The sequence below is a fragment of the Brachionichthys hirsutus genome, chromosome 4, assembly GCF_040956055.1.
Source record: "Brachionichthys hirsutus isolate HB-005 chromosome 4, CSIRO-AGI_Bhir_v1, whole genome shotgun sequence".
In the NCBI taxonomy this organism is placed as follows: domain Eukaryota; kingdom Metazoa; phylum Chordata; class Actinopteri; order Lophiiformes; family Brachionichthyidae; genus Brachionichthys; species Brachionichthys hirsutus.
In genome coordinates, this window is record NC_090900.1 from 3922327 (window position 1) to 4043843 (window position 121517).

The 121517-nt window shown below is 43.1% G+C and overlaps 16 protein-coding genes across 17 annotated transcripts in view; 3 read left to right on the forward strand and 13 right to left on the reverse strand.

The window, feature by feature from the left end:
• Positions 1 to 4775, reverse strand: part of slc8b1 (solute carrier family 8 member B1) — a 5511-nt gene extending 736 nt beyond the window's left edge. Inside the window, exons 1-13 of the mRNA XM_068760785.1 lie at positions 4710 to 4775; positions 3309 to 3461; positions 2907 to 2959; positions 2576 to 2633; positions 2350 to 2455; positions 2084 to 2251; positions 1520 to 1633; positions 1358 to 1420; positions 1121 to 1251; positions 868 to 1009; positions 656 to 777; positions 182 to 335; positions 24 to 104 (exon numbers count right to left, since the gene is read on the reverse strand). Of these exons, the coding sequence (XP_068616886.1) occupies positions 24 to 104; positions 182 to 335; positions 656 to 777; positions 868 to 1009; positions 1121 to 1251; positions 1358 to 1420; positions 1520 to 1633; positions 2084 to 2251; positions 2350 to 2455; positions 2576 to 2633; positions 2907 to 2959; positions 3309 to 3461; positions 4710 to 4775 (1411 nt within the window). The remainder of the gene's footprint in view (positions 1 to 23; positions 105 to 181; positions 336 to 655; positions 778 to 867; positions 1010 to 1120; positions 1252 to 1357; positions 1421 to 1519; positions 1634 to 2083; positions 2252 to 2349; positions 2456 to 2575; positions 2634 to 2906; positions 2960 to 3308; positions 3462 to 4709) is intronic.
• Positions 4776 to 5813: 1038 nt separating this feature from the next.
• Positions 5814 to 9602, reverse strand: LOC137918044 (acyl-CoA dehydrogenase family member 11-like). Its single transcript, XM_068760786.1, has 14 exons — positions 9324 to 9602; positions 8938 to 9161; positions 8767 to 8866; positions 8294 to 8411; positions 7999 to 8141; positions 7745 to 7897; positions 7371 to 7465; positions 7178 to 7277; positions 6961 to 7101; positions 6797 to 6889; positions 6619 to 6726; positions 6358 to 6529; positions 6002 to 6068; positions 5814 to 5913 (listed from the first exon to the last, which is right to left on the reverse strand). The coding sequence occupies exons 1-14, from the start codon at positions 9600 to 9602 to the stop codon at positions 5814 to 5816; spliced, it is 1893 nt and encodes a 630-aa protein (XP_068616887.1).
• Positions 9603 to 11062: 1460 nt separating this feature from the next.
• Positions 11063 to 20113, reverse strand: morc2 (MORC family CW-type zinc finger 2). Of its 2 annotated transcripts, XM_068761093.1 has the most exons (27): positions 20046 to 20113; positions 19373 to 19426; positions 19214 to 19248; positions 18449 to 18517; positions 18230 to 18320; positions 18017 to 18125; positions 17592 to 17751; positions 17329 to 17440; positions 17084 to 17209; positions 16922 to 17001; positions 16740 to 16822; positions 16502 to 16587; positions 16255 to 16395; positions 16022 to 16176; positions 15626 to 15754; positions 15430 to 15535; positions 15177 to 15309; positions 15013 to 15093; positions 14549 to 14794; positions 14205 to 14459; positions 13680 to 13790; positions 13185 to 13242; positions 12951 to 13089; positions 12698 to 12859; positions 12517 to 12610; positions 12193 to 12381; positions 11063 to 12056 (listed from the first exon to the last, which is right to left on the reverse strand). In XM_068761093.1, the coding sequence occupies exons 1-27, from the start codon at positions 20111 to 20113 to the stop codon at positions 11988 to 11990; spliced, it is 3141 nt and encodes a 1046-aa protein (XP_068617194.1). In that variant the 3' UTR covers positions 11063 to 11987. The 2 variants fall into 2 exon arrangements, with proteins under 2 accessions (XP_068617194.1, XP_068617196.1); XM_068761095.1 differs by lacking the exon at positions 13680 to 13790.
• Positions 20114 to 21094: 981 nt separating this feature from the next.
• On the reverse strand, positions 21095 to 24192 carry zgc:158398 (uncharacterized protein LOC568894 homolog). Its single transcript, XM_068738664.1, has 6 exons — positions 24028 to 24192; positions 23185 to 23422; positions 23010 to 23109; positions 22749 to 22887; positions 22514 to 22654; positions 21095 to 22272 (listed from the first exon to the last, which is right to left on the reverse strand). Exons 1-6 carry the CDS (start codon positions 24184 to 24186, stop codon positions 22252 to 22254), a joined length of 798 nt encoding a protein of 265 aa, XP_068594765.1. The 5' UTR covers positions 24187 to 24192; the 3' UTR covers positions 21095 to 22251.
• A 709-nt stretch (positions 24193 to 24901) lies between these two features.
• plbd2 (phospholipase B domain containing 2) lies at positions 24902 to 29281 on the reverse strand. Its single transcript, XM_068738387.1, has 12 exons — positions 29061 to 29281; positions 28111 to 28204; positions 27868 to 28026; positions 27667 to 27767; positions 27346 to 27560; positions 27079 to 27173; positions 26695 to 26855; positions 26310 to 26402; positions 26087 to 26158; positions 25853 to 26005; positions 25577 to 25739; positions 24902 to 25479 (listed from the first exon to the last, which is right to left on the reverse strand). Exons 1-12 carry the CDS (start codon positions 29279 to 29281, stop codon positions 25309 to 25311), a joined length of 1698 nt encoding a protein of 565 aa, XP_068594488.1. The 3' UTR covers positions 24902 to 25308.
• A 241-nt stretch (positions 29282 to 29522) lies between these two features.
• rbm19 (RNA binding motif protein 19) lies at positions 29523 to 36826 on the reverse strand. Its single transcript, XM_068760787.1, has 24 exons — positions 36791 to 36826; positions 36507 to 36689; positions 36308 to 36421; positions 36100 to 36141; positions 35238 to 35463; positions 34440 to 34642; positions 34270 to 34329; positions 34078 to 34156; positions 33858 to 33929; positions 33561 to 33764; positions 33345 to 33475; positions 33113 to 33240; positions 32905 to 33001; positions 32417 to 32527; positions 32089 to 32289; positions 31922 to 31991; positions 31682 to 31830; positions 31536 to 31596; positions 31280 to 31359; positions 31140 to 31195; positions 30338 to 30454; positions 30120 to 30225; positions 29891 to 30011; positions 29523 to 29800 (listed from the first exon to the last, which is right to left on the reverse strand). Exons 1-24 carry the CDS (start codon positions 36824 to 36826, stop codon positions 29718 to 29720), a joined length of 2730 nt encoding a protein of 909 aa, XP_068616888.1. The 3' UTR covers positions 29523 to 29717.
• Positions 36827 to 37430: 604 nt separating this feature from the next.
• Positions 37431 to 41463, reverse strand: slc2a11b (solute carrier family 2 member 11b). The gene is made up of 12 exons (XM_068738503.1): positions 41392 to 41463; positions 41195 to 41293; positions 40623 to 40783; positions 40419 to 40543; positions 40090 to 40219; positions 39842 to 39990; positions 39358 to 39542; positions 39061 to 39171; positions 38574 to 38675; positions 38423 to 38498; positions 38197 to 38324; positions 37431 to 37803 (listed from the first exon to the last, which is right to left on the reverse strand). The coding sequence occupies exons 1-12, from the start codon at positions 41461 to 41463 to the stop codon at positions 37615 to 37617; spliced, it is 1527 nt and encodes a 508-aa protein (XP_068594604.1). The 3' UTR covers positions 37431 to 37614.
• Positions 41464 to 43519: 2056 nt separating this feature from the next.
• On the forward strand, positions 43520 to 50823 carry si:dkey-98f17.5 (uncharacterized protein LOC569123 homolog). Its single transcript, XM_068738706.1, has 12 exons — positions 43520 to 43631; positions 44340 to 44451; positions 44569 to 44662; positions 45813 to 45867; positions 47954 to 48094; positions 48171 to 48331; positions 48405 to 48503; positions 48663 to 48808; positions 48935 to 49106; positions 49235 to 49347; positions 49462 to 49549; positions 49676 to 50823. The coding sequence occupies exons 1-12, from the start codon at positions 43520 to 43522 to the stop codon at positions 49727 to 49729; spliced, it is 1347 nt and encodes a 448-aa protein (XP_068594807.1). The 3' UTR covers positions 49730 to 50823.
• A 1029-nt stretch (positions 50824 to 51852) lies between these two features.
• Positions 51853 to 59730, reverse strand: LOC137893070 (apoptosis-inducing factor 3). The gene is made up of 20 exons (XM_068738500.1): positions 59700 to 59730; positions 57573 to 57786; positions 56649 to 56758; positions 56462 to 56571; positions 56332 to 56376; positions 56154 to 56250; positions 55971 to 56083; positions 55776 to 55862; positions 55580 to 55671; positions 55359 to 55489; positions 54810 to 54925; positions 54586 to 54657; positions 54245 to 54308; positions 53847 to 53923; positions 53654 to 53771; positions 53462 to 53560; positions 53221 to 53296; positions 52970 to 53074; positions 52018 to 52038; positions 51853 to 51892 (listed from the first exon to the last, which is right to left on the reverse strand). The coding sequence occupies exons 1-20, from the start codon at positions 59728 to 59730 to the stop codon at positions 51853 to 51855; spliced, it is 1818 nt and encodes a 605-aa protein (XP_068594601.1).
• A 4915-nt stretch (positions 59731 to 64645) lies between these two features.
• Positions 64646 to 65302, reverse strand: cldn26 (claudin 26). The gene has a single exon (XM_068738815.1). It carries the CDS (start codon positions 65300 to 65302, stop codon positions 64646 to 64648), a length of 657 nt encoding a protein of 218 aa, XP_068594916.1.
• Positions 65303 to 66715: 1413 nt separating this feature from the next.
• Positions 66716 to 72549, reverse strand: lztr1 (leucine zipper like post translational regulator 1). Its single transcript, XM_068761056.1, has 19 exons — positions 72398 to 72549; positions 72221 to 72283; positions 72091 to 72147; positions 71933 to 72012; positions 71710 to 71818; positions 71314 to 71397; positions 71174 to 71231; positions 70923 to 71062; positions 70644 to 70845; positions 70394 to 70504; positions 70075 to 70167; positions 69902 to 69997; positions 69490 to 69679; positions 69232 to 69401; positions 68789 to 69072; positions 68393 to 68542; positions 67968 to 68073; positions 67762 to 67842; positions 66716 to 67395 (listed from the first exon to the last, which is right to left on the reverse strand). The coding sequence occupies exons 1-19, from the start codon at positions 72547 to 72549 to the stop codon at positions 67279 to 67281; spliced, it is 2343 nt and encodes a 780-aa protein (XP_068617157.1). The 3' UTR covers positions 66716 to 67278.
• A 1917-nt stretch (positions 72550 to 74466) lies between these two features.
• On the reverse strand, positions 74467 to 75841 carry gal3st1a (galactose-3-O-sulfotransferase 1a). Its single transcript, XM_068761057.1, has 2 exons — positions 75714 to 75841; positions 74467 to 75616 (listed from the first exon to the last, which is right to left on the reverse strand). Exons 1-2 carry the CDS (start codon positions 75839 to 75841, stop codon positions 74467 to 74469), a joined length of 1278 nt encoding a protein of 425 aa, XP_068617158.1.
• A 3103-nt stretch (positions 75842 to 78944) lies between these two features.
• pes (pescadillo) lies at positions 78945 to 84121 on the reverse strand. The gene is made up of 15 exons (XM_068761075.1): positions 84008 to 84121; positions 83715 to 83794; positions 83183 to 83336; positions 82887 to 82996; positions 82556 to 82727; positions 82336 to 82425; positions 81913 to 82029; positions 81639 to 81710; positions 81147 to 81236; positions 80691 to 80821; positions 80475 to 80600; positions 79953 to 80137; positions 79683 to 79819; positions 79440 to 79607; positions 78945 to 79230 (listed from the first exon to the last, which is right to left on the reverse strand). The coding sequence occupies exons 1-15, from the start codon at positions 84029 to 84031 to the stop codon at positions 79156 to 79158; spliced, it is 1731 nt and encodes a 576-aa protein (XP_068617176.1). The 5' UTR covers positions 84032 to 84121; the 3' UTR covers positions 78945 to 79155.
• Positions 84122 to 84681: 560 nt separating this feature from the next.
• Positions 84682 to 87784, forward strand: p2rx2 (purinergic receptor P2X, ligand-gated ion channel, 2). Its single transcript, XM_068738510.1, has 12 exons — positions 84682 to 84848; positions 85409 to 85544; positions 85680 to 85751; positions 85836 to 85920; positions 86006 to 86102; positions 86474 to 86554; positions 86631 to 86784; positions 86921 to 87051; positions 87168 to 87258; positions 87339 to 87404; positions 87517 to 87594; positions 87686 to 87784. The coding sequence occupies exons 1-12, from the start codon at positions 84682 to 84684 to the stop codon at positions 87782 to 87784; spliced, it is 1257 nt and encodes a 418-aa protein (XP_068594611.1).
• A 1437-nt stretch (positions 87785 to 89221) lies between these two features.
• Positions 89222 to 102135, reverse strand: pole (polymerase (DNA directed), epsilon). The gene is made up of 48 exons (XM_068738375.1): positions 102068 to 102135; positions 101846 to 101981; positions 101687 to 101767; positions 101544 to 101588; positions 101371 to 101463; positions 101132 to 101286; positions 100907 to 101051; positions 100747 to 100827; positions 100534 to 100641; positions 100335 to 100445; positions 100138 to 100223; positions 99933 to 100052; positions 99718 to 99850; positions 99515 to 99628; positions 99203 to 99415; positions 99006 to 99113; positions 98786 to 98914; positions 98587 to 98689; positions 98361 to 98507; positions 98125 to 98270; positions 97837 to 97985; positions 97660 to 97752; positions 97068 to 97370; positions 96794 to 96989; positions 96367 to 96581; positions 95920 to 96022; positions 95748 to 95828; positions 95540 to 95662; positions 95256 to 95465; positions 94949 to 95161; positions 94718 to 94861; positions 94492 to 94632; positions 94258 to 94411; positions 94051 to 94157; positions 93755 to 93931; positions 93450 to 93673; positions 93124 to 93344; positions 92831 to 93035; positions 92527 to 92700; positions 92162 to 92287; positions 91063 to 91195; positions 90770 to 90971; positions 90545 to 90679; positions 90183 to 90376; positions 89895 to 90095; positions 89683 to 89808; positions 89427 to 89516; positions 89222 to 89344 (listed from the first exon to the last, which is right to left on the reverse strand). Exons 1-48 carry the CDS (start codon positions 102133 to 102135, stop codon positions 89222 to 89224), a joined length of 6885 nt encoding a protein of 2294 aa, XP_068594476.1.
• Positions 102136 to 104548: 2413 nt separating this feature from the next.
• Positions 104549 to 120786, forward strand: acacb (acetyl-CoA carboxylase beta). Its single transcript, XM_068760631.1, has 53 exons — positions 104549 to 104943; positions 107171 to 107303; positions 107386 to 107524; positions 107620 to 107729; positions 107825 to 107906; positions 107998 to 108096; positions 108259 to 108368; positions 108449 to 108559; positions 108656 to 108865; positions 108946 to 109116; positions 109205 to 109366; positions 109456 to 109619; positions 109800 to 109950; positions 110054 to 110157; positions 110245 to 110326; positions 110415 to 110560; positions 110645 to 110795; positions 110875 to 111009; positions 111192 to 111338; positions 111416 to 111604; positions 111696 to 111796; positions 111885 to 111973; positions 112062 to 112186; positions 112277 to 112390; positions 112657 to 112770; positions 112882 to 112971; positions 113051 to 113169; positions 113423 to 113446; positions 114026 to 114166; positions 114269 to 114368; positions 114461 to 114568; positions 114690 to 114746; positions 114907 to 114948; positions 115036 to 115251; positions 115394 to 115549; positions 115677 to 115880; positions 115975 to 116130; positions 116215 to 116337; positions 116421 to 116690; positions 116828 to 116925; positions 117015 to 117135; positions 117220 to 117330; positions 117616 to 117759; positions 117851 to 117971; positions 118065 to 118161; positions 118261 to 118357; positions 118437 to 118572; positions 118674 to 118851; positions 118961 to 119073; positions 119182 to 119336; positions 119461 to 119631; positions 119830 to 119966; positions 120185 to 120786. Exons 1-53 carry the CDS (start codon positions 104564 to 104566, stop codon positions 120309 to 120311), a joined length of 7131 nt encoding a protein of 2376 aa, XP_068616732.1. The 5' UTR covers positions 104549 to 104563; the 3' UTR covers positions 120312 to 120786.
• Positions 120787 to 121517: the final 731 nt, after the last annotated feature.

Consider the following 121517-nt stretch of genomic DNA (forward strand, 5'->3'; position numbering starts at 1 on the left):
CATACGTTGTATAAAAAGGATACTGAAGATGATGCCTCCGAAGCAGGCAGAGATCGCCATCCGCGGGTAACCCTGCCGAGCGATGGTGATGTCGGCAAAACAATCTGGGGAAAAAAGAGACATTTGAATGATTAATTTATTGACAAGAATATAAAACCTGCATGTTTTAGAAACATTATACCTCCTATGCTGTTGCCCCAGGCCAACAGAGTCAGTCCCAGGACAGTGGTGCTGAGACCCAGCACCACGCCGAGCATGTGCAGGAGACTGACCACCTCAGAGGCCGCCGCGCTGATCAACCCCGCGCTCACCAGGAATCCCAACAGCGCAAACAGCTGGAAGGGGGGGGGGGGGGGGGGCACGAACCCATGAACCACAGGCAGATACCTCGACCAGAACTTTAATAAGAACCACAGATCTGTTCTTACTGCCTCCAATAACTGGCAGCACCATCATAGATTCTTAGTTTTGTGATTATCAATAAGAGTTAGCTAGGAAATGATTGAACCCTCATTGTTTATTAGCCAATGATTATTTATCAGTTAAATAATGTTGCCCCGAACGAGCGTTCTAGTCCCGCCCACCTCGCCCCCTGCAAAGACTCCTCGCGTCCTTTATATGTTGGAATCTGTTCCGTTTGATCTCAAATGCTTACCGGATGATATTTGGGAGGCCGGTCGTTAGTGGTGGTGCAGAAGACAATGGAAGACAGGAACAGCCCCAGCAGAAGAGTCATCAGCCAGAGAGGAAACTGATTCTGGATTAGATAATCTGCATCTAGAGGTCAGTTCAAGGTAAACACCGGCGTCAGCTCTGCTGCGCGTCGCGCTGTCTTCGGTATTGAGGGGGCGAGTTTGAGGCTCTTACATATTCCGGACTGGAAGGTGAGCACGCACACGAGAGGAGCAGTGATCAGATGAAGACAGTTCAGTGGGCGTGTCCAGTTCCTGTCTTCTTTATCAGGGTCGACAACCGGAACACAGAGCAGCAGCAGAAACTCCAGAGGGATCTGACGGGAGACGGTAGCGAGATATTTTACATCCAATGGACAATTCTTCTTATTTTAATGTGACAGTCGGCGTATTCTTTTACTACATCCGTCTGTATCGCACACACACACCTTCAGTATTTTGAAGACTCTCCAGCTCAGGGATTTCCTTCTCCACTCCCTGCTGTCCACAGGGTTCAGAGACTTCAGCAAGATCTGACTCGTGGAGTCAGTGTAAGGCAGAAGTGGTCTGTACTCTGACTCTGAACCATGCAAACACACACATGCATGTGTAGAACCGGATCACGACTTAAACTTCTGTGCATTAATGTGTACATTAGAGATTGGAGCAGTGTGCTGCAGTCCTACCATACTCTTCATGGATGACCCCAGCACACGGATTGGGAACGATGTCATCGGATGACTCGGATTCTGTTGCAGAGACAAAAATAAATACATTTAACCAAATCACTGAAGATCGTAGAAAGATGTTTTTATTTGCCTGCGTGTGTTTGTATTTCTGTTTCAGACCTGGGCTGCGTTTACTGTCCTGGACGCTTGAGTTCCTGACTCGTTTCTGCCGGTTGTAGATGTATGCGCTGATGATGACGGTGACTACATACACCACATAGAGGCTGAGGTACCCTGGGAAAAGGACGTGATGAAGCAAAGTGAAGTTTAGAACTTTTTATCAACACTGAAAGATTTGATTTTCTCTCGTTAGACCCCTGCAAATATTATAATTCTATATTATTAGAAATATATTATCCATATTTCTAATCTACTTTGCAATCTAAAACAAAGTTCAAACTATGTATCAAATTAAAAAACTTAATATATATATATATATAATTTTCATGATATTAAAATATCCCAATGCACGTCCTCTGGACATGGGACAGGACGGAGGACTTGTTGAACTGCATTCTGGGATTGTTCTCAGTCAGAGTAGATGCTTGCCATGGGACCGCAGAAAAAGATAAGCTTTGTTTTCTGGAACGTCCACCAATGATAGAGGAGCGCTTGAAAGATAACTATTTATCTCCTAATGGATGGTTCTGTAACAGAAGGAGATCCGTGGATTTAAACGTGTACCCAATGTTTCGCCCATTGTCATAGAGCCTCTGTACAACACGATGAAGGTCCAGAACACCGCCGCCATGTAAAAGACGACATCACGCAGGAATGGGCGGGAGGCCACGATGAAAGGCTTGACGAGCGCCACGCTGCCGGCGACCACGGTGGTAACAAAAATCCCAGCTCCTAAAGAGGGAGGGACCGAAGGAGCATGATGAGGCCAAACAGGTTGGATAGTTTAAAAAAAAAGGTTGATTTGTTTGTGTGTGAGACGCCGTGCCCACCGAATAGCGCGCCAACCGCCAGCCCGGCAGTGTGCGGGTGTGAGAAAGCTGCAACGGCACTGAAGATGTCTGGGGCGCCATTGCCGAGAGCCAGGAGGGTCACGCCCTCGGGACAAGCACGAGTCAAGTAGAATATCATTTAGAAGGTAATATGTGAGAAAGTAGGAAGAGAAGCAGGACAAAGTCAGTCAGAGTGCAGCTGCGTTAGGCAGCAGGCGAAGGATACGGCCACGTTGTGGGTGAGGCGCAGGCTGGTGGAGATGGCCGACAGGTTGGGACAAAAACTGGGGAGAAAAGGTTGTTCAAAAGGCTCAGGAGATGAAAAGCCTCTAGTAAACTAGTCAAGTAAGCATTTTATACAAAATATCCACAAGCTTCAGCGCAACTCTGCACCAGTGTGACAAAATCCTCTGCTGCCATGCGATTGTTAATCTGACCTCATTTAGGACGGGATCACGTGAAAAAATGTATCAGACGCCGTAGTTAATAGTGATTACTACGAAATTAATGATTTATACAGCTATGATCATGTACATTACAACACGAGAAACACTTACAACTTAGATGCTGTGAGTCCAAGAATGACAAATAAAAAGAGCAGCCATATTATCTGTGGAGAAGCAGATGGAAGTAAAATTAAGATGCTTTTTTTTCTTTTTTTAAATGAGCTCAGTCTCTGGCACTCAAACAAGAACTGCAGAAAGAAGAAGTTGACCTCCGTTAATGTTGTGCGCTGATCCTTTTCTTGTTCCTGATCCGAAATGGAAGTGAACCTTCTTTGCAGAGCGATCCTTTTCAGCGTGACCGTTTAATTGCAGGTCGTGACGTGACTTACTCAACCACAGAATTCCCCCCATTCGCTCACGGCACACTGAGCTTCCTTGAAGGTTTGGCTGCCGCTAAAATGCAAAGTCTCGTGGCGATTGGTGACAACGGATCCAACAAGCGCGGTGACTTACACAAAGCGTGATGGTCAGAGGCGTGAGGTCGGGGGGGAGCAGACAGAAGGCCACGTAGATATAGTTGATGAAGCCGTCTTCGTTGCTGCAGTCCGAGGTGTTCTTCACGAAAGCACAGCGGTCTGCAGCACTGAAGTTCATCACAAGGTCACACTGAGCAAATACACAAAGGCAGATATCAGTCTTCCTGTTGTCTAAATGCCTGGACATGCAGTCACTGATAGTGATGTCGAAACAACTGCCAGACACGAGCAAATTAGGAAATGCATTTTAACAAATGAAAGGCTAATGAATTCAAATTATGAATGAGATTCAATGTCACAATCGCCTGCATCACGCTATTCTTGCTAATCCATTGTAGATATAAACACACAAGGCCCCACTTTACTCAGACTATACAGCAAAGGAGGCGTAGTATCCTCTCACAGTGGACCCTTCAGACAAAGTCCTCTGTGATGACAGGTCAGAGGCTGATAATCAATGAAATATCCAGACGGGAGTAGTAAACAAAACCTCTATTGCATTATCGCAGAAAATGAAAGAATCATATTTTATTGCTTTGGAAATTTATTTTTAAACATCAATTCTTGTTTGACAGAGATAATGATGATCAATGTTGGAGGATTAACTTTGACCGCGGACGCAGTTGGGAAAGTAGTTATTATTAACAATCCTGTAACAACAGTTTAACAAACAGAGGCCAAGGAGACCTCAGTGGGAGTTTCTCTCATCCATTTTGTTTTGGATGCAATTTGTTTTTGTTTTTCTTCTTCGATCAATTCAATTCTAGTGTATTACACATTTGTTACTTTACAGATTAGTGTGAAAGGGCGGAGCATGAGCCATGGGAGTAATGACAATACCCAAAAATGATCAACATTCAAGACTCCGTAGTCATGCAGTCATCTTATGACTGTGTGATATTTATCATAACGCAGTCATGCAGTCATCTTATGACTGTGTGATATTTATCATAACGTAGTCATGCAGTCATCTTATGACTGTGTGATATTTATCATAACGCAGTCATGCAGTCATCTTATGACTGTGTGATATTTATCATAACGTAGCCATGCAGTCATCTTATGACTGTGTGATATTTATCATAACGTAGCCATGCAGTCATCTTATGACTGTGTTATGGTATTTATCATAAGGGCGCTTTAACTTTTAGCTGTAATAACAACGTGGGGGAAACTGAGCTGCCTTGGTGGAGACATTTATACAGAAATGACAGGTTCCCTGCATTAAGGACAAGGGAAGGTAAAAATCTCTCCAGCTGTTGACAGGTGAGGAATGTTAGATTCCAAATATAGTCACAGTTCATTTACGTCATGAGTTGTTTACGTCTGTTTACAACCTGCAAACTGCACAATGATTAAAGCATGAAATGGCACAGACCTCATCTCTGTACTTTCCCGTGATGTTTGCAGACCAACCGGGGAAAGGCGCAAAAGGCTGGTCCATCGCGAGGATCTGGAGGTCCGAGGCTGACAGCGACACCGGCAAAATGTGACAGATTAAAAAGCACAATTCACTTCATCCTTGATCCGCGTCCACGCTGCTGGCGCGTTGAAGGGTTCGTTTAGTCCGCCATTCCCGGACCCCCTCAGTGGGGGGGGGGGGGGGGGGGGACACAAAACAAAAATGTCAAATAACACGTCGTTAAAGCGCTGCGGCTTCACTTCCCTGCTTCACTCACGGAACTTGCACCGACTCCTGATTCCTGTGTCAGCACGCAGTAAACGCACCAACTGTAGAGCTCCACCTACCGTCCCGACAGCAAAGAGCGGTGCTGCGTTCAAAGACTAGTCTTAAACTGGGAAATTCCAAAAACGCCTATAAATAAAATAAAATAAAATGCAGCGCTTGACGTAATTGTCCGCATATCTGATTCAAAAGTCACCACCTCCCCTTAAATTCAATCAGCACTTATCTATAGACCGACTGAACTAGTGTTTTCTTTGAAATTTAAGAAAATGTCCATGAACAAAAAATATATCCCAAAGTTAAAGAAAACAAATATTGCATCCACACCAAAATTTAATTGGGTTTATTCCGGCACAAGATTCATTCTCCAGTCAAATTTAGTCCAAAAAAAAAATCCCGTTTTTGTGTAATCCTGTAGAAATTATCCACACAAAAACATCCCCCCCCCCAAAATAAATATAAAAAACAAGATCCTTGATGGAAGAAAAAAATTGACAGAAAAGAAAAACAGCCAAATATTGATCACGTTTTGATTTATTCTGTATTAATTCACAAAAGAATTGCTGTGCATCCACATGATCAAGCTTTGGCCTCATTTAATTTCAGGCGCATTATGACAAAAACACGCGGCCCTCGATGTAGATTATCTTAATTTCATTTTAAAAATAAACAAATCCAAACTTTATGAATCTATAACGTTAAAAAATGTGCGATAAAATAACTAGATTTGCCACAGGAATTCATCGAGTCCCAGCGGTGGCAGATGAAGGGATGGATTCATCCATCTGGGACTGGTCAGTCATAGACCAGCGCAGAATCATGTGGCGGAGTGCTGGAATCATAGCAGCCTCTCCTCTGTTTAGTCACCACAGGACACAAGTCCCGTTCACACCACCTAAAAAAAAAGGAAAATAAAAACATCTCAAATGAATTTGCATTAAGATAAAATACGTTTTTTTAAATTCTTCTATCATTTTTCTGACCTGAGAGCTGCATAGATGTCGGATTGCGAGGCTCCCGTCCAACATGCATGATCAATGAGCAGAGCGCCTGTTCACAGGAAGACAGTTAAGGGAGAACTCCCTTCAATTCAAGTCTGGCTGAAGGTCCCAGGAAGCACACGTGCCTTTTGTGGCTCCTAACAAATCAGTGCAATGTCTGATTAATTTTATCTCCTGATGTCACTTGAAGTCTCTGACAACTAAGAGTTTAAAAATAACTACAAATTTGCATTAGGTAGTGCATGTTTTGAGGAACAGTCCCTACTTATGTTTTGTTGATATTTCTTTGTGCGCTGATTTCAGGACGGAACGAATGCCGACGTGATTGTGGTATCTACCCATGTAGATGCGAGCCAGGCTGTATGCCAGGTCTCTAGCTGCTAGCTCCAGGTAACCGGATCCTCTGGAAGCTGCTGCCTGTACAAAATCCTCCAGTTCTAACAGAGCACCGTCCACTGCTTTCACTGCTGGGGCGAATGAGGAAATATTTGCTGCACCTACAAGCAAGGACTACAAAGAAAACAATAAATACATCACATTCCTGCTGCCACCAACTTCCTGCCCAACCTGTGTGGGAGAATCAGGGCCCAACCGCTCACCTTAGTATGGGTGAAGTATGCTTGCAGAACCATTCCTGAGCTACGAGCTACACAACGTAGCACGTCCAGAGACAGGACGTTTGTGGTTCCTTCCCAAATACTCAACACCTGAAAGATAGTGTTAAAATGTCAACAAAAAAAGTTAAAAATACTATTGATTTTTAAATATTGACCACACCTGAGCATCGCGAAGTAGTCCAGGCAACCCAGTATCCTCCATGTAGCCCTGTCCACCAAAGCTTTCCAAACCTTCCGACACCACAGCCACCGCCTGACAGGAAACGATGCGTTAATGGTCGCTATCGCAGCAACGCGACGACGTTTCATCCGGCAGGTACGCACCTGTTTCCCAGTGTACAGTTTGACCACAGGAGTGAGCAGACGGAGCAGGTTCGTATCAAGCTGCGTCGCCAGGCCGCTTTCCTCTCGACCCAAGAGGCGACACACATCCATCACCAGGAGGAAGGCTCCGCGTGTCTCAACCTGCACACGTCAGAGCAAAGCACTGGTGAAGCATGATGGGAAACACGGCACAGCTTATCCACCTTGTATATCTGACCTCCATCCTAGCGAGAGTCTGCATGTGCAGCGGATGGTCTTTGAGAAGTTTCCCAAAGGCAGTGCGTCGAGTGGCGTAGTCACGAGCTAACTGGACCACCCTACGAACAAACGCGCGCACACTGAGATTATGTCCTGCCTCTTTATGGAAATGGGAATCAGGTGCAGTAAAGTGACATCGGTACTAATCCTGCCTTCTCATTGCAGCTGCAGCAGAGACACTATTGTGGATCCGAGTTATAGTCAGCATGTTAGCGATGGAAGCCACGCCTCTCCCTTCCTCTGAGAGCTGCAAAAGTTCAGCCGGGGGGGGGGGGGGGGAGTATGTCAGGAGCTTCAACCAATTTGTTTGTCAAAAATACAAAAAAAATGTAGATTAAATCAGACAGGGAAGATAAGAACATCTTGTTTCTGAAGGCCCCCCCGTCATTAGAGTAAGGGGGCAACACATCCTTCAATATGATTAGTAGTAGATGTTGAGTGAAATGAAGTGCCATTTTAGCAAATTAAAGGCAGCTGGTTTAGCAGCAACGCAGAGAGTCTGTGAGAAGCGATGTCGGATCATCACCCTGTGTGCCGGCAGGCCGTCCAGCAGCAACTCAGCAGTCGGCAACTGTCTTGTGCCCAGTTTGTCCTTCAGTCTCTGAACCTCTATGCCCTTCAGCCGACCATCCTGCTCTCTGCTCACCTCCGCGTAGAACAAAGACAACCCCCTGCTACCCTGTGGGACAGAGACAAATGCTGCAATATAATCGTTTCATGTCCTTCAATAAATGGAACGACTAATATCTAGGGGCGTCGGGTGACAGGCGTCCGCGGTACCGGCGTGACTGCTCCGGTTCTGTCCTGCACTCTGGCCAGCGTGAGGGTCATGTCTGCGTCGGTAGCAGAGGAGAACCACTTGAAGCCATGTAGTTTGTATGATCCATCTGTTTGGGGGACAGCCATTGTCTCTGTGCCACTGGCTGAGGAAAAGCAAGGCCGGGAGACGCATCTCATGAAACAGTACAATAGCGGCACAAGAAAAAAACAGCTCTGTTCTTATTTTTAACTATAATAATGTATCAGTGAAATGTAAGTTTTCTTCATGCAGGCGTTGGACACGATGACTACTGACCCACGTCAGAGCCTCCTCGTCTTTCTGTCATCCACTGTCCAGATGTCCAGAAACGTTTCGGCTGACGGGCAGTCAAGCGGCTGAACGCTTCATCAACTGGCCATGAGACACCTTGAGACTTCAGATATACACCCCACAAACATAGATTTACAACCTCAGCTTATTAGACTAGTTTAGGTAAAAACAATATGTCCACAGTTCCGTCATAGTATTTCTCCACATGTTGCTCTTGTGTTAAATATTCATAATCTAATTAAATACATTTAAATAAGTGATCACTGGTGAAAGGTTTTCACCCGACGGTACATTAAGCAGTTTTGCGTACGACTGTAAAGAACAATCTTTTCCTTCACAGCGCTGTCACCACTGTAATATGTGTTCTTATAAGAAACATGGAAACGGGCTTCTTGTTTAGGCCGCTGAACCAAAGCAGCAATAATCTGCCCGTAACATAATATGTCTTAGTGACAAACCTTGATGACTTTAGCAGCGCCGTCAGTCATGGCCAGAGGACAGGAGTAGAGACCAGAGGAGGGAGAGAAGACGTACAACTTGCTCATTTGGTACACCCGACTGAAACACAAACACAGCGTCTCATTTAGAACACTGATTTATTGCATTTGTGTGTCCCCTGGTGTTTTTACCTCCACTCGCCATATGGCCTCTCATAGCCGATAGCAACCAGCCCCTCCTCCGCTGACAGGTCTTTCATGCGTTTCCAGGCTGGAGAAGTCAGAATGTGGTCCACTCTGCGACCCCAGGGGTCAAAGTGGAGCAGCCGCGGAGGAGTCACCTCACACTCTCGGCCCCACTCATCCACCTCATTGGCCACACGCTCTCCAAATGCACACAAGTCTGAGAACGCCGCCTGTGAACAAGGACATAAACACCACTCAATGGAAATCCTATCCGGCTCTCTCACGGCTCCCTAACGTGGCAGCAATAGAACGAATGGAAGAGTGTTAGCTTAGCTCTACAGTTTATACTCAGTAGCAACTAAAGACACTGACGGGGGGGGCTTCCTTTTTACCTCCTGTGGCAGATGCCTCCTCAGGTATCCTCTGAGCAAGGAATCCTCAAGGAATGGGTTCTTCAGCGACGGTCTTTCTTGGAAAAAAGATCCAATCTTTGCTCTGGAAAATGGCAGGTCACCTGCTGCCTCCCAGACTGGTTCTGCGTCAGATCTTGTCCCTGGCTCAGCTACATGCGCTGATCTGACGTGGATGAGTTGCAGAGGGAGCCCACGACGCATCATTCGGCGGCATCTTCCAGCTACGTGACGGATCGGTAAGGCTGAGCTCACCGGCATGGCTCAAGACCTTGAGACTGGGATGGGGAAAGAAAGTCAGTGAAGAAGAAGCATTCAATGGTGTAAAGGCTTTAGAGATAGAAACAAATACTGGATTTTTATTCAGCTGGGGAGTTAGAGGACTATTTACATTTAGAAACATATTATAATACCATAACACAAAGTAAAGCCCACTGATTCAGCAGCTGCTCAAGGACATCATGCGGCGGCTGCGTTGGTCCATGAGAATGAGGATTACTTATTTTACGCTACATATTTATTTATTTATATATTCATTTTCTTGTCCATTCAAGTTATGCATTTTTCTCTTTCTATTCAAAACTTTATTCAAGGCACAGCCGGGAGGGGGGGTCCATAGTGCAAAGAACAAAACTATAAATGACGGCATAAACAAACAAGGCAGGACTTGCGTCCTTAACTCTGCACAACTCTGTTTGAAATCTTTCATTTATTTGTCTGATTAAGTTGACTATAATGTATGGTATAAAGCTTCTATAAAAAATGCATTGTTTTCGTTATTTAATAAATTAAGTGGATCAATACAAGTTAATATTGAACAAAATACAAGTTCAATTTTTTTTTTTACGAGACACATTAAAAAAAGTAAATTAGTAATAAAACACGGTGGTGCGTCGTTACATTTAAAGTGTAATTACTATTACTATATTATTACAGATCTCAACTGAAAAAGCTACAAGCTAACAACATGTAGCTCTAAAGCAAATTTCCTTTCCTTCACTTGAGAGGACAAGACGAGCGGGCTAACGAACAACTCTTATTACCTCCGCCAAGGTGCTTTTCTAGTTTGCGATTTAAGTCAGTTTAAATAACTCCATTGATAAAAGAAAAATAATATAAAATTGACCGTCTGCATTTGTGCATGCACTAAATGTTGTGAATTAAAGAGGGAAAAGCCAAGATGAAGTTTTACCTGTCGATAATCCAGCAGTAACTCGCTCAAAACACTTCAGTCGATCCGTCAATGGTGTCTCAAGCGCCGATTACTCGCCGCTACACCAGGGGGCGCTGGAGCCCGCGGCCCAAAAGCTACTATTTCCGTTCTGCGCTTTGAGATACTCCTCCTTCGCCTTTCCATCGGCCGCTACAGAAGCGGGCGCTAGAGCATTTATGTGTGATGATAAACGTTTCCTCAAATGGTGTAATGTCAATAAATAATTTGTACTGTGTGTTGTGTTGTTTTTACAGAGAAACAAATCTAAATCAAGTGTAGTTTTAAAATGACTAATGTTTTAATGCCTTGGCATGTTTCCCAATGAAAGGGTCAGTTTGTCAGAACAATAACTTCAACAAACCATCCAGTTTAATTAAAAAACATGAGATCAAGTGAAATTACGCTTGCTTTCTATGTTTTTGGGAAGGCAAAATTAATCTAGAGACCACAAAAACCTTGAAATGAAGGTGAACTCGTCATCCATTTAATATAACTATCTCTACCCAAACACTATTGAACATGGAACATGTTCCTATTAACCTGTATATTAGCATTTACCAAATAGCCTTTAAAAAAAAAAATAAGATATACATTTATCTTAAGTGTTGCTGAACGTTTTATTGTCTTCAGTAAAGATTTCTCAAAAATACGGAATATTTTGTTCCAGTTTAAAAAAAGAAAAGAAAGAAAGAACACAAAGCATGCACCGTTTCATAAAACATTTCCACGATGTGTTAAAAATCTGTTCAAAAAGACACAGGCAATCTAATTATGAAGACACAACCTTTTCACTAAATTTATGATGAACATAAGGGAATACTGATAAAACCCAGTAAGTTGCTTTTTGGTGTGATACACCACCTAACTATAAAATAATAACCTGACTTACTCTCAATACAGAACAGAGTAAGATAACAGGCAACACTGAAGTGTTTTTAATGTGGTAAAATAAACGTTAGCTGTGCTATCAAATGCCCAGCAGACGTAAGGAACTCGGAATTTCAGATTCTCCAACTGACAACGGAACAAACGTTTGCAGTTTCTCACAGCATTAGCTGCTCATACAATGGGAGAACACATTGTATTAAATATCTTATTAGATGAACAAAAAAATATTTTAAAGTTGAATCAGGATGGGTTTTGCTTGAACGTGGTTTAACATACAAGTATATAAGCAAGTATATATAAAAAGGGATTTGAAGAAACCCACAGGCTATTAGACTAACCAATAATGTAGAAACACCAGAGAACCCGCCTGAACTCAAAGAACGCACGAGTGCTGGATACACACAGTGGAAGGATCAACAATGTTCATCTCTTGAGTAGAAGTCCTTGGACAACAGACACCTGTCTGTCAACAAGCAGGGGCTGAATGGAAAACGGTCAGCTTTACTATCTACAGGTCTTTTATGTATATTTCTCTTTTCTTGTCTTCAGTCGCCCTTGGTAAGGAGGTCTTCTATGTAGGCATCGAGCTCATCGTCCGTATTTATGTCAATATCCTACAAATGTTAAAAAAAAGGCATTTTACTTACTGTATAATTAATTGTTATTCACAAGTAGAACAAAGACAAAGAGGAAGCAGTGCATTTAGGATAATCACTAACAGCCGATGGAGCAGTGAACGTGTACACGTACCTCTTGCACTTTCTGAAGGAGCGCTACGATGTTGGTTCGTAGCTTCTGTAGTTTCTCATCTGCCTCTTTGAGCTTGACCTCGGCGCTGTTGCTTTTGTCTTCCACAGCTTTGGCCCTCGCATCAGCTCTGCTCTGGTACGAGTTACACAGCGACTGAAGACCTGATTCGTACTGCTGAAAATATTCTTTCTACACGGAAAAATAAACAATATGCAATGAAAACACATTCCCACATCCTGAGAAGTACTATTCCAGTGGGTAGCATTACTGGATGCATCATTTTATTACTCTAAATTAGAGTTCATCAGTCGTGATTCGTCTTACCAAAGGAAAAGACACCAAATCCTCAGCGGTCATGCTGTTAACGTCATCCTTTGGGATCCTAAATGCAGGAGGGAAGAAGTAACGCAGCATCGTCCTGCAAACAAATCACCATCGGGATCTATTTAATGAATGAATAATTGTAAAACGACAAGTCCAGGCTCACTGCACGCCATGAGCTCACCTTAGCATAGCGACCAGACTCTCAGTCACCTCGCGACTGGTTCCCGGTTGAGTGGTGTCTGGCTCCATGCGGGCCGGCCCCTTCTCAGCCTCCTGCTGCGTGTCAGGCGAGATCGGAGACGGTGGGCGCATCAACCGGACTTCATCGCTACCCTTAAACACCCTTTCACGGACACACAGATGGCAAGCATTGGATTCTATTTCTCTGGCATCCTTTTCAAAGATGTGATGTAAAGGCAATAATACAATCTTACCATCGGTCTTTAGGGGTGGATCGAGGTACATAATCAAACTTCACTTTCCAGCGAACACTCTGCTTGTTCACCTCCACCGCCACCACTTTGCCCGTGTACCACTCCTTGTTGACACGGACTTCAACGAGCAAACCCTTATCTGTATGGGGTAAATCCATAAGCAGAAATCCCTCTTACTGTTGGTTTTTAACCAGTAACGTGTGACATGTTGTTGCAGGGCAGTCGTTATCGTACCTTTCTGAGCATTTTTAGTGTCGTTCTCCAGTTCCTGTTGTGGGGACTTCTCCGTCGCCTGCAACAACACAACAATAATCAGCATAACTACAATCAGAGAAACCCTTTTTTGTTAGAAAGACGGACAAAGGAAACCGTTTGGAACCCGGATGCTGGAAAGAAATGAAAGCCCCATTGTAACCAGAGAATAGCATGCTTGACGGCGGAGTAAGCTGCAGAGACGATTAGACTACTGCTACTGTACTTTCTACTTGTCCCTTGAGGGGTCGCCACAGAAAATCAACAGAAGAGAAGATTAGAAGTCTAATTTAAAGGAGTGTTAGATGAGAAAGGGATAAATTGATTACACACAGAAAAGGTTAATAGAGATACTCGATGCCACTACTAGAGCCAAATCGTATGCTACTTTCTAAATACAGGTATGAAAAGGGGAAGTTATCAGACGTTGTGAGGGTAGATGCAGCTCAGAGGGGGGGGGGGGCTGAATAAAACTACCTTTGCTTTAGTCCCATGCGCTTGCATGGGAATGGATTTAGAGACAGTGGCTGGGGTATGTCGTAAAGGTGCAGAAACCCCTTTCCTCTCAGGTTGTGAGCACATTTTAACCTGCAAAGTCAACAGTAGATGGGCTCTGATTGGAGGTTCAGTAACCTGCGGCGGGCCAAAACCGGCCCGAGTCTGTTAATGTCAGTCTCTCCTCATTGTCTTTCATTAATAAAACGTTTATGCCCCGTGAGACGTTTTTATGAAGCAGGAAAGGCAACAAGCTTTAAAAGACAGCATCCCATAATATACAGGAGAGTTACACAAAGCACCGCTCAAACAGGTTTATTTATTTATGAATACTTTATTTAACCAGGAGGTCCCATTGAGATTATAAATCTCTTTTACAGGACAGACCTGGTAGCCGTTTATTCTCCACTGTTGCATTTTAGAATATAACTGCACAATTCAAAATTTGACCGACACTCTTTGTAATGTTGCCAAAACGTGTTACTATATAATCCAAAACGCGTTTACCTCTTCCAACTTGCTACGCTTGGGAGGCGTGGCCTTCTCTAACACTTTCCCATGGTAACCAAGTGCCGCAGCCATCTTGGATTTCTTAGTTTGATGTTTTTCGTCTTCGCTCTCCTCGCTCTCCTCGCTGTCCTCCTCATCCTCCTCTCCTTCTTCCTCATCTTCCTCATCTTCCTCATCACTGTCGTCCAGCTCCATGAGTCTCTTGCGTAGACCAACAGCTGCCGGTTTGGAAGATGATGCTTTAGCAGGCGTCTATAAAAGGAGATTGATACCAGGATTATTTTTATTTTTTAGCATCCATGTTAAACACTTTCACCCAAAAACATTCTGTGGTTCTTTACCCGTGAACTGCGAGCGGGAGGGGGTGTTTTGGCTCTGGCTTTGGGTGCAGGCTTTGCTGCGGGTGGAGGAGGCCTTACTGCAGCTCTGGACCTGGCTGTTTCGACTTTGGATGGCGGCGGAGCAGGTGTCCGGGTGGAGCGCTGAGAAACTGCACGAGGCGGAGGGAGACTAGTGGCATTTTTAAGGTGAGCTGGGAGCGGAGGGGAGCGGGGCCGTGCAGTGGACCTTTCAGAAGACCTATTTGCCTGAATGACCACATGTGAAGATGACACACAATATAAAGAGAGAGAAACGGAGGAAAATTCAATTTTAAATCACCAACAAAAACAATGTTAGGGAATTATAAGAATAATCTGTTGAGGCCATCCTGACAGACATTGGCTAATTAAGAATAGGCCCTAATTTGACCTGCTGCACAGTCTAACAGTCTGCTTATCTTATAAAACCGAATTTGGGTTTGTACCTGAGAGCTCTCTGTTGGTTTCATGCTGACCTCCAGTGGGAGCTTCTTTATATCTGCCGCAGATTTGACTGTGTTGGTTTTCTGATAAGGTCAAATACAATTAGTTACATCCTGATGTACACAAACAGCAAGTGGAAAAGGAGCGAAAGTGAGTGATGAAGTACTTTTAAGGCCTCTAATTTCTCCTGCTGCTGTTTGATTTTCTCTGCCAGCTCTTTCTGTTTGTCTTCGACTCCCTGCTTTTCTTTCTTGAGAACACCGCATGGCAAATTCGGTTTCTGCTCAGGAGCATCGCACCTGAACGATGACAAATGCACACCATGTGTATGTCATGCAGTAACATCTCAAGGATTTGCATCTCCATCACATTAATAATTCTAGTGTGACTTTAAAAACATATCCGATGAAACAACGTACCTGTCCTGGCTGCCGTCGGGGTTCATGAGACACACCCAGCTGTCTGGGTAGCGTTTATCCACAGCATCCATCTGGAATGGCAGCGTTCTCCACTTTAAACATTTATCTGAAAGCAAAACCCAAGTCGTGGCACCAACCCGTTGAGCTACAGAGCATGTGAGTGTAGGTTTTGGTTGTGCATGGATTTCTAGCTTACCACACTGAATAGTGAGCGGAATCTCCATGGCGCGACGTCTCTTATATCGCTGCTCTGATGATGGAGATGAAGACCAACTGGCAGACAGATATCCAAACTCATCCCAGAACTTCACTATGCCTTTCTGAGCTGCATGAAACATAAACAAAACCCACAAAACAATCAGAATTTAGCAGCAAGTTCTTTGAAATACATTGTTTGTTATTGCATTTCTACAATACAGGAAGACGCCGTGACTTGTGGTTAAATCACACAAGGCAAGAGAGTACATAATCGGGAACAAAATGAAATATATAAACTCACAATACGTATGAGTTTTATTATCCTTATTTTTTATTAGTTTGAAGAATACAGCCGTCAGTAACAAACGGAAGAAGTAAACTCAGAGAACCTCACCGATATTAGTGTCCTTCCAGTACTGAGCTAAATATTCCCCCATGGATTTCAGTAAATGCCGGTGTTCCTTAGCATCCGCAAAGTCTTGCTTGTTGTGAGTGGGTTCTAATACTAAATATGGAACATCCACAACTCCAACCACGCCTCCACAGGCCCTAAAACCAAAAGCATTTGACCGTGACCGTATTTTCCAGACACTGTGACGTTCCAACCTGTACGTCTGCATTACTCACATGCCTCCCTCCAGCTGGGGGCCCGTCTTCTCGTACATCTTGATGAGACGAGAACAGTTGTACACAAACATGCCGTCCAGGTCCCTTTGCTCAATGTTCACTCCAAATATAAAATTTAACTCTTTAGGCTCCTTTAGGGCTCTGAAAAACAAGGAAAAAATGTCAAAAAAACCCCCAAAAAACAGAAGTTATAGGAACAGTCTATATAACTAACAGCAGAAAAAGGTTGTACAAATGTGTATCATACTTCTGTTTGGCTTCGAGTATCCGTTTCTTCATTTCAGCATCCCGTTTAAGCAGCATAGCTGAATCTTGAACCTTTCTCAGGATTGCCTGCAGGAAGGAGAGGGCAGATGGAGACAACAGTAAGGTGCCAGTTCCAGATTAAGATTTCCAAATTAAAATTGTGCCTATTTTAAATTAAAGGTTTGCTCCCAATCCCACTTGGATTTGTCAAAATCATCAAAGCACAGTCATCATTTTACCCGGGAATCTTTTGACAGGTCATCTCCTAATCTGGTCTCCAGAGCTATACGCTTACTGTCCGCTTCCCTGGCTTTCTCCTCAGCTGAAATAAATCACAGTTTTAAACTGATGAACAAAAAAAAGAAGCTGCTACACAAGTGCAAAGTGTAAAATTAAAATGCTCACTTCGATGCCAACTCACCAATCTTAGCAAGATGATCTGCTTTCTTCACTTCTTGCTCGGCACGAGTTTTGAAACGGGTGGATGAGTATTTATAAAGCCTGTAAACGAACAGTAAATCCTAATAAAGTATTGTTACAACAAAGCAGAAGTTACACAGTGTACTGCGTATTAGTGCACTACCGTGGTTTGTACAGACAGCAGGACAGTCTCTTGGTCCTGACTTTGTGCCCCTGTATAAAAATCCTCATGCGTGGGTCAATGTACAAAACAGCAGCGTACGCCCTGAACGACCTCCTCTCTGGCTTCCTGTGAGAAAAACACACAAACATTTCTGGTCAATACAATAAAAAATAAAGCTATTGCATAATACAAATCATTGACGGCCTTTGTTAAATGGCTTTGAATCAAGTACGTTCTACACTCACACTCCTTCAACAAGTGTCCCAGACATCAATATGTCCTGGTGATCCGTCTCTACGTCCAGCTCTGGTTCTCTGCTGTCCATTAGCTTTAGATTATAGATGATCACAAGAGTGCCTTGGAAAAAAAAAAAGCAATCATAATCAATATCAGCCTTGTAACTCCCAATATTACATATTATTTAAAAGAGAGATCTTTTTTCAGAGTGAAGTTTTCTGCTTCATGTTATAGACAGCTAAAATGCATCAAGACACATTCGTACGCTTACCACTGTCACTTTCTATTTTTTTGAACTGCTCCATCAGCTGCGCTTCACTTTTAAAAGGTGAGTATTTGTAGATCAGTTCTGTCTCTATGGCGTATTTCTCTGGGTCAGAGGTCAACGGCTCCTTGGTATTCAGATCCCAGGATGGGAGGGGGACTATCACCTGTAGAGGAGGGTCTTGTAAAAATATACACAGAATACTCTCCACAATTTACACTGATATAGTCATGTTAGCCTGAATTTACTAAAGATGTGGCACCGAGATTAATCAGGGACATAGCAGGAATATAACCGCATCGCTCGAGCCTCCATTTGCAGAAAATGCTCAGTCTTGAGTTTTTCTTCGTGTCCATTCTAAAAAAATATTTATCGCTAGTACAAATAGCAATTATGTTGCAAAACAACGACATCCAACAGTTGATTGTGACCTCATCTAGTCCCTCCTCTTCATGGAAAGTCCTCGACAGGAAAAGGCAAGTCAGCATGCCGTCCTTTTTAGTGAACAAGATAAAATCTTTCCCAATTCGCATGGAGCCGCTAAAAAAAAAAAAAAAAGATTAAAGGAAATTACAAATAAATCATTAAAATACTGGCACATTAAATGCACTTCATAAAATGAACTTATGTTGCAACATTCTTACGATTTCAGGCCGTTTCCATATTGGCCAATCTGAGTTGACTCAGGAGACCGTTTGCTTGACTTTCCAAACTGAATAACATGAGTCGCCTCATCTAAAAGCAGAGAGAGTTTAGAATCAATTTTCATACACAAAATACGTAATTCACCGGAAAAGCTAGTTGAAACCATCTCTGACTGTAAAAATTTAAATTTGATGTTATTTCTCTAGTAATTGACTTACTGGGATCCATTCCAGTACCATCATCCAGAAAACAGAGCAGGTACCCGCCCCGCAGCTCTGGACGTTTCTCTGAGAGCAAAAGAAGGAAAATGGAAAAGACGTGTCGGACAGAATGCATTTATGCTTCAATGTAGGGCTGCATAATACTGAGAACACAATGCCAACGCGCCATTTTTCTTCCCTTTAATATACAACATAATATGATAAAACTGTATTGCTTTAGAATTTTTATTAAGGAGGGTTTGCCACATTTAAAAGTTAATTTATGTTAAATTTTAACAGTAGACACCGGCCATTCGGAGTCCTTTCTCAATAGTAGAGTAATAAAATAACAAATGACCTCTGGAAAGCAAAGAAATTACTAAATCGAGTACAAATGGAGAATCAAACACCAGCAATGCAAAATCAAATATAGCACAACTCCTCACCCCACAGGCCTAGAGTTCAAGCCACTTGGTAAATCATGTGCTTTGGTTTCCCCAAAATCCCCAGAAACATTCAGCTCTAATCCAGTTCACAGCTACAAGAAAATATTTTTCCATTCCACTCTGGATTTTGTGACAACTGTCAAAACCTCTGGCATAAAAATACACATCCATCTCTCCTCCAGACCTCCACTATCAAAAACACACTGACAATGCTGAGACACACTATACAAGAACTACTGGTCACTCAGCAGCATCAAACTATGTATTCAAGAACACTCAGATCAGTGTAAACTACATCACACAGACTTCTCCTTCTCTAAATAATCATGGAAAGTACCTGTGTAGATATCTATCCGTGTGGCATTGGCGTCTCTGCAAAAGAAATACACCCGTTAGAGTTTCTACTTGCAACAAGAAAGACAGGAGGTTACCATAGACTTCCAAGCCACACAATATGTCATCGTTTATCAGCTGTATGGAAAATCATCGTGGGTACCTTGAATTGTCAACAAGCTCCGCCAAAGCTCCAAATAAGAACTCATGAGTTGTCCTGAAAAGAGAGCGCTGTTACTAACACACTTCATTCAAAGATTGTAGTCACAAAATGACTGTAACAGGCCCTTACTCATGAAGTAATAAAAGCATCCTGACATGTATTAGCCTTATTTTCAGTACTCTTCTACAGTAGTATTGAATAGTATTTGCCAGTTTTGTTTACAAGCCCTGAAGCTATTTCTAACTAGTTTAACCCTTTTCAGGAACTGTGTATGATGTAAAATTTTGGTGGATCAAGAAAACATTTAAAAAGAATTACCACAAATCGCAGCACCAAAATGTCACGTTTAGCACAGCTCTAGCGATGAAGACACACCTCAGGCTGCCGATCTCAAATTACTATATAATCCAAATAAAACCTGACACATAATAAAGTCTATCCCTTGTACTGCATTTTGGACGAATGATCAGGTCGTTCACATTTAAAATGGTCATACCTAACCATTAAATAATCGATTCAAATGAACTGAGCTTTGGTTTGAATACTTGTAAAGAATCCACTGTGTCCATTGTACGTTGAGTGCATCTGGTGTAACATAGATGACGTGATGGTGACCTTTAACACACGCGTACCACGATATAACATATGAATTACCATGCAAGGCGGTACTTACGAATTTGTGTGCAGGTACTCGAAGGTTAGTTGAGCCCTGCTCAGGTTGCTGTAGCTGGAATAAGCCATGACCCTACGCACCTATCTCTCCACATCCCATCAAATCAAGCTCCGGTATCGAGCTGTCATCCTGGAAAAGAAAGAAAAAAACCATCAATTATTGCAAATGGAGCCACGACAATCACTGACGTCACGTTTACGGACCATACTAAAGATTTGTTATTAGCTGACATAAACGGACTTCATCAAGTCAGAGGGGCCAACACCGCCCCCATGTGAAAAGGTACCACGTGGGAGGCCCGCTTAAGACTGGGAGCAAGGGGCTAGCAGTTCATTTATGCAGAAGGCAGTTATTGGTCTGGCTAGTTTCAGGCGCGGTACGATAAAAATAACATTCAGGTGAGAATTAGAAACATTCCAGACCATAGGCAGCGTCCATTGGTAACATCTACTGTTATGTCTACGATCGCTGATGAATATTAGCGCCTACAGGATGTTTTCAACATAGCTTAACGTTAGCTTGCTAGCTAGCCGTACGCTAGAACTATGTAGCTGACATACGGCTTATCAAACCGATTTTGAAGACGTATTCATATAACAGTGACTTTGTAGAGCCTAATCGATAGTGCGGTAGACCGTACAGTGAATAAATAATAGTTAATAATGTGAAACACAAGACGAACCGCAAGGCCGCGAAGAATCCAACTATTGCGACGATTGTTGCTTGTTTTCCCTCTGATCTGGAGAAAGCCCACCTCCACGTTCTGTTCTCGACCAATAGGAAGACACCATGTCAAGATTCTTAAACATTATTGGAGGAGGGCTGCTACGTAAACAAACCAACACACGGGAGCCCTGAGCGCTAATCCTCTTTTTCGTTACAGAAATAAAATCTAAATAAAAGTGTCCGTAGTGTATCAATGCGTGTGTGATTTCTGATCCAGATTGAGGTCAGGAAAAAAGATTCACTTTTGACATTGAAATCGCCATTTACAGATAAATAAAAAAAAAAGAATAAGAAGTTAAAAAAAAATACACATCAACTTCGATTCACTTTTACTTTTCATGGTTGGTGTATAACAAGAATTTAGAACCTTTCGATGATTATCCATATCACCACGTGGACGGTGTAAATCCAATTACAGGTTTTACGTAGGTAATTAATGACATAATACTAGCAATAAAGAAAGATACATATGCAGATTATTCCCATAACTTGGTCATTAAATATAAGGGCATTTCCACTTTTAAGAAAGACAGTTTAGAGTTGGACATGATAAAGCATGATTTCACTTGTTGACATTTGTCGTTAATTTTTAACTTTACTTGACACATCAAGGTGCGATAACCTCTCCATCATTTAAATCATCTCTTGCTCGGTTTTTATTGGCTCACTGGATTTCTTTCGGACAAAGACATTTTGACAATCATCTACAAGTGAAACCTCCACCGGAAGAGATTTAAAGTCTCTGCAAAAAAGATTCCAGACAAGAAACAAAAAAATAATCCAATGCCTCAATCAATCAATGAATAATTTTACAGAAAAATGTAAAGCATGGTGAAATAGAAATGTTTTGTCATCCTCTTCCACTGGTCCTCGACTCAACGACAAGCTTCCAGAACTTGAAAGCGCCTCACAGCGAGGTCACAGGTTCAAATCCGGCTTGGTGCCTTTCTGTGAAGAGTTCGTATGTTCTCCCCGTGTCTGTGTGGGTTCTCTCCGGGTTGACGTTTTTTTTTTTTTTTACAGTAATTCATAAACGCTAAATTTTTGCTTAAACTACTAAAACAATGCTACAGGATTGCAGTTATTGATTTCAACCGTTACCGTAGGAACGGCTCGACAGATCCAGTTACTCACTGAAGGACAGGTCAGATCATACCACTGATAAGGAAACAAATACTGTATTGCAAATACCCCCTACCATAAAATCACTTGAAGATGCAGCAGCTTTTTCTGTCTTAAACATAAATCGTTTCAAAACGTAACGTAATCAGAAATGAATCTGCAGATCCAACGTCTGGATTCACTGAGCTTTCAAGTGCAAAAAGTATCCAGAAAAAGATGTAAGAATAGCGAAAGAGTCAAGTGTGCTCAGAAAACTTTGGTCCAGGGTTGGAATGCCCTTTTTTTAAAAAAGCGATACACGGCAGTTCTCGCTTAAACACCAGCTTGACCGCTCAAGATGTAGGCGATGGGATAATGTTCATGAATGCCTCAAGAGTTCCTGCAAATGAAGTAAACATATTAGTTATTACAATATCAGCACATTTCAAAGAATATACAGAAAACCAATCACAAATATTAACATACAACCTGTGTAATACTGTATATTGCTATAATATTTCTTCCGTTGATACAAATAAAATACCTTAGTCATTTATGTGATCTTGTATCAATTGTAACGACTATGTTTCCTCATTAAAATGCAAAAATAAAGTGTCATAGTGATATCAAAAGTTAGTTACATTTTGCAGATCCGGTTCATTTAGATGATAGCGGCGAGTCGACGCCTGTGTCAGACTAGCAGCGACGCAGAGTCCCAAGCAAACTCCCAGAAGACACATACTGACTTCCAACAGATGGCGAGCTGCCACATTCCGCTCCTCCTGAAAATGAAGGTAGATCATCATGACTGAAAGGACAACAAAAGAGCATCTCCCTCTGTGGGCTGAATAACATCTGTCACATCACGCTCTGTACCTGCGTTAACATGACTGTGAGTGCGGGGTCCGTCTTGGAGCGTAGACTGTAGCAGGTTTGCGACGCTGTAGGCTGGCTGCTTGCCTCAACGTAGACGGATGAAATGTTCCTCTCAGACGCGGGGCATTTTTGCGGAAGTCTATTATAATACATATTGTATATGCATAAAAAACTCAATCATAAATTCACAGGCAATTATTAATGTGCATAAGTAGCTGCTAATTTAAACGAAGGTAGCTGTTAGGATGTGAATATACTTACAGGCTCATGGGCAGGAGGTGAGTTGGGGCATTTATAGTGAGGCAGGTGTAGGTGCCATTTCCAGACAAAAACTCCAGAGTCACATTAATGATCTCATTGCCTGGGAAGTGAAACAACTCATTAAGAGTGAGACGTTTTTCTTTCACAACAAATTCAAACGCACTGCAACACAAACCTCCAATATATAACTGCTTGGCTCTCAGGGTCGCGTGGAGCCCCAAGTCCTTCGGCGAGTCACCGTGCAAGGCGGCAGTCGCAACAAGACGAACCCTGAGATGCAAACTGGCGAAGGCACGAGTCTCATTCGACTCAACGGACGCGTCGCCATCCCGTGACACAAGCTCAGATGCGCTCGCATTGGCGTTCTCACACAGCTGGAGCTGGGATAATGAAGACAGGAGACGGTTCCAGTCCTGAGAGAAAAACGTTGATTACTGTCACCACCGTCCGGTAGACCTTCGCCTTCATCCTCGCTGACACTCTCCTGATACGTTCCTCCACCCGTTCCAGCCTGCCTGCACTCGATTCTCCATGGCTCTGCACTGTGGACCCGAGGTACCTGAAGTCCTCTACCTTCTCATTGACACATGCACTCTGTTTCACTCCTGCTCACCTCCATTCCTCTCTTTTCTAGAGCTGACCTCCACTTCTCTAGATTCTCCTTTACCTGCTCCCTGCACATCACAACCTGCAAACATCATGTTCCAAGCGGCTTCCCGTCTCACCTCATCTGTTATTCTATCCATCACCACCGCAAACAAAAAGGGGCTCAGAGCTGATCCCTGGTGCATCCCACCTCTACACTTCACTGCTGTCATACATGTCCTGAACTACCGTACTCTGACATACTTCTGCGCCACTCCAGAGTTCCTCATGCAGCACCACAGTCCCTCTCCGGGCACCCTGTCATAGGCGTTCTCTAGATGCACCGCCTTTTGATAGCATCATCATTACAAAACCGGGTTACATGGTCACATGATCTCATTTTGAACTAACCAGATACTGTGCTTTTACTCACGTTTGCTGCGTCAGGGTTCGGCAGGACACGAGTGTAGCTGTAAGAGCCGATGCAGATGAAAGTGACAGCCAGAGTCAGAAGACACAGGAAAAATGTCACTCCTGGAGGATTATGGGATATGTAATCTTTAATGTTGGTTACTGGCTGCCAGAAACCCATTCCCAGGCTCCACGTACACTGGGGATGATCAATTAATATGTATTAGTTCGTTGCCTTTTATACTCGAGTTGACAAGTGTAGAACATAATCTGAAAAGCTCGGGATGTTAGTCCTGAGTAAACAGCAGGAGACGCGGAACTCGTCTACAGCGTCGGTCAACCATTTCAGCAAAGTTGTAATCTTCCGGTCAAAATATTGTTGTAAAATAGATTAAAATACCTTTAATGGGTGAAACCTTCTCAAAATACGTCACCGGTTTTAGGAAAACACTAACATTTCAGTTTCTTGGTGGAAAGTAAACCGTAATTCAACAAACCATATGTTGAAAGTTCGCCGAACGAAACACGACAGCTCCACGACAGTGTGCTCCATTTACGAGAGTTCGCTGCTCCCTGCAACTACGTCACGACTGTGCATCACGTGACATCGTGCTCCGGATCTGATTGGGTTTCCCTCGACTTACTTGCCCCACATTTAGCCAATCACCTAACAGACCTGTCCGCCCCCACCGAACAACGCAGCATTATAAAATCTCACCAAATCAGGTGTCAAATTATTATTACGAAAACGGAGCTTCACATACAAGCAGACGCACAAACAATATCAAAATAGGTTTCCCTCAAATTGGGGGACAAAATTTTGTTTTTTTCGTAGTAGTTCCAAATTAAGAAAAGCAGAGTGAGATGCCACAGCCAATATGCAGGAGTCAAAACAATTCTACTTTTCACATTTAATGTTACAAAAATCAACCAATCTAATAATTACAACATAATGGTGGTGGATTTGTCCTTGGCTATACTGTCTCACATGCAATCACAATAGAAAGAGTGGCTTCGATAAAAATAAAAACAATTAAAATTACTCTTAGTATTTTTAACAATAAAAAAAAACTCAAGACATTCTTGATATTCATTCATTGAACAAAGAAATGAAATAAAAAATTAAGTTATGTAAAACTCGAAGGCCGCATTAATGTTAAACTTTCATATCATCCTGCGGGGCCCAATGGCCCCGCGGGCTGTGAGTTCGAGAGCCCTGTGTTAAAGTCATCTCATATTGAGCAATAGTTCAATTTCCCTTTGTTAAAACATCTCATAGCAAACAGTGCATCCATGATAAAAATTAAGGAGTCCAGGTAACTTTTATAGGCTTGAATGCCCAAATGTCGGGTTGACCCATGTGCAGGAGGTCTTCGTAAGGGGAAGTGCTCCACTGGAAGGGGGGAACCTGGTCCCACGTCGGCCCGCTGACTGCCATCATACTATAGTCACGATACATCCTGTATGATGTCATCTGCACACAAAATGAAGCATTGGATTTAACAAACAACTCTGTGTCACACAAACGCCTGTAAAAGATTTGAGGGCATGATGAGTAAAATAAATAAAACCTTCATGTCTGTTCCACCATGCGATCGCTGACGTAAGGCGCCAAACGGATACGTTCCATTAGCGGAGTTGAGGTCTGAACGGGCCGAGATAGCATTCTCTGCATTCGCAGGAGGATCACAGCCGTCACACTTTGACAGTGGGTCTTCTTTAAAGTTGTTATACCTAAATAGAGACACATGAAATAAATTACATTTAGCTTAAAAGATGAAAGACAACACCGATCAATCGCGTACAAACATGACAGGAACATCCATCAACAAACCACGACACATTACCTCATGAGGCGGATCATCGAGTCCACATCTTTTATAGCGGTCTGGTTTCTTCTGAATATCTGAGCCCTAGGATTCTGCTCCAGAGAGAACCAAGAGCCGTACTTCTCCACCAGCTCATTGCAACCACTGGCATTGAATATTTCCACATAGTACCTACAAATTAGCACACGTTCAAATGAGACAATTCTATAAAAAAGGACAACCGCAGTCAACATGATATGCTTTCGTACTTACGGTATATTGTAACTCGCCCAGTACCCTTTCTCCATCAGTTCTTGAGTTCTATCAGTGTAAACAATATCTCCACTGCAGCATTTAGAGATACAGAAAAGATGAGTTTAAAGGCCTTCCACAATCAAATCAAACTATAGGCATGTATGAACTGAAACATCACAGTCCTTGATAAAAATCAGCAAGCAAACAAGTTTGCAATAAAACAATGGGTGCAAAGTCTTACGGAATCTGCTCCAACACGACAAAGAGATCCTCTCTGATAGTCTTCCCTGGAGTGAAGTGGTTATAGTCCACAATCATCCACTGGTTGTTATACCTACAAAGCACAAAGCATGTAAGCTTTAGTTCAATAGCGTTTCCTGATTAGTCCCATGAATGTTTAACCGAGTCAGCATTACACAACACTTAGTCTGATGACCGTATTGCAGCTGTAAGATAACACCGACTGCTCATGTGACTCAGAATAGAGTTTTCTCGTGCTTCCTTTATTCTCATTTAATACCCATAACAGCCTAAAAGTCACACACACCCCCCCCCATTTAGTGAGAAATTAAAATTAAAATATGCTGAAGAGATCTCATTGGGACAAACTGGTGACTAGAACTCACGTTCCACTGTTGTACTTGCTGAATAGCTCTGCCCACTCCTTCCCAGTCGTGGCCAGTCGATTGGCCACAATGTTCCTGAGCCATTCAAAGACTGTTCCTGTTGGCGTGACATACTTCCAGAGATCAGGGTTACTGTTGCCAATGGTGGTTTCCAAAGTAACCTGGAGACACGAGATGGGAGAGCGATCAAGAAACTACACGCAACATGGCGGTAGATTCAGGTTGTCTAACAGGAAGGGGTGGAAACACAGTTTAAGCAGCTGGTAAACGGTAAAATATTTTATGTCCAATAGAGTCGTGCTGCCAGTCCTCCAGTGATGAAGCACGAGAACATTTGTTCTGTACACACAAAATGCCTTCACGCCTCGTCCCGAGAGTTCTTACCAAACCACTACCGATGATATAAAAGTCATCTCCGGAGAAGATCGTTCCAGGGTAAGATGAGAATGCCTGAACGCCTCCAGGCAAAGGATCATTGTCTGAAAAACAATGCATGTAATATAAAATAATGAAATTAAGATTCTTCCCCCCACCCCCACCCCCACCGCCCGCTTTTTTTGCAGAGCCAAAGTTTACACGTCTTTGTATTTAGCAAACTTGCTACTTAGCATTGATTTTTCACAATGTGCGTGTTAATGAGGGAGCGGTTACCTAAAGGAGAGACTTTAAAGGCAAATGTGTATTTCTTCATGATACGCAGCATGGCGCTGTAGCTGTTCCAGGTGTCATGTGACACAAACAGGTCCTCATTGTTTGGCAGCAGCTTAATCAAAGCAGAACAGGAGCCAGATCCAACTGGTCGAGTTTTGAGGGATTTGTTAAGAGCCGATTCCAAATCCTCTAGATCCCCACCCAACTGGAACAGTCTGGTTGGACAGAGCAGCACAACAATGTCAAGACTACAGCAAGAAACAGAGATCTCAGGAATACTAAGGAAGCATATTTGACTAATAAGAACTGAGACCCACTTACATGAAGCCAAATGGATTGACGGAGAAAGAGCCGAGTGGAAATGACAGCTCATCATTGTAGCTGTCCTCGAGGCCTTTCAGCTGAAGGAGCGTCAAACGCACCTGACATGGAGAAAAAAAATGAAAGACATTCTTTCAGGCCTTTAAACATTCTTGCTTTCATGCAAGGGATTGCATCTTCCGACAAAAGCTCTCTAGTTACCTGATGCCAGTACGGCGAATTCCTTTGCGTCTCCATTTGCGCTTGAACCCACTGCAGATTCTTTGTGATATACACTTTAAGCCGATCACAGTAACCAGTTTTAGACGTGAAGGGCCCACAGTAGCCCACGAGTGTGTTCATCCAGTGTTTATAGATGAGCTAAAAAACAAGCATAAAACTGCAGATTAAATGACTGGAGAGTCGGGGGGGGGGGGCAAACAGGCCCTGCAGACGGACGCTAACCTGAGCTGTGACTGCAGCTTCCACTGCACCAGCAGCATAAGCCTGGATGCTGTCATTGTACCGGCCGCTGGTTGTGACCTCCAGGAAAGACCAGCTGAAACAGAGAAGAAAATAATAATACGTACAAACGCTAGAGGTGAGGAGATGACAGGGTAAAGTATTGATTAACAGCCGTGACTGATGGTTTCTCAAGTGTAGAACATCGTAGCCATTTGGGTTCCAGCTTCAGAAACACTGCTTTAGTCATTGTTTTTTTAAATATTGTGGTGCACAAACATCAAATGATGTTTCATCAGTTACTTTTCCAGAGTCACGTCTTTGTTACACACAATCTCCTACGAGTAGCTGCCCGACTTACTGCGCGTTCTTAATTTAACGCCGCGTCTTTTACATTTGTGTTTCCATGCCATCTGTGTAAGTGTAAATCACGTGTATTTGTAGAATAATTTTCATCTACAAATACCAATGAAGTTGGAATACTGTGCACAACTTTGCAAGTCCTTTTCAACCTGTATTCAATTGAATACACTGCAAGATATTTAATTTTCTAATTAATTAGAAAATAATATATTTTGCAAATATCCCCACATTTTTTTTACTTTGATGGCTGCAACACGTTCCGAAAGAGCAGAGACGTGTTTTACCACCTCTTTACATCACGGATCCTTTTTGACAACACGATAGGCGTTTGGGACCTGAAGGGCAAACTGTTGAAGCTTTTCAATGGAAGACGGGTCCGGACTGATTATACATACAAGATCAATCAGATCCATCCAACACCCGTTACCCGCACGCCGCTCCGCCCGCCTTGCGGGTCACGGGTGTTGCAGCGCATCCTGTCCCCGGACGCGGAGCCACACAACCCCTACGGATGATTTAGAGTGACCAATTCAAGGTGAAAGAAAGACACCGTCCAGCCAAAAATAAACGAAACATTTTTATCATCTCACCCCGATTTTTTGATGTCGTCGGTGAAATTCACCCAAGCCACGAAGTCCGCCCGGTACCCCTCGACGACGGACAGCGTTCCGGTTGGTTTGTCAAGAACAGCGCTTCGTATATCAGCGCGAACAGACACGCAAACAAACAACAAGCCGGTCAAAACGGCTAAAAGGTTTAAAAACTTTGGAGGAGCCCCAGCCTTCACCAGCTTACTCCGTCGTGACGCCATGTTCGCCTGAGAAGTCATGTGACAATGCGGAACGAATGGTCACGTGGCAAGGACGGCCGCACTCTATATGGCCGGAAGTTGATAATCCAGCGGAAGTTCAACCCAATGAACTCTATTATTATTACCGTCATTAATAAATTATCCCAGAAGATAGAAGAAAAAATATATCCCAGAATAGAAATATCTTCATCATAAGTTTTCATGCTCTTCTTCAGCGTTAGCTTCACAAACAGTTTTTCCAACTGAGATGACATTTTATTTAAAAACTGACATCACATCCACTTTCTTGCATCATTCGATCAAAAGTCCAAACAAAATATTGAGTGTGAAGCCAGTAATATGTTCCTATTTACACACTCATTTTGTCCACACTCCATCTTTATACAGAAACATAAAGGAACCATTGGTTCGTTTTGTGTATCAGAAATCAATTAATTTAATCTTCCGCAACTCCGGCAGTTTCCATTGCCTCCAGGATTCCCTCCAGGACCTCTGCTTTTCGCCGCTTCTTGGCATCCACTGACATAGAAAATAAAGAAATAAATTAAAAACACAGTTGTCATCATTTCTGCAAAGTTTTGTGAACTTTGAAAGGAAGGTGTTTTTTACCATGGAAATGTTCCGCCGTTTTCCGTCTTAATGTCTCAACTGTTTCCTCATTTTCAGCCCACTCCAGCACCAGGCGTCTCCCGTACAGATGGGTACTGTGGCAGAGTGCAGCAAACGCTTTCTACAGAGAGAACAGGGAATTACTAAATGTGCACTTTAAAAAGGAGCACATCAGGATGGCAAATTTATTTCAGGAATTTGCAGCAGAAAGCCTAAATAATACACAAACCTTAGCATCCTGTTTGGTGAGGAAATCAATAAATCCAAAGCCTCTATGATTGCCTGAACCAGCGGCTTTCTTTGGAATACGGACCGTCTTTAGCTCCCCAAATGTACTGAAAGGACAGACAGAAGGAATCGTATTATAATTAAATTCACTCCCTCCTAATGTTCTCTACCTGGATGTGAATAACATGTTATAGATTAGTACATGTATATGACCAGTACCAGAAGAGTTCCCGAATTTCCCTGACAGTGGCTTGGAAGGGGACGTTGCGCACAAGGATTTTGGATCCCGTCTGTTTCTTCTCAGTTTGCTTCTTCTTGCGCGACACTTCGGTTGTCCTGGACACAATGAGAAATTATTTAGATTCTGCCCCATAAACATGAACAGCCAGAGAAATGATTTACCAATTACTGAAATGCTCATGTGTATTTCTGCTGCTAGTGACATGAACGTTGCATTCATTATAAGAGCTTATAGTGAGAAGATGGTAGATACTTAAAAATTTAGTTGGGAATCCCTCTGGTTTACAACTTTGTAATCTAAATGCACAATTATTTTAAACATTTGCATTTTAGTTTCTTTTTTTACACTAAACTAAACTAAATGAAAAAGGGAATTAACCCTCCAAAAAACAAAACCATGTTCACCCATCTAGATTCTTTTGGTAAAAGTTGCTGAGCTTTGGAGAAATCAGCTTGAGAGATTCTCTCAAACAAAATGAAACTAAATGGAACTTTGCACAAACTGCCCCCCCCCCCCCCAAAAAAAACCCTAAAAACAAAACTTACAGAAGTCACAACCCAGCTCCTCTAAATAACAGGAACTATTTTCTTTTGGCATCAATATGCACAAGAAACGGTACAGCATGCTACTCATGGTTGAGAGGCTTTCTATTTAAATAAAGATTACAGCTCATTAATATTACATCACACCCTGATATGAGCAAACATGCCTGAAATACATGTATAGATGCACATTTCCTTCTGATTGACTCAATGTAGATCCATCTGAAGCACATTTTACCTTGTTGCTCTTTCAGATATTTTCAGCTCTAACTGGTGATCATCCACAGTACAGTGCTGGTGGAAGGTAGGAAGCAAAAAAATTAGCCAAGAACCAGATCATTGGAAAAGGAAAGAAAATGTTTCAGTGAGGAAATCTACCTGTAGCTGTCTCAAGGCTTTTTGTGCTGCTTCAACTGTCTGATACTGGACAAACCCATAGCCCATGGACAACAGCTTGCCTGGAATTAAAAAATCAACATAAAGAAAATCTGCTCTAAAGAACTAAAAAATATAATTTTATACAAGTCCTGAAAAAAAACACACCTTCATTCACAGATTCATGTTTGCATGTTAGTTCAAACCAAAGCTACACCGCTGGGGAGCGCTTCATTAATGAGATTTTAATGTTTCTTACCTGTTTTATCTTTCTTCTTGGAAATGGAACAGGACTTAACCTTTCCACACTTGGAAAACGTCTGCAAAAAAATGAAAACAATAATGTCAAACATCAAGCCATGTTCAAACCCACTGGCTGAGGGTCAAATGTAAGAACCGACTGACCTCCTGTAATTTCTCCTCTGTTGTGCTGAAATTAAGATTCTTAATGAAAAGTGTTGAGCCAGGATCAGGTTCTTCCTCCTCCTCCTCCTCCTCTACTTCTTCAGACATTTCCTTCTTCTCTTCAGTCAATGCATCCATCTTCTCTAATACTATAGTGTAGGAAAACAAACAACATTCTGATCACAAATCTTCTAAAAAAAATGTTAATCTTGAAAAACATTACGTTTGAAGTTCCTTTACCTGGCTCTGGTTTGGCTGCAACAAAAACTCCCACAGGCGCCCACTCCAAATACAGTGGGATGTGCTGAAACTAGAGTGTTTGGAAAATAAGAAAAACTCTACTATAAAGTGTTTCACCTTAAACTATGCTGTGTGTGCAGATTCTGCAATGAAAAAGATAAGCACACCTTGCTATAAGCTAATCGAGTGAAGGCTCGTTTTGCGTCTGCTGGCTCGAGGAACTCGATGATCGCTGTGAGTCCAGACGGCGGCAGCAGCACCCGACCTAAGGAACCGTGAGGCGAGAAGAGTTCCTCCAACTCCGACACAGTCACTCCAGCTGGAAGGTTTTTCACCAGGATAACAGTTGTACTCCTTGGAGCTGCAGCCTGTACGGCAGGAGGAAACAACGCAAGCAGGAAAAACATCTGAGCCGAAAGAGCTGGAATACGAAACACAAAAATTGCTGGAAGGAAATTCACAAAGGGGTGAAAAAAGAGGCTATATTAAGCGTACTTGGCTAAAGGAATCCAGGCTGACATTGTTGTCTAGTAGAAACTGTCGGGTCTCCTGAACGATTTGAGTCTCTCCCAGAGCCATCCTCACCGCAACACTTCCCTTTGACTCCTGCAGAGAGGCAAGGACCAGAGGAGAATAAAAACTCTTTCAACATTCACCGCTCAGAGCGCTGAACAAATTCAACAGCTGATGTGGCTGCGGAAGATTAAAGAGCATCAAATGTTAAATCTGATAAATCTGATGTCATCTAGCATGACGCTGCTTAGTCCAGTAAAATGCATCAAAGCACACAATCCTGTTGGAGTGTTTCTTTACATGAAACATTTTGTTCTACGGGTTACCTCTCAGAGAAATGTCCGCTGCCTTGATGACATTACAGAACATCAACTTTTCATGAATCAGAGAACCCTCCCAATAACCCAGACCAACATATTAATGTTAAAAGAAGCATCACCGTAAATGAGAAGGACACATCGTCTACTCACATGGTCCAGAACTTTACTTTTTGTGGTGTTGTATTTTTCAGCAATGGCATCTGCCACTGCACTTGTCCCCAAAAACAGGCTGTTCCAGTTGTGAGAGCTTGAAAGAAATATGAAATTAACAGAAGCAAAAGGGATCAGTCAAGTAAACACAGAAATAATGAATGGATTCGTGCACAGAAGGGGATTAGCATGATTAAAAATATATTACCTGGAGCTCGAGGCTTTACTTTTAGCATCTCTTTGCCGTTTATAAGATGAAGACCCAGGACCACCGGTATCTGAAGGGTCTGTCTTTTCCTTCTTTAACGTGGAGGGAAGCAGATGCAGCATCCTGCCCTAAAGTACAAAGAGAATGGATGCTTCCGATGAGCCTTAGCTTCATTTACTGCACAGCTTCTGTGGCACGGAGTGATACGTCACACGAGTCGATGGTCAGACACCTGAAATATATGTCCGTCCAGCTGAGCTAGAGCCGTCACAGCATTCTCTGGTATCATGTAAGTTATGAAAGCAAAGCCTTTAGGTTTTTTGCTCTGGCTGTCAATAGGGAAATGCACCTCAGATAAAGGACCTGGAAAAAAAAAAAGTAAATTATTATGGAATGTGACTGGTAAGATTTCATTTGATTTTTTGCAGAAATGGCTTTTTTCATTTACCATGTTTAGAAAATAACTCTTTGATCTCTTCCTCGGTGCAGGTGTAAGGAAGGTTTCTGATGAAGAGTCGGCCAGACTCTGCAACATCTTCCTCCTCTTCATCCTCCTTGAGCTTCCTGGTGAAGCTCCGGTCAATTTCCTTTTCCTTTCTATCTTCCTTGCCTTTATAGGTATCTGTCCTGAAGACCTCAATGTACCGCCCACCTGAAAACGCAGAAAGAATGCATGCAATTTTTTAACAATAGTCCCCTGGACAAAAATAATGCAAAATAAGGTTAAAATAAAAATAATTCTCACCTATATAGTCTTTATTCTTTTTCAAGGCTTTTACCACCTCTTCCTCTGAGTGCAAGTCCACATATACATAACCTGAAACAAACACAAGAGGGACATATACAAGACGCAACAATTTACAAACCAGATAAACGGCACATGGCATAAAAACAAAATCTTTAAAACATTGTCGACATACATTTTATTGTGAAAAACATCTGAATATCCTTTAAGAATAACAAACCTGTTCTATTTCCACTTTCGTTCTTCCCTATGCGGGCTGCTACAGGCTTCAGCGGTGTCATAAATTCCCGAATTTGTTGCTGTTACACATAAAAAGTATTGATGTCATAGTTGCATACATATAAAATATACAGAATGTTTTTGAAGTAGAATATTTTCACTGCCATAAGAAAATAATTTCTTGTTCCCTTACCTCTTTTACATTGAAAGGAACTCCTCTTAGCTTCACGGTGAACTCTGTTGCCGGTTCCGTCTGTAAAGTGTGCAAATATAAACAAACCCACAATATCTCCTGCAGCAATGATTCAGATGTAGACTTCCAGGAAATGTCACCTCTTGCTTGGCACGTTTCTCTTTATCCACAGAAGAAACTCCAGTTTTGGTTTTTGAGACTTTCTCTCTGCCACCGCTCTCATAGGCACTGTCTGATTGCTTCACAGGATCACAGTCCTCATCATCACCATCCTCCTCTTCACTTTCCTTCATGGCGTCATCCGTCTGTGCCACCTTCGAGCGCAGGTAGTCCATGTCTGACACGCCAGACTTCAGTGCTACTTTAGTGGTACCTGAAAGAAACATGTACACCTCATCTGTACGTTACAGCCAACTCCATTAAACATTTTATATACATCTATATACCACGATGTATGGATATTGTTAGTATGTGTGCAGTTTATTTATCTACCCTATGTTTGAATTTCACTACAATTTAGTGAAGTCTTTAAATGTTTTGTGCTACATGTAATTTCATCTGGACTCAACAGGCTCCAATCGCCAAATGATGTGGCCCACAATGTGGCCAGCTAATAACGCACTTTAAATTAAATTGTCACGTCTGAAGATGACATAAGGGGTCTAACTTCTAGTACTAACCTGATCGATCTCAGTCTGTACATGTTCATGATTAATCTTCTATGTACACAAAAGCTAGATAAATAGTTCCACAGGGCTCGTTGCTTGGGTCTATTTTATTCACACTATATATATATATATGCTCCAAAGTTCTTGCTCTTGTGGGTCAAGTTGGGCTCTGTCTTTCCCTGCTACTCCTGTAAAGTGCCTTGAGATAACTTTCTGTTATGATCTGTTGCTATAGAAATAAAAATGAATTGAGAAAATTTCAAGGCTAGCTTTCATTTACATACAATCACTGATGCCAACCTTCATCTTCCTCATTCTCTTCTTCTTCATCTCCAGTCTCCTTCTCTGACTCATCTGAATCAAAGTTGAGGTAGTCATCCGGTGCAGGCTTCTTCTTTTCCTGACTCTTTGTCCTTCTACCTTCAGGATCAGCGGTTTTCTGAGTGACATCATTCGCCCAGGTTGGTGCTTGGCCACGATTCTGATGCACTGACAGAAACTCCTTGAATCCTTCATCCTGTTCCAGCTGAAAGACGCAGCAAGTAGGCAAATGTTTTAAATCATTTACAAACAAAAGATTAGAATAAAACATTGAGACAATGTGAAAATGAATGATGCAACAGCCTTCTGAAAGAAAACGAAAATGTTAACGAGACATTTATGTACATCAGGTAATACGGCTGTGGCTCAGCAGAGGAGGTCGCCCAGTGACCATTAGGTCAGCGGTTTGAATCCTGGCCCCGACTGTCTGCATGTTAGTGTCCTTGGGCAAGACACTGAACACGCATTACAAGTGCAGGCAGTAGAACAGTACAGTACAAATGAAAAGGACAGGGTGAAGTGGAGAACATTGATTCGCTGTGGCGACCCCTCACGGGACAAGCCAAAAGTCCAGCAGTAGTAGAAATGAACTCTAAAATACATTAACTTCAATATTTGACACACTTTAGTCAGTTTGATCTCATTTGTTACCGTTACGATTCTTAACGTAATTTCATAGTTAAAAAAAATAAAATCTTTGTTAGTGCGTAAAATGTCTTTCAATTAGCAGCTTACGTTCTGACATCGTGCAGGCAAAGAAATGAACCTTGGTTATTCACTTTCAGATCTAATATACATAATATTTTACAGCAAACAAACTTTAATGACAAAATTAACTCACATTTCCAAGAGCTGTGCTGTTTTCCTTTGTTTGTGTCTTTTTCTGAGGAAAGAAACAACCTTAGTTTCTATTAAAACAACAAAGTTGTCCAGACAGCACCGGCTCACCTTCGGGATATTAAATTGCAGGATGGAAGCTTTGGTATAGTTTCTATCCGAACATAATATGAAGACTCAGATTAACGTCTTCACAGTTTTCCAGGCAGTACCTTTTTGCTGTGGGCATCTTTAGTAGTGGGATTTTTCTCCAGGCCTGAGCTCTGGGTATGTTTGCTCCAGGCTTTTCCTTTATCTGGGTCTCCAAATGCTTTACACATCTCCACCTGGATTAGCAGAAACAAAAACATGTTACCGGCAACTCCACGCGCGTTCAGTCCTGAAGCCCCCCAGATGGACCCCCTCCCTTACCGTCACTCTAGATGTGTCCACGAAGCTCTTGTTGAAATGTTTCAGAGCTCTGTTCGCTTCGTCCTCGGTTTTAAAACCCACGAAAGCGAACTTTCTGAACTTGCCACCCTTCGTGAACTTGAGAGCGCAGTCTGTCACTGTGCCGAAGGCAGCAAACATCGACCTGAACCTCTCCTCCTTCATCTACACAAGTACAGACAATTATTTTCAAGTTGGCTGGGGGGGGGGGACCCCACGACCACCGCTACCGTTATTGTGAGTTGACATCCCGGCGGCTTACTTACCCCATTCGGGAGATTTTTAACGATGAGTCGCGACATTTTAATTAAAAATCCACCAAATATAGCGCAAGTTATGTATTCAAAGAGGCATGGATGGACTACCACTAGGTCGCCATGTTGATTATGGGAGGAGCTTATTTTCTTCCTCATCAATGGATTTTACCTTCATGTACCACGTAGTACCGCCACCTGCTGGCCTGAAGCCAGGCGCAACGTTAAAGCTAAAGAAAGAAGACAAATCGGTGCACTCTGCTTGTCCCAGTTGTTTCTTATGAGCTTTAAATGAGGAGAACATTTCAGTGTTTTAAAAAAAAAAATGAATTCCTGTGTCCACCATCAGGACATGGATGGAGGACACATGGATTATCCTGCTGGATTCACGCTCACACGTTTGGTTAGAGTAGAGTTGTCACATGTGGTTGACTGAGTTTGGGTGGCTTGTTATTGTTCCTGTGGCTACATGTTCCTGATGTAGATGCAAAAATATTTAGGTCAAAGTTGTTCTAAGGGTCTTTCTACTCCTGCCCCCCCAATGCGTGCCTGATGCACACGTCTTTTCTCCAGTGAACCAGAATAAAGCAGCCAAAAATAATTGTTTTTAGACTTTCATTTTTACTTTAATGGTTTATACAGAAATATTACATTATTAATCACTTTGTTTGTAGGCAAACTAACAGGGTTTAGTTTTAAATATGAGTGCAATTCTGATGTTCAGACAAGGTGCCTTAAACACCTTTCATTATTATGCTTCATATATTAAAACGACCTGGTGGGTCTTGTTTGTGACACAATCATTAAACAGCCACCACTCATTCATGGGTTATATTTCAAAAATAAGTTGAGAACGAAATACTCCCGGCTCTATCAGTATGGATTTCATTGTTGGAGGAATTGAGCTTATTCTGGATTTCAGTGAAGGTTTTGTTCTTGGTCTCAGGAATGAAGAGGAAAATGTACAGAGCCATGAAGAAGCAGATAGCCAGGAACACCAGGAAGCAGTACTGCTGCAGTCCGATCTGTGCAAATACAACAAAATACAGCACACGCTCAACTCAATGAGGAAAGGATTACAAGATTTATGACGTAAAACCAAAAATGTTTGTGGCTATATGATCATGGAATTATTATTTATTTATTTTGCAAGTTTATCCTCTGAAGCTGTTTCCTACTTGGCTAAAGTCCTTTTTATCTGAAGTTTTAAAGTTAATTTTACCTTTACTTTTCAAAAAACAGCTGATATTTTGCAACAGGAAATAGGGAGATAGAATGCAGGGCAGGCATGCTGCAGATGGTTTACCATTTGTCATGCCACAAATGCTTCCCATCTCAAAATCGGAAAATTCCAGGCCATCATAAAACATCTGATCAAAAGAAAGAACGTCGCAACAAATTACTTTGTGGACACCCACCACAATAAAAGGGAAAACCAGGCCAATGAAGAAGAAGCTGAACCAATTCACCGACCCGGCAATCACGTACGCAGCTGGACGGGTAGTTTGTGTGAACAGCTCAATAGACAAGATGTTAGTCACGCCACCTTGAAAAAAAAAAGAAGCATCAAAAGAGATCATTTGTTCACTGTTGTGCAAAAGCATCGCCTGAGGGAAGGAGGCTGATGACTGTGTGTTCCATTACCTGGACCCAAGCCAAAGCTGAGGATAAAAATAAAAACACACACCACACTCAAGTACGGCATCACAGGGCTGGCAGTCTGAAAGAAGCAGAGGATTCATCAAGGGTGATATACTGTATATCATAATAGTTTAAATACCTGGAGTGTAATTACCTGAAAACTGAGCATAATGGTGAATAAAACGCAGCAGATGCTCATGAGCCCGTATCCTCCCAAGATGAGCACTTTCCTGCCCACATTGTCAATGAGAAAACCCTGTGAGACACGTCACATGTGAGGAGATCAAAAACACTCCACACACACGTCATGAACTTTCTCTGACCTTTGAGGAGTTAAACAGTTTTGTTTTGTTTTTTTGGTCAAATGCCATCCTAAATGATCATTACTTTAACTACTAATGAATTACAGTGTTCCTTCCAAATATATATTGACAGTTTTCCACATAGGTAGACAATAAAGTCATAATTGAATCTGTTTTGTATTTCAGATCTAACGTTCCAGACTTTAGACAAATGCTTGACCTTCTGAAATAGAAAGGTTATTGTTGTCGTTCCGCATCATTCTTATTCATGGGCTTTCCTCTCATGTAATTCACAGTTTATAAAGCATTACTTACAAGTACAGTAACGCTAATACTTACACATGTTAAAGCTGTGATGCATTCACAGGCCCCACAGCCCAAGGTCACATATGGTATTTTGTCAACAGGAATGCCAGCTTGTTTGAACAAATAGTTTGCATAAAAGTAAATCTACAAGAAATATAGAAAAGGAAAAAGAACCGCACAATTAAAAACGCATGTTTTGGTCATGTTTGATGGATTAGTTTTGTTTTAAGAATCATAACTGAGGACTCCGAGGATCAGTTTTACCCTGGGAGGGACAGAAGGACTGAGAATAAAATATCAGGTTCAGTCTTTTGACATTGGCATACATACAGCATTGATGCCGTTCAGCTGTTGCGCAGCGTGGAGCAGCATGATGGTGATGAGCTGCCAGCGGATACTACCGTCCCGAATGACATCCCATGTCGTCCTAGTCTTGACACTGCCAAGACTTTTCCTCTCCAGCTCAATATCATCCAACTCCTTTTTGTAGTTAGCACCATGGAGTTGCTTCAGGGCTGCAGAGAGGAGAACACATCACACACAGTGTGAATATATCTTCCACACAGACACACTATTGCTTTCATGTGATCAGGCTTCAGGGTCTCACTAAAGTAAGGAGCTTTTCAGAAACAGAAAAGATTCTATCACATGAAATTTAGTGTGGAACTGAGCGTGATCACAGGAATGTGAATGTCTGTGAAACAGCTCTGAAATGTGAACTATCATCCGGTCACATGCACCTAATCTTTAAATCCTTATAACGCATTTTTGCATTTAATTACAAGGAGCAGCCCATCAGGCGGCATTAGTTCACCTTTTTTACAGCCTTCAAGATTTCCTTTGTCGATGAGTAGATAGCGAGGACTTTCCGGAGAAAAGGGCAGGATGAGAAGCTGAAGGAATGCTGGGATGCACGTGGTTGAGAGCAGAACGGGCCACAGCTCTTCTCTTCCCAAGAGTTCCCTGTGAAGATGTTAAAAAACAAAAAACAAAACTCCATTGGACCAAGATTCAAAGGGAAGGTTAAGATTTCTTATAAATTTAAATGTTATTTTATTTTACTTGAGACCAGCCAATTGTCCAATCAAGATTCCAAATGTAATGGAAACAGAAGTTCCTATTCCCAAGGCACCACGCAGAGGAGTTGGAGGTATTTCACTCAGGTACAGAGTTTGAACACAAAGGCCAATGCCTATGAAGAAAAAACATGATTGAAACCCCATCTTATCTATTGCGTGTTAAAACCAAATATATATATGTTCACAAGATGATTCGGAGGTCGTAAAAAGTATGACTTTAAAGTCCCTTCCAAAGAAATAAGTTAGAAATGCACACATTTACAATTTAAATGAACGACCGAGTATCAACAAAGGTATTACCAAATGATTTACCTGCATTTATTCCAGACAGAAGACGTCCAAAAATGAGCAGCTCGTATAATCCTGATGGAGAACTCAGACCCATCATCAGAGCGGCCATCAATGCAAATATGTTGTTGACCAACAAGGCCCCTTTCCTGGAAAACATCATAATACAACTTTACAACTGAATCGCAGTAAAAATAGGACATTTTGTCCAAGTATTTTGGGACTGACCTTCCCAGCTTCATGGCTAGTGTCCCACTGATCATTGACCCTATAAATCCTCCTATGGTTAATGAAGTCACGATGATGGACCAAAGAAGAGTGAGGAGAAACTCTGATATGTCTGTTTGGTAACGATCAACGAAGGTTTGGTTGATGAAACTTTGAACATGCTAGAAATAAAATAAAGGCGACAGTTCAGAGGCATTGAGCAGCTGAAATCACAATGATTGATCTAAAATATGAAGAAAATAATGATACCAGACGTCTCGCTATATATAAAACATGTATTACATATAATCTGCGTGTTGGACAAATATGACTACGTACAATAAACAACAGATCTATTAGGCTCAGGGACAGAAAGAACATACTTTTACTCACAAATAGTATTTTTATAGTATAAATATAGAATAACAGTCACAGGGGATCAAGTACATTTTCCCAATCATAACATCACACTTTTAAGAACTTATTTTGACTTCTAATATTTCTAATAAAAATGAACTGAATGCTTCCCGGCTTCTTCTAACATTCATTTACATTATTATATCTGGTATTAACGGCTTGTTAAGATGCATTACCATCGTGGCTCCATTGACGACTGATATATTAAATCCATACTGGAAGGTTCCTCCTATACACACAGCAAATGTAGCAATCAGAAGATTTGTGTTTGACACCTACAATAAAACAGATAAAGAAACAGGGAGGATGATGAGAGGCTACAACCAACATCTTCAGATCCAGCTTTTGATTTAAACCCCTTTAATCCACATACCTTTGTTCGCGCTCTGGCTTTGACTTCTTCGACAAGCAGCGGTTCATATTCATCCAAAACCCGTTTAGACATGTTGTTGCAGAAGCTTAACGCAGCGTACGCTTTAGACTTAAGAACAGTGTGACCAGCACCATTTAGCCAAAGCTTGAGTTTCTGAGGAGGACTGTACAATTGTTCTATTGGTTGAAAACACCACGGGGTGAGGGGAAAGGGATGTCACGTTCTATCCTCTAAATCAGGATTTCATGACGTAATTTCATTAAGATGGGAGATCTGGCTCAGTTACGTTTCTTTAAAGGTTAATGGAACTGTTAGTTTTCCACACAAAAACACTAATTATGGTACCAAATTGGCTGTAAAACAACATACATACCTTAAGGGTAAAACCTTAGATAATAATCTTTATGTAGACATTTATGTCAACAGATAATATCATGTCACGCTCTTCATAAAGAAAGTATTCGAGTAATTACAAAATGGTATGTTTTTGCGTTTCACTGTATTTTGAATAATTAAATAAAAGAAAAGAACATTTTAACCAAACAATCCTTCATTAATTGACTCAACGATTTTGCCATGTTGTCTGTTGTATTTACTGTATCCTCTTATCGGAGCAACACAACAACTTTCATAGCTGAAAATAGGGCGTGCAATGAAATTGTGAAAACCCAATAAGCTGTAATGAATTATGAGTATTTACAAGGGATGATCACTTCCAGAAGGATTTTTTCCACAACATGCCAAAGCTCATAGTTTCTGCATCTATATCATAAATGAAAGAAATCAACATCTGCCAAAAACCCTTTATAGTTGTAGCCCAAAATAAACTACCGGTACATTTTAGAGGCTTCATTAAGAAGTGATACTGCACGAGAATTCAGGTATTTGATTTGTGACTAGCAAACTCCTAAACAATAAAAAAAGAATAGAGAACAACAATAACAACTATGGAATTACAGAAATTGTATTTCTGAGTGTAGTTAGCCTTTTTTTTTATTATTATTATAACTAAATGATTTGTAAAATAAGAAGAGAAGGTTGATTTTTAACTTACCGCTTTCTTTGGCTGTGCAAAGTCCTGATCGGAATTCATTTTGGTGTCTACGTAAAGCAATGCGTGTAAACCCCTTTATGGTCCAGTCAGCAGAAACTCTACAACATGGCCTTGGCCGGTGCAGTAAATGATCTATGGATCCCTTCTGTCCCAGGCTATATTTTGCACAGTGAGCAGCGTTACGTCTGAGAGAAAGACAGGGAGCACAAGTAAGAGGGAATCAGATTCAGATTCAGAAGATTGAATTCATATATTGAGAAGTTCTTTCTTTTTTTTCTTTTTTTGATATTATAATTCTTTTTTTCACACATTTCCTCATCAGAATTTAAAGGTCCCATGTTATAACCCTTTTCCACAAGTTAATGCCGTTCCCAAACACTTGCATGAAATATCTGTGCCAGCCTTTGGTCAAAATAGCAAACAGATGCTGCAGTCCGTCATTTCTGTCTCAAGCCTCTCTAAACCCGGAAGCATGTGCATGTTTCCCCCTCATTACGTAAGAAGGGGAGCGATTTCTTCCAGACGTGTTTCAGTAGGTAATCACAGACCTACGCAAACTACGCAGGATTGACTGGATGGTTTATTTAGCTGTCTTTGGGTTGACAAGGACCTAAAATCACCATAATAGTGTAGAAACATGGGACATAATATGGCACCTTTCAAGTGTTCTTTTTTAATTTATTGTTATTTTGGATCTGTGGTGCAATTTATTTTTACTTTATTGTTATTTTGCATCAATTGTGTAATTTAATATTCGTTTTATTGGTATTGTTACATGTCGATGATTTATGTACTAAGGGCTTTTTTTAAATGCTCCTCTTAGACAGGATGTTTGACTGTACTTGTACTGTAATACATGCTACTGTTTGACTGTACATGTACTCTACCATTCTATCTAATAAATATATTCATCATCGTTCATCACCTTACCCTTCGTTCGTGAGCGTACTTAACCAGAAGGGGGCGCTTTATCCGCGTCGGAGCGTCCTGGTGTTACACTGAAACCCTTCCCCCGGTGGTTTCTGGAGAACAGCGGAGAGGCGGCAGGTTGCCTGCGCTGCCGTGCTGCTCACAATGTCGGGCAGGAAGCCCCGGTCCGTGGCAAACCCGCTGGAGTCCGCTATCACCACACCGAGCGAGAGAATATTGAGAGAATGCCACAGTCTGTATGTGGACAGCGAAAACGGTAAATAATAAACTAGCTGAAGCGTAAAACGGAAGCGGAGCACACCCATTCACGATGCTCTGTGACTCGGTAGTGTGGAGGGCTCAGTCTGACGTTTGCACTTTGAACTTAAAGGTGAACTCGGCCGCTGTGATCATGCAAAGTGGCGCAGACGCTCGCTGCAGCTGTCTGTCCGCGTCAACAACCCGAATGCTCCTCCGCGGCCCCGCCCTGCATTTACCGTCGTTAAAATAGGTCGTTTCGTTCCGCGTCACTTGAATGTGAGGAATTATTTTCCATTAAAATTAAAACCCGAGTTCCACAACGAGCCTTCAATCCGGGGAAGCTCAGCATCTCGTTCAAGATGAAACTTTAATTCGCAGATTGACAGGTTCAGACTGAATTAGTTTGACGGACATTATTATTATTATTATTTATTAAAGAGAAATGTACCAACTGCTTAACAAATTACCTTTGATTTATTTCCCCTTTTGAAAGAAAATGTTACGACTTTCTAGGTAGAAATCGGAAATCACAGAGACTTTCTGATGTTTCCATCTGGTTAAATAAAGAAGGTCTGCTATTTAACATTTTATATCCAATTTTTTGGGGTTTATCTTATTGTGTGTGTGTGTGTGTGTGTGTGTGTGTGTGTGTGTGTGTGTGTGTGTGTGTGTGTGTGTGTGTATGTGTGTGTGTGTGTGTGTGTGTGTGTGTGTGCGTTTTCAGGCTTGGTGAGGATCGCCAGCAGCCTCGGAGTCAGGCTCCTGCCTCCCAGAAAGAAGATCATTGTGATGATTCTGGGTAACCATTCTGCAGGGAAGAGCTCTTTCATTAATTGGTAATACTGTACATACTTTTATTACTACTGCATGACGGTCCGCCACCTCGGTATGAGCAGGCACATATTTGTGATGTTGCTTTGGATAGTTTCTGAAGCCGTTTGCATTTATTTCAGGTATGCTGAAGAACACATTCTGAAAACGGGCGTGGCCATTGAAACGCAAGGATTCACATTCATCACAAGTGGTCGCAGAAGAGAATCACTGACGGTAAGAGCTAGCGTCCTCAGCACCGATGCACACTCGAGGGACATGAAAACACAAAAGTGTCATTTTGCATGTGTTCAATAAAAAAAAACTAAAATAAATTTTATCCCTACATCATTTAATAACAAAATTAAAGGGACACGATTAGAACCCCCGCCAAGCATAAGCACTATAAAACTGGTAATTAGCATTTGACCCAGTGGCATTGATTAGCGCAGTCATCCTCCTCTTCCTCGGTAGCAGCAGATCTGATGTGCAGTCGGCAGAAAACGAATAATGGTGGCTAAGGTGCTCTAAACTGGAATGTAAGCATTCAGCCCAGATCCAACACGCCAGTGGTGGAATTCCCATCATGCCCCAGGTGTAGCGCTGCAGATGTCCGTTTCGCCTCAGTCTCAATGCCTTTTTGTGGGGGGGGGGGGGTGTATCTTCCCCTCAAAGTGGACATTTGGGATCAATATGAAACAGTTATCATGACTATCAGGCTTCACAACATTCACAAATATCATTGAAGCACGACTGAAGCTTGTAAGTTTAGAACTATTGCAACACGATACCTGCATGTCGTGTTTTGCTCTGAAACGGGGTCAAAGGTTGTTTTTAAACGCTCCGAGCGTAGAAGGGTTTGATGTTGAACGTCCAGAGGCTCCGATGAAAAGCAAGTCAAACTAGAAACGTTACCATTACAACCGCAGCACTTTGATCTTTGGGCTGAATCTCTAAATGGAAGGAATTTATAACTTACTTCCAGACCTTCTTGGTGTTAAATGAACAGTATTTCATATTCGTTTGTCTGAGTGGAACTGAACCGGAACACGTCGTAAGTTGATGAAAGAATGCGTTTTAGCACACACACACACACACACGCGCACACACACACACACACACACACGCACACACAGTTAATCCATTCCGCATATAAAGAGTCTTGTAGACATCTATATATCTCTGTCTTTTCACACCCTTTTCCTTTGTCTTTCTATTCATATCCTGTCGTGCTGAAGATGATGAAGATGAATAATGTAGTTGCAGTGCAGGACTGCAGAGCGGGAGGGATTATGTAGGGGAGGAGCTTAAAGGGAGAGGAGCAAACTGCACACTCACAGTTTGTCATCTTATGATTCTTTACCTTGTCTTCTGAACCGTTTCACAGGGGAATGCAACGCTACACCTCTACCCTCACTTTCGGCCACTGCTTGAGTTCAAAGGTAAGTCTTGACACCTGCTCAGTTTGGGCATGTCCAGCTGACTTTTCCCCAGAATAAAGGCTGCGTAATCTGTTTGGGTTTAACATGAATGAGGTTCATCTCCCATTAACATCTTGGTGCAGCTGCCCCTGAAGCATTGCTGTTCATTGATGAGCATGAGGAGAGTCGTTGTGCATCCGTGTGTGTGTGTGTGTGTGTAATAGGTCAGGTGACTGATCAGGCAGGCCAGGCCGTAAAAACGCCGGCGTTGTGTTGTTGTACACGCCCAAAAGGTCGCACACGGTCTATGTTTGCTGTTAAATCAGAGCGGAGATTGAAGACTGTGCTCTATTGAGTGGCCTGTGAATGTTTTCCACTGGATTCGTTCCTTACACTCATTTTTGTTTTCCCTTGTGTTTCTTACACGTCTCTGGTTATCGCGCGTTGATGCGCTCAGGCTCACGTGGAGGATGTATTCGGCTGCACGTTTGTTTCAAGACAGCAGTTCTCAGCCGCAGTCTGAAGCTTCTGGATGTTGAGGTGGTCGTGCAGAAAATCTGGGTGTGCCTGCTTCCTGAGTGGGAGCATCAGTGAGGGGGGGCGGGGGGTAATGTATGTATGTGTGTGTGCGTTGTTGTGTGGGTTCACCGGGTGCAGATCAGAGTGCTCACGGTACGGCGTGTGACTCACGCACCATCGACGGCAGTGCAGCGGAGTCGGGAGGAGCTCCTGCAGAGCCGCGCGACGGCTTCTGGATTACGAGCACGCTTTTATTTGAGCGCCGTCAGCGCCTCTGGAAACGTGAATTGCATTTATTATTATTATTATTTATTTTTATTCAACCTGAGGATGACTCATCAGAAAAATCTCCAGATATCCTTATATGGGCGTGGATGCTGATTGTACAGTTTGGTCTTTTTCACTCTTTATTGCAGTTTTAGACGTACACAGAGGACGTTTAAGGCGATATTTGAATGTTTATCTTCTCAACCTGTTGTCGGGTGGATCCGCCACGTGCCGCGTGAGAATCGGGCGTTTCAGTCGCAGGTCAAACGGCTCGTTGCTGTCGAGCTTTAAGGCTGTGCTGTTTCCTGTTTTGCGTCAGGGACGACCCGTTTAGTCCGACAAGTTCTTTTTTTAGTCTTTTAGTCGACGCGGCGTTTATTGCAGCCTTTGCCCTTTACTTCGTCTACAGTTACAGTCACTTGAGGAACTTAGCACCCGTTGGCAAGCAGGGCTCTCGTTTCCTTTTCGCCTCTCAGAACACCCGTGGGATTTCCTTCTGGAAGGTCGATGGATGTGTCGCTAACGGGGCCATTTATTTCACTTGTGTTCAGATCGATGGAAGTGAAACGGAATTTCTATTTTTCTCTTGATGCCTGCATTTTAGAGCGGCAGCCTCAGAGATCTGTAAAGCTCCCTGCTGCCTGCGTGCCACGGCGGCACAAGGATGTAATCTGTGTTAACACCTGCCTCTTCCTATGAAATAGCCTCAGTGTCATCCCCAGTGCGTGTGTGTGTGTGTGCAGAGGGAGGATGTGGGTGGGGCTTATTTAATCAATAGTGGGGGGTTATGTCTCAATGGTGACCCTGTTCTGGAGCTCAGAGCTGCAGGTTTGAGGGCTGCTCATGTCTTGAATAGTGTGTGAAGCTCGCCGTGCGTTGCCTCACAGTCGTTCTTCACTGGCTAGCTTTATGTCCCTCGACCAATGCTAAAGCTGCCAGTTGAAGAGCTGTTGTGTGCAACCATGACAACCAGACCGCTCCGCTGCGTGGACGGTGGTTTAAAAAAAAAGCCTGGAATCGTTTTGAATGGTTTTATTTGCGCGGCGGGTGTTTGCGTTGTTCTGTGTGTTCACAGATGACGTGCGTACAAAAACAATATCATCCTGTGCATTTGCTTTCCCTGTGGAAACGCGAGCAGAAGAAGTCGCTCGCCGGCCTCCCTTAGGCCTCCGAGTATTGATTGCTGCGTGGCTGTTCATTAAGCACATGTTAATATTGTGATTAGCATGTGGCGGGCTCCCTGATTCGGACGTTAAGATTGGTTCAGCGTCTTCACTCTTCCGGAGGAACCGCCTGCACACACGGTGTCCGTATATTCCAGGCGTCACGGACTATCTGTCGGCTGAGATCTCCACATCCAAGCAGAAGAAATTCAGTCTGGTGACATTTGTGGACACGCCTGGTTTGGTGGACGGGGACATGGTCTACCCTTTCGATGTCAACAACGCCATCATCTGGTTGGGTATGTCTTTACAGCTGTGTCTGGCCGTCTAGGTTAAGGCTGTTGTGTTCCTGTAATGAATGCTTTTCCTGTGCAGGGGAACAGGCAGACCTGGTGTTTGTGTTTTTTGACCCGATGGGTCAGGCACTCTGCAAACGCACGCTCAACATTGTGGAGAAGCTGTCGGAGAAATGTGGAGACAAGCTGCTGTTCTACCTCAGCAAGGCGGACGAAGCTGGGAATGAGACGGACAGGCAGGCCAGTCCACCTGTATGATTAGCTTTTTTCCATTACAGCCGTTCTATAATTAATAATGTGTTCATTTCTACAGAGGGTGATGATGCAGATAGTCCAGGAACTCTGTCGTCGTCCGGGTCTTAACAAGTGCGGCTTTGAGATGCCAACAATCTACATCCCCAACCCACACAAGGTTTGTTTCCTGCATGTACCTGTGAAGACACTTTATTTTCACTGATCAGTCAAAGCTTTTTGACCTTGCTAAGAGCACGAGGCTGCCAGTGGGGGAAAAGCACCCAGGATTTGTTGTGGATGTGTTACGGAGGTGCTCATCGCCGTTGGTCTTTTTCAGCCGAGCCGGTGCGTGAACCAGATCGATGGGGTGTGTCAGACCATCGAGAAGACCATCAGCCAGGCCGTTCAGAAGACTTTGGATCAGCTGGAGAAAGACGCCGACGTTATTTGTTCCACCATTATCAGCAAATTGGAGAAGGACAGGTTGGCGTGCGTTGGATGTTGGATTTGTGCTAATAGAAATGTTTGGCGTGGAGGAGATGAGGGCAGCATCCAGCTATTAGCCACTGCAGAAAGTATTAATACCAGATTCCCTTTGTGTGCATGCAGGGTCGACGCGACCCACAATAAGAGCGTCCGTCTTCACTCATTCACGTGTGGCGCTCTGGGTGTTGTCCTTCCTACCCTCTTCATCCTCAGTTTCATTGTCAACACATTCTCTAAAGAGCAGCTGGATGAGCTGTTGGGTGAAGGGCTCGCTCGGTTCATCTCCATCTTGACAGTAAGCTCTGAGCCCCGCGGGGGATATTTGTATTCCTCACGCTGCAGCCTTGTGATTTCTAGGATTAGATTACAGTTTGATTCCAAATGAATCTGATTATTAACCAAACTGTACTTTGGGATTTACAGGGAATTGTGATGTTACTATGGGACTGGATACCAGAAGATGGGCAAGTCGTGTTTGTGCTCATGTTTGGAGCTTTTTGCTACCTCTTGCTTTTCCTGACAAAGTATTTTGCAGGGTGAGTTTTTACATATGCAGTGCAAGCATGGTCACGCATGTAGAGTCCCTTAGGCACTGAATGAATGAATGAATGAATGAATGAACGTTATTAATGTTGTTTCTTTTTTCTCAGACAAGGAAAGAAAACGTTGTCAAAGAAGGAGAAGAGGACGATGGCAGAGTACAACGATTATATCCACGATATCGTCAAAACTAAGAAGGTCCATTTTCTATTTTCCACCTTTATTCAGAGTTTAGTCCGGAAATTTCAACTGAAATCTGAATCTGATTTATTTAAAACTTCAGAATTGTCAGTTTCATGCAGTTCATCTCATCCCCTCCCCCAGGCAAACCTATATGAGTGTTACCTTCAGCAGTGTGCAGCAGAATATGACCTCTGACCCCGGGTAAGCTCAAGACAGTTTGCACTTGAATGTGGGGATATTACTGGAAGAGCTTTGTGTCGTGCAGCTCACCTGCCGGTCGCCATCATTTGACATTTTTGATGAAATTGGCAGGAATTTCAGACGATCGTCCAACAAAATGTTCAGGTTTTTCTCCTCTGTGTTAGAACGGTGTATAATTTTTTAACTTCCTATTCTCTGACGTTTATCAGATGATCCAGATCCAGATTAAAGATTTAATATTCAAAAAGTGCCTTTTTACCTAGAGACAAAGCTGTGATTGTAATCATATGTTTTTATTTTAATTAATAAATGTGAATGTCATTTTTTTGGTAATACATCAACTCGAGACAGTTGTTTGAGTTTGCTTTCTGACACCAGATGTGTGTGTTTTTTTAAAGTCTCCTATCTACCAGACTGTTAGACTTCTATTCTGACCTTTTGCAAAATGACAATAACCAGCAAAGTAATAAAACTCAGGCCCTCTAACATCTCCAAAGATACATTAGACATTTGTTTTGTGGTGTAATTTGTCTGTACAGATGTCTTTGTCATGTGTTAGCTTTTGCAGCAACTGCAGTTGAGACCTGAAATGTGAGTACAGTACTTTAAATACTGGGTTTTGTTTTAACTTAAAGCTTTCTGTTACTGCAGTGGTGCATTTCTCCTGTTAGATAACAAACTTTGAACTCTTCAAGGCTGTATTGCCACACATCACTCCCGTACGTGTGGACATAGATAACGGTCTTCAAGGTGCTTCATGCCCAGGTAGTGTGGATAAAATTCCATGGGATATTTGCGGCAATATTGTGAACACTGTTTGGATTGTGTGTGCATCCTCCTCATTAGAGAACATCGTTTTTTTAAAGAGATATTTAATTTATTTTGTGTAATTGTATCTATTTTTCCTTTCCCCAAAGAACATTTTATTGGAGGAGACTGAGACTCGACTTGTTGTCTGTAAATATTTTTAATAATGCCAACCAGAATCCTGAAGCTATGGTATAAGACATTAATAAACATTTTCTACTGATTTCTAATTGACAGACTGTTTGCTGTTTTTCTGGTTTATAAAATAAATAAAATCAATACACACCAAATGTTGCTGGAAGACTTTTATTTTGCATGTAGTGCTGAAGTCTCTGTCTGTTGGAAACGCGACATGGACTTTTGTCAGAGCTCATTTTGGATGACCTCGCCAGGTATCGATCAAACACCTTCATGCCAGTCTTTAGGCTTATTGCAAAGGCTTTCCAAATGGAAATGAGCGAACGTTCCATTTACAATAGCTGAGGAAACTTGTTTGAGCAACCGTTCAGTTCCCTGAGCTGGTGAGAAGTAATGGAAGTGAAATCTTAAGCTAATGCAGGATCTGTCTAAAGGCTGATATCTGTTAGAAAATACATTACTCTGCAAGCACTAGTGTGTGAGATCAAAGTCCGATTAGAACTCCATTTATGCAATCAACCAGCAAGGCAACTGGACAAAGAGGTATATCGTAATCCTCGACGTAGCAGTTTATTACAGTATAAAGTTGCATTCAAGTCTGACTGCCTGTTCTGCAGCGTTTATTTTATCAGATTTAACTTTTGTTTACTGAAGCATCTATTTAAAAATCTCTTGTTTGGGGGGGGGGATTATAAAAACAGATTTTAAGCATACTAACAAATCTGTTATTTAAAAAAAAAATATTCAACTGTAATTATATGTTCTTAATTTGTTACAATGCATTCAGGATTATATTTATATACAATGTTATTTGTATAAAAAGAAGCCCAACCCATGTCTTCCTATGAACAAAATGTACAGGTATAGTTACATCTGTCGGCAGCTTAGAAGCTCGATCCACTGTTTCTTTACTGTGTCCCATACATACGACATTGTCCAGGCAACAGCTAGTTATTTAGATGATGAATGTCTCTGTTTGCCTTTTTAAAGTGTCTCTAGGAAGAAAACCAAGTGTCGGCATCATTCCAGGGACTGTGGTCCCGGTGGGCCTCTCCTTGGCCTATGTGAGTTTGTGTCCAGGCCGGGAAAGCAGCTCAGTGCCTCACCCTACGAGTGTCCCATGTCAGGAGTGGACTTTGGGTCTGTCCTCATGACCTTTGGACGTGAAGCCATTAGGACCCTTTGTCAATCAACCAAGAAATATCTCCAGTCCTGCAAACCAATAAAAAAAACAGACACGTTCTTATTTCTGTCATCGATAGCTAACAACTGCCTGGACATGATTAATATGAGTGAGATGGGGGGGAGGGGGGGGAGAAGCTCATATTGATTCGTACTTGCCAAGCCGTGCAAACATCCTTCAAATTTTGAGTTTGCAATATTAGAAATGAAAGACATGAGGATTAACACTCGCCATCATATCAGGCCAAAGAAGACAAATGCATGCAGTCGCAACAAAGTCAGTATAGGAGCAACTGTAAAAAAAAAAAAAAAAAAGGAATGTGTGTTTTATTATTTTTGGAGTATTCGCTAAATGTAATAATAATGGAGAAAATGTAAAAGTCTTTTTTTCTCCCCAATTTGACATCTCTTTAATAATAATATTAAAATAACATTCTAAGACATTGAAGAGAAATTCTAAGAAAATGTTAACAAAATAAGAACAATTTCATATTTACATATATCGACAGAAGCCAATATAAACTGAAGCTAGTGCAATCAGAATAGGAAATTCCAATTATTTTATTAATCAATGAGCTTTATTTGTGATAAAATATAAATATGTTATTATCCTAAATTGTTATTTATTATCTGTTGACTGTAAACACAGCTTTTCCTGGTGCTTAATGTGAGCAGTTAAAAATGGCTGGAAAATCTTCTGTCTCTTCATACTCACATTTAATATGTAGGTTAAAATAAATCCTAACCATTAATTACATTTACAGCTATTATAATATGGGCTTTCTAACAGCTATGTAATGATACAATTTAGTGACCTATCCCAAGGAGGCTATATATGCTTGTTTTTAACAGGATTACACAATAACTACAATACATATTTGCATGGAACTTGGTGGGAGTGTTTTATTCCTGGAGGCACATAGTTTCAATAAGCCAGCGGGTTTGGCTCATGTAATACTTTTCATCTGATTAAAGTCACAAGCTCCATGACTTGATATGCTTGAATAATAATATTATTGATTGACAGCACAGTAAAACCCAAGAAAACTTCAGAACATAACAGCTATTGTAAACATGACCAGATTTAAGTCAGGGAAGGAGACTTACTCCACGTCACGTTTCTTAATCGTCTTTCCGGAGCCTAAGACCTCTGCCACTCGGGACACAATAGGATCATAGTTCATGCTGGCAACAGCAACCACCTCCTCACTCCTATAGGAGGACCAAAGGAGGAATGAATAATCACACCAGGAGGCACAATTTAAGGCTAAAATGAGTCCATAAATGCAAAGACAACAAAAATAAAACTTTATATATATTCTATAAATGGATAAAAATAATAATAAAAGAAATCTTACCGAGTGTAAAACCCCACAAATCTCAGCTCATCTAGATCTCCTTGTATAATGACATCATCAAATCCATCACCATAACCTTTAACAACAACAACACATCGCACAAATATGTTTGCGTTTGTCATCAGAAAAAGAAAAGAAACAAACCCCGTTTCTTGTTTTACAGCTAGATGGCAGTGCAAGAAGTAAATTTGAAAACATCTGCTGTTTTTTTTTTAAATAAGATCTGAGGCCAGACTCCCACCTGCGTAGCGTACGGTCCTCCCAAACATAGCTGACCAGAAGTAAGGCACGGTTTTCATCTCAGCAGCTCTGCCCATCATGCCGAGAGCCGCCAGCCTCCCTTCAGTGAGGTCAAAAAAATAACAGCATAACTGCATTTACATGCTTATTCTACCAGATGTAAAATGTAAATCCAGAGCAGTAACACACTCACCATGTACATGAGCCATTTGCCAGTGAGGGATGTTAACTTTCTTGTTATTGCGTGGCGGGAAAGGAAAGATCACCACATCTCCTCCAGCAAAGACCCCATCAGCATTCGTCTGCATCATCTGGGGAACGTTTAGAGGAGGAAATGAAAATAATAATAAAGGGAGACACCTGAAGGGAGAAGCTTTTTAATCTACCTTGCTGACTGTGATGAAACCCTTGGAGTCCATGTGGATGCCGCTCTGTTTCAGGAAGCCTGTTGCAGGAACACGTCCTGCAGGAGAGAGATTTCATAAAGCCTTCAAGAGGGAGTTTCATCATCTAATTAGAATACTTGGCATTATTTTTTTCTCAATACCAAGGAGGTTATGTATTTGACGCCGTTTGTTTGTCTGTTGTTTTTTAGCAGGATTACATAAAAACTGCTGGATGTATCTTGATTTAAAAAAAATCATCTGAAGATGTCCAACTTAGATCCCATAAAATTTTGAGAGGCATCCCGACACCCGTCAGGATACAAAAAAAATCTAGAATTTCCCCATTTACTTCTACTTGAAGTAAATGGGGTTAATTTGTAAGGTACATTTTACATCACCTGCTCCGATGACACACACATCTGCCCGCAGGACTTTACCGCTCTTCAGCACCACTTCTTTCAGCTGTGCAACGGGAAGAACAAAATCCAGGCCAATTACCAATCCATAGTGATGCTTTAAGAGAGTTCACCTGTATTTTTCCTTTTAGCTATTAAATACAGAATGAAGATTTGTTTTTTGAGTTCGGGTACTACCTAAAGTCATTCGTAATAGTTATGATTGTCTCCAAATAAGCCTTCATTCTGCTAAATATCCTTGTGTTTCTCATCTGCCTCGTCTTGGCGGAGAGGACGGTGCTGCTGAGCATCATGTCATGCTGTTTCTCTCACTTTCTGAGTACCTGTCCATGATGGCCAATCATCTCTGACACCTCGTTCAGCATGTAGAACTTCACCCGGTTTGCCTCAAACAGCTGAAAAGACCAAACAGAGGCAGTGACCATGGCTTATTCACATTCTCTGTTGGGCACTGGAGGGTTAACCAGGAAAAAAGAAAGTGATGTGCATTTTAACATTAAGACTTTTTTTTACTTCCCATAGAGAGTTTTGATGATCGTGTCTCTACCTTCATTATGGCTTTCCCTACTTTCTCCCCCAGTGCTTTTTTGAAGGGGACGGACTCGATCCCGATGACAGAGACCGAGTGAGCCTTGTCAGTCAGAGCTGCAGCCAACTCCATTCCTGCCAGTGCAACAAGTAAACAGTGCACACTGGTGTAGTTAATCCAAATCATTCCGATAAATCACCGCCACAGTCAAGTGTTCACCCTAAACCACCTAAAAGGTACCGTTAAACTTAAGTTAATAACAAGAGCTCGGCTCTGAACACTTAAAAATACTCATGTACATCAAAACGAGTACCAGTACATATAATCTACTTTAAATCTCAGACTCCTGGACTAAAACACAAAGAAGCCCCGGTGGCTGCTATACCATTACATACAGTATAAACATATATGACATCATATTGTGTGTATCACACATATTATGAATATAGTTAAAGAGGTGTTTGCTGTTGTATCTTGTTGAAATGAAAACTATCGTCGATAATAATTGATTATTATTTATCATAAAAATCGATGAATCGATTTGCTGCATAAATCTTTTGTCCTCACCAACAAACGATGTTCCGACAATCACAGCGTTCCTGTTGTTGGCCAGCCTTGCGATGCTGTTGGCATCTTCAGGCGTTCGGAGCTGAAACACATTCCTGACATCCGTGCCTTTGTAGTTCAACAGTTTGGGTCTGTCAATCAAGAGATGGAAGCGATCAGGCATTAAATAGTCTATAAAATCTCCTATTTAACTGTCACATATTATCAACGTTTGTCCGTACTTGCTTCCTGTAGCAATAAAGAGTTTTCTGTATTCCATCCTCAAACCGTCTTCAAAGGTCACGGATCGTGTTTTCACATCTACTGCCACAGCCTAAAGCAAACACCAGAGGGTCAAACAGATTCCCATACTGATCCTGAACTAAATTCATTTAATCAACTCTTCACTTTAGATATTGAAGTCGCCGCCTCTCTGACCTCTTTCTCTGTGAGCAGTTCGATGTCATGGTCCTGCAGGAATTCCATGGATCGCAGCCGCAGCTGCTCTGCTGTGCTCTCTAAGGACTAAGAGTCGAAGGCAGAACATCAGTGAGCACCTTTGCAGTCTGTTGCACAATATCCCACTACATTTGGTTTTGTCTCAGGTCACGTGATCAGGGTTTGTGTACAAACCTTACTCAGCTTAGGCCTGTCGTAAGGAGGATGTCTGTCCATGGTGCACATAACGATGCGGTCTGTAAAGCCCTCTTGCCTCAGTGTCTCTGCACAAACCAGACCTGCTGGACCTGACGAGGCATAAAATAATTTTTAATCAATCAAGTGCAATTTAAGAAAGCGTGACAAAAACACACAGACCTGAGCCAACGATGAGAACATGGCTGAAGCCTGCGTTGGAGTTGATGACTGCTGAACATCGGGCCATGGGCTTTGACCTTTTTTGTGTCTGAAGGGCCTGGAAATAGCAGCAGCAATCTGAAATCAATACGCCGTCTCTTTTCCTGCCTAAATTCTCTGCATTCTTTTGCCTCGTTACCTGCTTGTTTGCGCGAATGATGACCTTCTCCTTTTCAACTCTGACCTGGAACAACACACGGGAGGGATGTGCACTTTTGATGACACCCACAGACAATATAAGGTGCGTGATTAAAAGACAGAAAAGTAACCTGGAAGGTGGGCAGGCAGTCCAGCCCAGGGAAGTCTTCAATATCTCCCGTTGCAATGTTGAAACACGCCCCATGCCAAGGACAACGCACGTGACCCTTCGATAACACACCTTATAGAGAAAAAAACAAACAATTAGAGTAATAATTGAATGTAATAATATTTGTTATTTGATAATGTTCGACTCACCTTTTACCAGTGGTGCTCCGTAGTGAGGACACTTGTGACCCATAGCTGAGAACTCTCCGTGTTCCTTGATCAACAAAGCTCGGCCACTTCCCAAGTCAACCTCCCGCATCCTGCCATTAAACACACCCACGTTAAAACGTCAGTGTGCATTTAAAATGGTTTTATAATTAAATCCTTCTGGGGAAGGAAACTCAAAAGACATTCTGACCGCTATGTGAGAGGAGAGTGTCAGCGAGGATGAAGGGAAAGGTCTACAAGACAGTGGTGAGGCCAGCCATGATGGACGGCTTAGAGACGGTGTCTCTGAGGGAAAGAGAGGAGGCGGAGCTAGAAGTGGCGGAGATGAAGATGAAGATGCTGAGGTTCTCCTTGGGAGTGACCAGGTTGGATAGGATTAGAAATGAGACAATAAGAGGGAGAGTGAAGGTTAGACGTTTTGGAGACAAGGTCAGAGAGGACAGACTTCGATGGTTTGGACGTGTCCAGAGGAGAGACAGGGACTATATCGGTCGAAGGACGCTGAGGATGGAACTGCCAGGGAACAGGGCTAGAGGTCGACCCAGGAGAAGATACATGGAGGTAGTGAGGGAGGACATGAGAGTGGCTGGTGTTGGGGAGGACGATTCAAAGGACAGGGTGAAGTGGAGAACGTTGATCTGCTGTGGGGACCCCTCACGGGACAAGCCGAAGGTACAGTAGTAGTAGTAGTAAAATGAAATTCCCAATATTTCCTGAAAATGTAATCACGATCCGTCTGTAACTTTTTCTGAGTTATCTTGTTAACAGTCAGAAAAACAGACAAACACCAGCAAAAACATGATCTCCTTGGCGGCGGTGGTAAACAGGACCGCTACGTGCATGAGTATGTGTGCGCTAGCTGTATCGTGTTATACATTTTTTAGAATTTGCATTTCATTTTCTTACTGTCCATTCTCCAGATCTTTAACATGGCAGACGGAGGCCTCCACGTAGTCCCGTGATTTGTGGTAGAGGGGGAACGGGCTGGAGTCGTCGTCCGAGCCGTGTCCCAGGGCCCCATTAGGTCTGCAATCAGCAAAGGGACTCGCTTTGCCGTTAGGGGACAGCCCGTCCATCTCTTTTTCTTTTTCCAGGAGAGAGAGCTCCACTTTAACTTCAACTGCACAACACAGATAAGACCGTCTCAGACAATGAATGACGACGCAAGGCTAAACACGACATCAGAAATGCTATAAAGCTTTCAAATAGAACTCTGGAATAGTGGCAGATATATCATGGTAGCAATCATCATTGGCTCATCATTCCTGAGCAATGGGCCTCTCAGAGATTAACTTTATACAAATTGAAACTGACAGAAGGAAATAAAAGAAAGTATTTTTGGTTTATTCTGAAAGAGAACATTGAGGAAGCTGACAACAACAACAACAACAACAAGAGAGCAGCATCTTTCTCTCTTCTGTTACGAGACACTCGGTTTCCCTTTGACGCCGCGCGACGCACGGCTGCTGCGTTTATATTTCTGAACATTCACAAATGGTTGTGTAACTGCTTCTTATGCTGTCGCAGGCTTTATCAGTTTGGCTGGAAAAAAATGTGCTGGTCATCTGGTTCCTACACAGTAATCTGGTCGGAATTCTCTCCCGCTGAGTGAGTCTTAATTAAAAATCAATGGAAAAAGCATAATAAGTGCGTACAAGTTCAGGAGGAAAGAAAAAGAAAGCTTTCCACAGCCGAAGAGAATGTGCAGAGGTTTGCTGGGAAACCGTCACGCCGGCGCTTCCTCTGATGGCCGTGAAAACGTTACGGTGATTCTGTAGCGTAATGCTGTTGTGGTGTGTCACTACGGTCTTGGGAACTGTGTTGTCAGGGGTCATGCCCCCTGGTAGGGTCTCAAGGCGAACTGGCCTTGTGGGAGGGGCCAGAATAAGGAGGGCATTCCAGACCCACAAGAGAGAGCTGTGGAACTGTCCTGCCTTCTGAAGGCCACTTCTGGGAGCTTTTGATGTTTGGACCTTGGACAATGTGGCTCAATCAGGCACGCCCCCCCCCCCTAAAAAAGAAAGACTACTACGGAGCCATCGCTCTGTGAGTCCACCACCTGTGGGAAAGGGCTTTGGGATCCGGTGCATTCTGTGTTGGGTGACAGAAGAAGGGACGAAGGGATGACGCGCATCCTCAGTACCAATATCTACTCACCATTAGTTGTGGTCTCAATAATGGCGTCTGTCCTTCGTGGCCTTGTTTGTTTTTTCTTTCATAAATTCCACATTCGGGTCTTTTACTTCAGGGTTCTTGGTCTCTGTGTGCCGAAGCCGTTTTGAACCCTTCATGGCCTCGTTAACGAAGCCTGTCAGATAAAACCTGTGTTTTAAGTAGGACTCCTGGTTTGTCTGTTAAGATGAAGTTTTCTTTTCTTGGAGGTAGTCGGCACCTCTCCTTCCTCCTCCTCTCCTTCCTCCTCAGCTTGACTTTTCCCCTCAGCAGAGAAGCTCTCCAAAGACGTTTGTTTTTAATTAATTTACAGCTGTGTTTTTTTTAGTAAAGAAAATTCACAGGCTGGAGTCTTACGTTGGAGAAAATCCGGTCGTTTTTCAAAATAAAACACATTTTAGACGCTAATAATCAATACAACGGAAATTTTAGTAATTAGTTATTCAGGATTATTTGAATTTATAAAATATAAATTATAATTTGTCTGAGACATTTCCCAGGACAAATCCCTGTTAAGTGAGTTGTCATGGATTGTTAGTCACTGGAGGTTGCGCCATGACCTAATTAGGAAGTGTTTATTTCCTCATTAGTCCTCCATGGCCGACAGTTTGAAGACTCTTTAATTATTTGTTGCTCATTTTCCTCACATCGCCTCCACATTATGCAACGCATTGAACACAATTTAAACGCAAAGCAACATTTTCATTCCATGAAGCATGATGGCTGTGATTATTTCGATGAAGATTTCAATCATTATTGACTGTATTGTCCAAAATTCAAGAAGATATTTCTAATATGTTTGTAAGATGGCTTTAGACACATCTGCTGTTTCTGACCGAGATATGGACGCATGTGGGTCACCTGGTTTTGGTTTTGAGAAGCATCCTCCCATGATGGGCCCAGGATTAAGGGACACCGAGGGAGTCGGGGGTGGGGGTCAGATCCTCTGACTGGGCTGCTTGGCCGGGAGGTAGCAATGACACAGACCTGTGTGTATGAGAACCTGCAGGTTTTGGCTAGCCATGGCTCGCGTCAGCTCTTCAACATAATCTGCATGGACAGAGAGAGCGACAGCATGTGTGAAGAACATAAAGTCTGACATGAGAAAAGTAACCATTTCATTAAGGATATCTTTCAAACAGGAGAAACTATGAGTGTGACCCCTGTGCGTCTTTATTTATGGTCTTGTGTGCTTCTTATCAGTCAGAGTCCCTGACTGTGTTTGCGTTTCATAAATTGTGTCACAAAAAGTGTCTGCTGTTGAGTCGGGATTAGACTGCCTCGCGAAGCAAACCAGATTTTCTGTGTGTGTGTGTCCAAGTAACATATTAGTGCTCGTAAAAAGCAATTGTGTTAATTAGGAACATTTCCACACACGCTGTTACCTTTGTTCATGCATATTGCATGGAAACCGTTAAATATTAACAGCACTCCGAGACCTCTTAACTTTCTCATCTCACTTTAAGGGAAGCAGGGGCCCCTTGAGTTTTAAAATCCCCCCCCCCCTTCATTTTGTGTTTCCACGTTTGTCTCACATTTCTTCCAGCGCTGGTATTTCACCCACACACACACACACAGTAAGAAGTTACCCACGGCCTCACTCTGAATCTGAGCAAGACTCAGGATGGCAGGTGTATCGTGCAACTTGGTGCAATCCGTCCCCAGATCATCCTTCTGAGCCACAACCCAACGGGCTGCTTGATATTCTGAGCACATCTTAATGTCCGTGAACTTCCCCCCAAAAAAGTGTGGAGTGTTGAATGGAGCGCTGCCGAGGAAAAGAGAAATGGAAAGATCTCCTCTGACCACTTTGCTGCTCAGATTGCGTTACTTTGAAGGGCCTAATAATGAATTTGTTTGCAGTAGGTGAAAGTAACTAAGTAGAGTTATTAGTGCTCAAGTATTATAGCCTAATTAAGCATAAATATAAAGTACTTTTACTTGGATATATTCATTATTTTTGTTGTCTTTTACAATGTTTCCTTTCCACTACAGTTATTTGTCAGTTTTAGTTGATTCATGCTTTCCAGGCATGATAACGTTATGAAGCATAAACCCACTGTCAAGAATGAAATCAGCAATTGCAAAATATTTTCGCCTGTTGTTGGATTTCACTTTATGTTAACGAGCTGCTGGCATTTCCACTAAAGACACACATCATCTTTAAATACCATTAAGGTCATCTCTCGCTCACAGGCAGCCTCTTTTCTTCATGTGCCGTGTTGATGAGCAGCAAACATGATCACAAAGAGCCGCCATCCTGCAGTTCCAGAAAGTTCCAAGATATTTTGTGCAAAACTAAAGTCGGCTAAGCAGATTTGTTCCTCACAACATATGACGCAGAGCCCGCTCTCGCACTGTTGGGCCTGTCTGCGAGCAGTGCTCATAATCCTGCCTGCAAACAAGCTGTCATTTTCACTCACTTCCCTACAAATGTAAGACCTGTTACCGGAATGTCACGGGGAGAATTAGAAAAATGCCGTTCCCAGCTGGTGGTGGGGAGGCCAATCTGTAAACAGGCCTGTGGGGGGGGGCAAAAAGAATGTTGAACAGCAAAGTTGCTGCGCTCTCACGCGGTCACATCCATCACGTTTGTCCCATCTTTGTCCTGACAAGCCGCACGCATGATGTGAGTTTGGTCATTCGAAAGCAACATTACCTTTCTTGAAAGAGCCCCTCCTCCATGCCAGGAGCAAACCAGACCCTCGCCAACAAAACATCCGCAGCAGGGCAACAGAGGCTGTAACAGCCACATGCATCAGTAGATGTTCACTAAGGGTCACTTTGCAGCATTCCTCAACACCACACCTGCAGCAGCAGCTGAACAAAAGGAAGATCCGATGGTTCCTTGACTCTTTCACCTCCAGCAAACCGGTGGGCCCTGTTACTATTCACGCACTTGTTTAACAGGCATGTTAACCTTTAGTTAAAGATTAGGGGCTCTAAGATCCTCAGCTGATAAAAAAAAGCGAGAGCCGCACTTTAAATATTTGATCGGCGCTTCATAAAGTTGCACGTTTTACTGCTTTGTGAAATAAGATAAGGGTCAGGGGAGTCATCACCCTGCCCGTGTAACCCAGCCCGCCTCTCAGAGATTATCTCCTTTGTTGACCATCGACTTGAGGAACCATTCAAAGTCTGTGAAGTGCTCTCATGTTTTGATCTCGTACGAAGGGAAAATAGACAAATGTTTGAGGTGCTCTTTTAAGTTACCTTTAACAATTGAGTCAACAGAACGCCCTAGAAAATCCCAAGAAGCTTTCGGTGGACTTCTGTTGACTCCAAGGCCTTATGTGTCTTAACTATAAAAGAATAAAGAGTAGATCAACCACAATCCTTATTAAGAAGCTCTAGTAGGTGACACAATCAGATATTATGAGCTGATTCATTCATAACAATCTCTACTATATATCTATAATTACTGTGGCACTCAAAAGGAAAAGAAAGTCATATATCCTGAATCCTCATTCTTCCTCTTTAAAAACTTGACTCCTTACATGCCATATATTGTATTTGTCCATAAAGCTGGTTGACAATGGCGCCGACAATTTCCATAAGGTCATTTAGCTGCTGCTTTGAGTGATAACCTCTCCGTGATGTCATGGAAAACCAGAATCGTGGTTTACAGAGGGGTGTACACCCCCCCCCCGAAGGGAGCTGTGCTTTCATTTTACAATTCCACTATTGACCAAATCCTCAGCACACACACGCACACACACACACACACACATTCACACAATGCTTTCACGACTAGTAGAAACGGTGTCCAACTAAATCAGTGCGTTCCTGATGCACTGTTAAATGCTCGTAGGTGTGTGTCTACACATCATTCAGTTTCATATGCTGGACTAGAATCCGTGATCATCCAGGGACGAGCTGGCGTTTCCCTTTTTGACCAGAGAGCAAACAGTTTCCACGCCTTTTGAGTACAGATATATAGCGCTGAAATGAGCCGGAGGAAATGATCACTTAAAGAACATCACAGAAACACAACCAACATGAGCTGTTTCTGCCTGGCTGTAAAAGGAACAAACAATCTCACCTGCGTGTGTGTGTGTGTGTGTGTGTGTGTGTGTGGAGCAGGTGTACTCAGACCCTGTGAGAGTCCCAGCTCAGCTTCCCCCTGCGGAGCATGTCATCACGAGTCTCCTCAGTCCTGTTCCCTTCAGTGGGGGGGGGGGCTCTGTCCGCTGGAGTAGTCCCAATCTGTGTTTCCCTCTGCAAACCTCCACGGCCGTCTTCGCCTGCCTCTTGGTGCAGCAGAGGCTCTAGTGAGTGTGTGTGATTGTGAGAGTGTGGGTGTTTGTGAGTGTTGTTCTGCCCCCTTGCAGAGCCCCCCTTCCAGCAGCAGACTGGACTGACCGGTCGTGGGAGTTGCTTGCTTTCCGTTGCAGAGCCTGCAGTTGCAGCACGGAGCACCTTGGCCAGTGTCTCATGCTGTATGCAGTATTGATGGAGTTGCTGAGGGGATGCTAACACAGCAGGAATTCTCACTGTTCACTTGCACTCCTCTCCGTTTCCCAAACATCTCTCTCTCTCTCTCTCTCCTTTCTGTCAGTCACTTCCAGCCTTGCCGTCAGATGTCATAGAGCAGACTCGCCAGTTGAGCCTGATCAAACCTCTCCTCTGCTCCACCTGCTAATCGCGTTGCTTCGTGCATTATCAGCTGCAGGAGTGTCACTTATTGTTAATGCTGACCATCCTGACAACTATGATCAATACAAATTGCCAGACTACATAAAACTACTCTTTACATGGATGCTAAAATCAGCTCTTGCTTCTCCTTTCAGTTCATGCAGAGGCAGGTGAATCTGAATTTCGGACTTCAGAGTAGGGCAGAATAAAAAAGAATGGACATGGGAAGTGTCCCATGTCCATTCCTTGCAGGTCCACTGTTGGATGATTTGAATTCTTCCCCTTTAAATAATATCATTGCCACAACCTCATGATGAAAAGCATGAAAAGAAATGAGCGAATGCAAATTTGTGTGCAAATAAAGATTTTGACTCAGAAGACTTGCCCTGCTTTCTTACAGCTTGTTGAGAGCTTCAGTGTCGCTTGTGTTACTCTCCACGTGTGCTCGTGCACATGTATGACCGTATAGGCTCTGTTCAGGGGTGGGGAGGGTCTGCTTTACCCGTCACTTAGTTTAATTGAATTTAGAGCTCTCTCTTGCAGGGGCCAGAGATAGCTGCTGCATCCAAAGCAGCGAGATTCCAAGCGAATGAATCAGTTAAAATATGAAGTCGTAGTCTGCCAGAGTATTAATGTCAGCTGTTATTAGGGTGGATACAAAGGGACGGTTTGGATCTAATCAGTGTTCAATCAGCAAATGTGTGTGTTATACACAATTAAGTTTTGCTACAATAGACACAATGCATTATCTATTATCACGTCTTATTACGTATCTCTAGTTTTGTTTTATATCATTTTGCGATTTTCTTTGTAATATCTAATAAAAACGGACAAAAAAAATAAATGTACGGCAACAAACCGGAGAAGAGGACTGAGAGGAGCTTGGTGGTGCCAAGTCCCCTCCCCAGAGTGAAATTCAACCCAGAGGAGCTGCGGCACTGGAATGCAACTGTTCGCTTCTGCTCGGGCATTGAGCGCAGCGACCCGGTGCGCCACTAGTGTTGAGACATTTTCCTGCACGTTCAGATTGCAGAAACAATCATATCGTTGTTATCTTACGTCCATAAAAAGATTTTATTCTTGGTGATATCACATAAATAGAGCCCCAATACTACAATCTGGCACGGCCCCATAAGAAGCTTCTAATGTGCACACATTTGATCACAAGCCACCTACAACACCTCTGTCTTCAGGTAGTTTTTGGTCCTGTGCTTCAACTGGGGGCTGTTGGACACGCTCGGTGGCCTCTGGTCAAAGTCCCCCATGCATACAGCTACGAAGACGAGGGTCCCTCCGACAACGAGAGCCAAACCTCCAAACCATCCAGAAAACATCGCCTCTCCGTACTCCCAGCGTGGCACGGCGTCAGGGAGACCTTGGTTCCAGAATTCCACCACAGTCGTGTAAGCTACGATAGAGACAGGAGTCAGAGTGGCGAGGCCCGACACCCAGGACAGCACGCCGCCGAGGATGAGGAGCCTTCTCTTCAGGCCGGGCTGCCCCGCGCACATCTCCACGCCCTGCAGTCCCGGGACGATGGCCAGCAGAGCCACGCCTCCCGTGCATATGGACACCAGCATGAGCACCCTGGAGATCTGGAGGTCCAGTGGGAGTCCCATGACAGACTCGTAGGCCTTACACTGCATTCCCACCTCCTCGGTGTAGAGACAGGTGTGCCACAGGCCAGAGAACCAGTTCTCCACTTCGTTTAGGTCAGAGTTCATTGTTTTCCAGAATGGAAGGAAGGTGGTGACGAGAGAAGTGACCAAGCCCCCAAATGTCACAAAGAGCGCCGTCCTTTGCATGACTTTGGCTGTCAGGAAAACCATATTCCGCATCTGCCGCTCTGGGACTCCTGAATCTAGTCTGCAGGTCTGCGCGACAGGTTTCAGACCTAGAACGGCTCTGTGGCCCGTCCCGCCTACTGAGGGAGCAGGACCAACCCGGCCAGCCCACTTCCTGTGAAGTGGCAGATTATCCAGGACGGTGGAACGACAACAGACATATTGTTTGGTTTCAACATTCATTATTATCACGGTGGATAATGATCTCTTTTATTTGAGATGAAACCAGATATGTCCAGAGGGATTAAGTGGACTTAAATAAATGAGACAACTTGGACTTGGTATGCGCAATAAAAGAGGAAGCGTTCAGTGTTACAGAATCACAAAGACTTGACAAAAAATACTTTGCAGACTTTGCCTTCGTTCTGCTTAGACATTTAAGCTCTGAGGAAATGGAAAGGAGGAGCTTTGGATGCGCTACATGTCTCAAGTATCTGGACTATGAATAGAACTTTTTGTTCAACGCAAACAGGCTTCAAGTCCAAAGGACGCCAACAGGCAGCGCGACTAGCAGCAGAAAATTCAATCCAACGCCTCAAAATTGACGTTGATCGTTTCTTCCATCTTAAAGGAAAGTTCCAAAAATGCATCGTCTCACAATCTGCCTGTTTTATTCTAGAATGCTTTTCATAGTTTGATTGTTAAGGGTTGACTTGACAACTAGAAAAATTTTCAAATATGTTTTAAAGATATAAAAAGAGATAAGACGAAACAGTTTATGCAACAGAAGAGAAACCCATTACAGGTTAATTTTACTCACTTGAGCAAATAAAAAAATGAGTTCAGAATCTCAGAGGCTGAAGGAATTCATTCCCAAACTAAAGCGCATTGTCTGCCCTTATCGTCCACGGATCTACGGATACTTAAAACTCTGAACGACAAGGCTAATCCATTCAAAGGTCAAGACATGAACCTCCAGCTTTTTCAGTCTTCAAGTTACAGTGGCTTTAGTTAAGAGGAAGATCTGTGTAAAATTATATTAATATATTATAACTATTAATATATATATATTATAATTATTGTGAGTATCACAAAGCATGGATGATGACTGATCTACTGCATAGGCTTTTAAACAAGTTGGTCACATCAGGATCCACATGAAATGGAGTCAAATCTTCCCTTATTCAGGAATGAAAGGTTTTTTGCAATTTCTTGAATTTCATGACATTTGTTGGGAATGTTGAACCAAAACTTGAGACACTGAACTTCAGAGGTGATCCAGGTCGAAGTGGATCCTTTATTCCCCCACTTCTTTCAACAGCATTCTTAAAGCATCCATTTTCATGACAGGTTTGTCAGAACTTTGATTGTTTTACCGCTCTGGCCTCAGCAGATTAATTCACTCTCCTGAGTGTTCTTCTAGTTAACTACGGTAATAACATGCAACGTGAACAGTTTCCCCAAAAACATTTATTAAGGCTTAAATACATGAAAGTGTAATAACAGTATACTGATATCACTAATACACATTGCTCTATTGTACTGATGCAGAGCCGTTTAATGGTAAGAGGTGATAACAAAGATGTGTCCCAATGAAAAGAACCAACAATAACTTTATAACACACGCGATTATCGTCACATGATTTTGATTCCTTACATTTAAATCCAGACGCACTTTGACAAAGATGTGACACGAGATGAAGTAAACAGATTTAGAAGAATAATACATTTTCTTCTGGCTAATGAAAATAAATAAATGACACACTAAATATCAAGAGGATGTGTTTTTAGAGCAATAATTGTGACCCAAGCTAGAATCATGTTTTTTTTTCTCACAGCTTTCACGACTCTTTCAGATTCAGAGAGATGAAGACAATTTGAGAACGTTTTACTAAAAGGGGTCTGCACATGCAGAAATAAAAGGATGCGTGTTGGGGATGAGGGGAATGACTAGAAGTAGGTGGAACAGCGATGAATGGCTCCTAAGAAAGGAGAAAAGAACCTGGCTCTTTGCTGCCACCCTAAATGTCAGCACCCAAGTCAGCGCGCTGTTTGTCTGATATGTGTGACGCTAGAGACTCGATGATGTCCAAAAGCAGCAGCTGGCTGAGAGAACGCAGGTTCGGTAGCTCGGATACCTTTGGGAGGGCAAGAAAACAAATAATTGAAAACTGCAAAATATGAAGACAAAGAATCAAACAGACAAAAGGAGGAAGACGCTGGACTCGATTGCTCGTGCACGCTAAATGAAGACAAACAAAAAGAAGCTGAACGGAAACTCTTAAAGCAAGCGCCGGTGAAGGAGGGTGAGAATGGAGTGCTCCACCGTGCATTTGAAAAACAATGAATAATCAGTGCGGCACTTTGACCCCCCCCCCCCAACATTACGCGATCACGTGCTCGTACAGCCGGTCATGCTGTAAACAATCTCCTCTTTACGGGGTTATCTCAGCTGCAGTGAGTGGGCAGCAAAACCCCAGGGCTCCAGTTACGAGCCCACCCACCTTAATGAACTGGTGGACAATAATGTGCAGGCAATGCCTCTTCATATCCAGAGCCTGGGTCTTATCAGCCGCCTCCAGAATCTGAAAGTAGAGAAGCGTTAAAGTGGAAGTGAGTGACTTCGTGATCCATGTGGCACGGCACAAAATGTTTTCACGTGTAGGAAGAACTGATGAATTTGGTCACCCACTGGTGAATCCATAAATACCTGCAGAACGTTCTCCACAGTGACGTTCATCTCGAGATTCTGCTTACAGTACGCCTGCAGTCTGTTGTTGGAAAACCCATAATAATACGGTGCAGCGAACAGATAGCTGTTTATCAGGGGGGGGTCAAGGAAGCGGAACAAAAAAACGTTACTCTCATCGCGCTCCATTTGCTGGAGAAATTTAGATTTTCCCTAAAAACAAATTATTGTGTACTTTGACCAGCTATGGAGTCAATTTTAACTATCCATACTTTGATACTTTTCAAATACTATGTAAAATGAAAAACACTTCTTTGTATCTTCAGTATCAATCAGCTTCATTTCATTAAATTTGCACAGAAAGTTTCAAAGATGTTTTCACTGTTGCCACGGTAGCGCACCGGGCCTGAGAAAGACAGGTTGTAAAATTCGGAATTAAAGGATACAGAGAATCCTCCGGAGGCATATTGACGTCACCGTAGTAGATGTAACGCAGCATGGACTCAAACGCTTGCTTGCTTGGAACCATCTCACCGATAGAGATGTTAACCTGACCGTCCTCGGGCATGAAGGAGCGAAACATAGCCTCGAAGTAACTGCGGAGCAAAAACCAGAAATGTTACAAAGTGACAAACATCGCAAAGCCACGATGAACCGTAATAAATAAAGGCTGCATCATGTCCCCATTCGGCAGGCAGATTCCAAAAATGTCTAAAACTCATTTGACAATGAGAGCTAGACCTGTACCAGCAGGGTGAATGAGTCTCTTTACCTTTTGATCAAAGGTTAACTAACAAAATATAGAAAAAGCACATCATAAACCCGGTCGGCGCTGTCTCTACCTGGACCGGGCTGCCAGTATAGCTTTATGAGCAGGTCGTGGGTGTCCATCCAACAGCAGGACAATGTCGCAGAACTCCAGGCCGCCTCCCTCCAGGTAGGCCTTCATGTCCTGGACCAGGGAGGTCCCGATGTCCACGGGCTGGTCTGAATAAAACCTGGGAGGCGGCTGCTGCTTCCGGCGCACGATCTCCACAATCAGCGGAGTGGAAAGACATTCGAACTCCTTCGTCATGATCACCTGGTTGAAGTGTGACTCCTTCACCACAAAATTAAGGCAATGTTCCTAGAGGAGGAAATCACTCGTTAATGTGAATGCAGGGATGAATGATTATTTATTTTCCCGGTAACACAAAGTGCAAATCTCACTTCAACCACTCGAGGGCAGTAAAGATTAGATTTGAAACTGGTGTTAAACGTGTCTCCTACATTTATCCAGAGCTACCTTGAGCTGGTCCAGTTGGAGCTTGTTGGCATTTTCACAAACACTGAGAACGTTCTGTAGGTCGACAGACGCCTCAATGTACTGCACACACAGCTGCTCCAGGCGGGAAAGCTTAAAACTAAGGGCCAGTTTGTACACATCCATGATCAGAAGAACATCTTGAACATGACCTTCAGACACAAGAAAAGAAGAAAAGAAAGAGTTGCCGCTTTGTCTGGGACTTCTGCAGTTACACTCTAAAACCTGAGGGGGCGGTACCTCTGCGTGGGTACTGGATTTTGTCTGTGTAGAGGAACTGCATTAAAACTTCAAATGGCTGGGCCTCCGCTGCCCTGATGAACACCTCCAGCATTGGCTGTCTGCCTGATGGCCTGCAGCCTGGAGGGGTTTTCTTCGGGCCTCCAGCCGCCCCTTCATCACTTTCCTCGTTGCTCTCCAGCTTGGTCTTCTGCACACAGATTATATGACACTTTACCATGGAACACTTTGATTAGCTTTCAAAGCTGAGGATGCTCTGTGGGAAGACATTCCATCAGTACTGTGAAATCTGAGTCGAGATCATTTAAGAATTTTATGATCAACATCATTTGTATGTGCACGTCTGTGCATGATGTTTCAGGGGTATAAGGATCCCTTCTCTCAGGGGAACTGAAGAGAGCTTGTGCCCTACCTGTCGCTGCCTATCCGAAGCTTGCAGAATCTTCTTCCGCAGCCACTGACATCTTGCCGTCACAATGGCAATATGGCCCAAAACTCTCTCCTCTCGCTGTAAAGAACACAACAAAGGTCAGACCGGTGAAATCACATTCGTTTGATCACGCGAACGTCACCTTGCACACCCACCTCACCCAGAACAAACTCCACATCACAGAACTGACGATTCTCCCACAGTTTGCCATAGTCCTCGTGGAGAGTGCATTGTGGGTAGCAGGAGAACTGAGCAGGAGAAAATTATGTTACTACACATGTAACATTTTATATATTAGGAAATGGTAGTTAAGCAGAACATAATTATTAACTACTACTTTCCAAATATGCTTTATGGCCCAATGATCATGTTTTCTTTAGATAAAGGATTTTTATATCTCGGTTTCCAAATGATCCGAGGTCTTTTGATATTTTTTTTAATATATATTTCAACACAAATATATTTGTTACCAACCTGGAACCTATACATTTCTCCACTGCGCACATTGTTGTCCACAGTCCCACCAAAGATGTACATGGCATCTTGGATCACAGCAGCAGCATGAAAGAGTCTCCCACTGGGCATCTGAGCAGAGGGACAAAGGAAAATGTGGCCTTTGAACATGCTTTAGTTTTATACTTCAAAAAACAAAAACACACTTATATGATTGAACCTCTTCCTTGTTTTATTGACACACTTGTGTGTAAATCTATTAGTTTCATACCTCACTGTCCATACTGGGATGGATCACCTCCCAGGACTGAGAGTCCACATCGTAGCAATGCAGTTCATTAGGGAGAGTGTTATCAGCAGCACCTCCAAATACATACAAATGGCGATCGAAGGCAACCATAGTGTGACCGTAACGTCTCTGAGGAGGAGGAGGGGAGCCCCGCAATAGGTGCTCGGTTGGAATGCGTGTCCACCTGAGACAATGGATGCAATTTACCATGCAATTTTGACAACTACAGAGTGAGTGACTAACACGAGTCTTCGGACTCACATGTGACCCTGGAATTCAAATTGGAAGAGATTGTTGGTGATCTTGGCTCCACTCTGACCAGAAAACACAAACATCTTGTCTCTGCACACAGCTACAGGGAAGTTACAGCAAGATGGAGGAATCTCACCACTCTGATCGATCTGATGGACAAAAAGGGGAAAAAAAAGGTTAGCATGTGAAATACACAGTTGGAGCGTGTTCTATTCTCAATGTTATTCGTGTCATAGTATGATGAAATCGCTCGAACTGGCCTCCTCCCAACATGCATGTTCTCGATCTTGCAGACTGATGGTCCACATGTCATTCAACCTGCACATGAGGAAAGTATCATATATTACATGCAAAAACATTCATTCATGGCAAGTAAATAGATATTAAAAATCAAACACACCGAGCATTTCCATCATAACCGGCGAATATCCATAGTTTATCACTGTAGACTGTGGCCCCATGTGCAGATCTAGCCACTGGCAAGCTGACAGAGACAAATACAGCATTGTAATGGCCACTTATTATTAGTATTAATAATACATATAATTATTATTAATTATATGTAACAGTACATTTATTAGTATTGAATCAGAAATAATTTCATCAATATATATTAAGTTTATAATAAATATAAATGTTTGTTTTACTTAAACTCACTCAAAGTAAAAACAAAAATTATGTTTCAATTGAAAAATTCTTATTTTTAAAATCCAAAATAAACACCACTGAATTTTAAATTGCTTGTAAAAAAAAAAATGCTTCTGCCAAAGTAGATACGCTGTAAAAAATGAATTACCTGCCCTCCACTTTCCATTCAGTCCACTGTCCTGTTGCAAACTTGTACTCAAAAAGATCATTTTTGTTTTTCAGGTTTGAGTTAGAGTAGATATCACCAGTGTAGCCCCCTGGAAACACATTAAGCCATTCATTGTAGAATCAACATCAGTTGCATTTAAAACATGCAGGGAAAAAAAGAAGATTTAATGCAACTATAAAGATCACAAGCTCTACAAAGTTACCAAAAACAAACATGCTGCTTCCATAGACAACAGCCGAATGGTGATATCTGGGAGCAGGCGGTGTTCCAGTGGTGAAGGCTCTGTAATGATATCACACTAATCATTTTACACAATCAATATTTCTTTGTTTATTTATGCTATAATTGTTGTAATCTTACCGACACCATGAGCAGTCCTTCACATCAAAGCGAAGCAAGTCATTCAGCATGTTCTTCCTGTCGGGTGACAAAAATATATATATATAAAGGCATGAGGTACAATCAGGAATAGAAAAACTGTCCTACTCACCCATTGTCTCCCCCAAACACGTAAATGGCATCCCTGTATGCCACAACGGTGTGTTTACTGCGCCTGAATGGAGCAACTCAAGCTCAAAGTTAATCCAAACCACGCAAATAACGCAGATGTAATCGGAGTCAGTCGGACACAACCGCACCTAACTCCGTTCATCAGCTGACACGTTACCTTGCACCAACGAACTCATCGCACGGAGGAAGTCTCCTCCAGCGGTGAACAGTCTCAAAAGGGCCGAAGTTGAGTGTCAAATATTCCACGCTGTCGGAGCAACTGTGGTCGAAGTCAACACTCGGAGCCACTTTGGTTGATTTACAGGACATTGTTGCTAACTCATCCGGCTGAATTATCCTCTCAGGGCCACTCATCTGTAGGGAAGTCCATGGTTAACGCCATCAGTCATCCAGCGTGACACTAACACCGGTGTTAACTGTTTATATAAAGTTATTTTATTGACGATAGAGTTTGGTTTTATAGCTACGGCTAGCTGCTATCGATGCTACAAAATAACGATAGCTTCATAGCTTGTCCATGTTAGCATGCTAGCTTTGTAACGCGATGCAAATCAAAAACAGCTAACCATTACAGCAAAAATGGTACCGGAATAGAAAGTTATACTAAGTTTTTACGATTCAATGCTTAAGTTGCTATGTGTATTAGCTATATGAGCACACAGTAATTAGCCTAAAAATTAGCCTTTAAAATAGCAAAACAAGAGTTCTGTGATGACAGTCGGCTAATTCCGCCCCCGAGCGCGAGACTGGCGAGGACTTCACTTCCGGTCACAAAAAAAAGGCCTTTCTGAAGTATCGCGAGATTTTAAAACACCACCGAGATTATTCAGACATTTGTTTGATAGTTTTCACGAAAACAATAACAACCAACAGTTTGTTCCTTATTAATTTTAATGGCTATCTTTATTTGATTTTTGAATTAAAAACAGAGGTTGTTGTGATTATACAGTAAATTACAAGAGATACTCATCATTGGACATTATTATGTTGGTTTCAGAACTGTAATATAATCAATGGGGCAGCTAATCCACCCGTGCCACTTGGATGCATTATCTATTCTACATCCCAAACTATTTAAAAATTTTTATGGGTAATTTATTTTGGCCTATACTTACACATTTTCAACTTATTCAAAATAAATATGTTGCATTCATTCATATACATAAAGTAAAAATAATCTTGCTCTGTACTGTATTAATGATCACACAGTGAGACAGATGAAGTTTTCAATTTTATGAATCAGACATTCAATACATGCACTAATACATGTGTAACTTTATTTTCAGGATAAAAAGATTATCATATATTTCCTGTGAAAATGGGCACATGCTTGCTGGACAAAACGAGTAAATTGCAAACAATAAATAAAGAAATCATTAATTTAACCCATTAAGTATTTAAAGATAATGACAAAAATGAATAAAATTACTGAATTGATAAATATCTAGACAAACAAGATATTTACTTTTGGCTTACGCCTCACTATGCAAAAATAATTCCACTACATTATGAATGATGCTGTCAAAACGCCATTTAAGAAAGAATGTCATAAGGATTAACATTGCAATATGAGGACGAAGAGCAGAACTGGCAAGAATGGCAAAGCACCAAAGAGCAGAGAAGGCTTATCATATCAACATATATTATAGACCATCATACACAACAAAACCCGTCAGGGAAAGTAAAAGCTTATTGCTTTTCTTGATGACTGTATCATGTATTACCTTTATGCATTTAATGCATGTTAGCCTTATCTGTCGGTCCTGTACAATATCCATATGTTTTCATGGTTAAGGATTCTAAAAAATAAATAAAATAAATGAAGGGCCATTATGTTTGGTGTAAATCACAATATAGGGAGACTGAGCTGCTCCGCGGAGCTCTGAGCGCTTTTCGAGTCATTTTATCTTTACACTCATTACATGAACACTGGTATCTGCATTGCAACATTTTTATGTCCTTTCTTTTTTTAAATTAAAGAGTTTATAAATTAGTGCTAAACTTCTGTGTCCGCTCATTTTCACCTTAAACATTTCTGACTAACAAAAACAAATAAGCAATACTAATCTGTATGTCATAAACTGTTTTGTTGATTTTGAAATCTGTGTTTTGGTTTTCTCAAGCACCCTAAATTACAGTCTTAGAAATCTTACCACACTTTTGGATTCCTCCACCATAAATAGAATCTCTTGGGGTTCACTTGGCCCTTCTTACTCCCATGCCCAGTCACCAGTTAATGATATCTCGGATGTGACCCCACAGCTTGGTGATCCACAGGTTCACCCCTAGTTCTGTTAAGTACTGAATCTCCGGCATCAACATCTTACGGCACAACCTCTGATGTGCCTTGTCCACGTTCTTCTTCATGTTATAGCCCATGATGGACCTTTCTCCAATGGGCTGCCAGGGCTGCATGGCCACCTCTTGGATGCTGCTGGCTTCTACAGCATGACCCCCATCAATGCAGATGGATGCCATCTCCGCGTTCTTTCTCCTGAGCTCTGCCACATCCTCAGCCATCCGCTGACGTCCGTATGCGTCTACTTTCTCCCAAAAGGTTTGGTTGAAATGCTTGTAGAGCTTCCAGTCTATAGCGTTCCACTCAAGAGCCCTGGCCCTCAGCTCGGGCGTCAGTTTTGACACAGTGGATCCCTTGCGGGCATTGAGCTTGAAGAAGAGCAAGTCATTCATCTTCCAGCAGAGGGCATGTTTTAGCAGGATGAGCGATTCCTCAAAGTATTCCACTAACATTACAAGCTGGAAACGCTCAGTGATGAATTTGATTCCCTCATCTACCCGCGGATCATCCAGCGGCAGAGTGTTGTCCCATCCAAAGTCGAAGAATAGCAGATTCTTGAGGTAGAAAGAGTTGAAGCCGTCCGGATCAAAGTATAAATGAGGCTGATGCAGAAACTCAGTCAGCTTGTCATCGCCTGGAATCTTCCAGGTAAAGGGCGCCAGCCGGCCAAAGTAGTGGAAAGATGATTCAAAAAGCTCTGCGGGGTCTCGCAAAATAGTGACGTAAGACGTGTCCGTGGGTAGAAGCTTGGCCACCTCAGAGGCGTTGAAGCGCATGTGATTACAGATAACGTTAAAGCACATCCCCGGCCTGTAGTCTTTAACCTGGGAGCGCTGGAAAGGAGATGGATAAAAGAAATCATTTCTGCTGTCGGGGAAGGCAAATTTGAGCTGGTGCTTCTCTCCAAAGCGGAAAAGGATGTTGAGGAAGGTGCTGCTGGCGGTTTTGTGGGTCTTCATGAACATGATGTCTACTTTGGGGGTGCAGGTCTGGCCAGCGGTTTGATGCGAACTGTTTGTGGGTGATTTGGAGAGAACCTGGGCTGGACGATGGGCACATGAATAGGGCACTGGAAACCTGCAGGCAGGAAATCAAAAGACGAAGGTGTTCATAGTAATGATTCCATTTACTCCAAAACAGTACGTTTTACATGCATCCGTGTGACAAGTCTTACTCAGGAGGACTGAACTGGATCTGGGGAGTGGAGACGCAGTAAAGCAGGATCGTGCAGCTGGTCAGCAGGGAACCCAGAATCAGGCCTTTGCCCATCGACCTCCAATGCCTCCCTTGCCTGCCAGTCATAATCCAACAGAATCGAACCTTTGAAAACCAAAACATTGTCTTCATCACTCCATCGTTGCGAGTTTATCTTTTGTTATTCTGAAGACAATAACAACAACAAGACCTGTTGATAGTTTGATAGTCTCTTCTATTTAGACAGAGGCTTTGTGGACGCCATCGAAAAGGTTCTATATTGTTCTTGGTATCTTTATTCACCAACCATGAAAAGTAAAAGTCAACCTGAGTCGATGTGTAATTTTTACAGATTTTTTTAATCCGTAAATGGAGTTTTAGCAGCTGAGTTTCTCCGCTACGTGACATGAATATTTCATTATCGTGGAAAGTGATATCGCATCGCCGTCTACAGGTAAGACGAGCCACCTGCTGACTCAACCACACAAGATCCAAAATGTCACTTGAAATTGCATCATTATGTGACCGAGCATGACCCCCCAGTACAGCCGGGTCAGAGGCGATGCACTGCGTACGCATGCCGGCCAACATTGTTTGAAGTTTCATTGCAGTGATATACACTATCATTGGATTTATAAATAATTAAATTGAATAATTAATGCATGAAAATGCCCAAAAATCTAATTTCACTGAAAGTCTGCTCGGCTTTTATGTATATTCACTTGTTTTGAGTGACTGATCTGCATCTTGAACTAAACTCATTTACAGCTAAATATTTCATAGGATAAAAAGTTTGAGCAGCTGATAAATACTGTAGACGTAACGGTTGACTAGATGCAGCCCTTTCTTTGCAAGTCAATAAGATTGGAATCTGTTTATTCAACCATAGTTTAGTTTAGTTATTTATTTATTTCAGGCAATGACAAAAAAGCAAACAAAACAACCCGTGCCACATTTAAACAAATAATGTGTCAATTCTGCCTGAAAGGGAGTGGGAAGAAGAAAACGTATTTAATCCCACCCCTATTTCTCATAATATATAATAGAAAGCCTTTATTGTCATGGCATAGTAGCTACACAATGAGATTATATAAACACAATAAGCTCCACTGTTATAAACTCCAAATTATATCAAACAACAACTATAGACTTTATGATTTTGAAAAAATACAACAAAATATCTGATGAAACAGTACCGATAGTTAAATTAAAATAAAATACTTTTTTTTTTTCTTCTCATTACGGTGATACCATAATGGTTGCTTTGCATTTTATGACCTTTGGTTTTTATGCAAAATCTTAGTATAGCTACAGCAGTCAAATAAGTTAGGGCAGTAATAGTAGAGCATTTCCACCTGTAAGAGTAACATGAAATGATATAGTTTTAATGAATGAATAATGAACTGTTCCAGCTCAGTCTTCTGAGTTCTTCTATTTGGTGTCCAGTGTGTCATTTATTATTCATTTCTGAATTCCGTCCTACCTTGCATTATGGCTAACGACGTCACGTGGACTAGAGTTACTGCTGCGACCTGTGCGTTTTCGGTTCAGCATTATCGGTGCATTATACAAACATTGCTCTCTAAACACATCTCAAAAGTCCTTGTCTTGACTCCATTAATGGGCTCTTATCGAGGCGAGAGTGGGAATTCTGTCTGTCATGAAAGGTCACCCTGTTATGGGACATTTGAGCAGAGCTGCTTCAGTTCTTTCTGAAGCATTGAGGTAAAAACAAATTAAATGTCTGCTTCTGCTTGACAAAGAGGGGCAGTGTTATAGCTAATACAATTGTTTGCTTTAGCTCCCCCCCTCTTCTCTTGGGATGTAGAGACATTTTCCTGCAATGTCAACCTCAGCTTTTCAGCTTTGGGTTCCCACAGTAAAGCCTGAAAACCTTAAACCTGAGTTTGGGATGAGCATCAAACCCAAAGACACATTTTCATCATTTTCATTGCTGATATTGCAGGAACTTATACTTCCAGAGAAGTGTGCAAAACTTCCAAGAACCTCTTACCATGCCATAAGAATCCAAACAGAAATTAATGGACGCATTTCTTATCCAGCTGCATCGTCTTCATCCCTTTCCCCCAGCTCCTGATGATTAACACAAGTTGTCCTCCTTGCTGTCTGATCTCAACATGCTGAACTACAGTATAGTTCCCTGAATACTCCTTATCTCATGTCTGCTCCTCTTCCTCTATGATGCCTCCAGCTACCTGTTACAACCCTCCACGCCGCTTCAATTCTAAGATTGCAAAAAAAAAAACACCACAGGGAGGCTCATTCACTGACGTCATGGGGACGTCCATTTTTAAAAAGGTGGGGGGGGGGGGGGTGCTGCTGCTGCATAGTCCCTACTCTGTCTCGATACAGAGGGCTATTGATTGTGGACACTGGAGTCTGAGCTGCAAGCTGATAGGAGGGGAATAAACCGAATAAAAGGAACAAGCGCAGAAAGCCAAGGCACAAAGACTCTTATTGAACCAGTCAAATGAAGAAGGCTCCGTCTTTGTTTGAAATGTGATTGCAAATTAGTATCTATAAAGCCCTGCAGAGCACACGATCCGTAAAATATAAACGCACAATAGATAATTACCTAAACAAACTACACAGCCTGAGGTCCGGATCCGTCACGCGGTAAATGGCTCTCATTTGCACAACAAGCCCGTTTTAAATTCTAAATATCAAACGTTTTTGTATACGAAGCCATAAAAAAAAATTAAACTGTGGGAAACAATTCAGGTTTTCCCCCATGATAAACTCCCGTTCTCAATACAATCCCCTTTTAATAGAGATTGGGAATGACGGGGAGTCCATTTAGCTCTGCGGGACAGGATGCAGCAACATGTGGTTGTGACCCCTTTGTCCATGACAGTAAGTGCGAGTCGCCCTCCATACTGTGTGGACCCCCCCCCCCCCACACAAGAGACGCGCTCATCCCACCCGTCATGTCCAGGAACAAACACTGCTGCTTTTGTTGAGGGAGGAGGGTGCGCCTTTGCGCCTGCAAGGCGCCCAGCAGAGACGCGGCCTGGGTGGGCGTGCCCAGAATGCTGGTTTAGAGTGACGTAGGGCGGGGGGGCGGGGAGTGCGACGAGCTGAATGAGGAGATTGAGAGGAGGGCACGATCCGCCCACCGAGGTCACTCACAGCAGAATTTTGCAGCATTGTGGGCTGCACAGGACTTTATTTCTGCATTCAGACGGCGGAACGACAGTCGGGCAGTGAACTCATCTGTTAACAGATTAACTGTAACCTATTAAAATGCTTTTATTTGAAAACACAGATCATTTCAAGTACAGATCTTGATTAAAGGAAGAAATATTTAATATAATGTAGAACATTGTCACTTTTACATTACCGATTAGACAATTAGCGCTCTAATGCAGTTTTCATGTCGCATCAACCTCATCATCGGGCGCTTATTTCCTGGCCTTCTTTTTCTTCGATTTCTCAGCATCATCGTGTGCCTTCCTCTTGGCAGCCAACTTGTTAGCCTGTAAAAAGGAGAATGAATGCAGTTAAGGTCAGCGAACTCCGGTTGGGCTTCCATGTACTCCGTGCACAACGGTTAAATAATAGCGTTAAACATTGTCAGACCCAGATAAGATGTCTGATAGTGAAAATAAAGGATTCAATGTTAAAAACGTTAAATATTAACACACTTGGGGAGAAAAACATTTCCAATCAATAAACTGGAACATACCTCTCGTATTTTTCTTTTCTTTCCAAACATGATCTTGTTGTAGAGGTACTTTTCTTTTTTCTTCATCATCATGATGGCGAGGCGCTTCTCCTCAGCTTTCTCCTCCTGCTCCAAGCGTGCCGAGTCCTCGACCTTCATTTTCCCAGGCGTGACCTTGACCTGCAGAGACTAAAAAACCAGCAGAAACTGGCCGATGAGATTTTCTGTTCGTCTTTCGAAGAAAATGCTTCGAAATTCTCTCACCTTGCCCTGGGATTTTTGTTTTTCCATCTCCTTGAGATTCTTCTCTGCCTCTTCTTCCTCATCATCTTCACCCTCGTCTTCCTCTGCAGACTCATCTTCTTCTTCTTCTTCCTCCTCCTCCTCTTCTTGTGAGTGGGCTAAGTTGGAATAAAACATATATGCATAAATAGAATTGTGTCTACTGGAGTCACTTGTATTTACATGGACTATATGAATCTAAAAACCATGTTTGTGGTAATACACTAATATCTTGATCCAATGAAAACATACCGGGTTTTTCTCCTCGTTGCAGGGCCATGATCTTTAGTTTTTCGGGGGGGACATAATCTCCATCCTTCTCCTCCACAAATGGAGAGAGGTGAGGAGGCAGAGTTACCCCAATGAAGTAGTCCTCTACAGGGAGAAGGACTTTGGCATTGACGCAATCATACACCCACTGGGGCTGGATGTAGTACCTACAACAAAGTACATAGGAGTAAAATAGCAGTTTTGAAAACAACAAGTAGCTTTTGATGCACGCCGAATGCATAACAGACCGTCAGTCTGTTATTTGGAAGCAAACTAAAGGGATCGTATAATAATAATAATCAATATTTAATTGAACTACGACACTGGAGAAAGAGGAAACACCTGTTTTTGTTGTATTCAATTCTTCCAATTTATTCATGCATTTATTCTGAAATTGCAGAGCAGGATAAAGAAAAAAACAGGACTGTGTAGAGAACGTGATACTGTATGAGAAGAGCACATTGAACAAAACTAGAAGCTATAAGATGTTAATTATGGTTTTACCTGTTGATGTACCGTTTGTCGACAGTGGGTCGGTCAACAATCTGATGTGTGACAGTTTCATCTGTCATCTCGTACGTGCTGCCAATGCAAACAGACTTGTCCCAAGACGCCTCCCCACCAAAACACCTGGAAGGAAGCGGATCAACACATCTGGGGTTTATGTCACCGTTTCCATTAAAAACATCCAGAGGTTTGCTGCGGCAGCTTCTATGTCACCTGATGACGAACGCCAGCGACTCTCTGGGCACTTCTCTGTTCAGGAAGAATTTGAGGCCCTCAAAAAGCTTTTTCTGTGACTCCAGCTGTTTCTGCTCCTTTTCCATAGCCGCCATATTTTCTATGTCCTCCTGAAGAAAGGCATTAAAAGGAAAACATTTATAGTCTTGAGGAAAGTGTTTCTCAAGTCTACAGATGATGGCGACTCTAAATGATTAACCCATCAGGGAAGGTCAGCGCTGCAATCGTCACCCTTTTTAATTCCCAAAAAAGATACTTCCCAGGTTGGGAAATCAAGCTGCACTTAAGAACCTCTGATGTCCCAGACTCTCACTACTAACACCGTTCTTCCAACACAATGACGCAATTCTTTACTATGATAAGTATTATGTTTAATAATGATTGGTATACAACAAAAAAATAAAGAGAATCACATTTTAACAATTGGTTTCTTACCCCTTCAACAGGAAACTGGTCGAGCTGAGTCTCCTCTTCCTCTGCAGTAGAAACCACCCGAGCAAGACTGGAACTCAGAGCTGACAGTTTCTGAACAGCAAAAAAAACAAAAACAGTCTCTAATGTTATTATTAAAATTCACATTTCATATTTTAATGTATTGTGAGTTATCAAATCATGTACCGGTACTTCTGATTAGACCAACAAATGACATATTCAAATCAGATTTTTTTAAACAGAGTTCTTAAAAAAACATTAAAGCCCCTTGAGGCTTTTAAACGGTGCAGTTTGGCTTGATAGATCTGTACCTGAATAGCAGCAATTTAAAGGATTGCCTGGGGATGCATGGCTGTCCACAGAAAATAACTAAACACAGAATCTAGAGGACAGCATCATTTCAGAATTAATATCCAGACTACTCTGGATTTACCACCATACATGTGTGGTTGGATTAATTGATCATTTAAAATAGCTCATGATAAAGATCCTCACCTCGAGATAGCATTCTGAATTCATGGCATAGTCTTCCTCTTCCTTCAACTCCAACTCTGTTTTACTGTCCAGCTTGCGAAAGGACAGACAACAGGGGGGAAATGAGTAAAGGTGAGCAAACGGGCGATGAGCCGAAAGTATCGATGGAAATCATGCACAAAAAATACTAAACTACAACCTGAATCATGCTGAAGGATACCACAATAGCTAATTTAAGTAGTAAACAATGTTATTTAAGGCAGTATGATGAATAAAACAAAACTGTTCAAGATACCTTTGGTGGGTACTGCAAGTTAAGGGAATGATACAGTCTGAAGTTGACAAACCCCAACAGAGTAGTGTACAGTTCTGTGAAAGTTGCCATGACTCTGTAGTCGACATCTGTTGGGTGCTGAAAGAAAAAGACATCGAGTGGATTTAAGCCTTAAAAAAGGTTTAAGTACAATTTATAGCAATGCATAATACATGAAACACACAGAACAGCTTGGAGTATTCAGTGTAAACTAATCTTTGAGGACGTATCACTCTTAAAAGATCATGTAAAAATAATGGCAAGATAGATAAATGTATGTACTGCAAAAACTAATAAAGATAATAAAAGACAGATTGATTTCGGTTCGGTTTGACAGGTCAAAAAAGAATAAAAGAAATGTGCCGCCTTTACTGGTGACTGCATGTCTACATATCATTCACTTACGTCATGAGAGAACTGATATGGCACCAGCCAAGTAATGAGCTGCCCCATAACCTCAGCTTGGTAATACAATCCCTTGATGGAGATGAAAACCTATCAGGAACAATCAAGACCCATTATACAACAAGGGTAATAAATTAACTCCAGAAATGTCATCATCACCTCCTTCATTTGGTTTATATGTCAAACAAATAAGGACGATTGTTTTCTTCTGCAAACGAACCTTCCTGAGAGCACGAGATGCAATCACGAAGTTGATCCATTCCACAGTGAGTCGTCTGCACAGCTGGATCGTCTGAACGTGACACTTTCCCGTACGGGCGAACGTGGAGAAGAGGAAGCACATGCAAAGGGAATCGTCAATATCCCGGAGAGCATCGATGAAAGACGGATACCTGACACAAAAAGTAGAACCAATGAGGACATTTTAAAGAATACATTTAGTTCACTTGTGCTCGAAAAAAACAGCAGCTTTTACTTCTGTCGATAATCGCGACTTTAACATAACAAGAAAAAGCCAGTTTAGCTCAACAATACCTCAAAAACAGTCTCACCTTTCTTTGATAATATGGTCCAATTTATAGGTGGGCTTGTTTTCTCTCAGTCTCTCCACAGAAGACCACTCGGTTTTCCCGTAGGCCCTCTTCAGTTTGCGCACAAATATCTAAATAAATAGAAGTGATGTATTTGTAAGAAAGATGCTCTTCACATTCTGAAATATTACTACACAACTATTTACAAATAAAGGTATAACGAGACAATTTACAATAATGTAATAAACAAAACAAAAGGTTGATACAGATTGATATACATGTGCGTTTAAAGTAAGGCCAAAATTCTCCCACAATACCTTATATTCTCTGAACTTTCTGACAATCGGCTCATGCAGCAGGAAACGTATGTCTTTGAGCAGGTAGAAGGTTCTTGCAGCGGTAGAGCCCTTGTTCACCTTCTTCTTGTGTTTGGGCTCATGAGGGTAGATGCCTTTAAGGATGCACAGGCGTCTGAAAGCCAAAGATATCAAGACTTAATTATTTGTAACATGGCTGCTGTGTGTTTGTGTGTACTGAAAGCCAAGAGCCCATCTTCACCAATTTGATGTGTCAAGTAAAGCCCCTAAAATATATATGCATTTGAATTTGTATTACAACACATTGAAAAAAAAAGCTGCACATTATGAGCTTTATAAAAGTATGATGTCGCAGAACCGCTGCATTGATTTTAATTACGCATACATAACAATACTTGTAAACAGTAAATGGAATAAATATCAAATATGAAGACAGACACCATGCTACAAGGCTGTTTTTACAACAACAACAAAAAGACTGTTTTTACATCGGTAAACTCTTCTCAACTCAAAAGGAAGACGCTGACGTTACCTGAAATCTGGAAGGCTCAGACTCAACTTCTTACGAGCTTTGTTTCTGGTGATGTAGTTTGTGGCAGAGCCCCTCTCAAACTAGACAAAGCAAGACAAACAATCACTTTACCACATCAAAATATTCATTGATTGCTATCAAAGCTGGCGGAATCATATGCTCTAAATTGCTCTTTTGCTGCTGTTGCAGGAAAAAAAACATTAGCTCGCTACTTTAGCTAACAAGCTAATAAGATTATTTTTTTCCGCAGTTAATGTGGCTGAATCTGATCCTGATCCGATGTCAGCTGTTACCTTTTTCTTTTGAAGACCTCCCATTTTCAAAAATAAGTCTCTCCCTCCGCAAAAGCTTAGGAATTTCTGATATCTTACGAAGTATACGCTTAGCGGACGAACATATACAGAGCCGCCATCAGCAGCCGACGCACGTGTCGCTTGACATGCGCAGAGGAAGCGGGGCACTAATCAGGACCCACTGGAAATGAGAGTAGTCTGCATGCTCGCCTGTGTAAAAATAAACAAAAACTACACAGCTCCCACTCCTCCTTTGCCCTTTAAACTTTTGTTTTATATTCGTACAAAATGCCAGAGAACAATAATTATTAAGAAAATAATAGGTAAAAAAAAAAAACAGAGAGAAACCTTGTTGAAAATAGTTGAGTCTGATATACTGGAAGCACCATAAAGCTGTGCAATCAAAATAAAATTACAGAATGAATGAATGAATGGATGAATACATAAATAAATAAATGAATAAATGAATAAATAAATAAATAATAAAGCAAGATTCAACCACATCTTAGCCCCACCTCCTTCTCTCCCTCTCTGGCCGGTGCCAGGGATGCTCAACAGAGATACAGACTGAAGCTGAGAAGGAGCAGAGTGGCAAAAACAAATAGAGTACAGAAAAAAAGAAGATAAAATAGATAGAGTTAGTGAAATTATATTTTACATGGACATCTGAGGATATGTGTGAAGCATTTCATAACTTCATCATGGGGCTACTAGGTTTTTTAAAGGAGTATTTCCTTGGTTTCTGGGACTATGAGACACCAAAAGTGATGGTGGTTAAAAACAGAACTCTTGGAGTCATATACAGAGGCGTGCAGTTTCTTGTGATCACCTATTTCATCTGGTAAGCTTCATAATTCTATATCTATGTGTCTAAAATATTTGCTAGAAGGATCAATCTATGATACTGAAAGGTTTTGGAAACGTCACTTTGTTTATTTGCGTACATATTTTGTAATCAGTTGTATTGTGTTTTAGTTATGATGCTTATTTTAGGCACTTCACAAATTTATATAATTAGATTTTTCCAGCAATGTCTTTTGGTGTGTAAAAAAAGAGATTAAGATTTATTTATTTTTAAATACACTTTATTTAAAATCCATAAACTGCAGTTTTTGTGGAGAAGCAATATATTCTCCTCTGCCTTTAACGCAAAACAACTCACTTCAAGTAGCATGTTAATTTCTCTGTCCATCATAAAATATTTCAATTGAACTGAGGAGAGATGTTTTAAATGTTTTGATATTGTTTCAAAAACTAAACTATTCAATACATTTTCCTGAATTTGATATGCAGCATTTTAACTTTTGTAGGCTTCGACTAACAAAAGGGGATGAACAAATTCCAGGTAAACTGATACCTCTGGTACAAATGAACATCTCTCTCTGTGTCTGCTCTGTCAAGGTATGTTTTCATAAGTGAGAAAGCCTACCAAGAGAGTGAAACCCGTCCAGAGAGCGCAGTTTACACACGCATGAAAGGTACAGCAGTACACGGAGATAATATTTTGGACACTGTAGAATATGCGCGACCAACAGAGGTGAGTCATAAATATATGCTGAAATCTAATCTTCTATACAGTCAGAATAATTATGGCTTCACAGCAGGTTAAATCCTACTTATACTGTATAATTATACTTGTACTAATAGTATTATAATGGCACTTCCCTGACAGGGTGGGGATGTGATTAGTGCAATATTGAGGCGAGAAGTTACACATGATCAGAGGCAGGGAGCGTGCCCTGAGGTGAGAGGACAACTAAAGCTTTCTCAACACATGCAGTGACACAATCATGCTCCCATGACCCAGGATCTCATTTGTTTACTTCAGTTTTTCCAAGTTGCCAGTGCCAACTGCACAACAGACTCTGACTGTGTCCGGACGGAGGATGAGTTTGATGAATTTGATGGCCATGGTACTCTTTTAATTCCTTCCTAAATCTTTTAAATATTATATTTGGTCAAATATAAAAAGAAAGTGTTTGAAACTTTTTCTTTCAGGCAGAAGGACCGGCAGATGCGTTCAGTACTACAACCACTCCTTCAAGACCTGTGAGATCAGGACCTGGTGTCCTATTGAGGACTATGCTGCAGTACGGTAGGGCAGATTTTGGATGACTCCCCCCACAAATAATTATTTTAAATAAACCTAATACGAAAAGCAACGCAGTGCAAAGTCTTCTCTGTCTTTGGGGCAATGCAAAGACAGAGCCTCATATCTGGGAGGAATATATAACAGAAATGGGGAAAGAACTTTGTCAAACAATTTTTAAAGACAATCCAATCTAAACAGAAATCTACGTCAAAAGTGTATTTCTACTTATACACTTACATACTTATATACAATAGGAAATATTGTTTATAATATTTTCATGTTCACAGATCTTTCATAATAGTGGTTGAGAACTGCTTTATAACTATGTACAGTGGTAAAATACGATCATTGCGATTGACTGGACTCTTCAACAGGGAGCCACCTTTAGTGGAGGCCATCAATTTCACAGTGTTCATCAGGAACTCCATCCACTTCCCCAAATTTAAAGTGTTCAGGTAGAGCATGTACACATACACACACTCACACACACTCTCACACACACTGGAAAGATTCTTCTTATTTCTTTGGCAGGGGGAACATCAAAGGTGCTTCAAACCGGCGCAACATGCAGAAATATCTCAAAAAATGTCATTATGATGAGGACAAAGATCCCTACTGCCCAAACTTCCGCCTGGGCTACATTGCGGAGAAAGCAAGGGAAAGTTTCAGTGAACTTTGTAGGACTGTGAGTTTTAGCCTTTGTTTCTTTTATATGTTGAACACATCACACATCTTATTTTGGAGATAGCGTACAGATGTGTTAAAAATTACTTTTGCTAGAGTTCAGTGTTTCTTAAATCCAGTCCTGTTTTTCCCCCAAGGGAGGAGTAATTGGAGTTTTCATCAACTGGAAGTGCAACCTGGATATTGATCCTTCAAACTGTAAACCCGCATATTCTTTCCGTCGTCTCGATCTCCGAAAGGATCAAATCAACTCGGGTTACTATTACAGGTGAGCCCAACGCCCAGCAATGACATTTTTCATCACTGTTTTATAACTGTTTGTCTCTTTAGCTCGTGGGAAGCTTTCTGTACCCACACACTTGTGATTTCCGTGTTATTGAGCAGGTTTGCCAAATTTTACGATAAAGCTGGGATAGAGTCCCGGACACTCATTAAGGCCTACGGCATGCGGCTGGATGTCATAGTTCATGGGCATGTAAGCAGACAATCAGCATTATCATTTTACCTTCAGGCCGGTTATGTTGACTCTCATCATATTTTTTTTTTTTTTTTCAGGCTGGCAAATTCAGCCCGATCCCAACCATCATCAGCACGGTGACCGCTCTGACTTCAGTTGGGGTCGTGAGTAATTACTACCGTTCTCTTTTCAATCTTGAAACTTGAAGGTTGTGACTTTCTGTATTACTTTCTACCACATACTGCCCTTTGTTCCTTTTCAATTCCCTCGCTCTAGTGTACCATCATCTGCGACTGGATCATGCTGACGTTCATTGACAAAAATGAAATCTACAGCGAGAGAAAGTTTGATGAGGTGAGTAAATGAGAACTCATTTTCAGATTATGAGGTTCTTTGCATGTCTCACATGTAGACCGGATGTCAGCGCTGGTTCTGTCCTTTACAGATCGTCAAGGAGCCCCCGGTAGTGATGTTCACGGACCTCAGTTACGTCGACAGCTTTGGCTCAAACAATTCAGATCTGTCAGAGGGTGTCCCGCTGTGACATCATCTTCATCGTCCTTGTCTCAGTGCTCACGGTCAAGAACGTGGACTCTCCTCTCAAACATCTGTGGCAATGATGGCGATGGCAACTCAATTTTTAGTGAGACAGAAAATGCATCTGTAAGACAGCTGGCTTGTTCAGTCTCCACCGGTGGATCTCGCGCCTTGATGACCGCCAACTTAGAACAGTGCACTTGAGATGCAGCAGCATTACCAAGAAAATGTGCTTATTGTCTCCTCAGAAAGACATAGGAGAAAGAAGCTACATATATAAAAACATATTTCCATTCTAGCAATGCATTTCAATAAATGCCCTTTATATAGATCCATGCGTCACCATGACAGTGTACCATGTAATTGTGACAATCATTATAGTATAGTACATCAAAAATAATGGTGCGTACTTTCTTTCATCCGTCCCTCTGAGTTCAGTATAACGAAAAGAAGCAGCAGGAAACAGTGAGGAGACGCACAAGGAGAGCGGTAATCAAATAACACCAACATTTCCCATAAAATGGTTTTCCTAATCTGATTGTAGGGGAGTGTGAATCCATTTGGAGGCTTGAGAGCCATACCAATGCCAGCGGTGAAAGGAGACTTAAGATTACAGTCTGACGGATCGAGACCTACAACAATGGATGGAGTACGATAGAGTGTGACATGTATGGAGCTAAAAATGTGTTTTAAACCTTCATAAACAGTGTTTATGCAAGCTCAAGAAGTGCTCTCTGATCTGCGTATAGAGGTCACATGACCTTAAAATCCTCTTATTCCTGCATTTGTAGCAATCTGATCTATGAGCCGATCTAATTGTGCCTCAGACCAGTCTGGAATCGGATTACTTATCACAGAGCGCAGGCAAAGCGAGTCATCTGTGGGGTAACAAGGTTAAAGTGATGGAGCTGCATGGGTTAATATCTCAGGAATCGCTAACGGAAAATGATTTTTTTGATATTCTGCAAAAAATATATAATAAAATGTGTAACCACAAACAACTGATTGTTTTCATTGTCAAAATAAATGCTCCATAAAATGCGTTAAAAGACTGGTGAGATGAGATCAAAGGAAGGAAGTTAAAATGATCCCTAAGGAAGCTGCACTAAGGAAATGGAACAGTTACTGCAATTAGGCAGCATCAGACATGCCTTCTGGAGGGAAGCAGTTCAGGCCACAACTCAGAACGGAAACATTAGTGATCGGGTCGGAAGGAGGCTGATGACTAAGGAGCAAAACATTCAGGCTCGCAGCTAAAACAGAGGAACGAAACGTTTATTGGCATTTAAAATGTGAATAAAACACACAGAGACAATTTTATTGGGACATAATTCAACAGGACAACATTTTCTGATGGCAAACCCTCAAACAGCATCAGACGCTATTGAGGCCGATAAACAACCGGGGAATGGTTTCCCCCACGAGAGCTCTGGAGGCTTCACAGTCACTGAGTTCTCTGGCTGATCTGAGGGCTCATAGCAAGCAGCCAGTCAATGGTCTCCTCCAGGAAGCTCATGCTGTAGTGAGAAGCTATGTTCCGAAACACCATGACCTGCTCCGAGAAGCTCTTGAAGTGGACGAGAAGAAGAAACAACAGTGAGAATAAAGTCGCGTGTCGTATGTGCCATCGCTTTTTTCAGAGCAACAACCTGGGCTGGGAAGGTGAGATCAAAGTCTCCGGCACATCTGCAGTACAGCGGCATGTTGTCTTCCTTCACGCCTTTACATTTTCTACAAACCTAAAAATCACAACACCAGAGCAGAGCAAAAAAAAAAAAAAAAAAAAGATTCAAAGAACATGATTATTTCTTTATTTGACTGCTGAGGGTTTAACCAGGAAACATGGAGAGAGAGAGAGAGAGAGAGAGAGGAGGACGACATACAGTAAAGCATCTATTTGCTCACCAGGTCCTGCAGTGTGTAGCTCATCAGCTTCTTCTGCAGCGCTTCCACCAGAGCCACCTCTATAGACTCAGTCTCATACTGGGCCTGACAGTTGGAGCAGAACCACTGAGCCAAAACCGAGCCGTCCTGGAGGAGAAGGAAACGTTCATCCAGCTGGAACTGACGCAGGTTCAAAGACACGTTTCACCGATCAGAGACCCTCCTCCACCCACTTGTGCTACAGACGGGTCCTTGCAGAGGTCAAGATCACGACAGAAATTGCAGTGGTGGCAGATGACCTCCGGAAGGATGTACGAGCTGCAGGGGTCACGGAACTGGGCCTCGTTGGAAAACTCTCCGGTGTCCACGAGACGCAGGAGGTCCCTTTTCAGCTTGTTCACCTGGTTAGTGATGTTGGCATCCAGTGAAAGGACCTAAAACGGGGGGGGGGGGAATCTATCACCTGTGTGTTGAGAGGGAAGTCCTGTCTAAAAACAGACATTTGAAAGTTGGTCACATACCTGGCAGACATATTTGATGAACTCCAGCGCTGGGTTGTTCAGCGGCAGGTGAGATCCAGGCAGGACAGGGAACATCTCGGAGGGATGGGCCACGCTCCTGGTGCCCGTCACCTTTTTCTGAATCTTTTGAGTGATTGTGAAAAAGTTCTGCGTCAGCTCGCTGGACACGTATTCCTGAGAGAAGGAGATCATTCCTGCGGCGAGAAAAAAAAACGGGCATCGCAATCATTGCGAGGAAACGTGTTCAAACGCATTAAAAAGATCCCCCATCAGGGGTTTTATGACAGACACTCACGCTGGAAGCTCAATTAACTCGATGCAAGATGTTAGCAATTTAAGCAACTTTCCAAACAGCATCTTACCAGGAAGGGCACTCAAGTCGCCGCCCGCCGCCTGCTGGGAAGCCTGGCTGCCGCCGCGTCTCTTGACTGGCGTTGCCCCGGGAGTGTTGCGTCTCAGCTCCTCTTTCATGCTGTGGTAGACCGCTGCGATGTAGGCTGGTGTGGAGAGCATGCGTGGATGAGTAGAACATAATAAAAAAAGCAAGAAATAAAAAGTCTCCTCTGTATTGATTTGTATTTCTTTACCAGACACAATCATGAGGAAGTATTTTTGACAGGAAGCACTTTGGGGAAGGTACTGCATGATGTTCCAGTTGCTTTCAATAAGCTCCTCCACCTCATCCGCCTCTCCTTCCTCGTTGTCTTCCTCGGCTTTGTCCTCATCTTCGTCTTCGCTGCCCTCCTCTTCTTCCTCCCCTTGCCTGTCTTTCTTCGGTTTGGCTCCTTTCTAAAAAATGGACCGTACAGAAGACATCAAGAGTTCTGTCTCTTCGTAAATTCAAGTGTACCGTGAGGTCAAACGTTCCGGTTGGGATTACCTCTCCATACAGGACGCTGGAAGGCAGTTTCCCCTTCACGCCGCTGTGATTGGCCGGATCCATCCACAGCAGGAATTCCCAGCATCGGGAGAAGGAGATGGACAAGGAGTGGAATATTTCTTTGGAGTGGATGCTAGAGGAAAAAAAAAAGATTTAAAAACGTATTATTTGCATGTTGGCAACATGATGGAACGATTGAAAATGTGAAATACAAATACCTCGACATTAGTACTGCGCTGTGAGATTTTTCAGTGCCTCATCTACCGAGGGAGGATCATGATAATACCTACAGTTAAAAGCAGCATCGTTCGTTCGCTCGAGTGAAACCGGGACCAATTATCAAATTGATCACGTCACAATCTGATGAGACATTTAGTTTCACGTAGAAGTAGCAATACAGTGGCTAAACTGAACTATTTAATTTGTCCGTCCCATTAGTCCATTAGTCTCATCTTTAGGACTCACTTCCCTTGATGGAGACCACAGCAACATGTCCGACAAACATCCAGCAGCTCTAATGGACGGTTTGTTCCCCCCCCCCCCCCGTTTTAATTTTCATACTTCAGACCACTGAGAATAAACAAATACGCATTCTGGCTCAGCTGTCGCTTACAATACATTAAAAGACGTGTTTGTTTTCTGGATGCAGATATGACTTGACTTAATCTCTTGTTCCTCTGCAGGATATCTTGAAAAGCAGGGGGAGCAGATTTTGATGAATTTTATCTTAGGCTAGTGAAGCATTGATATATTTTACATAACACCTGGATGTGAATAAAGATAAATGGCAACGCCACCGAGATATAACCACGATAATGCCGTCTGTCGAAAAAAAGTCTGGGGGGGGGGGGATCTGCCTTTTACGGAAACCGAGACTTTTTAACTGATACAGATAAAGTGATGTAGAAGTAAATTTCCATTCTGGAATAATCAGGTGGTGTTCGTACATTCAGCGTATTCAACAGATCCAATGTTACCTGATTATACCTAAATACTCTGGAAACCTTTTTTGGGGGATTGTTCACGCTTTAGTGACTTAGTGTGCGAACTCTGAATGCTTTCTAAAAAAGGTCCGACACGCCGACCTTCAGTTACCGACCTGTTAGTGATGTATTCCACGTAGCCGATGGCATCGTCGATCCTCCGTTTTTTGGTACACAAGATAATTCTGTTGAAGTTGCCGTACACCACGGTGGAGCCGAGACGTTTGAACTCCGAAACCAACCTGACCAGGAGAATGTGACATTTATATTAACCAAACTAGATGTCAATGCGACGTCTGTTAAAAGTGAGACAAATCAACGTCAGACACAAAAAAGATCAAATTAAGTCCATTAAATGACGAGAACCAGAGCGATTAAAGTCAATAAATAGCAGAAATGTAAAATAGGACCCCAGAGAGGCTGCTAAGTGGTAGACATGAACATGAATTATTAACCGAGTGAAACATGATGCAGCACTCACTGTACAAACACCTTCTTCATCATGTTATGCAGGGTGCGGTGCAGTGCAGGGTCGTAGAGCAGAGACCTGGGGGAGCGCAGCCAGCGGTAGAAGTGCATCACCTGGTTGTCTGCGTACACGTTGTGGTACTGTGTGATCTCTCTGACCCACCCGACCACCATGCTCTTCAGGATCCTGCTCGGACAGCGGCGAGAGAAAAAAAATACTTCAGTGAGCGAGAAACCAAAGATAAGAAGAAGCGCCTTTAAAAAAATGAGACGCGCCTAAAATCACATCTGATCGTGCAAAATGAATGTTTTCACACCTGAAGGTGTTGGAGCAGAGAGCCGTCTCGTCGTAGCTGGCAAGCGCGCTGGCGCCCTGGGTCCCCGACATCATGTCCTCCAAGGAGGCTTGTTGGATCACGTCAAAACTGACACCCAGGCTGGCTCCGCCCTCCATGTCGTTGACGTGCTGCGACTGGAGAATGGTGTTCACCGCCAGGCTCTGCAGGTCCAGCTCCACACATACTGGTAGAAACAGGAGCGAGATCATGCAGACATAAAAACTCAAAAGGGTGTAATACTCCTGTCCTCCTTCTCTCTGAGGTTCGGGTACCTGTGGAAAAGCACCCCTGAGTGTTGATCTCCACGGAGCCTCTGTCGTCACTTTCCATGACCAGACGACTGTCGTCGGCCTCCTTTCCTCCCAGGTCGGGCCGGGCTGTGGGCGAGAGCCACAGCAGGTGGTTGTGTTTCCGTAAATGTCTCGCCAGGAACAAGTCAGAGCCAAAAATGGACACATCCTGAGGCAAGTTCCCCACAGGTAAGTGGTAATACCTGGAAAACGAAAGGCATCACACATCGGTTTCAAAAGTTCGAACGCGGCTTGAGACAAAAAGCCAAAAAGAAACACAGATGAAGCCAACGGTACGTCTTTGGTACCTGGCCATGTCGAACGCCTGCGACAGGCAGCTGTCCAGGTTGAGGTAGTGGCGGATCATGCGCCGTCCTCCGTGGCGCTGCCAGTCCAGCACATTGTAGTTGATCTCATCAGCCACGTGAACCGGAACGACCGGAAACTCCTCCAGCGTCGGCATCCCCACTGCCAACCGCCGCAACTCCCAGTTCGACTGCATCGCTATGAGGGTGGGCCCACGGCGCTCCTCCTGCAAACCAGACACGAATAATGACGTCTGCACAGATCGCAAGTCAAACAGTCGTTTTAAATAGCTGCAGCAACGCTCTACCTTGTAGTTTAGCAGTATACGCTGGAGCGCACGGTAAATGGCCTTCACGTTACTTTCAGCCCGGACCTCGAAGTTGTGTTTCTCTGGAGGGAGGAGCTCCTCCGTCGTCTTCTCCAGGAGAGCAGTGCGTTCGGCCGTGTAGACGTTACCCAGGTTGGGCATCTGGTTGCTCCGGACCTTGAAAGATTAAACACAACCGTTTTTTTATTTTTATCCGTCAGCTGCAAAGGGGTGCGAGGGAGGAATTACGACGACAAGATGGCGGTGGACGAAATGAGGAGCTGTAACGTTCTTACCGTGTCGAGCACAAAGATGCTGGCTTTGCGTTGAGATGGGATGAAGAGGCCGAAGAGAGCCTTGTGACCCTGGCTGTGGTGATACAGGTACATGTGGCGGACGCTCCCTGAGAAGAGGGAACACGCCATGAATCAAGCTCATGAGCAGGACACCGCGACATCAGATCAACTGCTATGGCAGACAATAGTGAGTGCGAGCGGTCTCACCGGGTTCCAGGTAGCTGAACTGGGCCAGAGACCTCATCTCCAGATGCTCCAGGTGAAAAGTGTCGGCCTCCCTGCCGACCAGATCCCTCATCACGTGCTTGTTGACCATGCAGACGCATCCGAGCCGCACCAGTGCTCGAAACAGCAGCGGGACCTGGGTGGGGGGGGTGGAGGTCACATCAAGGCTGCAACCTGGTAAAAACATACAAACCGGACGCGGGTCTGTGGACATGCCTGCGTTTCATAGACCCCTTCGATGTCTGGAGCCGAGAGGTCGGCGTTGATCTCGTTGATGTGCTCCTGGTACATGTCCTCTGGCACAGAGTACTCATAAAGGTAGTACGCTATGTTGGAGCGGGGCAGAATGCAGTTTACCTGAAGCCAAAGAGTTACAACTCGCCATTAGACAATCTACGATGGCACGGGCCTCCCGGCTTTGCAGTGCCAGTGCGCGGCGTGCCTTTTTGTACGTTGGCCCCTCCTCCTGTTTCGGGACTTTCTGATTGACGTAGAACACTCGCGGGATGTTGAGCTTCATGCAGTGAAGGTCGTTGCCGATCACAGCCCACAGCTTGTACAGACCGGGCTGACTCGTCTCTGCAATCTGAGAGAAGTAGGGAACGGCACAATGCAAGATTAGAGAGATTAGATTAATTTGTTAAGCGTGAAAATGATTGCGACTTTCCCCCACCTGGATAATTTGCCACGGCATGTCCAGGATGCTGCGGGCTGTTCTGCGGAGGAAGCCTCCCAGGCCCGTGGTGGGGCCGTCCCTGATCACTCCTCCCCCGACAGGTTGGGCTTCACCATCAAGCAGCCTCCTCTTCTTCCTCCTCTCCTTCCTCTGCCTCAGCTGCAGCTCCCACTTCTTCTTATGGTAACGCAGCCACACTAGACGCTCCTCCTGAACACATGATGGTACAGTAATAATGCAAAGTTTTGGCACCAGCACAATAACACAACAAGTTAACACTTGAAGCTTGTCACTGCTGGATTACCCTTGTTTTTCCCATAGGTGGGGGCGGCCCCAGGATCTCTCTCCAGGACTGCGTGAGCTCCACATCCTGAGACTCCGCCTGGCTTTCTTCTCCTTGAGAAGCCCGCTTCCTCTTGGTGCAAATGGGGATGGCTGGCTGCAGAGGCCGGGGCGACCTGCCGAAGTCTTCCATGTCTCCAGTGTGGCCCGCTTCAGCAGGCTGGTGGGCCACCTGTTGACAGAAAGGGCCACTCAGACAAGCGGCTCTCGAGGTTGTCCACTGATGGAGACGTAAGTTGGACCAACCTGTCTCTTTCCCTCGCTGGCAAACAGCTCGCTGATTTTCTTTTGCTTGTAGATGTCGTTTTTCTCCAGGAGTTTCTTGTGAAGCCAGTCAGGATGCCGCACTCTGGGTACAGGGTTTTTCACCTGATAATGAACAGAAGCAATGCATTATTTTTATTTTTTTACATGTGTACACCACTGACTGAGATCAATGAGGACTGTTTTCTACCTGCTGAAGAGCTGCAGGGATAGTGATGATTTTCTGGATGGTGCTGCCCAACCTCTCGATGTAATAGCTCCAATCAAGGATCTGGAAAGGAGGGAACACACAAGCAGGTTCACGGAGGAAAGCAAACGCTTGGGTGTCCAAGTGTCCCGGACGCGTCTGTTTAAAAACTCACAGAGCGGATGTCCAAGTCGTGCAGGCTGGGCGTCTTCAGCCACTTACGGAGAAAATGTTTCTTCACGCTGGGCTCCGCCTGGAAGATGGCCAGAGGAATCGCTCTGACGGAGACGAGGACAAAAAAACAAATGAATTGTTTTATTGCACACATAACTTTTATCCCTGTAAGGCTGTAAAAAAAACACTTTCATAGTCAAGTTTCATATGATTTACCAATAAAATTATTTGAGTTTTACAAACAAAGTTTAAGCAATTGAAATGCATTTAAATTTGTTTTATAAACAGATGAGATTTCATTGATGCGCTGTGATGTAAATGGAAATGAATCTTTTGGTGCATCCAACTAATGTCCACTTGGATTTTAAGCGTTGCCACTGGCGAATGGAGTTGAAGCTCTGGGCTCCTTCTGGCCTGAAATGATCAGAGAGTGGAGTCGCCGTCTCACCGCTCTGTGACCGGCGAGCCCTCTGGTTTCCTGGAGATGACGTAACGGCAGCTCAGACCTGCGTCTTTCACCATCTGGTCTCCCAGGAACTCAGCCAGCCTCTTGGCTGTGCTGATGGACGTGGACTTCTGCTCGCCGTAGTCCTCCAGCTTCCTGGACATTGAGCGATTCTCCGAGATCAGTTCAAATAATTCAGAATCGGGCATATTGGCAGCCTGGAAAACATTGAGTTAAATCGATCAGCACATGGTGAAGAAGACGATAAGGATTCATCTCTTCGATAAGCTTTCTCTTAAAATTGACATTCCAAACATCAGATAAACGGCAGGTTAACTCGTATTTGTATTTGTATTGTATTTAGTTGTAATACCCACTTGCAGAAAGCCGTTTGGTACCATCCACCCACAGATGATTCTTTTTTTTTTACCTTGCTGTACAGAACGTCCAGCCAGTAGTCAGCCACCTTGGCCACAGATGCATACACCTCCTCAAGACTGGTGCCTTTGAGGAAAGACTCAAACACAGAGGACTGGAAAATCTTAATGAGCTGGAGCTCTCCTCTTCGCTTCACTTCAAAACCCTTCAGCTCAGCCAGAGAGCCATCCTCATTAAACACAGCATACCTAAAAAATGAGCAGAGAAATGTTATCGTTTAACCTTCGCTCAGGTTGGCAGCGCACCCCCATCCACAGGTGCTTTACCTTTTCTTCAGCTTCTTTCCTTCCTCTTTAGAGGCAGGCAGGATCATCGCCAGATAAGGGCCATCCACCTCAAAGAAGATGCTGTTCTCCGACCGGACGGCGTAGGCGAGGGCGGCCGGCTCGACCAGCTCGTGGTACTGCTCGTTGGTGAAGCCCTCCTTCACCATTATGTTCAGCATGGCCCCGGGGTAAGAGATGGTCACCTTCGGCTTCTTCTCGTTACTGGATCTCAACACGAAATTCTCAGGAAAGGTGTTGGGGAGGACGCACCAGATACCATCAGTGTCCAACTCAAGGGGCCTCCTGAGTAGAGCAGGAAATAAAGCATGACGAGAAATGGGACGCAGTATTTTTTTTTACAGTTCATACACTGGGAAATCTGGTTGAAGCCACCCCCCCCCCCCCCCCCCACCCCACCCCCACCCCACCCCTCAGGGCAAATGGGGCCCAGAGGGGGTCAAAAACATTTTTATCTGGCAAGAACATTCCACTGACGAGCCGTTTAAAGTAAATACGCTTCAGTTTTTTGTAACCCACAACATAAACGTGATCTTTTCCTAAAAATAAATGCGAAGGCAAGATAAGGAATTACCCTATTTGTTCGATGAGCTCTCGGGCTCGAGTGATGATGTTGGCTCCGGTGTAGCACACGATGCCAGCCATCTCCATGGAGTACCAGCGCGCCCTGATGGAGACAAAGACTAGTTCACCAGCAACAAAGGCAGAAGAGCCGATGTGCATATTTTGAAATACTGCATTTGCCTCCTACCCTTTCCTCATGACGTAGCCATAGAAGGAGTTGAGGATACACTTGTGAGCCAGCTGGAGGGACTCGTACAAGATCTCCATGTTTTTGCAGCGCTTCACCTCGGCGGCGTCGCCGCACTCCTGAGCTGCCGACAGTTTCTTCTTCCACACCTTGAGTAAAGGTCACAAATAAAAGGCAAGAACCTCACAGAAAGTAATACACACGAGGCAAAGCTACAGTGAGTAATACGAGCTGAAAACAGCGTAAAATACAACAGCGGCTGTTACTTCCTCCAGCAGCAACGCTAACCTTGTGGAGACCCTTGAATTCATAACGTCGATCCCTGAACGCTCTCACAGTGTCAACATAGAAGGAGTTTTCTCTCTGGCAGATGGTGGTGACCCGCTCCTCCAGCCTGGTGACGTGGACCTTCTTGTAGGCCTTCTTACAGTAGTCTGAGCCAGAGAGAAGGTAAGGGTCGGACTATGCTTTGAAAACCAGCAAATTTGTTATCACCAAGGTAAAAAAATAAATAAAGACAGTACCCGCCAGGCGTTTCTTCTCATGCTTGGCCTGCTCCTCCCTGTTGAGCGTGTGGAACGCCCGAGGCGGCCCGTTGGGGAAAAGCGGCGGGAACTTCTCGGACTCCAGTTGCTGCTGGATGCGATGGAACTCACTGCGGCTGGCGGGCACTGCAGACAAAAGGGAAGAGAGCGAGGACATTTCCACTGTGCTCAAAGCCAGCATGACCAGCCAAGCATAGTGACTTACTGATCTCCCCTCTCCACTGCCAGGCCATCCTCCTCTGGCAGGTGACGCCAGGTTTGTTGAAGTCACAGGCAGCACATGTGACCTCGTCGACCATGGCGGACGGCTGTGAATGTAAAAAAAAAAAAAAAGAAAGCATTTAATCTCATGCTTGCTTTTCTTTGGATTTCCTGCACCTTTTCCTTTTGATTTCCTCCTTCACCTGCAAGCGGTTGGTGAGAATGATATTTGGGTACATGGCCCCGACATCCAGATGGTAGATGAGGGGGCACTCGATCCTGTTCGGAACCTCCTTCAGGGAAGTCAGCTTCCTTTTGATCTCTTCGCAAACCTTACAAATTACAAGAAGCACATTAGAATTTTAAACTGAGATTATGGGGACAACAAGGGAGGAGGGGGGGGGGGGTGGGATTACAACACACCTCGTTAAAATTGGTGACTTGCTCCAAAGGGATTTTCTCCTCTTCCTCGATGGCATGACGAATCGTCCTTTCAACTCTTTGCAACAGGAAGTCAAATGCAGCCGGGTTCTGTCGACACACCGAACCATATTAATCTATCCTAAACATAAAAAAGGCATCGACACAAAGAGCCAACTGTAAATTTAACTGAAATGCACCATTTTGAAACGGCAGGGAATGTCACTGCGGAAAACGCCAGACTCCAGCGCCTCCACGTGTCCGCCCACGTAGGTCTCAGAGTCCAAGACGTGGCCGCGCTCTGTGAGTTTGTTGAAGACCTGCTCCTGCTTGTTGGGGAAAATGATGTTCGCATGGAAGGCCTGCACCATGAGCAAGGCTTCGCACAGAGTCCCCGAGCCTTTACGCAGAACCTAGCAGCAGAAGGAAAATGCAAATGAATGAATGAATCATCAAAATGTGTTATTTGTTCTTTACACGCTCATCTGTGTGAAAGGATTTCTTGAACAAACCTCATCAGGCTCCATGGGGATAATGGTGCACAGAGCGAAGATGAAGGGGTGAACATACTTCATGTAGAGGTAATATGTGGCCACAGCATCGGACACAGAGTAGGTAGCTAGAGTCTGAGGGAAAACAGACGAAAACAACGACAACCGACTCGTAAATGTTGAATTCTTCCTTTTCTCCATCTGGTAAAACTGAAGTTCTGTACCTGCGACTCCTCAGTTGCCATGCGGCACATCTCCTCTGGGTCCAGCTCCACCGGGTCGTAGCCCAATTTAGCCTTCGCTGCCGCCTTCAGATTGTGACTTCCCACCGGCAAGTAGCTGTCTCTCTTTACCCACCTGAAAGCAGAGGAGGAACAGAAATGATTCAATCTAAACCCCCCACTGCAATCATTTTAACATTGTCGGAATTGAGCAAAACCTCAAGCAGTCCATGTGGATGGCTTGACTGGATTTATATTCTCCCTGGCTGTCTTTCTGGAAGCCAATCTCCCTGTACATGCTCAGTCCGTGGAGGGCAGCCCGAGTCTCGACAAAAGGCCTGGAGAGAATTTAAAAAAAAAATAAAGTTAGAAAGGAAGCAATGAGAGAAATTCATGTAATCGTGTGAAATGGGAACAGCTCACCAGTCAAAGAAATCTCCATTGTAAGTCACAAAGATGTTTGGCTTGGTTTCTTGAACGTGATCAAACCATCTCTGAATGAGAGCCGCCTGAAGCCAAACCAGAGCGCAGAGCAGCATTACATATACAGTGTACTCAAACGATACCTTTAAAAGCTTCGGTTCCTATTTGCACTTGAGTGCTAATACGCAGATGTGTACCTCGTCATCCTCATTGAAAACAGTGAAAGGCCCCTCATATTCAGGCTTGGGCGTGAACTCAAAATCTTCAATGTTCTCAGAGACAATCTCTCTGTTCGTGATCAGGAAGCCCTTTGAAGGAAAGGCAAAGGAACGGAAACTTGAGACATGCGTCGTAAACACAACAAAACGTGTGAAGGGAATTGCATGTGAAACCCACCAGCCCGTCTATCATGTAGGAGATCATCATAATCTGGTCGGTCTCAGCGTCTGGGAATTTCAACGGCAGTTTGGTCGTCTCAATGTCAAAGGCCAAAACGACAGGGTCCTATTAAAAAAAAAAAAGAAAAAGGTTTAATGAAGTCACAGTGAAAGTGATCCCGATTAAATCGCACTCCACATATCAAAATAATCAATAAAAATAAACTCATACTGGTCGCTCCACTAGATCATCCCTCCGTACAATCTCTGGCGAGTAAGCGCTTCCTCTGTACCGAACGTTATACCAGTGAGCCTGACGAAACAGAGGCAGCAACGGTTAGAACATGGGGACAACTTTGAGAGACATCAAAGAGACAGGAAAGCGACTTCACCACGTGGATCTTGAGATCGATGGACAGTCGCACATGATAGGGCACGTCGTACTCTCTCATGTCCACTATGTTCTCTAACTGGTCTGAAATGCTCTTCAGCACCCGGTCGTCGTCCGCTGAGCTCACGTTTTTACCTGATAAGGCACTGCAAGAAGCAAGAAAGGTGTCAACAGGTCCATATTAAAGACGGAAATAACTGGGAGCGGGTGGTGGCGCTGTGGGGACCTCGACAGCATGGAGGTGTAGACGTCATTGGACTGTTCCCGCTCTCTGTTCTTCCGTACTGCCGGAGAGATCTCGCGCTTGACCTTGACAAGGTCATCCAAGGTGTTGAATGACATCTTGACGTAGCTTCTCTTCAGTCCAACAAGATGGTTCGGCTAGAAACAAATTTGCTTTAGATGTTTGTTTAAAAATAATTCATATTACATATAAAATGGAAGATTTAAAAAGACAATTCTCACCAGGTCCAAGTCCTCTTTTGGGACAATTTCCAGCTTTGCCAGCTTTCCTTGGAACTTCTTTGACAGGTACGAGATAACTTCCCTCTCACAGTTCTGGCAATCAAGTAGTCTTTAATTAATTAAAGGAGGTTTACACACGTTGGATCGACTCACAGATGAAGCGACAGACTTACCTTTTTCGTGGCGATGTAAAAGTATGGCTTAAAGGGAAGGGCCACCTACAGAAAGAAAAAAAAAAAAAAATCAAACATATTTTAAGGCCTGCTGGAAATGCTGAATGTGGAACACTGTATGCAACAGAGAAGTCTCAACACACCTTAAACCGACTTCCGTCCTCTTGAATGAAATAATAGTCCACAGCACTGACCATCCGCTTGTCTTCGTCCAGGATCTCCGTCTGCAGTTCAAAAGCAGCCTTTATTTATCACGATTTCCCTTTTCAAGAACTTAAACATAACACTCCTGTAGGCCTTACAGGATGCATGTTGATCAGCCAGCCTGTCTTTTCCCCGGGCTCTTTGATCCTGTCGAAACCGAAGCGAGCGTCCATCTCGTCGGTGAACTGACTGCGCTCCAGCCGCTTGAGCGCGGACATGGAGGCTCCATCGTCCCTGGTTCAAACACACGCACAAAAACCAGACACGTGAAGGAAGCTCCAGCCTGCCACCCACTGTCATTCTGGAATAAATGCACTCACTGGTTCGCCTGATCTCCTCCGCTCTGTCCTCGGTCCGCTTTGTACCTTCCATTGTTTTGCCAAACCATGTTCTAACGCACCTGTTAGATACAATAGGGATAAATAAAATACAGAACCTCAAACTATCGATCTCTATCGTTGCAGCCACGTTTGAAAATGATTGATCGTTTATATTTCAGGCATTTGCCTTGAACCCTCCGCCTCTGTCCCTGTCCCTGTCATGGGGTAAATGTTTTCTTAATTTGGCGCGTTCCTGCCTGTTATCGCGAGAGCGCTGAGAGGAAGTACAAAGTTCGTTTATTAAAAAGATTGACATACACAAACCACTTCACGGTCTTTGAGGCCGAACATCGCCACAGCAACAATTTCAATGGGGTACTTACACCACTGACTTATCGAACAAAGAAGGTAACGCCATACTTTTGTTTGGTGGAGGTAATACCGAACTTCACACAGAAGTACACAACCGTCTTGAGTTGTGCGACCCAGAATGACGTTGCGCCTCTGTCAACACCGCCTTGGACAGATGTTTGAAGATTCACTTTAATAGACGATCTTTGCGGCCTGTCCCTTCTTCCTGGGTGGAGCTTGAAGCCCCTCCCCCGACTCCTCCCACCCCTCTGCATGTTTACTAGCGAGTGAGGGAAGCTTTCTGCACGGCTGTCGGACCCTGACAGCGACAGGGTAGTAGTGGCGTGGCGTTGCGTGTCATTGCGGCGTTACTGCGGGATAAAATAAAGAAAGAAAGAAAGTAATGCTACTTTTTGCGAGTTGCGTGACGTTATGGAAGATAATCAGTGTTATCTTTGCCAGCTAACGGGTTAGCCTGGCGTGTGACAGGACGACTGAGCTGCGCTGTCCCTTATCTGTCTCGGTGAGTGTTAAATTACACGTAAATAACATTTAATAACATTTACTAAATTCACAGTAATACTTTCTCTGTTTTGACGGTAATGGACTTCTGATCGTAAAAGTTGATTCTTTAGTTGTTGTTTTTTAAACTTCCTGTTTGGTTTACATGCTGTTTTAAAAAAAGCAAAAAAAAAGATCAAACAGTTCGGTAAGTTTGCACTTGTTTTGTGTGTTTACTCTTGATAGTGGATACATCATGATACTTTCGATTTGTTTGGTAGTGGAATACAAAGGAATAATGCCCCTTAAAACAAAATAAACTGAAAATACAAAAAAAATAGGGCACAGAAAGGAAAACAATCAAATAAATATTTTCTATTTGGCCAAATTGTTCCCAAAGGGCAAGTGCCTTATTTGATCCGTGATGAATGCTTCTTTCAAAAGGAGTGAATGTGATTTTTTTTTAGATAAAGTCATTGGTTGTGATGAAGACACCGTTTTCTTCATGAATGCTGAATGTGCCTCCTCCTCCTCACCCTTCATTCCCTCAGTCCACACAGCAGCTGCAAATATTTCCCGTCCGAACATGCTGACATAACAAACTGGATAAATTAAGCATACACACATACACACTATATATATATATATATATATATAATGAATCCATTTGTTAAAAGAGTTGAGCCACTGCTGTACATTTGTCTAGCCAGAATCAAAATTAGACCTTCTACCTATTGAAGTTGAACCCACAGGTCTTATCTCATATTACCCAGCATGCACCTGCCCCGAGAATACTTTTAACCTTCAAAACAGCTCCGTATCACTTTTCCCAGAGACCTCATTGTAAGTGAACCTTCAATATATCATTTATTATAGTATAATGTCATAAAAATGTATTCTTTGTTTGATTTGGAAATCAGTCAAACTCCATTTCCCTCCATTTTCTGCAAGGCCAGTGTAGTTTGTTACGTTTCATGTAGCCCACCTTTACTTACTGTATGAGGTACGGGTTCTTTTATATAGTGCTAAAGCCTAATAAAAGTCAACTACCTTATTTTATCTTATGTATCTTAAGTCCTACGTACCTTGAATGAACTCTCGTATCAAATCAGTCACTCACACACTCGTAAAATAAGGAAAATGATCAAACTGTAAGTTAAATGAACATATCATTTACGTAACATGTAAACAAACAAAAATACATAAAACAATACACATCTGCTCTTGAACGTGTGCTGTAAATAATAAACTATGAGGGCCCACTCACCAATCACACACACACCCACACACGCACCCACCCCAGCCGGCTTATTTACAAATATCAGCTTTACAGTTGCAGGCCTGAGCGATGCTTGGGAGCGTTGAGTTGCGTGGGTTACACGTATATTCCACGATGATCTTTTTAACTTTGTTCTCTGCATCGTCGTGGCTTGTGTGAATACCAGTATTTATGTATTCATGTCGATCTTTGTTTTGTTGCTGCAGTTGCAGGAGGATGTCTTTGACTGCTCATATTTGCCATTTTGGAATCAATCCTGTGGGTAATTTTGCTCCTGTGGAGGGTTCATACCGCGACGGCAACAACCCCCCCTGAAAGGAGAAGAACCTCCATCTGGCTGTGACTCGCCTGCAGCTGAAGAGGGTATGCCAACTACTCATCCAGACAAACATTCCAAGTCAACAGCTTCTACTACCTCATCACGCAATGAGGTTGGCAGACCTCAAGCTATCGGTGCCTCTGTGGACCTGGAAGTCAAAGCAGTGGACAGTGAAGGTTTGCAGTCGTCTCCTGTGATTCATACCGAGGAGGCATCAGTGCCATCGAAACCTTCCAAAACCAATGTGCCAAAATTTAGCTCCGGAACAAGGTTCATCCTTGGAGCGTCAGAAGATAACTCTTCAGATGAGGAACCAGTGGTTAACAAGCCTCCAAGTGGTGCATCTCAAATGCCGTTCTCCACCCACAAAGCTTCTCCCCAGCCGGCTTCATCTCCTTTACCACCGTCCAACTCCTCAGGCATGAAGTAAGACCTTGTTGCTCTCTCAGTAAAGTCAGTGTCAACTCTTACAGGAGAATGTACGGCTCTAAAAATCCATGTGAGTTGTTGAAAAGTCTAATCTGGAGTTTCTCACTCTGCAATCTGATACTGAAGCATCTCGCTCGTGCCAAATATCAGTCCAACTATAAATAGAGTTGTTTTGTACGGCCATGAGATGCCACTATGCTCCTCCTGTCCTTTCTCCACATGCTGCGTTTTATCGTCTGACAGCTTTTTACTGGACTTGATTTACTATTGTTGCACGCCAAACGCTTCAGCTCTATTTTTAGAAGACACTGAACCAGATGAGGCTACTCTGTGGTGCGTTTCTGCATCATAATACAGTAAAAAAAACAACAACAACAACAATGCTGTATTCCTCCATTCATTTTTAGTTTGAGCATAGAGTTCTATTTTTATACAGCTAGGGTATATGATACCGTTGTGGGTCAAAGGTTTTGGTTAGTGTATAGGAGTTTTGTGGGACGCATCATGAGTCAGATTGAATCAGATCCGAATACTTCATTAATCCACCAGGGAAATTATTCAGTTGCCACTGCTCCAATATGAATGAATAGGAGATATTAAGAATTCTTCCTCTCCTAAATAGCACAGCTCAGCTTTAGATACACATTTTGGCAGCTCAGATGAATAATTACTTAAATTTAAATGCAGTTTTCTTTTTTTTTTTTTTAACAATGAATTGTTTGGATTATGGTTGTTTCAAATGTGGGAGGGATAAAGGATAGCACGCCTGAGAAGAACGTTTTGTGTCTTTGCTTTGGACTCATAACAAAATCTGGTGTCGCTAATCCGGCACCTGGGACGGTAACGCAGGTCGCACGATGGGAAGGGAAATCATTTTCTCCCATATCTCTGAAGGTAGAGTCGATAGTTAGGCAACATGTGCCTGTGAACAGGAAGGACGCTCCTGGGACCAGACTGTAGTTGTGTAACCGAGCAGATGATGAAATAAGTAAGTTTTTTGCACGCTGTTGTGCTGGTGTTGCTTTATGAACAGATACTTGTGTGTTCAGGAAAGTTGGTCTGTCCTGTTATTCCTCATGCACAAGGATGAAGAGTGCACTGGAAAAGGTTATCAAAACCGCCTCCATAACAAGAGTGTAATCTGTATTTCCTGAGTGATCAGTCGGTGTTGGGGTTAAAGTTCATCATGCACAGACAAAATTGCACTTCAGTTTCATATTGTTGCTCACCGGTGCAACGTTGGGTATTTCTGAGTGAACATGGGACAGACGTTCCATAAGATGGTTTGTGGTGCAACAGCAACAGGACTTTGGGTTGAACAAGGTAGGAGCGAGCTGATAATCGAGGTTTGGAACAATAGAGAAGGTTATTGCAGCATCGATTCAAATTGCTTCTTGCTAAATACAAAATATTTACTGTTTCAATGTAATTGTCTTTCAAAACTATATTTTTGCTCTGTGTTAGTAATAGCAATTTAACTATTATATTGATCTGGCAAACATCTCCAGACAAACGGTGAACCAGATGAGATGATCCATTTTGGAAGATTAAAATTGACCTAATCATTTTTTGTGCTATTAAATTACATTGACCAATAATTTGTGATGGATATCACTATTATTAGACTACTGTGTGCAATCATCTAAGAGTGCAGCGTGAACACAGTTACCTGTTAACATCACAATAAATATTCATAAATACATTTAAATTAATCACGCCCTGCTCTAAATAATCTCAAATTGAAATAGTCTTGACATTTACACATTGAACTAATAAAGAGTATTGATGAAAAATTAAAGACCTACATTTTCCAGATATCACCAGTATGAGCCAAAATGATGCATTTCATGTGTTTCGAGTACCAGTTTTGTATTTTTTATTGCGGCTATAATTGATTGGAATGGCATTATTGCCGGATTGGACCAAGGTTCAGTTTGCATTAATGCTTTGTGGCTCAGCTGGTTGACGTCCAATTAAAAGGACACGAGCTGATAACGTAAGCCTTACTCAGAATAGTTCTGTGATCTGTTCAAGTAAAAGGCGTGCCTGTTGAGGAGCTCTGTAGTGTGTGTGTGTGTGTGTGTGTGTGTGTTTTGTTTTTAACTACCAGCGTTGTGACGTTCTGAAGGATGCAGCCTTCATTTTGCAGTTCAAACACACCCATGCGATTGCGTTTTGCTGTTTCATTGGGCAGCTTAATAAACCACTAGCTTCCCCACTGCAGGTCTAGCATGTCTGGTCTTCACCTGGTGAAGAAAGGACGTGAACACAGAACGATGGATCTACACAGGGACTTCACCGTGGCCTCTCCGGCCGAGTTTGTCACCCGCTTCGGTGGCAGTCGTGTCATTGAAAAAGTAAGAGTCACTTAACGACATTCCAATGTCCAATTATCTGTCTTTTGCAAAACTACACAAGGGGTGCCTGATTCTGTTCCAGGTACTGATTGCCAACAACGGCATAGCCGCAGTCAAATGCATGCGTTCCATCCGGCGCTGGTCCTACGAAATGTTTCGCAATGAAAGGACAATCCGTTTCGTGGTCATGGTAGCCCCTGAAGATCTGAAAGCGAACGCAGGTCACTGGGAACTTGATACTTGAAGTTCTTTTACTACCTGGCTGTTAGTCCCAAGCCATTATCACAGTGCGGCGTTGCTTCCCTTTGCCTTATAGAATACATAAAAATGGCAGACCATTATGTTCCCGTGCCCGGTGGGCCCAACAACAACAACTACGCCAACGTAGAGCTGATAGTGGATATTGCTAAAAGAATCCTCGTGCAGGTACTGTTCACCTTTTGACACAAGCAGTAGTGTTTTTTTTATTTGATCAATAATAAACTGAGGGATTATGTGTGTGTGTGTGTCCATGGCGCCAGGCTGTCTGGGCTGGATGGGGTCACGCTTCTGAAAATCCCAAACTGCCCGAGCTGTTGAACAAAGCAGGAATATCATTCCTAGGTGAAAATCAAGTGAAAGAAAGTTCCTATTATTCTTAATGGCGGTGTTCTCACTGCGTCTGATCCCATTGTGAACTCTCCTCTCCTTTCAGGGCCTTCCAGTAAGGCCATGTGGGCTCTAGGGGATAAAGTAGCTTCTTCCATTGTGGCTCAGAGCGCTGACATTCCCACACTACCCTGGAGTGGATCAGGTGTTGCTTTACCTTTCATGCTTTTAAATACATTCACATGGATGTCTATGAACTCAATCGACAGTATATTATAAACTGTGATCAGGAGGTTCCTGTCTGTGCGCCTGTAATGCAAGAATATAATGCTTTAATATTCAAACCTCTGCTTGTCATGGTCTCCAGGTCTGAGAGTGGACTGGGCTGAGGAGGACCAAAGAATGGGCAACGTAATCAGTGTCCCCCCAGAGATCTACTCGCAGGGCTGCGTTCAGGACGTAGAGGATGGACTGACAGTAAGCGTACTTAACAAAGTCACATATCTGCACAACAGCTTCTTCAGCCATCTTGAGTTTCATGTTGTGTTTCTTTGCAGAAAGCTGACAAAATCGGGTATCCAGTTGTTATCAAGGCCTCTGCGGGTGGAGGCGGAAAGGGCATCAGGAAAGTGGAAAGTTCCGAAGACTTTCCCGGTTTCTTCAGACAGGTTTGTGTTATGTTCTTCACCTGCCTGATGCCTGACGGAGAATGAATGTGACTTGCTCTCCGAGTTAAGCACGTGTCTGTTTTGCTTTGAGTGAAGGTTCAGACAGAGGTACCCGGCTCTCCCATCTTCATCATGCAGCTGGCTCAGCATGCAAGACACCTTGAGGTTCAGATACTGGCTGACGAGTATGGAAATGCCATCTCTCTTTTTGGAAGAGACTGCTCCATCCAGAGGAGGCACCAAAAGATCATAGAGGAGGCTCCTGCCACCATAGCGGCTCCATCAACGTTCGAGCAAATGGAGCAGGTGAGTTCATGTCCGGAGTATGTATTTGTCTTCCCGTCCTCATTAACGCTGGATTGAGACTTGGACGTTTGCCTCTCCAGTATGCTGTGCGGCTGGCGAAGATGGTGGGCTATGTGAGTGCAGGCACGGTGGAATATCTCTTCTCCGAAGACGGAAGTTTCCACTTCCTGGAGCTGAATCCTCGCCTGCAGGTGGAACATCCCTGCACAGAGATGATTGTAGATGTAAACCTGCCTGCTGCCCAGCTTCAGGTAAACATCTGTCACTGGAACACAAAGAATTATTCAGGCACAACTCAACGTTTAGCTTTCCATGTTAACTCCTTGTCATCTCTGATAGATTGCAATGGGCATCCCTCTTCATAGAATCAAGGACATCCGGTTGCTTTACGGGGCGTCTCCTTGGAGTGACACTGTCGTTAACTTTGAGGATCCAAACTGTACGCCAAATCCAAGAGGACATGTCATAGCTGCCCGGATCACCAGTGAGAACCCCGATGAGGTGAAGTTCATTTGATCAACGCTTTCGAACACACAGCTTTGCCTCTGTGCTTGTAATTTGAACTGCTTACTTGTCATCCTAACTCGCAGGGGTTCAAACCCAGTTCGGGCACCGTGCAGGAGCTGAACTTCCGCAGCAGTAAAAACGTCTGGGGGTATTTCAGCGTGGCTGCAACTGGTGGTCTGCACGAGTTTGCAGACTCGCAGTTTGGACACTGTTTCTCCTGGGGCGAGAACCGCGAAGAAGCCATTTCGTAAGCATTTTGTTTTTCTTTTTTCTGATGAGACCTGATCTTTAGTAATCAAATCACAGGACGTGTGAGCCTTATTGTTTAGCTCGGTATCTGTATGACCTCTTTGGTGGAGGTGATGATATGAAGTTAAATCTGTTCGTGTTTCTTCTAATCGGGTGTAATAACTGTCATGTGCTTCAGGAACATGGTGGTGGCTATGAAGGAGCTCTCCATCAGAGGTGACTTTAGGACCACAGTCGAATACCTCATTAAGTTATTAGAGACCGAAAGCTTCAGGAACAATGACGTCGACACCAGCTGGCTGGATCATCTCATAGCAGAGAAAGTACAGGTGGCTGAAGACTTCACAGTTCATGCATCATTACGCAACCTGCTTCGAGGACACCGAAGGGCTTTGCAGTTTCTCCATGAAGCCATTTGCTCTCTCCCTGCAGGCGGAAAGACCAGATACCATGCTGGGCGTTGTGTGTGGGGCTTTGCATGTTGCTGATGCGAGCTTCCAGAAGAGCATGTCTGACTTCCTACATTCACTGGAAAGGTGAGACGACACGGTCCTCACTGCGATTCTGACCTTAAGTTCTTTTCTGTAATTTATTCATGTAAATATTGTCTGCCACACCTACAGAGGCCAAGTACTGCCTGCAGCCAGTCTCCTCAACTCAGTCAATGTTGACCTAATATATGGAGGAGTGAAGTACTGCCTCAAGGTATCTGCTTTATGTTCGTCACACTTTCCTTTGACTGAGACTTTCTACACTTTTTAAACAAAGAAATGTTCGCTGCTTCTGCCTGCAGGTTGCTCGCCAGTCTCCAACAACGTATGTCATCATTATGAATGGCTCCTACATTGAGATCGATGTCCACAGGCTGAGCGATGGTGGCCTCCTGCTGTCCTACGACGGCAGCAGCCACACCACCTACGCGAAGGAGGAAGTGGACAGGCAGGTGTTCACGGCGCTGCACATCTGGATTCATCCGTTTGTTGGTTTCACTTGTTTTGTTTGTGAATTGCTCCATCCTCACAGCTACCGCATCACCGTTGGCAACAAAACGTGTGTGTTTGAGAAGGAGAAGGATCCCACGGTGCTGAGGTCGCCGTCTGCTGGCAAACTGCTGCAGTACATGATTGAGGATGGCGATCACATCAGTGCAGGAGAGATCTATGCGGAGATTGAGGTGCGTGTGGCAGCATTTTGTTAAAACTGATCACGTGACACGCTGAACTGGTTCATGTTTATTAACGGTCTGGTTTCAGGTGATGAAGATGGTGATGACACTGACTGTGCAGCAGTCTGGGTGTATTCACTTTGTCAAGAGACACGGTGCAGTTCTGCAGCCTGGCTGCGTGGTGGCGCGCATGGACCTGGATGACCCCAGCAGTGTTCACCGGGTGAGATCAGAATCAGAGTACTGAAGATTTTATTTTAACTTGTACCATTTTATAACAGTCCTGTAATAGTTTTTGCTCACGTTAGGACACTCTAACTTGTGTTTGCGTACGATTTTATTCATTAAATTGCTATACGTGCTGCAAATGGTTATGTGTCTGTGTCCTCTTGCCTTCTGTCGCAGGTGGAGCTCAACACGGCCACGCTGCCACCCCAACAACCATTGCCCATGGTTGGGGAAAAGCTCCACCAGGTGTTCCACAGTGTGCTGGAAAACCTATTTAAAGTCATGGATGGCTACTGTCTTGAAGAGCCCTACTTCACCAGCAAGGTACACGGCAGACTTTCTGCCACTACGGCCTCTCCTTACCAGTTTCGTTCATTCTTGGTGCACGGTCCTGTCTGCAGATGAAAGAGTGGGTGGGCATCCTGATGAAGACTTTGAGGGACCCCTCGCTTCCGCTGCTGGAACTCCAGGAGATCATGACGAGTGTCGCGAGTCGCATTCCTGCTGGCGTGGAAAAAAACATCCGGAAAATCATGGCCCGCTACGCTAGCAACATCACCTCTGTCCTCTGCCAGTTTCCCAGTCAACGGGCGAGTTCACAGTGACATCACAGGGTTCTAAATATCAAAATAGTATTCTTTGTCATGACAGCATGATGAAGCTTCCCTTCATTTATTCCAGATTGCAAATGTTCTCGACAGCCACGCAGCGACCCTGCAGAGGAAGGCTGACCGAGAGGTGTTCTTCATGAACACGCAGAGTATTGTTCAGCTGGTACAGAGGTTGGTTACCTTTCTTAAAAAATTAGAACCCCCCCCCCCATGAATATTATTGATATTGCATTGACACATTTGAATATGTTTCTCTCAGGTACCGCAGTGGAGTACGCGGCTACATGAAAACTGTGGTTCTCGATCTGCTGAAGCGATACCTGCAAGTGGAGACGCAGTTTCAGCAAGGTGAAACTCTATACGAGCTCTATATGAAAACGCCACATGAGGTATTTCTATTAACCTTTCTGTGGACACAATTGAATTCTTCTCACAGCTCATTATGACAAATGTGTTGTCAACCTGCGAGAGCAGCACAAGCCTGACATGAACCCTGTGCTGGAATACATCTTCTCTCACGCCCAAGTCTCCAAGAAAAACATCCTCGTCACAATGCTCATCGTAAGGCAGTCGCCAGCGTCAACCCCGGCGTGCATAAACGATCCTCTCAATGCCGACGTTTTACGTAGAGGCGCTTTGTACCCTGCGTAGGACCAGCTGTGTGGAAGGGATTCCACGCTAGCGGATGAGCTGATGTTCATTCTGAATGAGCTCACGCAGCTGAGCAAGATGGAGAACTCAAAGGTGGCTTTGAGAGCCAGACAGGTAAGACCGCCTGCGTCTCACTTACGTGCTATGCTAGTGGTATTTGATATCTCGTTTTCCATCAAGGTAAACTGGTAGACCGGATACCTGAACTCAAGGAGTATATTTATTTATAGTATATTTATAAGAGCTTCAGTCTTTTCTGTTTCTCTTTTTTCTTTTTCTTCTTCTCCTTTTCCTTCTTTGTCTGTCAATAAGTTATGCACCGCGTTTTTTAAATCAGGTACTTCGCCTGCAAAGGCTTGATGTCATGTTTCAAATCATAGGTCTTGATTGCTTCTCATTTGCCATCGTATGAACTGAGACACAACCAGGTAGAGTCCATCTTCCTGTCAGCCATCGACATGTACGGCCACCAGTTTTGTCCAGAAAACCTGCAGGTAGGTTTTGTCTGAAGAAACCTTATTGTGATCATTTGTTAAGTGTCACTCATTTGTTGTTATTCATTATTAGCTGACGTAACAAAATAATTTATTTTCCCTTTGTTACAGAAACTCATTCTCTCTGAAACATCCATATTTGATGTTTTACCCAATTTCTTTTACCACTCCAACCAAGTCTTGTGCATGGCTGCCTTGGAGGTACGGCCGTTGGCTTTTCAACGTGGGGCTTCTCTCTTTTTAATGAGCGAACATTAACGTGCTCTTTCTCGACATTAAGGTGTACGTGCGCAGAGCTTACATCGCCTATGAGCTAAATAGCATCCAGCATCGCCAGCTGCAGGATGGAACGTGTGCTGTCGACTTCCAGTTCATGCTGCCGTCGTCGCATCCAAACAGGTAACGCTTGTTACCTCTCGAGCCACGGATGAAGAACACATTTTCATTAATTATTGAATTAGTACCGATGAAGCCCCCTCCACTTCTCAAACATAATATTGGCCTGATGGATCAATAAAGATAAATTGATAGAATGATTGCATTACTCATGTCTAACTGAACGATTGTAAATTGCTGTAGTCCAATCATATCGGCCCGAGTTACGCTCTAATCCTCCGCTATTGATATTCACTTGTCAATCATCCCATTTCAGGGGGAGCAGCCTTACTCTGAACAGGTAAAGCTCCTCCCCAACCAGTCAATCCATCTAAATGTGTATCTCAATGCATGTTGAATGCACTGTACTGCTTTTTCCTTCTTCCTTATGAAGCCAGAAACAATTTTTGGAAGCGCTCATGTTTTCTTGTTGCTTCTCTCAACATGGAATGTAAAACTGAGCTTTTTGAGAGGTTGATGTTTCTCTTTTATTACATATTCCGCTCAGCAAGATGCCTCCACTCTTAATGATTGAATAGGGCCTTTAATCTCCTGCATCTGATTTTGATTCTTGATTTGCATCTCCTCTGATTAAGAAATAGGATCAATTGCTCTTAACCCCGCCTCCCCCAATTCATAATCAATTTAATTTCAATATATGAAATAATTTATCCACACTGTATGTAATTATAATCTTAAATTATGTCTCTCATGGTGGACAAACTTGGTGAGTTTTTGTCCAACAGTTAATAGTTAATTACACTAAATTTAGATCTTGCATATTTGCTTTATTAACGCTTAGCATGAATATTTGTATTTATATTTAAAACAGATCTCTCCATTTGATCATTCTGTGGTCTTGTCTTTTTCCCATTTTTAGACTTCCTCTGTCGGTCAACAGATCAGGTCAGGCAAAACTGGGACGTCAGACCAGTGACGTCTTCCTGGATGGAGCCTTGACTCCGCCCTGCCAGCGGATGGGCGCCATGGTGGCTTTTCAGTGTTTTATTGACTTCAAAAGGTCACTTTTTGAATTTATTTTAATTCTTTTTTTGCTCTTGTATTTAAGATGTATGTCAAAGTAAAAAATGCTTTTTCATTTGTTTCTTTTTTGGTTTTGTAGGAATTTTGATGAAGTTCTCTCCAGCTTTGCAGAGCCACTCTTGGAAAGCACAATGTTCACAGAGGCCTCCTCTAGTACGTACGAGGAGGAAACCATTAAGGTGAGTGCTGCGGCTGTGGAGGGGTAGAGAAATCATACAGATTCTTTTGACATCATTGTTGCTACAGCCGCTGATTTCCATCTTCCCTACAGAATTCCAGGGAGAATCCAATCCACATCATTAATGTGTCCATAAAGACGGCAGACACGGAAGACGACAGTGCTTTGGTTGCAGCTTTCACTGCTTTTGCCCAGTCAAAGGTCACCATCCTTGCGTTGTTTCTGAACAAGCCTCTCATTAGTCATGACACACGGCAGAAATTAATGTGGGATTGTTGCAGATTTTTATTGTTAAATTGAATCTGTTTTTGTTTTTTTACAGCGAGCAGCGCTCTTTGATTATGGAATCAGGAGAATCACTTTTCTGATTGCACAGAAGGTAATTCATCTTAATTGTGTACCTAATAATTTCTATATATTCACACACATTGTGATTTTGCTTTGTTATGTTCAATAAATATGCTACTGTTGCTGCTTTTGACAGATACACTCATTAATTTTCCTTGCTTTGTTATCATTATTTTTTATTTTTGCAACAGAGAGAATTTCCCAAGTTCTTCACATTCAGAGCTCGAGATGGGGTAAGGTTATTTCTTCTTCCATCTATGATTTAATAGATACTGTTGCTACAGTAGATGATGACTCTGACGATCCGTGCCTCTCCTCAGTTCCAAGAGGATCGTATTTATCGCAACCTCGAGCCAGCATTAGCATTTCAGCTGGAGCTCAACCGCATGAGGAACTTCGACCTCACAGCTGTCCCCTGTGCCAATCACAAGATGCACCTTTACCTCGGTGCTGCTCGTGTGCAGGAGGGAGCTGAGGTCACAGACTACCGCTTCTTCATTCGAGCCATTATGCGCCACTCGGATCTCATTACAAAGGTCAGCAGAGCAAGAATACTTCTTAGTTCTCATTTGTGCTTGTTATCTTTTTTTATTTTATTTTTTCAAAAAGCACTTTATTAATTGTTTAAAGAAATAAAATATATAAAAGTGATTTAAATCTACTTTTGTACACAATCAGGAAGCTTCATTTGAATACCTTCAAAATGAGGGCGAACGTCTTCTGCTGGAGGCCATGGACGAGTTGGAGGTGGCCTTCAGTAATACCAACGTCCGCACGGACTGCAACCATATCTTCCTTAACTTTGTCCCTACTGTCATCATGGACCCTTCAAAGGTCAGTATTCAGCCGATTTCTTTTTGTGGTCTATGTTCAATGAATGACTAGGCCTACACATATGAACCTGTGTGTTCTATACTGTGCAGAAACCAGATTTATTTCATGGTGGCCTTTTTAACTCCAGATAGAGCAGTCTGTCCGCTCCATGGTGATGCGCTACGGCAGCCGTCTATGGAAACTGAGGGTCTTGCAGGCTGAGCTGAAGATCAACATCCGTCTAACCCCGACAGGGAATGCCATGCCGGTCCGCCTGTTTCTCACTAATGAGTCTGGATATTACTTGGATATCAGTCTGTATGAGGAGGTCACTGACCCAACGTCTGGACAGGTGAGGGGCGTGGACAGAAGCAGCCATTTTCAAATGAAACCTATAATATGTGGCAGGAGATCACAGGTTTACCTTGTCGCCTTTCTCTTTCTAGGTCATGTTCCAATCCTATGCAGGGAAGCAAGGTTCTCTGCACAGCATGTTCATCAACACTCCGTATGTGACCAAAGACCTGCTGCAAGCCAAACGCTTCCATGCCCAAACTCTGGGGACCACATACGTCTATGACTTTCCTGAGATGTTCAGACAGGTGCTGCTAAATGACTGCCATTTTGTTTGCTCCCTTTCTGTGGTGCCTGTGACATCTGTCTAATAATGGGGAATCCCTCTGTAGGCTCTGTTTAAGCTGTGGGGTCCAGGGGACCAGCACCCTAAAGACGTGCTGATGTGTTCGGAGCTGGTTCCGGACTCTCAAGGAAGACTCGTGCAGATGAACCGATTGCCTGGAGACAATGATGCAAGATTCTTTTGACAGTGCTAAAGTCATTTCATGCTTTCTCAGTGTGATACTAACAATGACGGTTGCCATTCTTTTATCAGGTTGGAATAGTTGCATTCAGGATGAACATGAAGACTCCAGAGTACCCAGAGGGCAGAGATATCATTGTCATCTGTAATGACATCACTCACATGATTGGCTCCTTTGGTCCTCGAGAGGATGAGCTCTTCCTCAAGGCGTCTGAGTTGGCGCGAGCCGAGCGCGTCCCCCGCGTTTACATCGCAGCCAACAGCGGAGCTCGCATCGGTCTTGCTGAAGAGATCAAACACATGTTCCAGGTGGCGTGGATCGACCCCACAGACCCGTACAAGGTGACCTAAATTGTGTTCCTCCTAATATTTACATTATAGGATTATGTAAGAAATGACTGCAGGAAATAATTCAGCAGTAGATAAAAAAGAAAAGAAAAAGAAAAGTCTCATTATGAGGTATTTCCAAATCTCACTAGGGTTTCAAGTACCTTTACCTGACACCACAGGACTACACACGAATCAGCTCCACCAATGCTGTTCACTGCCACCATGTAGAGGAGGGTGGCGAGTCCAGGTACTACAAAACATTGGTTATTTCTTATATGTAGTTCATTCTGCTAATTGATGGATCTTTTTAGATTTCTGTCAATCCCTCTGTGCTAGGTACATCATCACGGACGTCATCGGCAAGAACGATGGACTTGGAGTTGAGAACCTGCGAGGTTCTGGCACCATTGCCGGAGAATCCTCTCAGGCCTACCAAGAGATCATAACAATTAGTATGGTAAGAATGTGCATCTGCGTTCTCTGAGTAAGAAGAGGGTCATGTGAACGCAACAGCGTGCTGCTTTACTGTTCATTCTCGCAGGTGACGTGTCGCGCTATTGGAATCGGAGCCTACCTGGTCCGTTTGGGACAGAGAGTGATTCAGGTGGAAAATTCACACATTATCCTGACTGGAGCAGCGACTCTGAACAAGGTGAGTCATTTTAATGCAGGGAGATCTTTCTCCTGTGTTTTGAAGGATATTTTTTTTCATGCATGCGCTCTATTATGAATGTTGTCTGTACTGGTATGAGTCGGGGCCAATTATGAGCAGAAGTTAAGGTAAAAAATTAACCAACTGTGGTTACAGGAGGCGAGAGAGAACCGCACCATTTATCCTGGCGCTGTGTATCATTTAACCACCTCAAACCTATGTAAACTTGCCCATTTTATGGTTAGTTAAAATTCTTTTGTAATGCAAGTCCCTGACTCTGCACAGGTTTTGGGCAGAGAAGTCTATGCATCCAACAACCAGCTGGGAGGGATCCAGATCATGCACAACAACGGGGTTGCTCACACCACTGTGCCGGATGACTTTGAAGGCGTCTTCACCATCCTCCAGTGGCTCTCTTATATGCCAAAGGTTTGGCTGAATGCCCTCTGGGGCTTTTCGTTCTCTTAGGTAATTGGGCAACAATTCAGATCACTAACTATATTTATTTTTCTCCTTGCAGAGCCAACTCTCACCTGTGCCTGTTGTGCCAAGTACAGATCCAGTGGACAGAGAGATAGAATACATTCCATCAAGGGCACCATACGACCCCCGCTGGATGTTGGCCGGGAGACCTCACCCGAGTTAGTGTCGACTCTGCATCTACAGTTCTGATCTGTTTTTGTTTAAGTAATTAGCCTCATTGAATTAGATCTTGTACGTATTTGTAAATTTAGCACTGAGAGGAGCCTGGCAGAGTGGATTCTTCGATCACGGCTCCTTCATGGAGATCATGGGGTCTTGGGCTCAGACGGTCGTTGTGGGCAGAGCACGGTGAATCTGTTTACTTTTAATACACACGCACACACACACATGAAGTGGCTTTTTTATGAGTACAAGTAAAATGATCGATAAATATTTCAACGGGGACAGGTTGGGAGGAATTCCACTCGGTGTCATCGCTGTTGAAACGCGCACAGTCGAGTTCACCGTTCCCGCAGACCCTGCGAACCTGGATTCAGAATCTAAAGTGAGTCGGCCTCGTCACTTATGATTTAAACACATCAGAGAGTTTCACCTCCGCATGCATTTTTGTTTGCTGATGTCAGGTTCAGCAGCAGGCCGGCCAGGTGTGGTTTCCAGATTCTGCCTTTAAAACTGCTCAGGCGATTTCTGACTTCAACCACGAGCGCCTGCCTCTCATGGTGTTTGCCAACTGGAGGGGCTTCTCTGGGGGCATGAAGGGTAAGGGAGCACGTACTCATCTTTGTGGAGAGGCTGTATTACATGTTAAGGTGCGTGTTATTCAACGAAACTTTGTGTTTTTCTCTCCGTGTCGCGTCTAGATATGTATGACCAGATCCTAAAGTTCGGGGCCTATATTGTGGATGCCCTCCGTGGTTACCGTCAGCCAGTGTTGGTGTACATCCCACCTCAGGCTGAGCTGAGAGGAGGCTCGTGGGTGGTGATAGACCCCACCATTAACCCACTGTGTATGGAGCTCTATGCAGACAGAGAGAGCAGGTAAATGTTTCTAGATGGTTGTAATTTGCTAAGCAACAGGGTCTGCTTCAGGATAACCGGAGTCCACCTTTTTGTTGTGTCCCTGTTGATGCTGCTGTTAATGTTTTAGGGGTGGCGTGCTGGAGGCTGAAGGTACAGTTGAAATCAAGTTTAAGGTGAAGGACCTGCTGAAGACCATGAGGAGACTAGATCCAGTCTGTGCTGGTCTGGTTGAGCAGCTTGGTAAAGACTGTTTCATCTACTCACAAAGCCACTTTATTTATTTACAATACATTTGCAACACAACTGGATATTCATTACCATTCCGGGAATTGTTTTTCCCCCTGTCAGCTTCTCCAGGTCTGTCTGAAAAGCAGCTCCAGGAGGTTGAATCAAAGCTCAAAGCAAGAGAAGACTATCTTTTGCCCATCTACCACCAGGTGGCAGTGCAGTTCGTAGATCTTCACGATACCCCAGGCAGGATGCAAGAGAAGGGCGTCATCACTGTGCGTAAACTCTGATGTAATATGTACATATTGGAGGGGGGGGTTATCTTATATGTTTAGTTGGGTCTTTGGAGTTCTGTTCTTTCTAAAGTTATTTCACCGCGTCTCTTCATGCTCTTCACAGGATATTCTCGATTGGAAGAGTGTGCGGACCTTCTTTTACTGGCGTCTGCGTCGCCTCCTGTTGGAGCAGGTGGTGAAGTGTGACATCCTGAAGGCCAACAAGGACCTCGGTGACGGACACATGCAGTCCATGCTGCGACGCTGGTTTGCTGAAACGGAAGGAACAGTCAAGGTATGCCACGACGGCCAAAGAACACTGGCTCTGCTGGCTCACTGAATTGTTGTTCATATATATGTCTGTGGGAGAATATTTAGTTCAATCCATTAAACTTTTTTTTTCTTCTAATTTTATGTCTCATTTTGTTTTTGTCTCCAAGTTATTGGTTTGAATTGATGAGGAATTGAAAAGCGCTTCTGCTTTTGTCTCCAGGCCTACCTCTGGGATAACAACCAAGCAGTAGTTGAGTGGCTTGAGAGGCATTTGTCTAAGGAGGATGGCACTCCATCAGCCATCCGAGAGAACATCAAGTACCTGGAAAGAGAAAACACTTTGAAACACATCCACAGGTGCCCATTTTGTGATTAATGTTGCCTCACTGTCTTTACATTAATTCCATCGTTGCTTAGAGAGGCTACATGCCACATCTTTTGTCACGGTTTCCTATAGAATCTGCAGACCGGTCAGGTTCCCATATTGTCTTAGCTGCTGAAACAACCTGTATCTGTATTTAATTGCACGATGATTGACAGATATGTCTGTGTTTTATTTCACTTTTCTGTTCTAGACTGTTGCAGGCCAATCCTGACGTAGCCATGGACTGCATTATTCACATGAGTCAGAATATCACTCCATCCCAGAGGGCCAAGCTCTCGCATCTGCTTGCAACTATGGACAACACTGGTGCCAGTTAAGATAAGGGGTCTTCACCAGGTTATATTATCACAAAGAACTAAAACCTTTTACTGATTGTACTTGTAGGAAAATTAGTTGAAACTATACGTTTCATATTTGGGGCAAATCTTTGCACAATTGCATGCATGCACAGGCTGGTTAACTCATCTGTGATCACCACTAGCAGGGCTCCACTGTTGATCGGCAGGCGGAGATCTTTTCTTTAGTATTTCTGTGGTAAGTAGTCAGTCGTTTCAGCTGCTCAATCTGGTTCACCAACTGTGACCGTAAATATTGGCTGCATTTGTACATAATGGCATACCAGTATTACATTTTTACTCATAAAGTTTAAAATTTCATATTTTCACTAGATTGTCATGTTAAAGTTTGAAATAAATAATGTGTGTTGATTTTTGGATGGAGGTCAATTATTTATTTATTTTCAATTTATAAAGTCAGAAAATTGATTCTGTTTCATTTCTGCATTCATGTTATGACGTTTTTTACCAGTGTTCTAATTGATAAAAAAAAACGATAATCACAAAGACGGTTGAGTGTTTTTAATTGTTTATTTCAAATAAGCTGTAGTACAGTTGACATGTTGTTGACGTTGGCCTCAGTCGTCCGTCTCTCACTCCATTTCTGTCTTTGCGTAGTGATTTATGTCTTAAGACTGTTATGAATGAGACATTTATGACGATATATGTGATTTGTGAAATATTTTGTGGTATTTTTTCTGATATAATGCAATAACCACCAAATTCAGGTTGGTCAATAATTGCCAAAGCACATGCCCGACTGATGGCTCAATTTGCCTCATGTCCATTCACAATTTCAGCTATGACATTTTATTTTATTGTACAGAAACTCTCTGTGTCTTCTGCCAAGAACTGTCTGTTTAAAAAAATGTCATCAAGATATTTCATGGCAAGAAAAAAAAAACAGTTTTTATTTACCCATCTGATTTTGATCATGATCAAGTTAATGAACATAATTTAGATCTGACTTTGAGACACGTTAGTCACACTCTGTAAATGAATAATGTGTAATATCTCAAATCAGCGTTTGCACAGCTGGGCGTTTTGGAATGTAGAGAAAGCTTTTCTGTGCCGATAATCAGTTTTAAACATTCAAATATATATACACAGCAAAAATGTCAGTTGTCATCACCTCCTCCAGCTGCTTTTCATAAATATAAATAAAACATCACAGCAATTCTGTCTAAC

What these genes read in the sequence shown, in the direction of transcription:
- LOC137918044 (XM_068760786.1), bottom strand. Translation starts at nt 9,602, where the DNA reads ATGCCGGTGAGCTCAGCCTTACCGATCCGTCACGTAGCTGGAAGATGC. An exon ending in GCGCTGCTAAAGTCATCAAG is followed by an intron (nt 8,412 to 8,766) that starts GTTTGTCACTAA and finishes GTATATCTGAAG; the next exon opens with TCTCAAGGTGTCTCATGGCC. An exon ending in GACATCTATGCAGCTCTCAG is followed by an intron (nt 5,914 to 6,001) that starts GTCAGAAAAATG and finishes CTTTTTTTTTAG; the next exon opens with GTGGTGTGAACGGGACTTGT.
- morc2 (XM_068761093.1), bottom strand. Translation starts at nt 20,113, where the DNA reads ATGGCTTATTCCAGCTACAGCAACCTGAGCAGGGCTCAACTAACCTTC. An exon ending in ACGGATAGATATCTACACAG is followed by an intron (nt 18,518 to 19,213) that starts GTACTTTCCATG and finishes TTTTGCTCTCAG; the next exon opens with AGAAACGTCCAGAGCTGCGG. An exon ending in CACTAAAAATGCTCAGAAAG is followed by an intron (nt 13,090 to 13,184) that starts GTACGATAACGA and finishes TACCCCATACAG; the next exon opens with ATAAGGGTTTGCTCGTTGAA.
- zgc:158398 (XM_068738664.1), bottom strand. Translation starts at nt 24,186, where the DNA reads ATGGGTTTCTGGCAGCCAGTAACCAACATTAAAGATTACATATCCCAT. An exon ending in CACCTCCTGCCCATGAGCCT is followed by an intron (nt 22,888 to 23,009) that starts GTAAGTATATTC and finishes GTATTATAATAG; the next exon opens with ACTTCCGCAAAAATGCCCCG. An exon ending in ATGAACCGGATCTGCAAAAT is followed by an intron (nt 22,273 to 22,513) that starts GTAACTAACTTT and finishes CTTCATTTGCAG; the next exon opens with GAACTCTTGAGGCATTCATG.
- plbd2 (XM_068738387.1), bottom strand. Translation starts at nt 29,281, where the DNA reads ATGGCGTCACGACGGAGTAAGCTGGTGAAGGCTGGGGCTCCTCCAAAG. An exon ending in GACGACATCAAAAAATCGGG is followed by an intron (nt 28,205 to 29,060) that starts GTGAGATGATAA and finishes TCTCTGTTTCAG; the next exon opens with CTGGTCTTTCCTGGAGGTCA. An exon ending in ATATCATCGGTAGTGGTTTG is followed by an intron (nt 26,856 to 27,078) that starts GTAAGAACTCTC and finishes TCGTGTCTCCAG; the next exon opens with GTTACTTTGGAAACCACCAT.
- rbm19 (XM_068760787.1), bottom strand. Translation starts at nt 36,826, where the DNA reads ATGTCGCGACTCATCGTTAAAAATCTCCCGAATGGG. An exon ending in ACAGCACAGCTCTTGGAAAT is followed by an intron (nt 35,464 to 36,099) that starts GTGAGTTAATTT and finishes TGCGTCTTTCAG; the next exon opens with CTGGAACAGGATGAAGGATT. An exon ending in CAAGAAGAAAGATAAAACAG is followed by an intron (nt 31,360 to 31,535) that starts GTAAGAAACATT and finishes TTTTAATTCCAG; the next exon opens with GCAAGCTGTTGTCCATGGGC.
- slc2a11b (XM_068738503.1), bottom strand. Translation starts at nt 41,463, where the DNA reads ATGTCTAAACGGGTTTTGGATGAATATGAACCGCTGCTTGTCGAAGAA. An exon ending in CTAGCCATGAAGCTGGGAAG is followed by an intron (nt 40,544 to 40,622) that starts GTCAGTCCCAAA and finishes GATGTTTTCCAG; the next exon opens with GAAAGGGGCCTTGTTGGTCA. An exon ending in TCTGTCTGGAATAAATGCAG is followed by an intron (nt 40,220 to 40,418) that starts GTAAATCATTTG and finishes TTTTCTTCATAG; the next exon opens with GCATTGGCCTTTGTGTTCAA.
- si:dkey-98f17.5 (XM_068738706.1), top strand. Translation starts at nt 43,520, where the DNA reads ATGTCGGGCAGGAAGCCCCGGTCCGTGGCAAACCCGCTGGAGTCCGCT. An exon ending in GGAATGAGACGGACAGGCAG is followed by an intron (nt 48,332 to 48,404) that starts GCCAGTCCACCT and finishes TCATTTCTACAG; the next exon opens with AGGGTGATGATGCAGATAGT. An exon ending in ACATCCCCAACCCACACAAG is followed by an intron (nt 48,504 to 48,662) that starts GTTTGTTTCCTG and finishes GGTCTTTTTCAG; the next exon opens with CCGAGCCGGTGCGTGAACCA.
- LOC137893070 (XM_068738500.1), bottom strand. Translation starts at nt 59,730, where the DNA reads ATGGGAGGATGCTTCTCAAAACCAAAACCAG. An exon ending in AAAGATCTGGAGAATGGACA is followed by an intron (nt 56,759 to 57,572) that starts GTAAGAAAATGA and finishes GTTTAATGGCAG; the next exon opens with GATGCGGGAGGTTGACTTGG. An exon ending in ACTGCCTGCCCACCTTCCAG is followed by an intron (nt 56,377 to 56,461) that starts GTTACTTTTCTG and finishes GTGTTGTTCCAG; the next exon opens with GTCAGAGTTGAAAAGGAGAA.
- cldn26 (XM_068738815.1), bottom strand. Translation starts at nt 65,302, where the DNA reads ATGGTTTTCCTGACAGCCAAAGTCATGCAAAGGACGGCGCTCTTTGTG.
- lztr1 (XM_068761056.1), bottom strand. Translation starts at nt 72,549, where the DNA reads ATGTCCTGTAAATCAACCAAAGTGGCTCCGAGTGTTGACTTCGACCAC. An exon ending in AACATGCATGTTGGGAGGAG is followed by an intron (nt 71,063 to 71,173) that starts GCCAGTTCGAGC and finishes TTTGTCCATCAG; the next exon opens with ATCGATCAGAGTGGTGAGAT. An exon ending in GAGAAATGTATAGGTTCCAG is followed by an intron (nt 70,168 to 70,393) that starts GTTGGTAACAAA and finishes TCTCCTGCTCAG; the next exon opens with TTCTCCTGCTACCCACAATG.
- gal3st1a (XM_068761057.1), bottom strand. Translation starts at nt 75,841, where the DNA reads ATGACTGGCAGGCAAGGGAGGCATTGGAGGTCGATGGGCAAAGGCCTG. An exon ending in ATCCAGTTCAGTCCTCCTGA is followed by an intron (nt 75,617 to 75,713) that starts GTAAGACTTGTC and finishes TCCTGCCTGCAG; the next exon opens with GTTTCCAGTGCCCTATTCAT.
- pes (XM_068761075.1), bottom strand. Translation starts at nt 84,031, where the DNA reads ATGGGAGGTCTTCAAAAGAAAAAG. An exon ending in GAGGTCTTCAAAAGAAAAAG is followed by an intron (nt 83,795 to 84,007) that starts GTAACAGCTGAC and finishes TGCTTTGTCTAG; the next exon opens with TTTGAGAGGGGCTCTGCCAC. An exon ending in AGAAAAGAAAAATACGAGAG is followed by an intron (nt 79,231 to 79,439) that starts GTATGTTCCAGT and finishes TCCTTTTTACAG; the next exon opens with GCTAACAAGTTGGCTGCCAA.
- p2rx2 (XM_068738510.1), top strand. Translation starts at nt 84,682, where the DNA reads ATGTGTGAAGCATTTCATAACTTCATCATGGGGCTACTAGGTTTTTTA. An exon ending in GAGGACTATGCTGCAGTACG is followed by an intron (nt 86,103 to 86,473) that starts GTAGGGCAGATT and finishes ACTCTTCAACAG; the next exon opens with GGAGCCACCTTTAGTGGAGG. An exon ending in ATGTCATAGTTCATGGGCAT is followed by an intron (nt 87,259 to 87,338) that starts GTAAGCAGACAA and finishes TTTTTTTTTCAG; the next exon opens with GCTGGCAAATTCAGCCCGAT.
- pole (XM_068738375.1), bottom strand. Translation starts at nt 102,135, where the DNA reads ATGGTTTGGCAAAACAATGGAAGGTACAAAGCGGACCGAGGACAGAGC. An exon ending in GGAGGAGATCAGGCGAACCA is followed by an intron (nt 101,982 to 102,067) that starts GTGAGTGCATTT and finishes TGTTTGAACCAG; the next exon opens with GGACGATGGAGCCTCCATGT. An exon ending in AATTCAAGGGTCTCCACAAG is followed by an intron (nt 97,986 to 98,124) that starts GTTAGCGTTGCT and finishes CCTTTACTCAAG; the next exon opens with GTGTGGAAGAAGAAACTGTC.
- acacb (XM_068760631.1), top strand. Translation starts at nt 104,564, where the DNA reads ATGCCAACTACTCATCCAGACAAACATTCCAAGTCAACAGCTTCTACT. An exon ending in GCAGTCGTGTCATTGAAAAA is followed by an intron (nt 107,304 to 107,385) that starts GTAAGAGTCACT and finishes ATTCTGTTCCAG; the next exon opens with GTACTGATTGCCAACAACGG. An exon ending in CTTTTCTGATTGCACAGAAG is followed by an intron (nt 114,747 to 114,906) that starts GTAATTCATCTT and finishes TTTTTGCAACAG; the next exon opens with AGAGAATTTCCCAAGTTCTT.